Below are 122196 nucleotides of genomic sequence, written 5' to 3' on the forward strand. Positions count from 1 at the left end.
CAACCATTTGTCGGGTTTTCTGCATTTCTAGATAAGGATCCATTTCCTCAGCACAAATATCCCGGCTTCATTTCTCTCTCTCTCTCTCTCTCTCTCTCTCTCTCTCTCTGTGTGTGTGTATAGATTCTATTTTTAAAATGAGAGTATAGAGCACATGTATAAGATTTTTTTTAAAGCCAAATATTCAGAGGGGACGTATAATAGTAAGTCTCCCTCTACAGCACATTCCTAGCCTTTGTTATACTTCTAAGATAGGTTAACTGCTACTCATTTATTGCGTATTCTTCCAAAAATCGTCAGCACATATAACAAACAAATTATCTGTTTATAGAGAGACTTCTTTTTACACGGCAAAAACATTCAGTAACCCTGTCATGCACCTTGCTTTAAGCACTCAGTCTGATCTCTTGGCATTCCTCCCTATGTCCTTTAAGAACACATAATAGAAATTACCTGCATTTTCCAGAACATTCCATTCTTTTTTTAAGGCCCACTTGCCTATGTGTATGCCTTTCCTCTTGCTTAGAAAGTTCTTCAGGCCGGGCGCGGTGGCTCACGCCTGTAATCCTAGCACCCTGGGAGGCCGAGGCGGGCGGATTGCTCGAGGTCAAGAGTTTGAAACCAGCCTGAGCAAGAGCGAGACCCCGTCTCTACTATAAATAGAAAGAAATTAATTGGCCAACGAAAAAATATATATAGAGAAAAAATTACCCGGGCATGGTGGTGCATGCCTGTAGTCCCAGCTACTAGGGAGGCTGAGGCAGGAGGATGGCTTGAGCCCAGAAGTTTGAGGTTGCTGTGAGCTAGGCTGACGCCACAGCACTCTAGCCTGGGCAACACAATGAGACTCTGTCTCAAAAAGAAAAAAAAGAAAAAGATAGTTCTTCAGATTTGTATTCCATACACAATGGCTAACCACTATTCCTCTTTAAGACTTATTTAAGGCATCAACCCTTCATCACGCCCTAGAAACTACTTCTCTGTGCTCCCATACAATCCTATATATACATGTCTTTATCATAGCACCTACCACATAGACAGAGGCTATGGATATTTCAGATTCTTCCAGAAAGAAAAAAATATCCACTCCAAGATTACAGGCTTTACATCATGGTTTTTTTTTTTTTCCCTAAAAAATACTATATACTCCACAAAGACAGTTCCCATATCTATTTTATTTGCTGGAGCAGTTGAATGAACCAATGGTCTTGGAAAATCGCCCTTTTATCTTAAATTCACGGTATGACAACAGGTTTTACTGGAAGCGTGAGAGACAGGGGAAGATACCTTCCTTTATTCAGTGGAGGAATGGCGACAAGGACTTTGTGTATTTTTTAAAAGGGGTAAGTGGGCTCACTAAAGCCAAAAAACACATTGTTCACTTTTGTCCTGTGGCCATTCCTTTCTGTAGGTTTTCACCACTGACGTGAGTCAATTGCAAACCACTCCTTCAGCATAGCAGCCAGGTGCTGAGTAATGGATTGCCAAGTGCTACTATTAGCTCCCTTCCCTTTCAATAGGTAGAAGCCAAGGCACTTTATGCAATGCACGATCTGCCGAAAAGAGAAGTGTTCTGGAAAACACGATTCATGACCTCACAATATATGGGGAAAACTATGCACAAACATTTAGCCAACTATACGTATGTACCAACTCATCATCCTTCTATCATTTTCAAGTATGATGGCATCATTTAATCCCCCTTACTGAAGCCCAAGTTAATTGAAAACGTTTAAACCAATCATATTTCTTTTGAAATTTTTGCCTTCCTTGATAATAATGCAAGATTTCACGTGTGTGTGCGTGTTTTGAGGGTGCTGTCAAGTAACTGGGAATCCGCCAAGACAAAAAGCATCAACAATGTAGATATGAAATGATACTCAGTTAAGACAAACACCCTGGCTTTACCCCTCACTCCTCAGTCACCTTCATGGATGGGGTTTAGGCGAGTTGGGCAGATCCTTTGGGATGCCCAGATCTTGAAAAAAATAAGTTTCCTTCTGTTTCACATGAAGTGCGGAAAAATGTATTGGTTTGGTGGTAGAGGAACAACGTTCCCAGTGGGAATATGATGGACAGCACCAGATAGAAACACTTCCAGTTTGGCCTTGGCTTCAGTGTTCAATATAATGTACAGCAGGCATCAGTCAAGTCTCATTTCGAAGACTGTTGATCCAGTGATCTTAGATGCTGTCTTTGTGAATGTATTTCAGGAAGAAAAAGCTAGATGATAAGGCTATGACTAATTAAAACAATGACTCAAGAGGCCCTGGATTGCACATAATCATCACTTCAATGTTTCCAGGAGATTGCCATGGTTTACACCCAGTGGGAACTCAATAGATGTTTGTCGATTGACTCACCTACCAGAAGAATAGGACAGAAGAAGACACAATCTAAACAGGGAATAAGATGGAGAGAAAGATCTTTTTTTTTTTTTTTATTTTGACAGAGCCTAAAAATCTTTAAAAGTTTAAGTTTTCAGTATAGAGTATTTGAAATGGAAAGGGGTTTAGCAATCATGTAATTTACCTTCATTTTACAGAGGAGAAACCTGAGGCTTAGAGAAGTCAAATTACTCAAGATTCAAAAGCTAAATACTGAGAATATTTTATTTTTTACTACTCCGGCAGGTAAGAGCCAGACCCTGGAAAGAGGTCTGCCTGGTTTTCAAATCTTGGCTCTGCCGTTCACCAACTCTATAGTTTCAGAGTAAGTTATTTAACCTCTCAACCTCAGTTTCTCCCTCTCCCAGCCTCAGTTCTTCCATCTGTAATGGGGGGGAAAGAAGTGCACAGCCTTAAGGATTAAATAAGCTATTAATGTAAAGCACTGGATAACCATACTCCACGCACGGAAAATGTTTAATAAATGTTACTATCTATTTTCATTGTATTACACCACTTGAATACCCAGTCTGGTCCTGTAATCCTAAGATCACAGGCTTTCAAATGTAAACTCAAAGTTTTAAAAATCTAGAGAGGCTTGCTTTAGTGTGGCTTAGGGCATAAAAATATCTTTCTGTTATCTCCAGACAAGCAAAGGGAAGATTTTTTTTTTTTTTTTTCCTTTCTCAGCCTCATTCAGATGGCATAACATTGTAACCCAGCACCTAAAAGAAAGACCTGGGTGATTACTCACGTAAGGGAAAAGCGTATTCATGTCTTTATTTAACTGCTGGTATCTGTTCCTGCCTTTAAATGGCACTGACCTATTTGCTCTGTTTGCAGAGGAAATTCTATCATAACCTCCGAGAATTCACTGACAGCAGCGAGAGTATGTTTAGGCTATTTTGCAAAGCTATTGCCAGCTCCTCGGTTGGGGGGAAACTGCAACATTCTCTTTTCTGAAGAAGAAAAGTCATAGGTGTTCTATAAAGCAACAGGATGGTATTGTTGAGTTGGCTGCGCTCGGTAACATTTTCATAGCCATCATTTAGGACTGGCTGATTCGTGGGCAGTGACACAGTTGGGGAGACTGACTGCTGGTTTAGGTTAAGCCCCATCTTCCAGGCCCTTCTTGCCTTCGTCCTGTTGCTCGTCACCAATTATCGAACCGATCTTCCGTTAGAGCACAGCCACCTCTGCTCAACAAGCTGGAAATGAACTCGAAACTTAATTTGGAATCAAGTTTCCAGACAATACCATTATTTGGAAGAATGCCATTCCTAGAGAAACTTCAGAGGAAAAAAAAAATACTCATTTCTTAAGGAAACTAGATCTTAGAATAATATACTGTAAGCTCGATACTCAAAGGGCTGTCTACACACCAGCCGTCAGCATTGCCGGGGAGGGAAACAGAGTGCCAGGCCCCCAGCCCGCACCTGTGACTTGGAATTTGCATTTTTTAACACGATCCCAGAGTGACTCGGGTACACGTTGAAGGTTGGGGAGCACTGACTTAGAGAAATGGCTGTGGGGAGCAGGATTCTAACACGTCATCACTGTGTTGAGTGACCACAGTGACGGAAATCAGGCAATAACTGGAGTGGGTGCCAGAAACTTCCAGGATCGAATACTAACCCTTTGCACTCGGATGTCGAGATGTCAAGGGTGACTCGACACGGTTAGCAAAAATCACAGAGATTAAAATTACTCTTTGAATGTATCAATAATTTGAAACATAAAAAAACAAAAATCCAAATAAATAAGTTTGTATGGAAAGAAACTACAGTTTTTTTTTTTTTTATTCTACTGCCGCACTTTGTAAAACCTGGGGTATTTAAAAAAAAATTAAATCCCGAGTAGAATAAAGGAATCGAGAAAGAAAGCAAGCGAGCGCAAAGGGTTAAAAATAACAATGGTGGAATTTAAGTGGACATTTGGTAGATTAAATTCGTTTTTCTTGGAGCATTTATGTGTAAGATAGGCCCATTTTAGTTTTTGTCATCCTTGCTGTTAACTGTGATGCCCATAAGAGCATCCGCCGTTGGCACCGTGCGTACAATAAGGAAGGAAAGAAACAAACGCATGGCCGTCTTCCTGTACTGGGAATGGCTTGGCATGAGCTCACGCTTAGTGTCAGGACTCAGGGCATGTAAAGACCTCTAGGGTTGGTCACTGGGACCATTGTGTCTTGACATCAGGGACAGGAAGCTGTGTGGTTGGAACTCCCCCTCGATGATCAGGATCCAATGCCTCTTGAATCAGAAGGAAAAGCTAGTCGTTGGAATTGGAAGTGCAAGAGTTCAACTAGTTGTCTTCAGGTAGTTAGTGTCGTGTCTTCCCAAACTGCTGCTCGCACAGAACTGGCCCACGACTGTATGGGTTTTACGGGTTTATAGTAGCAGATGTTAGTGGTCACTTTGACGGCAATTTCTAGGAGCTTTTGTCTCTCTTGTTTCCTCCAACTGCCTCCTGTTCATCTTTAGTCAGTCTTGTGTGTGTGCGTGTGTGTGCGCGTGTGTGTGTGTGTGTGTGTGTGTGTGGCTTGGTAGAAACTGATAAAAGAGAAGGCTTGAAGGGTTTAATATACAAGAAATCGAAATCATGGTTGTTTTCTAAGATGACAGTTTAGAAAACAACTGTATGTTGTTGTTATCACATGCACCCTGTATCCCACAATGCCAAAAGAAAAACTCATTCCTAATGTAATCAATAATATTCCTTCCTGAAAAGAAAGGTCTTGCTCTCAAGTATTTATTTTTTCTGCAACAGAATTATTCTTCAGAGTTTTTTTGCATTTGCTGCTCAGAACCAGTGATTCTTGATTGTAGAGATTCTTGAATATGAATTCTTTTTCTGTCTTAATCTGGGAAAAATGTTTTATATCCTGGAGGTCATGAATTAGAAAATACTCCTGATGTGATGTTAGTCTTTAAAACATACAAATGTTATAAACCGATCTGTATTTTACTTAGAAAAGCAAAGAAAAAAAAATAGAATCTATTTTTCAAATCCATTGTGATAACGCACAATTATTGTGTCATTTTTCCCAGCCATGGAACGGGTAATACTGTCAATGAATATAAATGTAAACATGAGCAATATTTTAGTAATGGATTTAACTTGCATTTCTTAAAAGCTAGTTTTATTATATTAATGTCCATTCTTATTTTTTGTTAGTTTTGATGAAAATTTCCTATTATATAATCTCAAAAGTTACTACCTATCAGGGTACTGAAACATGCTTAACATGAAAAGCGATGAGTCCTATTTACAGTGCACTTTCAATCCTACTTATATTATCTAAAAAATCAAAGCATATTATAGACAATTATCTTATGAACGGGTAACCATCCAGGTAGTGTTTTTATACAGAGCCCTCAATTCTAAAAATATTCCTCTTTATTTCCATTTTTCTTGGCGTTATTTCCAAATCTTTTCATTTTAATGCTTTGTCATAGACGAGAGAAGATAAAACAAGCGTCGAGTCCTGTTGGTACCTCTCATTAAAAAGGAGAAACAAAAGAGAATAAGTGAATCAAGGTTTATTATATTTCAACTTTCAGTGGTTTGTTTATATTTTCCCATCATGTCTCTAACACCAGTGCGGAAATGTAATAGGTATTTTAGTAGAATATATTTTTCAAAGGTTTATCAGTTGAGTGAATATGTTTTAAAAATCAAGTGTATAAACAGGCTGTATTATTCAATGTTCAGGAAGAAATATCTAGCGGTGTTGCAATTAAAGTCAATCCCTTTTGCAAGCTTATGTATAAATTCAATTGAACAACTGACTCTACAGAGCTTTTTGTTGTGGTGGTTGTTTTGATTAAAAGCAGCTTCCTTATTAAATTGGGTTTAAAGAAAAGCTGAAAAAGTGTATGCCAATATAACCAAGAGAATTATATCTTCTTAAAAATTCTGAAATGCATAGTTCTCTATACACCAAGGTAGACAACTGGCAAAGCCACTGTTTACCTTCTGAACTTTCTGAATCTTCTCTTATTTTATAAACTATCTATGTGAATGCTTACAAGGTATAAAAATAAATTATTGAAAAGGAAAATATTAACATCATTTATTTACATGATAACAACTTGTTAAACTAATTGCTTGTCTAATTTGACCTGTGGTATTTGCATGAATTGAGCACAATTCGTATAGGCACACATATACAAATGTGTGTAAATAGTGTGTTTTTGGTTGCTTTGTGGTATTAGCATGTATGTAAACAGATCATCATGTCAGTCAGTTAAAAAAAAAATCTTTGTCAAGTCAGAAAACAAGCATTGTGCATTGTTTTAAAAATTGGGTTTCTTTTTCCAGTACAACAATCCGACAGGTTTTAAAGCAGTGTTTTAAAGAAGCTACTTAAAGCAGGGGGAGTTACAACTAAAAAATACAGAAATTTGACAGTCATATCTTTTTTATCCAATCCTATTCAATATGCTATAGATATATATTTATTTCTTCCCTGATATAACCTAAAAAAAAAAAGAGAGAGAGAGAAAAGAAAAATTCTTAAACCATAGCATATTGAAATAAAAAGGACACACTAAGAATGAGATGAGACAATTCAATAGCCTTTTATAGCTATAGAATGATAAAATCTCAAAAGGTTATATACTCTTTAAATTTTTCAGGATGTCTAAATTTCTGCTGCCGTACTATTTCTTTTCCCAAGGGGGATAAAAATGGCATTTTGCTCGCCTGCATCTAGCTGGGTGGCTGATTCCAGCAAAGCAACAGGCATTTCTCCCAGCCTTGCAAGAAGCAACAGTTAGAAACTCTGACAACTAGGAAACTGCCACGCACGGTGGGTGGGGAACAGCCAACAGGGAAAAGCGGCAGGTAGGATTTCAATCCGTTTTGCAACCGCTTCAAAAGAGATGAGGGAGACACACAAAAAAAAGAAAGAAATAAAACAAGAAATAAAAGAATGTTGACCCCTGTGAAATGAAAAGACTGTGCTATTGCTATCGCCCCCTTTCCCTTCCACCGCCCCTTAAATCATCAGGCTTTTTTTTTTTTAAAGCATGCTAAGGGTTTCTGGAGTAAATCGAGGCAATATACAGCTCGACCCGTTTTGCTTTAAAATTGCAGGTTTTGAAAGGTGCAGCAAGACAGAATCACGAGCAACACCCACCGGCCCTATCAGCAAGGCCTGGACTGTCGTCGTCAGCCTGTCACCCGTGCCACGCACACGGGGTGCCCGGACCCGACGGAAGGCAGGGGCGCCCCGACAGACCCCCCGGACCGACCGAGTGCCCGAGTGCCGGGCGGCAGGGCCCCCGCGCCGTCCACACCCGCGGGGAGCGGCGGGGCGCACCGCCCGGCCACCCGTCCCGGACGCCCGCGCCGCCGGCAGAGGGTGCCCTGCGCGCCTGCACGCGGGGAACCCCGGCCGAAGTGACGCCCAGACTCCGCCCCGGCGCGACAGTCCCCGTCCTTGCCCAAAACCACGCGGGGCGGCGGGTGCGCACGTTCCGGCCCGCGCGCGCGCGGAAAGCGCAGCCCGGGGGGCGCCCGCGAGTGTGCGCCGGGGTGCGGGGCGCGCGCCGGGCGGGGACCCGGGTTCGAGGGGGGACCCCGGAGGGGGGTGGGACGGGGTGACCGCCGCCGCCGAGACGCAGAGGGCGCGGGGTGGGGAGGGAGCCCGCCGTCCCTTTCCCAGCTGCGCAGGCCGGGCCCGGGCGCGGCGGGAGCCACTCACCATGTTCACTTCGGAGACCATGTCTATGCTGGCCACATCGATCCGCATGCCGACGTCCACGGGGGGCCCTGCCGGGGGGAGGTGGGACCACACTGAGGACATGCTCTCCGGGTGGCGGCGGGCCGGGGCGGGCGGGGCTGCCCAGCCCGGCCGCCCGGCGCACTGGGTGGGTAGGGGGCTCCCCGCTCCCCGCGCCCCTGCAGGGGTTCAGCCCGGGCGCACGGGCAGGTGCGGGCACACGCGTGACGCGGTGACTGTGCAGAGGGTGTGTCGGGCCGGGGAAGGTCGGCTCAGCCTGGGGGTGCAGCCCCGCGCCACTGGGGGGTCCCTGCGCGCGCGCGCGCGCGTGTGTGCGCGCATGTGTGTGTGTGTTTCCAGGGCGCAGTGCGCGCTTAGAGCATGACATGCCTTTTTTTTCTTTCTTTTTTTTTTTTTTTTTTTTGGCATTGACCGTTGACAGCAGCCGAGGAGGGCCGGGGACGGGTTACAGGTTGAGCCAAGGGGAAGCGCTGGTCGTTACCTCCGAAGTCCGGCCGCAGGCGGATGTCGTACCCCTTGAGCAGCCGGTCCACCGTCTCTTTCACGTAGGACATGTTGCTGGGCTCGTTGGCGCTGCGGGGAGAGGCGGGAGCCGCGTTCAGAAGCGGCGCGCACTGCGGGCAGACATGCAGGGACACCGGCACACCTACCCCCCCACCCCACCCCCGGGACCAGGCATGCAAAAAAAGGGAAAAAGAGAGAGACACACACACGGAGCAGCAGCGGCGCACCTACCTGTGCGCGCAGCAGGCCATGGCGACCACCACAGGGAAAGACAGGAGCCCCAGACTCTCCCGGTGTTGTCCTGCCCACATCCCTAACTCGGGTGCAAGAATTGTCTTTTTCGGCGAAGATTCAAGGAATGCAACTTAGTCGGCGGCTGGGCAGTGGTTTTCCCCCCCACCCTCCCGAATGGGCCTGCGCATGCGCGGGAGGGTGCTCGCTGCCAAAAGACACCTTGTGCCTTGCAAACAGGATTCCTAGTGGAACAGGCAACAGATTTCAGTCCCTGCAAAGTTCCGATGCGGGCTGCCCCGCAGTCCTGTGCGCGCTCAGAGGCCAACGGGGGACCCCCCCACACACACACACACACTGCAGGGCTTCCTACGTGCATGTGCATATAAAGAGTTTCCTTCGTGCAGGAGGGGGGGGCTGCGAGGTGCATTTTCTTTCTGCACTCAACCTGATTTTTTTTTTTTTTTCCCCCAGCTGGGGTTTCAGCGATCTGGCCGAGGCTGCCTGTGATTGGCATCTTGCGTTGACAGTCACGCAGGTCCAAGCGCAGGGTGTCGGGAGGCGGGGGCTGTGGTCTGGCCACTTGGGGGAGGGGCCCGCTGGGGGGCAGGGAGGAACAGGGAGGGGCAGAGGAAACCCGGGAGGGATCTGGGGCCCCCCAAAGCGAGGTGCCCTTGGGAGAAGTCCTGGGACCCCCGGGTCGGTGTAGGCCTGTGGGAGGAGGGGCAGGCAGGGGAGGGGCGGGGCGGGCCAACTTTTCTTCTCCCTCACTCTCCTCTCCTCCCCCTGTCGCCTCTGTGGCATAGAGCTGGGAGGTGAGCAGGTGGCAGCTGTGGGCGGGCAGTCCCTTTCCTAGGACCATCCGCCGCAAGCCCCACTTTTCCTGTAGTTTCTAGTAAAAAAAAAAAAAAATCTTTTTCTTAGGTTCTAGTAAGCAAAACCTCTCTCTTAAACTGTCAGGATGTTAGCTGGTGTTAGTTACCCCGATCAGGACTCCCTGAATTAACCCAGAGAGTCTTTCTTACCTCTCTGTTAGCCAATGGGGTTTGGGATTATGAAGGAGCAAGCATTGCTTGGATTAAATTAAATCGAGCAAATGCAATCCACAAATCACGTGTTTAGGCAGGAGGGCCTGGGCTAGGCATTATTTGTTCATTTGTTAGACAGCACATATTATTAAGTCTAGGGGGTAGGCAGTCTGGGACGTAGAGCTGACTTAAAAAGAGGGTTCCTGATCTAGAGAGAGTCACAGACTAACGGGAGGGACAGACACGAATATAAGTCAATTGAAAGCACCTGTAGCTAGTCTATATAGAGACAGAAGGGCTGCTGATTCGACCAGAGAGAAGTAGACATGGTTTGCAGAAGAGGAGAAACTTGGAGGAGAAAGCCTCTTGACAGAGCAAGGAGGAAGGGGCCCAACAGAAGGAGGGACAGCAGTTGCCAAATCCTAGGGATTTGAGAAAACATCATCTTGTTTGACAACTGAACACAGAAATGGCTGGTCAGGTTACAAAGAGAGTGAGGGACGGGAGGCGAGGAGGGTGTGAAGGGAAGTTGAGGTCACACTATAAAAACACTTATATACTCTGCACTCAGGCTTCTGGAAATCACTGGAAGTTCTAAGTAGGGATGGACAAGGTCAGATGCAGGTTTCCACACAGAACACTGTGGCAGAATAATCATGATAAGAACAGTGAACATGTATCACCTGCTCATTACACGGCAGTTATTGTGCATGTGATGTAGATCGTCCCATGTAAACCTCATGACAACCCAAAGGTGGTAAATATTATTATTATTTTCATTTTATATATGAGGATACTAAGACTCCAATAGGGTGATGTAATTAGTTGAGTATCAAACAGCTAATAAGTGGTGGAGTCTGCACTTCAACCAAGAGTCTACAGACCTAATTTTGCTCATCCATGGCGTGAGGTAGGGACCCCAAGGGAAATAACCAGATAGGGCAAACAGCAGAAAGGAAAAAGTTTATTAAAACACTCCAGGCAAAAGGAACTCAATTCAGGTAGTGTCTAGCATGGAGAGTGTGTAGCTAGCAATGGGCTAGCTCAAGCTTTTTCAGAAATATAATGGAGAAACCTAATCATTGAAAAGATCAAGATTGGGGGAGTTTTGGACGGTATCTACAAATCATGCAACCATTTACACACGCGTAGAGCTTGACATTCTGCAGAGAAGTTAGTTGTATTTTCTCATTTGAGACTCACAGCCACCTTAAACACTGGGGCCTTTTTTCTGGGGGAAAAAATGCTGTTAATTGACTTCCTTAGTTTTCTTAAAAGGTTGTCAACTCTACCTTTTTTATTTCATATAGGTAAAAGAGAAGATTCACTAATATTTAAGTTTCAGGTCCTTGCTGAAGCATAGAACTCTTTCTATGCTGATCAACTCTATGCAAAAGTCGCTCTGTGGAAAATAAGGTGCATGTAGGTTTGGTTCATTCATTTGCTCATTCATTTATTCCTCAGATATTTATTTGAACGTTTGCTAGGTCCCAGACATGCTGCCAAGAGCTGGCGACACAACAATGAAAAAGACAACATACACAGTCCCTTTCCACATGGAATTTGTCAATCAATACATCTATTGGAGGTTGCAACCTGCCAGCCTTTCCAGTCAAATCCAATTAATAAAAGAAGCATTTGATTTAGTGTTCACCAAGTATTGAGTTTGTTTAATTTACTTAGCTTTTATTGGAATATATGTTTTGTTTCCAAGTTGGTCATAAACCCATATAATTCTTTTTGAATAACAACCAGGATTTTAGTTAGCATGGTCTGCTGAGGAGCCTAGATTTTATTCTTGAATTAAGAAGGACTATCTGTGACTCCATAGACTTAAGTGCTGTTTTGAGCATGAGCTAGCCAGATCAATTCCACTGAATTTTGCTTTAAAATTATGCCTATGCTGTATCACTCAGTATCTTATGTTTGAGGACATGTGTCAGAAAAATTTTCCCTGGATTTAGCACTCTGAAAATTATCTTACTACCTGAATGGCTTATATCTTGTGGGCAATGAGAACCTCAAAATGCATTGATTTCTCCATTTCCGTTGGCCATTGAGGATGTTAGAATCATATATACAACTTAGTTTTTTTAGCCATTACGTGAGATGTTAGTGACCTGCATTTTGGTCTATTACATTTCTTCCTGATACCTTAGAATTCTGAATTTAATTTTACTTTGTCACACTTTACTAATCTAAAAACAGATATATTACACTGAATATATACAGTTTGTAAGCTGTCTTGAATCATTTTGGAACTAAGTAGGAAAGAAAGAAATTCAAAATTATAAAAATAAATAATTTAGAAAATGTAAAATCACCAGATACAGATGCATTATGGGATTTTTAAATTTTTTTTTATTTTTAATTATTATGGGTACATAATAGTTATGTATCTTTATAGGGTATATGTGATGTTTTGATACAGGCATACAATGTGAGCTGATCAAATCAGGGTAATTGGAATATACATCACCTCAGTCATCTAACATTTCTTTGTGTTAGGAACATTCCAATTCCACTCTTTTAATTATTTTAAAGTATACTCTAACTCATTGTTGATTATAGACACGTTGTCGTGCTATCAAATATTATTCATTCTATCTATCTATATTTTTGCACTCATTAACCATCACTACTTTGTTCCCCCCTCCCTGATAGCATTCCCAGCCTCTGGTTACCCCTCACTCTACTTTCTGTCTCCGTGATACCAGTTGTTTTTTAATATTTAGGTCCCACATATGATTGAGAACATGTGAGATTTGTCTATCTGTGCTTGGCTTATTTCACTCAACATAATGTGCTCCAATTCCATCCATGTTGTTCCAAACGGCAGGACTTCATTCTTTTTTGTGTGTGTGGCTATATACTATTCCATTGTGTGTATGTACCACCATTTCTTTATCTATTCTTCTGTTGATGGACACTTAGGTAGTAGGTTCCATACCTTGGTTTATTGTGAATAATGCCGCAATAAATATGGTGGTACAGATATCATTTTTATATACTGAATTCCCCATCCTTTGGGTATATACCCGAGAGTGGGATTGCTGGGTCTTATGGTAGTTTTATTTTCAGCTTTTTGAGTAACCTCCATACTGTTCTCCATAGTGGTTGCACTGATTTTCATTCCCACCAACAGCATACAAGGTTTCCCCTTTCTCTGCATAATTGGATTATTTGATTTTTTTTCTTACCAAGTTATTGGAGCTTCTTATACATTCTAGTTATTAATCCCTTGTCAGACAGGCAGTTTTCAAATATTCTCTCCCATTATGTGGGTTGTTTCTTCATTTTATTATTTCCTTTGCTGTGAAGAAACTTTTTAGCTTGGTGTGATCCTACTTGTCCAGTTTTGCTTTGGTTACTTGTGCTTTGGTGGTATTACTCAAGAAGTCCTTGCCCAGACCAATATCCGGAAGCATTTCCCCAAGGTAGTTTCATAGTTTCAGGTCTTAGATTTAAGTCTTTAATCCATTTTGATTTGATTTTTGTATATGGCAAGAGATAAGGGTCCAGTTTCATTCTTTTGCATATGGATATCCAGTTTTCCCAGCACCATTTATTGAAGAGACTGTCCTTTCCCCACTGTATGTTCTTAGCACCTTTATCGAAGATAAGTTCACTATAGATGTGTGGATTTATTTCTGGGTTCTCTATTCTGTTCCATTGGTTTGTGTGTCTGTTTTTATGCCAATACTATTCTGTTTGAGTTACTATGACTCTGTATTTAAATTTGAAGTCAGGTAATATGATTTCTCCAGTTTTGTTCTTTTTGCTCAGGATGGCTTTGGCTATTCTGGGTCCTTTGTGGTTCCATATAAATTTTATATGGATTTTTTTTTTCTATTTCTGTGAATAATGTTATTGGTATTTTGATGGGGATTGCATTGAATCTGTAGATTGCTTTGGGTAGTATGGACATTTTAACAATACTGATTCTTCCAATTCATGAGGATGGAATATCTTTCCTTTTCTTTGTGTCTTCTTCAACTTCTTTCAACAATATATTATAGTTTTCATGACAGAGATCTTTCCCTTCTTTGGTTAAATTTATTCCTAGGTATTTTATCTTATTTCTAGCTATTGTAAATGGGATAACTTTCTTGGTTTCTTTTTCAGATTGTTTCCTGATGACATATAGAAATGCTACTGAATTTTTTATGTTGATTTTTTTTTATGGTTTTATAAAGACAACACTTTCTTCTTCTCTACAGTTGTTTGTTTCTTCCCTACACTAATTCTCTCAACTAAAACATTTCCTCCTTTAAGGCTCAATTCAATTTCCACTTTTGGCGTTTTTTTTTGTTGTTGTTTTGTTTTGTTTTTTCTTGTAAAGCTACACCTTGAAAGCCAATGGTAATTCCTACTCCTATTATCTTCTGTTAATAAGTCTTAGGGAGGAAAAGTGAGGATCCTAAAAATTAGCATCTAACCAAGGTGGAAGTGTCTCAGAGTCAACTTCACACATATTCTTAGTATTCCCATACATAGCAGTGATCAACAGGAAAATATAATGTGAAAAAATACTCCATTACAATAATAGCAAAACCTCTAATGCAGTTAGATATAAATGAAAAAAAAAGATGCAAAAGCTTTTATAGAGGATTTATGTAACATTATTGAAGGACACAAAAAAGACCTAGATAAATAGAAAATGAACCATGTGGGTGACTAGAAAGACTCAGTATTGTAAAGATGTCAATTTTACCTAAAGTAAGAAATATAATCAATTTGAATCAAAATTCCTATATTTTAAATGGAAAGTAAGAAACCAATTTTAAAATTCAAAAGCAAGCATGAGGATTTAAAAAATCCAAGAAAATTTGAAGAAAGGAAAAAAGAGAAAGGATATGGGGGCATTTGCCTTTGAGATATCAAGTCTTATTATTTAGCTACATAGAAATTAAATCAGTTTGTGTTTGGTTTGAAATTCACGTAATGATAGGAAAAAAAACAGTGCAACCAAATAAAGAACACAGAAATAGTCCTCTATTTTAGGAAAAGTGAAAAAAAAGATAAGCTATTCAATAAATGCTGTGAGACAACTTATTATCCCTAAGGGAAAAGAAAGTAGATCTTTACATCATTACACACACAGAAATGTATTACAAGTAGATGCATCATTTAAATTAGAAAACAAAACTTTAGAAAACTGCATCGCAGTTTATGATTTTGATGTAGGGAAAGATTTAAAGACGAACAAAATTATGAGAAAGGTTAATAGAGATAAGCACATTAACATGTAACCTTTAAATCAAAAGATTCTACTGATATAGTGAAAAGTCATTAGACATAGAAAGAATAGTTTTTTCAACAGATTTAACCACCAAAGGATTCCTATAGAGAAGTTATCCAAAATAAATAAATAAGAAAAGCAAAGGACCGATTTACAAATTAAAGCAATGATACACCATTTCTAACTCACCAAATGTGCAAAATTTAAGAGTTCCAAATATTGGTTACAAAGTCTTGTAGACTTTCAGTAGACATATGAATTAATCTAAACACCTTGCATAGCACTTTAGGCATATCTGGCAAAGTCACAAATACACATGCTCTTTGGACCAGAATTTGTACCACTAAGAATATGCCCTAGTGATACATTCATGTAGTCTTAAGAACGTTCACTGCAGTCTTGTTTTTAATAGTGCAAAGGCAGCAACAACTTAAATCTTTATCCATTGGGAATAAACAGATAAATATGAATGTAACCACACAATGAAATACAGCAGTCAAAATATAGAAACATCTGCATGCTTTTACCCAGATAAATTCCCAAAAATCAAACATTAAGCAAAAACAAAAATGAAACAAAAAGAGCTAGTTGTGGAATGATACAATGAGCATGATAACATTAAGTAAATTTTTAAAACATTTAACTGCAAAACCCAGAATACATATTATACACATATACAGGTATGTAAGTGTATGTGTGTATTTATTTTGTGTGTGTGTGTGTGTATAATAAAAATAGAGAACTAAATTAGGAAGGATACTAAATTTTACACTTTAATTGAATCTATAATATTTTATTTAAAAAAACTCAAGCAAATTAGGCAAAACATGATATATGAGTGTACATTATCCTACTCTACATATATTTCTAGGTATTTGAAGTATTTTTATAAAAACTGATTAAAACAAATGAAAGTGTGACAAACTGGGAAGATATATTTATAATTTATACTTTAAAATACTCATACAAATGAATAAGAAAAATAAATTTACGTATTAAATAAATGGGCAAATTATTGTAATAAGTGTTTAACAAAAGAAGAATTTGGCGAGCAATAAATATATTAAAATTTTCAACCTTGGTACTAAGCATATGAATACAACTTTTAAAAGAGATACCAAGTGTCATTTTTATTTATTAGTTTACTATTTTAAGAAAGTTTAGCATCCAACATCATGGATGCTGAGGAGAAACACAATATCATACTCTTTGGGGGGAATATAGGTTGCCACAATCTATTTCAAGGACTATTTATAATACTTATAGCAATATAACATGTTATATTACCTAAATGTTTCAGTGGAATTTGCATTCTGTTCAGTTGATCAGGTTTTCTGATTTAATCTAATATGATATATTTTCATCACAATCACTTATTGTTAATAAAGTATGAATTTTGGTAAGGTAGTCGCACCATTATTAATTTTTAAGATATTTACATATCCCTTGTGCTTTTGCACTTTATTTTCTAGATTAAATATAGTGTTAATTTATTAAGATTTAAAAATCTTGTGTTACTTTTATATTGCATTAAATATTCTAATTAACTCAAGTATAGTTTTAATCTGTGTTAATGGGAATGATATCACTTCACTTTTGCATATAAATGCATGCTCTCAGGATTTATTATTTTCTTTAAAAAGTCTTGTGTGTCGAGTAATATTAATAGCCACCTACTTAAGATATTTTTAGCTGCTAATATGAAAAATGTATTTTTTTACTTTGTATTTTTCAGCTCTTCTTATTCATATATTATAGTATGAACTTTTGAGGATTTACCTCTTTTTATTTTTACTTCTTAACTGTCATGTTATAATAATTTTATACATTGTTTTTTCTTAAAAATAAATTCATATTTTATTTGTTTCCTATATTTAGATTTTGGAATGTCTTCAAATTATTTCCAGCATTTCTACTATTTGATAAACTGTCATGGTAATAAGGATATTCTTTTCTTGTTTTAAGTAGAATTCTACCCAAATAAACATTATAAACAATTTTTTTGTTTTAAAATATACACTCTATCTTACTACTTAATAATGAAGACATGTACCGAGTCATTGCTTTTATTAAAATATTACTTTTGTATTAATAATAATAAACATTTTAATAGGCTTATTATTTATCAACACTATTTTAAACACTTGGACATATCTCATGCTCGTCATCCTTTATGAGGTAGGGATACTATAATTGGTTCTGTTTTACAGATGAAGACATCAAAACACAGAAAATTCAAATCACTGATCCAAGGTCGAACGACTAAAAAAATGAAAGGGAATTTCAAATTCAGATAGTCTAATGGCCGTTTACATCCTTGACTAGTACACTATTAATTATGGAAAACATTGCCACCACAAAATGGACGTTTTCAACCTCTATTGAGATAATTAAATGCTTTCTGCAACTTCTCCTATATAATTAAACTCCTTTACGGTTTATCCTATGTTATAAATGATTTACATTTTTTTAAAAATGCCCGAATTATATAAATAATGTTTCTTTAAGTACAGCAGACCCTTGTTCTGCAAACTGGAAGTGCTTGTGGTCTTGTGACCTTTCGTTGGTCCCTGCGATGCCATGGGTCAGGGAAAATCACACAGAATAATGACTATTAAGGCTATTATCAGTAACATACTGCCTTAGAACATCATCTAAAAAGTGCTGCTCTTCAAATCTCTGCTAAAGTGTAAAGATTTTACTGTTTGTTGTTGTTTAGTAGAAACTATACTTTTTGGCCGGCGCAGTGGCTCACGCCTGTAATCCTAGCACTCTGGGAGGCCAAGGCTGGAGGATAGCTCAAGGTCAGGAGTTCGAAACCAGCCTGAGCAAGAGCGAGATCCCGTCTCTACTAAAAATGGAAAGAAATTAATTGGCCAACTAAAAATACATAGAAAAAAAATTAGCCGGGCATGGTGGCACATGCCTGTAGTCCCAGCTATTCAGGAGGCTGAGGCAGGAGGATTGCTGGAGCCCATGAGTTTGAGGTTGCTGTGAGCTAGGCTGATGCCATGGCACTCACTCTAGCCTGGGGAACAGGGTTGAGACTGTCAAAAAAATAAAGAAAGGAAGGAAGAAAGGAAGAAAAGAAAGGGAAAAGGGAGAAAGAGAGAGAGAGAAAGAGAGAAAGAAAGAAAGAAAGAAAGAAAGAAAGAAAGAAAGAAAGAAAGAAAGAAAGAAAGAAAGAAAGAAAGAAGGAAGCTATACTTTTTATCTGGATTCATAGACCAAAGTTTTAGAACCTGGTATTAACTGGAGAGCAAAACAAACAGCCAGGTGATTGTCTGTCTGGTGAATATTTTTCTGTCTAAACATACGTCCTTTAGTCTCATTTATTTACTCATGAATTTACTAAAAAAAAAAAAAAAAAAAAAAAAATTTTTAGAACTATGCAACAATAAAAGATATAAACCGCCAGGGTAAAAGCATCCAAATAACCAATATAAAATGAAAAAAAAATGCTATAAATGAGAAAAGAACATTTTTTTTTGAAGCAGTCTTTCTATGTTGCTCAGGCTGGTATCAAACTCCTGGGCTCAAGGGATACTCAGACTCCCAAGAAGCTGGGACTACAAATAGGCTCCAGTGTACCCGGTGAAAAGAGCATTTTGTCTTGCCTTGCAGTGCCAGAGAAAACACCACCAAAGAGTGAAAACTTTCTGCTAGATCTTGGAATTCACCGAGTTGCGAATTTGGCAGGAGTTGGGGCAGGTGGAAAGCACAGGCAAAGGCTTTGAGTTTTAAAATGGATGGCAATAAAGAAATACGGAAGTAATTCAGGGAGGATTGAACAGAAATTGTGTTTGCAGTAGTGAGAGGGGTAGGAGTAACAGGAGGAGGAGGAGGAGAAGAAGGGAGGAAGAGGAAGAGAAGTATATGTTTCCTACTTAAAGCTAAGCAAGACCGGACTAGAAAAAGAAAATGGGGGACTTGGTTGGAAAATAAAACCGGTTCTTTCTGTGCCTCATATCAAATATATATTCCCCCATTACTGAAGGGAGATTAAAAACATTGCTAACCTGTCATTTTTATTGTGTTGTTAGGTTTTCCAGTTATTTTAAGAGAGAGTTGAAGGAATATTTGGGAAACCTAGACATTTGGACTAAGAATATGGTATAGCGAGAGTATTAAAGAATTATCTAATCTTTTTCTGTGGAGAAAAAAAAAATCAAGTTTATAAAACCATCCACTCCCCGAGAGATAAAACTTCAATCATTCAATATTTTAAATAACACATATTTTCTATAGTCACGAGTCACTCCTACCATATACTAAAGCTGAATAAATGTGGGATGGAGGATTTGGGGGTCACAGGTTTCTTTCTTTTCCTGTTCATTAGAAACATATTAAACATAGGTATGGAATCATTTTAATTTGGGCTTAAGAAATGAAATACATTTTAACATGAGCCCTCACATAAAAATGTGGACATATAATAAAAAAAGGTCAGCAAAACTTTAAGGGAAATTAACATCATAAAGGAAAGGAAATAAATTCCACAAGCAGAAAACTAAATCCCCAAGGAAAGTAAGACAACTTTAAAGCAGGTATAATAGCACCCAAGAATACACAATAAGAAGAACAAAATGTTGGAAGAAAACTAAAATCAATAACAGTGAGATTACAACAGCAACTGGGATCCTATGAAATTGAAATGTAATTGCAAATTTTAAAAGAAAATTTCCATACACGGGTCAAGTGACACAGTTGAAGATTTTATTAGTGAGAGAGATAATAGAATCAAATAACTATCAAGATAGCATTGCAAAAGGTAGAATAAAGACGTGTTGAAAAGAGAGCCAGAAGTTCTAATGAAATCTACATAAGAAAAATAAACAGAGAAAAAGAAGAGGAGGAAATAATAATAATAATAAAAGTAATGCCCCAGAAATGATGAAAGTTATTAATTTTATGATTGAACAGACTCACTGAATGTTAAAGTGTGTTAATTAGTTATATTATGGTGAAATTTCAGAACGTACTTGGATAAGAAAAAAATCTAAACTACTTCTGAGAAAAACAAATCATACTATCCTACACAGAAAAAAGAATAATTTGTCATTCTTTCTGTCAGCAAATTTAGCACCAGAAATCAATGAAGCAAAGTTTTCAAAATCCTGAGCAAAAATGACTTTGCGATGCTAATTCTATAACAAACTAGCATACAGTTGTGTTGGCACCATAAAATCATTTCTAGGCATAAAAGGGCTGAGGAAGTTTTGCCCCAATAGTTCCTTTCAGCAAGAATTGCATAAGGATTGCTCTGGCAAAACAAAACATCAATACAAGAAAGAGGAAATTGAGACCAAAAAAAATAAAGTGAGAAGCAAATAAACCATAAAACAAATTCTTTTCTAATTTTTAAGTAAAATGCTGTGAAATTAAAAGCAATTGTTAAGAAATTATTCTGAAGCTGTAGGCAAGGGGTGCAGAAGTTAAATATTATGAGTTAGAGGGAAGACATGAAGTTGATTGGTTTTGAAGAAACAGAAAGAAGAAGATATTTCGAATAAGTCATGTTTATTAAATAGAAATCATGATTTAAAAAATAAAGTTTTATTGAGTGTTTACTGTGAGCTAGGCCCTATTTTAAGTCTTTTTCGTATGTTAAGCCATTTATACCTAACATCTCCAAAGCCTGGTCATATAGTTTTAATATTTGATTTGTAAAAGGAAGAGCAGATGGGAAAAGTAGCTTGCTGTGGTTCACACAGCTTTATAAGTGGCAGAGCCAAAAGGCAAGTCCACAAAATCAAAATCAAAAGCCAGTATCTTTCCAATACTCCAGAGAGACGTAGGGGTCAAACGAAAGGGCTGTGTGTGTGTTTGTGTGTGTGTGTGTGTGTGTGTGTGTGTGTGTGTGTGTAAAATCGGCCATTAGATTTTGTAGTCTTTTTTCGTGTTTACAGTTACTCTTTTCTATTTTATATAGTCTTATATTTTGTTTCCTGCGTCTTTCTTCTTTCTTTCTTTCTTTGGCCCTTTGGTGGTTTCCTGCAGTGGCTGCCACAGCACGATTCTCATAGAAGCCTATTTTATACTTCTCAGCATTTCCCTGAGGTCATACAACATGCGGCGGAGCTCGGCTAGAAGATGTTCATTCTTAATTTTCCCAGGAGTTTGAGTAAATATGTGACTAATGTAACCATCAGCTGAGCATCAACTGAAGTGATGCGGTTTCACATAGGTGCCAGAGTCGTCATAACTTTTCCCTGACAGTGATGTCTTCTCGAAAGCGTGATGCTCAACGGTCCTTTGGGCTGGTTTCATGTGAATACAAGCAGAGAATTTAACGATCTTACTCAACACTCTCATTTGAAGTTGAGAAATAGTGAAATGCATAGAAACTCTATGACATGTAGAAGACCTCACATCTAGGAAATGAAAAGACCTGAGATCTAATTCCAGTTCACTTAACTCTTACAGCACCCCACTTTCCAAACACCTCATCGTCCCTTCTTCCGGTCTAAGGAGAGTATTAATCTTGGTATTCTCAATTTCTACTTTCAAAACAGTCTGTGTTATTTATTAAAGTGAAAATGTCTTATGATAATAGATCGGGCAGTTCAGCACTTTGTTTAAAAACTGATGCTACTCCCATTTAAATAAAGGAACATCACTTTGTTCATTCAATTACCTGCACAAATAGATATTTTGTCACCCAGAGGGGAGTTAAAATACATTTCTGGGTTTGGTTTTCGTTTTCTTCAGAAAACTATTAACCAATCCTATGATTCACTAAAGTGTCACTATGTCACTCTGGTGATCAAGTCAAATGATTATGGTTTTTCAAAAATTTCTACTAATCTAAAAGAATTTTTTAAAAACTTTCTAGCAGATCATTACTAAAAGAGATGGAAAGTTTTAATGATATGAAAGAAAAAATAATAGAAATCAAAGGTTTTGTTTTTCATTTAGTACTTGAAAATATGGCTTTTTATAGGGAAAAGTATAAAAGCAGCATTTTCTAAAGAGTTTTGTACTTTTGCAGCCTGGCTCATGTTTTGTTTAAGGCGATGTGGTATACCTGGGAATGTAGGAAACCAGCCCTGTCTCTCATTTACATTATTTCTATTGGTTCTCCTTCATTGAACCCCTCCCCGGCCACCCCTGTACCTGATGTTCAATTAGCGCTGAGTTACCGTTTTTTCCCTGAAAATAAGACCTACCCATAAAATAAGCCCTAGCAGGATGTCTAAGCATGTGCGCAATAAAAGCCCTACCCCGAAAATCAGCCCTAGTGACGGGCGTGGCTATGAAAATCAGCCCTAGAAATGGGCGTGGCTATGAAAGTCAGCCCTAGTGATGGGTGTGGCTATGAAAATCAGCCCTGGTGATGGGCGTGGCTATGAAAATCAGCCCTAGAAATGGGCGTGGCTATGAAAGTCAGCCCTAGTGATGGGTGTGGCTATGAAAATCAGCCCTGGTGATGGGTGTGGCTATGAAAATCAGCCCTGGTGATGGGCGTGTCTATGAAAATAAGCCCTAGTGATGGGCGTAGCTATGAAAGTCAGCCCTAGTGATGGGTGTGGCTATGAAAATCAGCCCTGGTGATGGGTGTGGCTATGAAAATCAGCCCTGGTGATGGGTGTGGCTATGGAAATCAGCCCTGGTGATGGGCGTGGCTATGAAAATCAGCCCTAGTGATGGGCATGGCTATGAAAATAAGCCCTAGTGATGGGCGTGGCTATGAAAATCAGCCCTGGTGATGGGCGTGGCCATGAAAATCAGCCCTGGTGATGGGCGTGGCTATGAAAATAAGCCCTAGTGATGGGCGTGGCTATGAAAATCAGCCCCTGGTGATGGGCGTGGCTATGAAAATCAGCCCTAGTGATGGGCGTGGCTATGAAAATCAGCCCTAGTGACGGGTGTGGCTGCGCAGCGCATCTGCACAACCCATGCGTGTTGTCGTGGAGCGGGAAAGGACACGAGCAGCCCTTCTCATCCGCCCCGTGAGAGCTCCAGTGCTCCACAGGAGAGATCGGGGCCAGTGGTTCTAAAGGAAATAGAGTCGCAAGACATTCAGGATGGGATTCGGGGTTTGGAGAGTTATGATGATGTTCCAGAAGAAGACGACTTCACTCTATTTGAATCAATGTTATACTGCACTTAAAACAACACATGTCCTGAAAATAAGCCCTAGGGTGTCTTCTTGAGGAAGAATGAATATAAGACCCTGTCTTATTTGGGGGGAAACATGGCGGTCTTGTTTTCTGTATAAGCCAGAAGCAAGCCTTTCACCTGCCGGATCTTCTACCCAGAGAGTTTTTCCACCCATCTCATTCTTGTGAATTTCAAGGTGTCATTCTCTCTAATACTCCAGCTGGCTGCTGTAGCACTCAGTAATAACCTCTATTTGAACACTTTTACCCTAGTTCTATAGTTAGCCAAATATATTTTTTCTGCTGGATAATGGCCTCCAGGCATAATGTCTATGATAGAATATAGCAAAAAAAATCCCAACACATTGTGGGAGCTCAAAACTATGTCTGAATAAATTAAGAATGGAATGAATAAATAAACACTTAAGGGGCTGTATGAATGTATAAAAAAGCTTCAATGTATTCTCTGGCTAATCACGGAGAGCAAACATGTCACAAAACTAGCCCATGCCTGCCCATTGCTTATATAGTATATCGATAAACAGACAAATCTCTACAAATTAAGGCAAACAATGATTGGCAACACTTTTTAACTAACTCCTTGAAACCATTTAGTGACAATTGTGCATTTCAGTGACAGAAGGTTTTATGCTGAGATCTCACTTTGGCATAGGTATAAGCCAGGAGTCTCGTGTAATTTTGCTTTTCAAAGTGGAAGGAGAAGTCACTGTTGAAAAAACAATAATAAAAAAAATACCTGTTTGGACTAATTCATTATTATTCATACTAATCGATTAAAGATATCATGACTTAGGCATAGATAGTGGTCATTCCCTTACATCCAACGGATATCTTCTATTTTTCTTAAACATTCAACAGTGTTAACCTATTCCTCCTTGAAATATACTATTTGCTATTCTGTATTCTTCTAGGTCCTCTTATCCCTCTGGACTTTTCTTTCCTGTCTCATTTATAGACTCATCATCATAAACATGGCTATGAAATACCATAGCTTCTCAAACTTTGTCTTACGTTCTTCTATATCTTCATACTATACTCCTTCCATAGAGTAGCTTATCTGTACGTCAGATTTGATTACCACCTACATGGCAAAGTTTCTCAAATCTAAAACTGCAGTTCTTTTTTTTTTTTTTTTTTTTTTTTGAGACAGAGTCTCGCTTTGTTGTCCAGGCTAGAGTGAGTGCCGTGGTGACAGCCTAGCTCACAGCAACCTCAAACTCCTGGGCTCAAGCGATCCTCTGCCTCAACCTCCCGAGTAGCTGGGACTACAGGCATGCGCCACCATGCCCGGCTAATTTTTTATATATATATATCAGTTGGCCAATTAATTTCTTTCTATTTATAGTAGAGACGGGGTCTCGCTCTTGCTCAGGCTGGTTTCGAACTCCTGACCTTGAGCAATCCGCCCGCCTCGGCCTCCCAGAGAGCTAGGATTACAGGCGTGAGCCACCGCGCCCGGCCTAAAACTGCAGTTCTTAATTCTTCTTTTGCTTCAGAATCTTGTACATAATGTTGGAATTGGTATCTCATATTTATCTTCAGTGAAGACATTAAGAATGCAGCAAAAATCATTACCCTATTAGGAACCAAAACCAAGTTACAAAGACAGCTGGCACGCTGAAGTTTAAAAGGATTCGTGAGATCATTACGATAATTACCAAGAATGGGAGGACTAAGGAAGTAAAAATTAAAAGGATTTTGACTCTTCAGATAAGAAGAAATAGTAATACATAAAAACATGCAGCATAACTAAGTTTAGCTTATTCCCATAATAAAAGAACAATCCAGTATCAGAAAATGATATATCATATAACAAATTAAAGGAGAAAAATGCATATTTATATTTCTATTTCAATCAACACTGAAAAATGACTTTATTAAATTCAACATTTATTATGATAATCATTAAAAATCCCTTAAGAAGGCCGAGCGCTGTGGCTCACGCCTGTAATCCTAGCTCTTGGGAGGCCGAGGCGGGCGGATTGCTCAAGGTCAGGAGTTCAAAACCAGCCTGAGCAAGAGCGAGACCCCGTCTCTACTATAAATAGAAAGAAATCAATTGGCCAACTGATATATATATATAAAAAATTAGCCGGGCATGGTGGTGCATGCCTGTAGTCCCAGCTACTTGGGAGGCTGAGGCAGAAGGATCACTCGAGCCCAGGAGTTTGAGGTTGCTGTGAGCTAGGCTGACGCCACAGCACTCACTCTAGCCTGGACAACAAAGCGAGACTCTGTCTCAAAAAAAAAAAAAAAAAAAAAAAAAAAAAAAAAATCCCTTAAGACATGGGGAAGAGAAGGGCAATTTCTTAACCTGACATTCAACCTGTATTTGCAATTGGCATTTGAAATGAGGATCATCTTGTGGAGTAAAGCCCTTCACTTGTGGGATCTGATGCTATCTGCAAGTAAATAGGGTCAGAATTAGGTTAAATTATAGGACACCCACGCAGTGTCTGCTGAGGAGTGGAGGATTGTTTAGCGTGTATGGTCACCCCACACATTTTGGTGACCAGAAGTGTTGTAAAAAACATAGAAAAGAAAAAAAATAAATAAACACCTTGTTTTTTTCCTACACAGTTGTGTAAGACCTTCATGGAGAGAAAAGAAGAGCTTTAAAAGACACTTGAAATAGTGTGTATACTATGATGTAAACACTATAATAGTGTTCAATACATTTAAATGCCAACAGGTTCTTTATAAAGACGACATTGAAAATTAATATTGACGAGCCCAGAACAAAGAATAGCTGAAAGAGTTTGTAGAAAGGCAAAGTGGTATTTACCCTAGTAGCTCTCAAGATTTATCATGAAACTACGGAAATTTAAAGAGTGCAGAACAGGAAATCCAGAATAAGATCCAATAACACGTGAATACATGATATGTTATGGAGATAACATGGCAAATTAGAGATGATAAGGTCTCTAATGCTTTTAGAATTGAGTATCCATAGGAAAAATAAGAAACCTGGTTACCTACTTCATAGCATATACAAATATATATTCAAGGTAGAGTAAATGAAAGTCCTTTACACTTTTAAAATTAAAATGAATGTGGTGAATTTTTAATGACTTTTTAGAGAAAAATGTCTGAAACACAAAGACTTTTGTGATACAAAAATCACCAACCATAACGAAAACATTCATAAACTTTAGTATTTTCAAACTTAAAACTTCCACATTATACATACTTTCATTTGGTGAAACTCCAAATAAAATTAATCAATTTATTCTCTTCCTCTACCACAATTTCACTCCAAGACACCAATAAAAAGTTTAAAAACATGATACCAAAAAAAAACCCCCACATTTTAGCAAAAGATAATAACCAACAACAAAAAAAATATAACCTCGAGTTAACAAGGTACTCACCAAATAACTAATAAAAAGACAGCCAGATCTTAGAAGAATGAACAATGGATATGAATAGAATTCAAAGAAGAGAAATCCAAATGACAACTAAACAGATGAAAAGATCTGAAGCCCAACTAATGCAAATAAACCAATGAGAGACCATTTTTAGCATTAGTTTCTAAAAGTAATTTTTAAAACTCAGACAAGTGTTCTTAAGAATGTGGAGAAATGGGAACATTTAAATTGTTTGACTAATTTGAGGAATAATTAGGGTTATCTGGTAATGCTAAAGACAGGCATAACCTTCCACACACACACCCCAAAAACGCCACTCCTCAGAGAAACTTAAGCTGTTGCTCTTGTGCTAAAAAATGACATGCCCAAGAATGTTCACTGTGCTCTAATTTGTAGTAGTGAAAAATTAGAAACAAGCCATATGCCCGTCAGCAGGAGAATGCATAAGTTATGGTATATTCAAACAATGGAAAACTTGGTGGTGGTTAAATGAATGGACTAAGACTAGATCTTTTGTGGCAGATTCTATGATTGAACACCAATATCCACAGGTTTGTTGACATTTTCCACCTCCCTTGCAGTTAGAGTGACCATGTGACATGTTCTGACCAATAAAAGGAGAAAAGAAATGGTACAGGTTACTTCTTAGTTAAGATCGTTACATAGCTAGCATGTTTTCCTTTTTCTCCCGCTTCTATGAAGCTAGAAGAAAAGGGATGTAAGAGAGTGAAACTATGATGGAAGAAACTCAAATTCTTAAGTTACCACTTGGAGAAAAGCTGCCCTGGACATTATATGATTATACAACACTGGGCCTTACCTGAGGAAGAAATAAACTTTTATTTCATTATAATGTGCTATTTGTTATAGAAGCTAGGGTTAATTACCATGACCATTTAAGCAAAGTAACCTCAAAAACGTAATGGTAGTATAAAAAAAGCAATTTGCATGATAATACTGCATATAAAATATTAAAAACAAAAAATAATGTCATATGTTATATTATTTTTTTGTATGCATATATCATTATACATAAATATGCATGCAATGAATTACCAAATTCAATATGATGGTCACTCTTAAAGATAGAAGGACGGTGGTGGTGAAGTGATCAGGAAGCTTCAGCTGTAATCTGTAATGTTTTACTTATTATTTTTTAATTCTGAATCAACTTTAACAAAATGTTAAAATTGTATAGAGCTGAGTGTGGATGTTTGTTATGTCATTCTCTCTTGTGGATTTTTTTTCCCCTCTGTATTTTGGAATATTTTAAAAAATTGGCTTTTAATGATGCAGAGTTGTTTATAGAGAAGTCTATATATCATGAATCGTTGGTGGGAAAATTTGTGCTCATTCATCAGACATGTAAAGTTAAGAGTCAGGCATGACTCTTAAAACTTCCAAAAGGGAAGTTAGAGAATACGAACCTATGAGCTGCCCCAACGTTGGGATGATATGAAAAATAAATACCAAGTGAAGCAGGGCCCAGTCCAACTCACACACCCCACCGTAAGTGATGGGAACACTCGATGGAAAACAGGTGTGCGTGCCCACAGATGGTCTCCCTGCCTGGGGCAGCCTGGCCCCGGGCCTGGTACACCTCTGTTTCCTAGTCAACCATGACTACCTTAGCCTCACGCATTCTCGCACCTAGTTTTAGCCCCAGGCAAGCTGTACTCAAGGGAGAAGTCCTTGGGTCAGCCCCACATCCTTTGTGCTGCTACAGTGTTTCCCCGAAAATAAGACAGGGTCTTATATTTATTTTTCCTCAAGAAGACACCCTAGGGCAGGGGTCCTCAAACTTTTTAAACAGGGGGCCAGTTCACTGTCCCCCAGGACGTTGGAGAGTGCAGCGGACATTCCACACATGCGCACTGTGGGCCCAGGACGAGTCAGCTGCTAAGCAGGACAGGCAGCTGAGGCAAAAACACCTGGCGGGCCAGATAAATGTCCTTGGCAGGTCACATGTGGCCCTCAGGCTGTACTTTGAGGATGCCTGCCCTAGGGCTTATTTTCAGGGGATGTGTTATTTTTTTTTAAGGACGGTACAACCATCTACATTGATTCAAATAGAGTGAAGTCGTCTTCTTCTGGAACATCATCCTCACTCTCCAGACCCCGAATCCCATCCTGAATGTCTTGCAACTCTATTTCCTTTAGAACCATTGGCCCCATCTTTCCTGTGGAGCACTAGAGCTCTCACGGGGCGGATGAGAAGGGCTGTTCGTGTTCTTTCCCGCTCCGCAACGACACGCATGAGTTGTGCAGATGCGCTGCGCAGCCACGCCCCTCACTAGGGCTGATTTTCATAGCCACGCCCATCACCAGGGCTGATTTTCATAGCCACGCCCATCACCAAGGCTGATTTTCATAGCCATGCCCATCACCAGGGCTGATTTTCATAGCCACGCCCATCACCAAGGCTGATTTTCATAGCCACTCCTGTCACTAGGGCTGATTTTCATAGCCACGCCCATCACTAGGGCTGATTTTCATAACCACGCCCATCACCAGGGCTGATTTTCATAGCCACGCCCATCACTAGGGCTGATTTTCGGGGTGGGGCTTCTATTGCGCACATGCTCAGACATCCTGCTAGGGCTTATTTTATGGGTAGGTCTTATTTTAGGGGAAACACGGTATTTCCCTTAACCTCTGCCACCCAGACAGTTCACAGCTGGGGTCCGTACCTACTGCAGCCTCCTCAGCCTAAAGCAGCCTCACTGGTCTTGCCCAGCTCATACCTCTGAGCTCATTCCTGCAGCAAGAATGATAAGGTGAGGTGTTGGGCAAAAAAAATAAAAAGAGAGAGAGAGAGAAAATGTTAGACGTTTGTCTCTGGGGGTCTCCAACATCCTCTTTTGTTAACTTTTCCCCAGTTGCATTTCCTCTCATTTTTTTAGGCACCTTGACCTTTGAACTCCGTCTCCCACTGAAACTGCAGACTGTCTAATGTTCTCATTTTCACTTTGACTACAGCTTATTCACACCCCCGTGTTAACTCCCTAATGTGTTTTTTTTTGTTGTTTTTTAACACTTTTAAGCTTTTTACCTCTAGTTGCAGAAGGACTTTCTCTCCATCGGTGGCAATGAATTAACAAAAATTAAAAAAAAAAGAGGAGTCAGGTTCAAACACCCAAATGTGTTAGTTATTAATACAGCTAACACTCTGTGAGTGCTCACCATGTTCCGGGCACTCTTTGAATCATTTTAACGCGCATCAGCACTTTTAATCTCTGTGCACAACCCCAGGAAATAGGCCCTCGTCACTGTCCTTGTTTTGCACTTGGTGAGGCTGGAGCCCTTGCGTGGTGGCCGTTTTGCTCCCTAAGTCAAGCAGCTAACAGGTGGAGGAGTGGGGACCGGCCTGGGCCAGAGCGAGCAACATCCCAGCTTTCGGGAGGGAGACTCAGGAACGTTCCTCCATAGTAAGAATGTACGGTGATGGCATGATAATTTCACAGCCAAAAAAGAAAAAAACAAAAAATGGTATCGGGAAAAGGCGGCAACGTTTCAGAGGATCACATGTATCTGCAACGACAAGGCAAAGTGGCTCTGCATCGCCTGCTGTATTCCCCCCATTAGTAGGCTGCCCAAAAATCACCGTGCGATTACTCAAAGAACTATAGGGTAGGACACATCAGCGGACTGTGGGATGTGATCTTTGTCTTATTCTTTAATCTCTTGGGGCTTTGAGTTCTTCGTCTGAAAAACGAGGGAGGGGAAGGAAGGGAAGTGAGCTAGATAATTTAAAAGTTTCTTTTCTTCTCTCTAATAGTCAGCGAAAGGGGCTGATGGGTTTTATGGCTATATTTTGTTACAGTTTGTTGTTCAGGTAATATGTGTAAAAGGCTGGTGGCAGGGGGGCCCCCCCTCATCCCCTCCCTAGATCAAAAGGAAAAGGCTCACGAGACCAGAACCCACCAAGGACAAACTGCCAGGCCCCGCTGAGAACAACCATACCCAGATGTCCACCTGGATAAGAAAGTTTTCGGCTCCTGGGTTCAGCAAATACCGCCAGCCCCTCCTATTTCTCAGTGACCACCAAAGGTCACCCTGGCTCTTCCCACCAAAAGTCCCTAGCCCGCCCCAAATGGTATAAAAGGCAGCACCCCCTCCAAACAGACGTGACTTCTCAAGTCCCCCAATCCCCTCTTGGGACCCGAGAACCTCGGCCGGGAGCACACAGTAAAGCCATGTTGTTTTGCCCCACTCTCTCTCTCTCTCTCTTTTTCTTTTGCCACCAGAAAACTTTACATTATGATCATCTGCTCACATCTTAAACATCAAAAAGAAAAAGAAAGAAAGAAAAAAGAAAGAAAGAAAGAAAGAAAGAAAGAAAGAAAGAAAGAAAGAAAGAAAGAAAGAAAGATTGATTTCTGTCTTCATGTCTTACTGTTCAGCATCTGACCTTTGAGCCCTTATTCCAGGGAGTGTGAGCTGACTTCTGAGTCCTGAAATCTACTGACCCGTCATTCCGCTTTGCACAGGCTTTGTTGCTGATTCCGTTCTGGAAACAAATAGCGTGCTCGTCAGATGTGAAAGCTTCCGGGGTCCAGGAGAAAGAGCCTAAGCATAGCTCACTTGGTGTCGGTGAGGCGGCAAAGCCTAGAAGACCCTGGGAAGTAAAAGTGGGCTCAGGGCTAGGCAGGGAAAGAAAAATAAGTCAGATACTGGGAGGAGGGTGTAGACACTAGGACAGTAAGCAACAAGCTAGTGTCTGTGAAGACTAATAACAAGTGTCCAAGTTCTAACATCAAGAACAGTGTGTCCAGACAGATGACAGGTGTAAAGTTTTCCGGCGGTGAAATAAACAGACACAGAGAGAGAGAGAGAGAATGGGGCCAAAAACAACGTGGCTTTATTATGTGCTCCCGGACGAGGTTCGTGGGTCCCAAGAGAGGGGAGGCCCGAGAAGTCGTGTCCGTTTGAAGGGGGTGAGGCCTTTTATGCTGTTTGGGGTGGACAGGAGTCTTTTGGCGGGAAAATCTGGGGCAACCTTGGGTGGTCATTGAGAAATAGGAGGGGCTGGCGGTATTTGTGGAATCCAGGAACTGAAAACTTTCTTATCTGGCTGGACATCAGGATGTTGTTTGTTTTCAGCAGGGCCTGACAGCTGTCCTTGGTGGGTTTGGTCTTGTGAGCCTTTTTCTTTTTGATCTAGGGAGGGGAAGGGGGTCCCCCTGCCACCAGCCTTACAATAGGCACATCCCAGTGAGGCTGAAGAGTAAGCAGCAGTCGTGGTCCCAGCTGAGCTGGCTGAGCTGCAGGTCAGACAGTTGGGCCAGGGAAGTTCTGTAGACAGGGGAATGCCAACCCAGGAGTCAAGAGGTCATGCTTAGGGAGATTCCACTGCCTGGGCAAGAAGAACTAGAACAGGATCTAGGTTTAGCTGTCAATTACAAGTGAGGCACTGTCAAGGAAAAAGGGGAGCATGTTCAGAATCACATAAATTTCAAAGGCAAGTTGAAGTCCAATCCCAGAATGTTCTCATGGAGCTACCTCAATGACTCTTACTTCAGATATTCTTAGAAATGAGAGATTTTTTTTTTTTTTTTTTTTTTTGAGGCAGAGTCTCACTCTGTTGCCCAGGCTAGAGTGAGCGCCGTGGCGTCAGCCTAGCTCACAGCAACCTCCAACTCCTGGGCTCAAGCCATCCTCCTGCCTCAGCCTCCCTAGTAGCTGAGACTACAGGCACGTGCCACCATGCCCGGCTAGAAATGAGAGATTTTCGACCTTGTTAACACTTCCAGACCTAAGCTCTCCTTTTTATTCTTATTTGTCATAGGAGAGACCGGCAACAACTGGTTTCTGTCGTAGCCATATGTCAAAGACGGACATGTGAGCCTGTTGCTTGTGAGGTTCATGGGAGAGAAATGCCATCACATTCCCGTTGCATTGCTTGCTACTTACTAAAGGGAGGGCAAGACGGTGTGTGCTATTCACTGAGAAAGCTTGCTTGAGCACGTACCAAAGGTAAGATTGGCTGAGAATCTGTAGCAGAACAGCCAGATTTATGCGGAGATGGGCAAAAGCGTGGTTAAAACATCAGCTATGGCAGATAAAAGAATTATTAGTTTAACTGCAAGGGCTTGAGTGGCCCATCCAAATGTCTAGTTCTGTGAATTCCTTGGCAAAGCCTTTGATAAGATAGCTTTCGAAGTATACACATCCATTTTTTTTTTTTTTTTGCAATCTACTGAATTTGGATGAGACCTCCAGTTGCTTACCAAACGGTGACCGTCACCCCTTTCTTGGATTTACTTTCTTCCCAGCCCAGTCTAGAGACGACCCACTTCGTACTGCATCAACACACAATGTTCTTGGCTCACTTGTCTGTATCTGGTGGTCCAAACTTGAAGTCCCCAACCTGTTAATAGATCACCTCAACCAATTAATTTCTTCACTTCTATAATCAAATTGCAGAGCATCTTTGGGGACGATCCACAATGACAGGGATTGCCACATCTGCTAGCATGTGACTTTGACATCATCTGCTCACCCTCTCTTGCCAGTGGGCTTAACCATGGCTTCTATAATTGGACTAATTAACTCTCAAATTCAGTTTTTTTTTCTTGTTAAAAAAAATTTAAATGGATGGTGTTTTGAACATGGACATGTTAAGCTTAGTAGATGGTATTGATTAATTGTGCTAAATGCATTAATTTTAGGTTGTTGTTATTCATTAAAATGATATCGGTAAACATGTAGGGTAAATATAATGGTGGTTTTTTTTTTTAAAAAAAAGTACAGTCATAAAGAAAAAATATCTTGTTTTTCCTCGAATGATAGTCAATATCAGAAGTTTAAAAGTTGTCATTCCTTAAATTCTAACACAAGCTTTCTATTCTTATTTCTTTGTACAATCTCAAATACACCCCATGGTTTTATTTATCACTTATAAATTCAAATGCATTTCTAGGTACAGAGCAGTGACTTTCGAATGTAAGTGCCTATAGGACACCCTTGGCTTGCTTATAAGCTGTTACCTCCAGTTTTCTGCTCTCAAACCCACTGCGTTCTATATTTAAATGAATGACACCACTCCGGCATTTAACTAAGGCAAAAATCTGGGAGTCATTTCTTGTCAATGAATGCCAACCATGCCCTCTAATCTTCCCTCTTATTTCCAAGCCCACTGCCACTAGTCCAGTTCAAGCAACTGGATCTCATCTATAATATTGTCAGAGCTGATTGGATTCCCTTCCTCTATTCTTTCTCCACTCCAAAACATTATTCACCCAGTCTCACGACCTATCACGTCAGCTGCAAACAGAATGCCCATTTTGAAAATGCGAAATTGATTACATCGGTCCCAAGATAGATATTGTTTAATGGGGTGCTCAATGCCCTTAGAATATAATGTCTAAGGTAAGGCGTGTGCCTCCTTGTGACCTGTACCCCACCTGTCTGTCTGGTCTCTTGCCCAACTTTTCTCCATTCTCTAAAAAGGTTTTCTGGTTATCTATTTGCTATTGACCTCAAGCTTAATTTCACAGTGGTCAAAGAACATGCTGTGCTCGGCGAGGTTTCTATGCCTTGACATTTGTTTTGGTACGCATTATTACCCAGTGTGTGGGCGACTTGAATGTTCTGTATCATTTGAAAAGAATATATATATATATATATATATATATATATATATATATATATATATACACTCTGCAGGTATTAGGTGCATTTCTTTTATGTCAATAAAGTCCAGTTGAAAGTACTGTTAAAATCATCTCCATATTTATTACATTAGTCATATCTTTGTTCTATAAGTTAATGAGAGAGGCATGTTAAAATCTCCCACAATGGTTAGATATCTTAATTTGGTTAATGTTTCCTTCAATTTTCTTTTTTAAGCTATTAATTGAGGTGCAGACAAATTCAGAATTGTTACAGCATTTTGCTAGGTTTTTACCTCTTTATCGACATGAAACACCACTCTTTATCTCTCACCTAAAAGTTCTGCGTGTCCTTACGTTTACATCGAGCCTCTTTTAAGTACCTTTGACCCTTGTTCTGTCATTCGGTCTAGCAATCTTTACCTTTTAATTGCGACATTTACATTTAATGCAGCTACTGAAAATTCAGGCTTCAATCTATCATCTTATTATATGTTCTACGTGCCCCACCTTTTCTGTGTCCCTGTTCAGGTTCACACATGGCGGCAGAATTTTGGTTACGAGCCAAGTCAAGTATGTTGAAAGCAGCATGCTAGTTGTAGAACCTTATGTCAAACCTAGACCTGGAGCCCGTTCTAGTGAGCGAAGTGTCACAAGATTGGAAAAACAAGCTCCACATGTGCTCACCAGCAAGTTGGTGCCAATTGATCAACACTTGTGTGCACATATGGTAGTAACATTCATCAGGTGTTGGAGAGGGGCGAGGGGGAAGGAAGAGATGAGTGTATTCACACCTAATGGGTGTGGTGTGCACCGTATGGGGGATGGACACGCTTGAAGCTCTGACTCAGGTGGGGCAAAGGCAATATATGTCACCTAAACATTTGTACCCCCCGTAATATGCTGAAATAAATTTTAAAAGCCCTAGATACAATGCTTTCTGATACTTAGTCTCTATAATTTCCTATATTAGATATATATATGTCTATAGATAAATACCTTATCATAATTCAAGTTATTGTAATAAAAAAGAAGTGAAGCAATTTTATTTTGGAGTGATTGTGTACTTGTGATGTTAAGACATATTTATAGATACAATCGATATACCCGACTCATGAAAGTAGAGTTCTATCTTTATGATTATTACAGGGTGATTTTTTTTTTTTTTTTTGAGACAGAGTCTCACTTTGTTGCCCAGGCTAGAGTGAGTGCCGTGGTGTCAGCCTAGCTCACAGCAACCTCAATCTCCTGGGCTCAGCGATCCTACTGCCTCAGTCTCCCGAGTAGCTGGGACAACAGGCATGCGCCACCATGCCCGGCTAATTTTTTTGTATATATATTTTTAGTTGGTCAATTAATTTATTTCTATTTTTGGTAGAGATGGGGTCTCGCTCAGGCTGGTTTCGAACTCCTGACCTTGAGCAATCCGCCCACCTCGGCCTCCCAAAGTGCTAGGATTACAAGCGTGAGCCACCATGCCCGGCCTACAGGGTGATTTTTTAAAGCATTTTGCATTGTTTTGCTACTGCAAACTCTGTGGGAATATGCACTCTAGAGTTATGAAATAATATAATCATATGTTGAGTATCTTTCCCGAGATCCTCTTTTAGCATAAAATAATAAGTATTTTATCTGTGAGAGTGAGGCAGCCTCACAAAATTTCTGAAAGCCAACCCCAATCTAAAAATCAAAACCCATGGTCACGATACTATGTCAAGGAAAAGGAAAAACACATTTTCCATCATAATTCTGTTGTAAACAAGTCGATTGAAGGGATTCCATTCTCAAAGGACATAAAAATGAGTCAGAGAAATAGTACCTGATTTCATCAAGCAAGATAGAAAGAAATGATTGCTTCTTTATTAGATGATGTGAAAAACATAATAAGAAAGGCCTTCCAAAATCAGATACTTCCAAGTTTCAAGTAAATTTAAGGGGGGGGGGGGGGGAAGAAAAGGAAAAAAAAAAAAAGGAGGAAAGAAGACAACTTTTATACTCATAGGAAAGGGTTAAAATGCTGAATGTTGGCTGACAGTAAGCCAGAGTAAAGGGCAAATTAAATGAAGACATAATTTAGCTAATTATTAAAACTTGCCTTCTTTAAGGTTTAAGAGATATGGTAGCCATTGCTTAAGCACTGCTTCCTAATTTTAAAGAACTTGCAGAGGGAGATAGAAAGTTTTCTGTGATTGATAAAACAAAAAAAGGACCTTTTTAGTGCATGGATCTTTGGATCTTCAGCAAGCTTTTAAAAAGCTGACGATGACTTCATATCGATTGTTCATAGTCTCTATGCTACAACTGCTTCACTACTTTCCCTTTAATTCTCATTCCTTTTAGCATCAAATGGATCATTTTTTTTATTATTATTTCAGAATATTACTGGGGTACAAACGTTTTGATTACAAGTTTTGCTTTTGTGCAGTCTTGAGTCAAAGTTATAAGTGTGCCGATCACCAAGATAGTGTGCATTGTAAGCATCAGGTGTAAATATACCTGTCTGCTTCCCCCACTATCTACTTGATTCCCATTGAGTTTTACTACCACCTGTGCACATGGGTACTGATTGATTAGTTCCAATTTAAATAGTGAGTATGTGCGGTGTTTGTTTTTTCATTCTTGTGATACTTCACTTACAATAATGGTCTCTAGTTCCATCCAGGTTGTTACAAAAGGTTTTGTTTCACCATTTTTATGGCTGTATAGTACTCCATAGAATACACATACCACATGTTGTTAATCCACTCATGTATTGATGGGTACTTGAGCTGATTCCACATCTTTGCAATTGTGAATTATGCTGTAATAAACATTCGAGTACAAGTGTCTTTTTGATAAAATGACTTTTTTTTCCCCTTTGGGTAAATACCCAGGAGTGGCATTGCTGGATCAAATGGTAGGTCTACTTTTAGTTCTTTGAGGTATCACCATACTATTTTCCATAGAGGTTGTACTAGCTTGCAGTCCCACCAACAGTGTATATGTGTTCCTTACTCTCCACATCCACACCAGCATCTGTTGTTTCGGGGTGTTTTGATAAAAACCATTCTCATTGGAGTTAGGTGATACCTTATTGTGGTTTTGACTTGCATTCCCTGATGGCTAGAGACTCAGAGCATTGTTTTCATATGCTTATTGGCTACTAGTCTATCTTCTTTTGAAAAGGTTCTGTTCATGTCTTTTGCCCACGTTTTTTTATGGGGTTGTTTGATTTTTTTTTTTTCCTTGCTGATTTGTTTGAGTTCTTTATAGAGTCTGGTTATTCACCCTTTATTGGATGTATAGCATGCAAACATTTTCTCCCATTCTGTAGATTGTCTATTCACTCTATTGATTGTTTCCTTGGCTGTACAGAAGCTTTTTTAGTTTAATCAAGTCCCATTTGTTAATTTTTGTTGCTGCTGTGATTGCCTTTGGGGTCTTCTCCATAAATTCTTTTTGCCTAGGCTAATATCTAGAAGAGTTTTTTCCACGACATTTTCTTCTAGAGTTCTTATAGTTTCGTGTCTTGGGTTTAAGTCTGTTATGTATTGTAAATTATTTTTTGTGAGTGGTGAGAGGTGTGGATCCTGTTTCAGTCTTTTCAGGTACTGTGCTCAAATGACAAGTCTGCTACATTGTCAGCACCCACTGACATTTAAAATTTGACTGGATAGTCACTTCTTCATAAAGAACTATTTTTTAAAAAAATCATTTCAGGAAAGTGTCTGCATATGGGACATTGACCCTAGGATCCACAAAGCTAAGTGGCCAACCTCCTCCTAGGCTTGCCCTAGGCTTAGCCTCTCTCTCCAGCTAAGTGATTGGCTCTGCCTACTCCTGGGCTCTCTGTACTCACTATTTCTGTCTTAGCAGAAATTACAAATCACTGCATGCCATTGACCTGTGTAGAAACACCAACCCTATAGACGCTATAATTATTAACCTGCAAATGCAAAAGATATGTTTTTCTTTTCTAGAAGTATAGAAGAACCGGAAGAACTTGATGATATGGCATCATATACATACTCACAGAATAAAACTGGCTCTGAATTATGGTCTACACGTCTTAACAGACTCAAAGAGACTGTGTCTTCTGTTTTATTATCAAGTGTTTGACCTCACCCGTAGGCAGAGTGGGCAGTTAAAAAGCAATGTGCATTTTTGAGCATCTTAAAAACCTCCTTTTCAGCCCTTAGGTATGTCCATTAATAGCCAAGGATGTCTGAAATTATACCAGAGACTCTGTAGATTCCTTTTTTTTTTTTAAAAAAAAAGCATTAATAATGGTGGCCTATTGCTCATTGTGCTCACAGTCTTGGCGTGTGTGCCTTCTTATTCTCTTAGGATCAATTGCTAGAAGTGAAACTGTTGGAACAAAATTCGAGCACTTTAAACAAGTTTTAAATAGATCACTGTATTCCTCTGGGACGTAAACAATAATTTCCTAATTTGCCTGTAAATATCTGTGGGCTGGTCATGGATCAGGAATAGAATTCAAATCCCTAAAAAGGCATTACAGTTTTAGGTCCAAAGCTCAATTTCCTAGAAACTAAGGTTTCTCTTGGGGGGCGGGGGGAAGTCAGAGATTAAATCAGCAGAATAAAAATCTCACTGGACGAAGGGTCAAAAAAGACTGGGATTTAAATCCTGATGCTGGTAGTTATCAGCTATAGAAATTTGGGGAAGTCATGAGTTCTCTCTTTGCCTCAGTCCCGTACTTAAAATGACGTAGCAGAACGAGGTGATTTCTCTGGTTCTGTTTGGTTTTGCAACTCTGTGATGGCAATGCGAACCCTGAAAGGTCAATATGTACATTTACTTCTCAAAATCTAACTCTCTGCATGCCCTCAGTGTCCGTTAAGCCGAAAATGTGAGATATAAATAACAATGAACTTCTTCCTGAATTCATTCCTTACTTAAATATTAAATGCTTAGAACCTGGGTGTCACAAGAATAAATAAGGCACCATCCCCATCCTTGAGAAACTCAGCCAGTCAGGAGAAAAAATACGTTACACAAACAATGCCCAGGCATGAAACAACGGCACGTAGAGACAGACAAAAGAAACTTCACCTGGGAAGGCACAGATAGATTTTTCGAGCAAGGTACCATTTACGCTACATTTTATAGACATGTAAGTGTTTGTCAGGTACCTAAAATAGAAAAGGGTATTTTTGATGCAAATGGCTTGTGAAGATGTATGTATGGATAACTGAAAGATTCAGTAGATTTGGAAAAATCCCTAGACATAATGTATCACTAAAAGACAAAAAAAAAAAAAAATTGTCCTTTTTTTTTTTTTTTTTTTTTTCTATTGTAAAACAAATAGGAGTGGTTTGGAAGTCTTATGCTATTTGCAAATCAGACATTCAACTTTTGTCCGCTGTAAATAGTTTTCATTAAATAACTTATTTCTTTTTGGTATACTTTTCTATGACAAGAATGGTCCCCAAAGTCTTTGATCTTTATCTCCATGCATTTTAAAACTATTGAGGTGCTTTTTCTCTGTTCTTTCTGTATGACTCTCAGTCCCTTTAACTCTCTCTTAAAATTATGGTTAATGCCACTTCTTGCAGGAGCCACCAGATGGTAATGAAGAGCAGTCTGGCTTCTCGGTCTGCTGAGGACCAAGTGCTCTTGGTACCACTGGATGTTGCTCACCCTTCACAGGTTTGTGTGGAAAGAAAGCCTCGTTCCGAACACTGTGTTGGTTTGACGGCAGCCTAGTGCACACCTGTGGGTGTTTTGATTATCTGTTTGTGTGCACCTCATTCGCGTGATCGGTTCTGTACTGGCGATTTTAAAATACTGAAAAAGTTGTGTCAATTTCTGCCACTATGCTTTTCTTTAAAGGTAGTTATTGAAACAGTTGAAAGGCCAAAATATTTGTGTATAGGATGATTAGTGAAAATGTATACATCCTTTAAGTTAATTTAATGTTTTCTTCTGGTTGTGAATATATTTGAAGTACGAATCCCTTCATATCATTGGTAAAAAAAAAATAGATAAAATAAAAATATCCAACGAAAATAATATACAGTAAAATTGCACAAAATACACAATACATTCCACCTCTATGCCTTTGGGCTTATTTAATTGTCAAATATGCTCACCCTTATTATTTTTCTCAAAGCTTATAAAGTCAATGGTGATATTTTTGCAACAGCTTAGGACTTTTATTTTTTATAAAAAAGGAAGAGTTTGAAAAAAGTGTTTTATCTGAATGATTATATTGTACATAATTTGTTTCTTTTCTTTTCTTTTCTTTTCTTTTGTTAGTACTTTGCATTCTCCAAAATTTCCATAATGGAATGCATTGTCTGTTGGGTTAAAAAAAATAAAAAAGATAAAATTCAAATACAGTGATTAATTTAGCATCTAACTAATGGTTCATGGATGTTTAACATTTTTAAGTGCTCATATATCATGAGTTCTTACCTGTGTGACAAAAACTTGCTCATCCAAAGAACAACAACAATAACTTGTGTTAAAATAAGGGTCCGGGTGCTATAAGACTATCACGTCACTTTTGGGAACAACTCAATGTCCTTTGAAAGGCTGGAATATTTTAATGTTGAATTGACACATCAAAATTTTACCAGAATCCAAAAGAGTCTATAAACATTTAGTCTTGTGTCTCCTCACTGCCTGTACTACCTAGGGTTCTCTAGAGAAACAGAACCAATAGAATATAGATCTATCTGTCAATCAAGATTTTAAGGAATTGACTCACATGATTATAGAGGCTGGTAAGACCACAATCTGCAGGGTAGCCTGGAAGGCTGGAGACATAGGGAAGAGCCAACATTGCAGTTCAAGTTTGAAGGACATATCTGTTGGTAGAATTCCCTCCCTCCTGGCGAGGTCAATCTTTGTCTATTAAGGCCTTTCACTGATTGAATAAGGGCAACCCAAATTATGGAGGGTCACTTGTTGTACACAAAGTCTACTGATGAAAATGTTGATCATATTTTTAAAATACCCTTGCAAAAAATATCAACAATAATATTTTACTAAATATCTAGGCATTGAGATCTAGACAATTTAATACAACATTAACCATCCTACCTCTCTTATAAAATGCTATTTAATTTTCTCTATGCAATATTTTAGGCATATGGGAAAAATATGTAGGCCAGGTGTGGTGGCTCACACCTGTCATCCTAGCTCTCTGGGAGGCAGAGGCGGGAGGATGGCTCAAGGTCAGGAGTTTGAAACCAGCCTGAGCAAGAGTGAGACCCCGTCTCTACTATAAATAGAAAGAAAATAATTGGGCAACTAACATATATAGAAAAAATTAGCCGGGCATGGTGGCCCATGCCCTTTGTCCCAGCTATTCGGGAGGCTGAGGCAGGAGGATCGCTTGAGCCCAGGAGTTTGAGGTTGCTGTGAGCTAGGCTGATGCCACGGCACTCACTCTATCCCAGGCAACAAAGTGAGACTCTGTCTCAAAAAAAAAAAAAAAAAAAAAAAAAAAAAAAAAATATATATATATATATATATATATATATATATATATATATATATAGTAGTTAGTTTTCAAAGATGGCCACCCAACGAATCACATCTCCCAGCATTCACAGCTCTGCACACCCCAGTGTGGCTCTGGTTTGGCCATGTGACTGGCTTTGACCAATAGAATAATGTTCTGTGACTTTGAGGGTTTGGTCACAAGAAGTCTTCAGCTTCAGCCTAAGTGTTGAAATGTTTGCTTTGGGAAAGCCAGCTGGCATTTAACTTACTACTGTGATACCGTCCTGCTGTGAGGAAATCCAAGCTGGCTAAGAAAGGAGGACAGAGAGAGAGAGAGAGAGAGAGAGAGACGGAGAGGGAAAAGGCGAGAGAAATATCCAGCTAACCCTCCCCCCCCCCAGTTGTCCTAGATAATCCCAGCAGAGGAGCCAGTCATGTGAAGCATGAAGTTATGTTTGATGTTGAGCTCAGTGAGACTGTCCAACGGCACCAGCCACCACCTACCTGCAACAAGCAAAGGGACCTCCGGGAAGAGCCACCAGGTGAAACCCAGCCAGACAGACTCCCGTCATTGTGAGAGAGCATCATAAATTGTTATTTTAAGGCATCAAGTATGGTAGTGCTTTGTTACACAACAATAGATGATTAGACAAATACAAAAATATAATAAAATGAACACCAAGTCCCTACCAGAAGATTTAGCAAATCTTAACATTTTATCATGTTTGCTTCAGATTTCTTTCCCCCCCCTTGACGCTCTCACTCCGTAGTCCTGGGTAGGGTGCCGTGGCATCAGCCTAGCTCACTGCAACCTCGAACTCCTGGGCTCAAGCGATCCTCCTGCCTCAGCCTCCCAAGTAGCTGGGATGATAGGTGCATGCCTAATTTTTTCTATATTTTGTAGAGATGGGGTCTCAGTCTTGCTCAGTCTGGTCTCCAAGCCCTGAGCTCAAGTGATCCTCCTGTCTTAGCCTCCAAGAATGCTAGGATTACAGGCATGAACCACCACACCCAGCCTGCTTCAGATTTTTAAAAATTGAAATAAACAGTACATAAATAGTTGAAAAATTCAATGTTCCCTTATTTCATTCCTTTCTTTTTCTCCAGAAATACCCACTGTCCTGAATTTGTTATTTTTTCTTGCAGATTTGTTCATGTTGTTACACATATAGCCATGGACAATGCACAATATTATTTTCCATGTTTTGAATTTTGCATGAGTAATATTTTACTTAAGGTGTTTTTCTGCCTCGTGTTTATTCTTGATGTATGTCTATATTGATCCATATATCTATATAGATCAACTATAATAGTTGACTTTCGAAATTTCAGGTGTAGAGAAGATTCAGGTAAGATATAAGTATTACACAAATTTTATTTCTTTTCAAATAATTGCACTAAAATAACTAAATTTGCATTAACTATATGGCAAAAAAACAAATATTTATTTTGACAGTAATATCAAGTGGTATCATGGAATGTTGACTCAAATGCAATATGTTAAATGCTCCCAGATTACAGAGCTCCTGTACAGTGTTGGTGGGAATGTAAGTTGGTACAACCATTATGGAAAAGAGTATGGTAGTTTATCAAAAAATTAAAAATCTCGCTACCATGTGACCTAGCTATACTTCTGCTGGGTATAGGCCAAAGGAAATGAAGTCAGCATCTTGTAGAGATATCTATGCTCCAATGTTCATTGCAGCATTACTCACAATAGTCAAGATGTGAAAACAATTTCTGTGTGTCCATCAATGGAAGAGTGGATAAAGAAATTGTGAGATATATTTATAACGGAAGACAACTGAGCTTTAAAAAAGAAGGAGGTACTGCCATTTGCAACAACATGGATGAACCGGAATGAAGGACATTATGCTAAATGAAATGTCAGGCACAGAAAGACAAATATTAAATGATCTCGCTTATTTGTGGAATCAAAATAAGTCAAATACATAGAAACAGCAGAGCAGCGGTTAACAAGGGTGGGAAGAGGAAGGGTTCGAGGAAATGGAGAGGGTAAATTGTGCAAATTTGCAGTTATGTACAATGAATAAGTTTAGAGATCTAATGAACAGCATGAGGATTATAGTTAATAATATTGGGTCCTATACTGAACATTTATTTGTTAAGAGAGTAGATTTTGGGTGCTTTTACCATACACTAGAAAAGAAGACTACGTTATGTGATGGGTGTGCTAATTCGTTTGACTGTAGTAATAATTTCACTCTATGTATGTATATTAAAACATCATGCTGTACACCTTAAGGGCATACAATAAAAAAAAAGAATGGAGATAAAAATCTATAAGTAGACAATGATGACAGGCTGGTGTACAGGTAACATTTCAGTAGAAAAATTGTTTTATTACAAATTTAAAAAGGCAAAACTAGACAGCATCAAATCGATTCTTCTCACCTATCCTAAATGATGAGACCAAGAAATGCATTAACATAAAATTGTCAATAGCTTCTAAATTCTTGGAACAGAAATGCAACTGAATCTATATCCACAAATCTTCAGAATTTAAAGCAGTAATTCATGTCTTTACCCTCCTCAAATGGTTACAGTTGGTTCAATATTTACCAGAAAAAAAAATAATGGAAAGAAAGAGAAACAGGCTGAATCCTTTCAAGTTATTTACTTTCTTACCATTCAAAAATTCTGCGTACCAAGCTTGTTGGACATTTGATAAATAAATTGGCAACAAACAGGGCAGGGTACCCACAAAAGAGACTTAAGATCTACATAATAATAGTCTATAGAAACTGGCAGTGGATAAGCTTATAAAATGGGATAGGGATGTTTATCACATATTAGTTGTATAAGTAACTGTCCAACTGGTTGATTGAGTATTGTATTATAGGTGTCATCTTTTATATTAAAATGTTAGTTCAAACTGTAGCTGCCCATAGTCATTGAGAATTTGATGAGTTATGAACAGTTTCACAGAAAAATGTGCATGCTTACATGAATACAAGATTTTGAGTTCATTTTCAGGGCATTTTATTAGTCATTGTGGACTTTGAAGCATTCATCCTAAAATGTTAGCAGTAGGACAATCTTTATTATTTGCATCCCACCATATCGGAAGTAAAACCATTTGTTAAATTTATAAAATGTGACTGGCTTAAACATCATAATATTTGAAGGTACTGTTCTTGGGCCCAATTCAAATTCTACTAAACATAGTGATCAAAGACTTTGTTGTAAAGAAGGAAGGTATGGATACAATTTTAACACCTCGTATTTTGCACAATTATATAGGCAAGAAGAGGAATTTACTCACAATCCTGAGCCATCAGGAACAGTGGTTTACATGGAAAACAATAGTATCTTTAATGGCAATTTTAACTTAAGTTAAATTATCATTTTTTTGGCATGTTGGACTTTTAAAAAAACTCATGTTGACAGGCATTTTTTTTTCCATAAGATTTCAGACAGTACAACCTAACATATCACAAATAAATCAAAGGTAGTATATAAATGAAAGGCTGTGAAATAAAATTAAATGAGATATAAATGTCTTTAGTATTATCTTCAGCTAAACTTAAACACTATAAACCATTTAACAAAAATACAATTGGAAGTAGGTACCCTGAAAGAAGTATGTTCTTTGTATTTGAATGGATTAGTTTCACGTATCTAAAATTTGAATTTCAGAGATATCTATCTTTAACAGCGAAGAACTTCTTTTTCCCAAGACAATTATTTTTGGTTATTTAATTTTTAGTATGTACATTTTAAAGTGGAAATTGTAAGGAAAAGTAGTTCAGAAAATACTAATTTAGGTTTTAGAAAGTATAGAAAAGTGGAGAAATAATAATAAAAGTGGAGAATTTTGGAGAAATAATATAATATCATGTGATATAATAATATAACATTTACATAATATTTATTATATTATATAAATATATAATTATATTATGCATATAATTATATATTAATATAAATTAACATTATATAAATATTATAATCTTTATATTACCTATAATATAATATAGGTAAATGCTTTCATGGCGTAACTGTAGGATACACTGGTACTTCAATTATTTTTTCCCAAAACCGAGAGCTTGCATTTCATACAAATTAATACGAAAGGAACTGGGAGAAAGCAATTCATTGATTTGTTTAATTGTTCCTTCAGTAACTATTTGTTGACATACTACGTGCCATGCACCCTGGGGAGAGAGAAAATAAACGCAGATGCATACAAACTACCCACCCCAGGCCCTCCAGGGGATCGCAGTGTATGAGAGAATAATACAGACGGGATTAGGATGAAGTGGAAGCAAATTACATGAAGGAAGCGACACAGAATATGAACTATCGGAAGGGCACGTCGCTCTAGCTACTGCACACTAAGAGCACTATTATTATCTTACCCTTGGAAAGAAAACTTTAATCAGGAGATCGAGACAGACACACACACACAAAAAAACCGCCCCTCTGATATAACATGTTTCTGTATCTCATACCAATCCAGCAGTCATCAAAGTTCTAAATAGAACATGACCGTTGGCATCTGGTTCCAGGAGTCTAACATCATGGGAATTACTTAGGTCATCGATCCATCATTTGGAAATTGATCCATCATATGGAAATTGACCCATCATATGGAATAGATCCATCATATGGAAATTGATCCATCATATGGAAATTGACCCATCATATGGAAATTGACCCATCATATGGAAATTGATCCATCATATGGAAATTGATCCATCGTATGGAAATTGACCCATCGTATGGAAATTGACCCATCGTATGGAAATTGACCCATCGTATGGAAATTGATCCGTCATATGGAATAGATCCGTCATATGGAAATTGATCCATCATATGGAAATTGATCCATCATATGGAATAGATCCATCATATGGAAATTGATCCATCATATGGAAATTGATCCATCATATGGAAATTGATCCATCATATGGAAATCGGTCCATCATATGGAAATTGATCCATCATATGGAATAGATCCATCATATGGAAATAGATCCATCATATGGAATAGATCCATCATATGGAAATAGATCCATCATATGGAAATCGATCCATCATATGGAAATTGATCCATCATATGGAAATTGATCCATCATATGGAATAGATCCATCATATGGAAATCGATCCATCATATGGAAATCAATCCATCATATGGAAATTGATCCATCATATGGAAATCGATCCATCATATGGAAATCGATCCATCATATGGAAATCGATCCATCATATAGAAATTGCCACCACGGGCATCACTATCAATGTGAAAGACACTTTCTCCCTTGAACCCAGCCAGTAAATTAATGAGAAGCCTATTGGAAATGCTTGTCTGTGTCCAATAGAAACAAAGGTAGAGCGCTTAGGGTTTCCTTTTCAAGCCATGAGTGAACTAACACTTGTTCCCCTTCATTTAAATTTGTAATTTATGTAACTCCCCCCCCTCCTTCAACCTACCGCTTTCTCCTTCCCTCCTCCCCTCCTCCCTCTCCCCAGCCACCCTTGCCTCCTCCCCAAAGTGATCAAAACCTCTGCAAGTCCCTCAACTCTACTCTGAAAGAGGAGAGTGTGGCAAGAGCGACAGGGACTGGACCCGAGGTGGCTCGTCTGCACGCACGCCCCCCCTCGCCCCTGCGCCCCAGAAAAAGGATGGGAGCGCGCGCGCGCGTCGGTGGAGGCGGGCAGAGCGCACCAAATTGGGGGGCTTTGCATCCGTAGCTTTCAGCAAACGCTGCGACCACGGAGTGAGGCTCCAGTCCGCTTCCCAACAGTTTGGTGGCAGCCGGTCCCGGGAGTTGTCAGCCCTGTTACCAGGAAGAATCTTCTTTTTTTTTTTTTAACCGCAGCTTTCCCTCTCCGCCTCCCCCGGGGCGCACCTGCGGGGCGAGGGTCCCGGCGGCTGTTTCTGCCCAGGCTGGGGTCGCTGTCCCGGCCACCGCCGCGCCCCGACCCCGCGCGCAGCCACCCGCCCTGCCTCCACCTGCGGCCGGAGACCCGTGCGCACAGACTCGGGTCCCCAGCGCGCGCGCCGCCCCATTGGCTGCTCCGAGTCCCCGCGCAGGGAGGGGGCCCCGGGGAGGGGGAGAGGGGGCGGCCCCGCGCCGCTGTGGGCCGGCGCTCGCTGGCACGCGGGGCGCGGGCGGGGCGCTGGGGCTGCAGACCCCGGTGGCGCTGGTGCCCGGAGTTGCGCCCGAAGCGCGCTGGGCTAGGCTCGCGGCGCGGAGCCCGGGGTGCGGAGCGGGGTGCGGAGCGGGTAGGGGGAGCCGAGCCCCGCGCCCCCCGCGCGGCGCGGAGGGGGCGAGCGCAGGCAGGGCCCGCCTCCCGGCCCGCGCACCCACGCCCACCGCGGCCCGGCTGCGCGGCGCGGGCGAGTGCCAGCCGCCGTGCGCGCCGCGGGAGCCGCTCTGCCCTCCGCCCGCTCCCTGCCCTGCGCACCTCGAGAGAGCCGGGGAACGGGGACAGGCCTGAAGTATGGCATGCTGCGAACATGGTTTCTGCCAAGAAGGTTCCCGCGATCGCGCTGGCCTCCGGGCTCAGTTTCGCCCTCCTGCGATTCCTGTGCCTGGCGGCTTGGTGAGTTCTCCGGGGCGCTGGGGCTGGGGGGAGGGGGGGAACGGGAGGAAAGAAGTGGCTGCCACCCCCCAACTCCCGGGGCCCCCCTTAGACCACCCGCCCCTCTCTCTGGGGGGTGGGGGGAAACCAGACCCTCCTGTCTGCATTGTAAGATCAAGGCTGGTCTGTGCCCGCGTAGACACGGACAGCGCTTTTAGGGGCCACCCGGGTGCAAGAAGCGTGTGGGTAGCTAGCGGGGCGCGTGTGCGCGGGGTGCGCTTCTCCTGACCGTTTTTTTTTTTTTTTTTATTTTCCTGTCTCTCGCACCCCCAACACCCGAGCCCTGGCCCCCTTCAGCTTAGGGGCGAGCGACTCTTTTCCCTAGAAGACCCGTTTTTTCCCACCTGTCCTCTGAGCGGTTCCTAAAATAACCCCCTCCGCCCCCGTTTTGTGCGCTTGCAGTCTAAACGAATCCCCAGGACAGAACCCGAAGGAGGAGAAATTGTGCCCGGAGAATTTCACCCGCATCCTGGACAGTTTGCTCGATGGCTATGACAACAGGCTGCGCCCTGGATTTGGGGGTACGCAACGATTTCAAACGGGCACCGTGTGTGTCGTCCTGTCTGTCCGTCTCCCTCGGTCTGTCTGTCTGTCTGTGGGAATAGCATTAGGTACGCCTCACGTGCAAAAATGAAAATATTCTCTCTCTCTCCCCCTCCCTCTCTCCCTCTTGCCCCCACCCCACCCCCACCCCTCCTCTCTTGCTGAGACCTGTGACAAGAATGCCGCCCCCACTCGTACTTTCCCATCTCCCTGCCCCCTCAGAAGCCTGGCTTCTCCCCCACACTAATTACCTCCCGGGACCTGATTGCCTGCCGGGTGGGGGAGGTTGGAGAGGAAGAGTCAAAATTGGAAACTTGGGGGGCTCAGTTGCCTGGCCTCGCTCGCTGCGTCCCCCCCACCCTGCCCCCCAACGATGGAGTTTCCCCGGAACCTGGCCCCGCTTCCCCCAGAGCAGGTTGCTCTTGAGGCGGCTGAACCAAAGTCCCCTGTCCTCCCACGTGTCGTGTCCCTTTCCCTGCCAAAACCTGCGCCCGGTGTTCCACCTAGGACAGGAATCTGGGGCACGAGAAGCCTCCTGCCGAGTTGGAGAACCCGGGCCTTTCCTTTTCTGCAGTGGGATGGTTTCTCTACTGGGAGTGGGAGGGGGGCAGGTGGCATGTGCTTCCTTCCTAAGACTTTGGAGTCAGAGGTATATTTCAGCTCTTAATTTCTTGAACAGAATAGTTATAAAGGGCTTAATAGAGGCAGATCCGTTTAACGGTGTGGTTGTTCTTTTTCATATTCATGTTTCCTTTGCATGTGTAATGAGGATCTGTGTGTGGCAAGCTTTGGCTACCCACTAGGTAAGGTTCGTCGCAGAAATCCTGAGATAACGATTCTTAACCCCAAACAGCCTGTCTCAGTCCAATTCAGCGAGGACGAGAGTGACTTGCTAGGGTCCCACTCGTGGGATGGGCCCCCCATCTTCTGGCCTCAACGTCCCTGTCAGTTTCCCACACACGTGCTAGTTACCCTTCCACGAATGAGTAGGAACAAGACAGAGACTCTGTTTTCGAGGAGGAACTCATTATATGCTAGTAGCGGTAACCACAATAATCACACATACCAGGCACTTTACCGGCATCCCCTATGGTGAACCCTCACCGCAACCCTAAAAGGAAGCCACTGGCATCTTCCTTTTGCAGCGAAAAAATGGACAATGCATGGTTTGAGTAATGGGTCCAAAGTGGCAAAGGGGACGGGTGTGGACCCAAGTCAGGTTGTGCAGTTTTAAAAGACCCGCGGCAGACGCGGATGGTAGCAGATGCCCATGTGATCGGTATCGAATGTTAGAAGCACGGCGGGACTGGATGCTCCCTACTGAGGGTGTTTAGAGGAAGATGTGACGTTGGGCAATGGAGAAAGGACAGCATGAGACAGGGGGTGGGAGGAGTGTGGGCCCAGATTAGAATCGGTGGAGATGAAACAGAGTTGGGTGGAGTAGAGCCAGATGATTCTTTGGAGGCTGTCTAGCCTTGTTCCTTCTCATTTAACAAATGAAGGAAGACACTGGGGACTCAAAGGGGAAAGTGATTTGTACAGGGGCACATAGCGTATCAATGATAGGCTGGGATCAGTCAGGTCTTCTGAATTCCAAACCGTCTTTTTTTTCCTGGATTTTATCTAGAAGGTTCTGGGAAGCCATTCACTGGGGGTGTTAATTCGGTCTTTGCCTGTCCACAGTGATCCAGAAGGACCAGTTCCTCCTGGCTCTTTTTTCACATTGCCCCTCCAGGGATAGGTTGCCTGCACTTCACTTGCCTTCATGTACATCTGAAGAGAGACTTCACCACAGAAGTGAATCACTTGTCAAGGCACTGCTCCTTCCTAAATGACTGGGAAATTGTGACTTTAGATCAAAAATAGTCTTGTGGAGAATGTTTCGGATGGTGCGGCACCATTTAAGACCATGTCATATCAACAAAAAAGAGGATTTCATCTGCCCGCCAAGGGTTTAAACCTGGCGTTTCAAGGGAGGAAAAAAAAAAAAAAAGAAATAACCCAAGTATCAAATCACATGTAGTTTAAATATGCATTAGGGAACTGATGTGTCTGAACATAGATGACAGTGAAAAGTTATAAAACTGAAACTGCATGGTTGTGTTATTAAATGTGGAAAGTTAAAATAATATATGCCCAGCTGGTCATAATGCAAGTTGTAACTCAAGAGGAAGAAGAGGTCCATTGTAGACGGATCCTTTTTACTATCTGCTCTTTCCCAAACAATATATACACAATAAGATAAGTGAAAGCACTCAATGGAAGCTAGGACTGGGTTTTGGTTAACTGCACTACTACTAAATGTCTCAAGGACATTATTTATCATCTTGGCAGTTGTACTGCCAAGTGATCTGCATCTCCCACCTGGAGATACTTTTATAGCTTTATGGGAAAGGGTTGAATTAAGTTTACTCTGAGTGTTAGGAGTTAACTAATTATTTAAACATTTACCAAGTAGTATAATGTGGGTTTTTTTGTTGTTGTTATTGTTGTTTTTTTTTCTCTACTCGTAAATATTTGTGGTAGACGTGATTCATTTTTTAGAAGTGGGTCATTCTCTATAAATGCGTAGTATTCCAAAATGCGACAAGAGGCATAGTAATTCTCACCTGCAGAAAAATGTGTTATCTGTTTACATGAAGTTGTGAACTTGTAACCACCGAAAATAGCGAGAAAACTCATTATTAGCACAGACTCTTGGGTGCCACAAGTTTGATCCCTTCTATGACATTTTATACTTTGTGGAAAGTTTGGCATTTTAAAAATGAAATGAAAACAATCCGGATTTTGACCAGTACACTATAAATATGTATACATATGGCTCTCCTTCCTGGTTCCTTTAATCCTACTTCTGCTCTTTGTGGAGCGTTTACTTTATATCTGTTTATACAACTTTGCTGTGTTCCATTTAGAATAAAGCTAAAAGCAAAGATCTGAATTGAAATTGGATGGTTTGTGATTGCTCAGTAGGCCAGGCAGGGGTTGAAATAGATTTGGGAACTAAATTACATATTTTTAACTCAGCAGCACAGCTTGTGATAGGGAAATAAAAGGAACTGAAATGGTTCTCTCTCTCTTTTTTTTTTTTTTTCATCCCTCTAGGATCTCCTCTCCTGTCTCCCACATTCTCCCATTGGAGAAGAAAAGGGGGCAAGGTGAGAAGAGAAGGAGGAAAACACGTTGGGAGAAGGTGGATTGGGACTTCTGAAAGGATGTAGTTCTTTTTGTCTCTGGCAAATCAGTTTCTATCATTCTAAAGCAGCTTGCACCTGCTCGTATTTAATAAGTGACACATAAGTGAACCCTTCCAGAAAGAGCTTGAAAATAATTCCCCCTTGTTCTTGCCCACTCGCAAAACCATTATACGCCTTCTTAAAGACGCATAGCTAAGGTATGGACTAAACCACCAGGAGGTAGCTTAGGAAGCCTGTCCTTACCCCTTTTCTATTTATTGAAGGGTTACACAGCCTTTATTGCATGTCAGTCTTCTGAGCCATATGATCTGTAATAATAAATATTCCAGATATAGAGGATTGCTTTGAATCGCCTCCCATAACCTCTCCACAAGGAGAATGAAGCATTAGAGTCAATTTTGTAAAGTGGTTCACCAACGTAGGAGGACTTCACATTAGTGGAGTCCTCTGTCGTGTTGAAGACATTCTCACATTACATTATTTGCTAAGATGATCACAAAAATGCAAAGAGGTAATAAGCAAGGCAGGCATCATTCCTCTGTTAGAGAAAGGGGCTGGGAATAGTTCCAACGAACTATCCAAGAACCCTACAAGCTAGTGATGGATAAGGTTACAACTCACACCCCAATCTTTAAACCCTTAATCAGGCAGCTGGTCTGTTGCTATTTTACTGCTGAGGCTTTCTTGCTGTTGACCGAGAGTCAAATTTTCCTGAATATAATCTCCTCGTGAATAAGCAAAGTAGGTCTTTAAAGTAAGCAAAGCTACATTTCCCTTAAAGGAGTGAAATAACTATTATTCTAAACCCTTTATAACATTTTGAAATGGTGAGGAAAACATGGAAAGTTGTCTACATTTGTGTTAAGTTGGAATATTTCCCCCACACATATCAAATTGTCCTTGCAATGTTTTTGAAAGAGCTGTATCCCAACTTAAGAATTAAATTTATGTATCATTTGCTAGCTTTATTAATTGAATGTCAACAGAGGATATATTTTGAAAACTATATAGATGAACACTGCAAGTCCACAGGGCAATATAGAGGTAGAGCTTCATTCTCTTCTAATCTGTTCCATTCATTCATTCATTTGTTAAACCAACATGTATCAAGAGACTACTATGTGTCCGGAACAATGTTAGTTTGTGATCTGACACAGACCCTCAAAGATTTTATAGTTGGCGTAGAGAGATAAAAGTAACAAAGAAACAAATAACCAAATAATTAAATGAGAATAACTATTAGACAAACTAACAGCATGCTGAGAGAGAGAAAAATGTTTGGTGAGGGATCTATCTCAGATTTGGTGAACAAGGAAGTCTTCTAAGCCGAGACCTAAAGGTGCCAGGCTTTGAAAGGGTAAGAGAAAAGTTATTCTCGGGCAGAACAATAAAAGCAAGTATGAAAATCTGAAGGTAGATAATAGATTAGTATGATTTAGACAGTGAAAGGAGTCCAGTGTGCCTGTAGTAAGGAAGCAAGAGGAAGAATGTGATGGGATTAGGTTGGGATGGTAAGAGGAGGCCAGGCCATGCAAGCTTTTGGGGATCCTATAAAGGAACTTAGATTATTCCCTTAGTGGATCTGGTAGCCACTGGCATTTTCTAGGTAGAGGGAATGGCATGGTATAACTTAGACTGTAGTATGTTCTGTCTGCTTGCTGCATAAAGAAAGGCTTAGGAAAGGAAATGGGGCAATATTGAAAGCAAGGAGACCAGTGCAGAAACTCGTTCTTTCTTTCTTTCTGGCTCTATTTATTAAGTTGATGTCTGCTTGGAATAAAGTGGTGGATGTAGTGAAGACAGATAAAAGTGGGATTTATGGTTTTTTTTGGAGGTTAAATTTGACAAAGAATTGGTGATCGACTTGATATGGATGGTTAAAAAAAAAGGGAAAAATAAAAAAAAATGAGTCCTCAAAGATTTCTATTTTGAGAAACTGGGCAAGGGTGGTACTATTTAAAGTTATGGAGGACTGCACCATTCCCGGCTCTCACGAGCTCACGCTTTAGTGGAAGAGACAGAAAATAAGCAACAGAAATAAGTAAGATGTAGAGTGTGCCAGACTTCGATGCAATGCCGTGGAGTAATATGAAGCCGGGGAGGAGGTTGCAGTTTTCACTAGGGTACACAGGGAAGACTTCAGGAAGAAGATAATATTTGAAAACTTGTCGTAGGCGGGTAAGAGCATGAGCCACGTTTTGGGTAGGGTCTTCAGGGGAGAAGGAACTCCAAGTGCAAACATGTTAAGCAGGAATGTCAGCGTGGTTGCAGTAAAGTTTAGCAGGGCTGAGGAAAGGGTCAATCTGATAAGAGGCGAAAGAAAGAAGGGGTCAGTGTGATAAGAGAACAAGGTTGTATAAAGCTCTGCAGGCTGGTAAGGACTTTGCTTTTTTTTTTTTTTTTGCTTTGATACAGATTTATTTATTTTATTTTTATGTCAGAAAATTTGGTATATGTTTACAATGGGATATTACTCCATTCTAAGAAATGACAGTGAGCTAGCACCGCTTATGTTATTATCCTGGGTTGAGCTTGAGCCCATTATCCAAAGTGAGGCGACACAAGATCAGAAACACAGGCTCCACGTGTACTCCCCGTCACATTGGTACTGACTGATTATCACTATGGTGCTCAAAGGGCGGGGGTGTTCACCAGGACTTTGCTTTTTGCTCAGAGTCAATTCAGAAGTGTTTGGAACGGGTTTTAGCAGGGGCAAGATCTGCACTGACTAATTTTACAAGACCCACCTGGGCGGCTGTGTTGAGAATGGGCAGTGAGAGGCAAGGGCAAACGCAGAGATGTTTTCCGCAACCTACCAGGCCAGAGGTGATGGACGCTTTGACCAACCTGGTGGCAGAGACGTTTGTAAATGTATAAGAAATGGTTGCCTTCTGGCTAATTTTTTTTTTTTTTGGACTTAAAGTCAACAGATGACAGCTAAAATGTGAGATGTGAGAGGAAGGGAGGTGTCAGTGCTGACAACAGAGTTTCTGACTTGAAGACCTGGAAAAAATTAGAGATGTCAAGACTGTGGCAGTTGCAGACTAGAGGCGTGGCTAAAAAAATTTTGTATGTGAGTGTGGTACGTTTGAGATGGCTTTTAGATGCCAGGTAGAGGTGCGCTTGGGGTTCCGGATGATCGGTATGCCAATATACGTGGTATTTAAGGCCATAAGACTAAAAAGACTGCCAGGGGAATTAAAGGTGGTAGAGAACACGTACAAATATTGAGTGCTGATGTCTCCAGTGTTGAGAAGTGGGGTGAGGGGAGGAAGAATTTCTGTTCCACAAAGACTGAAGTAGCAGAAAAAGCAAGGGAGTAAGTGTAAGTAAAGCAAAAGGTGCTAAGAAAGAAAAAGAAAGAAAGAAAGAAAGAAAGAAAGAAAGAAAGAAAGAAAGAAAGAAAGAAAGAAAGAAAGAAAGAAAGAAAGAAAGAAAGAAGGAAGGAAGGAAAGAAGGAAAGAAGGAAAGGAAAAAAGAAAAGAGAAGAAAGGAAAGGAGAAAAGAGAAGAAAAGAAAAGAGCATTTCAAAGAGGAGAAAGGATTGATTAAGTCAAATACTCCTGACAGATTAAAAAAGGTAAGAACTTTAATTTGACCACTAGATTTAGCAATGAGTACATCCTCAATGATTTTGACAAGAGCAGTGTTTTGGTGACATGCTGAGTATATGGAAGTGTAATTAGGTATGTTCAGGAGAGAACGGGAGAAGTTTTTTTTTTTTTTCCCTGAGCATTTGTACAAGCAAGAATAGAAATGGGACGGTAGATGGTAGGAAGTCAAATCAAGAAAGCTTGTTTAAAGATGGGAGAAATAAAATTAGTTTTCCAGTTGGTGAGAACAATGCTAGAGACAGGGAAGAGCTGATAGTATTGACAAAAGGAAGTGTGGGTCCTGATCATGAAACCAAATTATGGTGGGTAAGGGGGTAGATAGGAAGGGAAGAGTTAGAGGCAGTCTGTATAGTTTCTTTTCAGAAGTTTAAATATAGAAGGGGAGAAAGAGGCGAGGCTGCATTTTTTAAAGATTAGACTATATCGTGTTTGTGAACTATTGGGCATAATCTAGAGGGAAATTTAATATTAGAATGGAGGAGAGGCCGGGCGCCGTGGCTCACGCCTGTAATCCTAGCTCTCTGGGAGGCCGAGGCGGGCGGATTGCTCAAGGTCAGGAGTTCAAAACCAGCCTGAGCAAGAGCGAGACCCCGTCTCTACTATAAACAGAAAGAAATTAATTGGCCAACTAATATATATAGAAAAAATTAGCCGGGCATGGTGGTGCATGCCTGTAGTCCCAGCTACTCGGGAGGCTGAGGCAGCAGAATCGCTTGAGCCCAGGAGTTTGAGGTTGCTGTGAGCTAGGCTGACGCCACGGCACTCACTCTAGCCTGAGTAACAAAGTGAGACTCTGTCTCAAAAAAAAAAAAAAACAAAAAAAAACACAACTCTAGAATGGAGGAGAGAGATAACTGAAGGAAGGATGCCCTTGAGAAAACAAGAGAATATGGAATCTAAAACACAGATTTACTTTCTTATGCTATTGGTTTATAAAAAGAAAAAGGCAGAAGAAAAAAAAATGTACTGGCACTATCATATAGTTACATTTTCTTTAGGGTAAGGATGTGCAAAATGCATTTGGTGTTTCATGAAATAGGTACTGTAAAATCCAGATCATGAAATATTAGTAAATTGGTGGATGTTTAATTAATACTTCCCTGGGTTGTTAGAATACTTCTACTATAGATGAGAAAGTCATCAGCTTGCCTTTGTGTATCATTAAACATCACCTGCTGTATACTCTAGGCTTTTTAATGTATTTCTTCCAATAAACCTCAGGTACACAGAATTGAAATCTGGATTATTAATCCTTGGTTTATGACACACTCTCCTTATTGGCCCAAGCATAACCTTCTTTTTATATGTCCATCTGTTCGTTCATTTATTAAAATATAATAAACACACTAGTTAAATCATCAACCGGCAAAAAGTACAGGAGCTTGACAACAACTTTTATTCTGCTATGTGGTCTTCCCCATCCTATGTTCCTATTTTCCTCACCCAAGTGAACCACCATTCTGAGTTCTTTCAAAATTATTTTTTTTTTAGCTTTCCTTTAATGTTATTTTAGGTCGTCTCTGTTTTTTAAAGTACATTTAAAATGTTTAATTATTTTGAACTTGCTATCTATAATCCTCTGATGCTTTTTTCCTTAATTACGTATTGCTGAGATTCCTATTCCTATTGTTGCCTATTGCGATCGATCATTCATTTTGACTGTTATGTGATATTCCCATTGCATAGGAATCAGCTTATTCATCTGCTCTGTTGGCAGTAGACTTTTTGCTTGTTTCCAAGATTGTGGTGCTGTGAATATCCTGGCCCAAATTTCCTGCTGTAAATGTGCAAGAGGGTTTTTTTTTTTTTTTTTTTTTGCATATATATCAAGGAATAAATTTTTCTGGATCTTAGTGTAAGTAGGAGTTCAGCTTGACAAGATAATGCCAAAGTATTTTTCATGGTGAGTTTACAAAATCAAACTCCCGTGTGAAATTTATAATGAACATGAGATTCAGAATGCACATACCCTCTTTAGCAATGAGTATATACACATACATGTATGAATATATATATATATATATAGAGAGAGAGAATATATATAAAATTGGTATTTCTCAAAATGGTGTTCTATTGTGAAATGATTTGACATTTTGTGATGTCTATTATGCTCCAATATGATTGAGCATCTTTTCAAATCATTATTGACTACAAGAATTTCCTTTCCCTGAATCGATTGTTTTCATCTTTTGCCCATAATTTATTATCGCTGTTGTTGTTTGTGCTTTTCTTACCGATTTGATAGCTTAATTATTTACAAAGTAGACTAGGATTGATGGGAAGATTATGTAATACAGGAGGCACTAATCTTTAATGTCTTCTAAATTAAACAACCGTCTAGAATTCTGTAGTGTTTTCTGCTTTCTTAGTGATACCAATAGATATCTGTTGTCTTTGTTTTATATTCAGGAAGTCTAGTATTTCCGCATTTGTAAACGACAAGCAAACTTATAGATTTCTTTGTATATTTCACTTAAGATTCCTTGTTGTTATTGTTGTACCTCTTGAGTACTTTAAGTCTCCTCATTTTTGGGGATACACCACTAGTGTTTTGTAAGATGTAGGTGGATGCATTTTGTATGTGGATGGAGAATTAGAGATATTTCCTTAAGTGGGGAGAAAATGTGGAAAACAAGGATTGACTAGTTTCAAGATCAGCAAGACACCTTAGGTCTCTCTTATGTAACAGCAAATTGTACAACATTATTGGAGATGAAATTGAAAAGTGATACCACACTTTAACTAGCTCTATACTGCTAAAGGAAACAGTGGGAAATTATCTGATACATTGTTAATTATCTTTGCACTTTCCCAGCAAGTTAGATTCATTAACTAAATGGGAGCACTTCTCCAAATCTGATCTTGCTGGTCTTGGCTCTTGCTTTCAAAGACTGTCGAAAATCATCTTGTTTGCCTTATAGAATGTCATCATATTTGGGTGATTAAAAACCATTTCTCTATTACCAGAGTAATGGATGTCTTCGATTGTCATGCAAAGCATATAAAACATGTCTTTTTGGTGTTACACCAATGCATATAAAATTATGGGTAAAACTTCCAAGTTCAAAATTAGGTGGTTTCTATGTAATTATGCTTTTATTAAGGTCGATTTGAGCATTTAAAACAGTAGTATTAGAGGAAGCGTCTCTAAGAATTGTTCTTAATTGAATAGTGGCCATTATTCATTGGCAACTGATTTATCAGAAACCTTCTACATTTAAGGCCCGGGATTGCTTCTGGGAGAAGACACAAATATAAATTAGACATAGTTTCCGATTTAATTGAGAAATATTTTTAGCTTAACTGTTGTAGCAAATGAATCACATTGATTTTTTTTCCTTTTGACGGGTTTTAAAATCACTATTGGGATGATATTAAGATCTCAATGAAACACGTAGTTTATTCAGCACCTAATATGTACAAAGCACTATGCTAGTTTGGGACTTCAAAAAGGATTAAGGTTTTGTGTTTGCTATTAAAGGTAAAAGGACAGACTCAGGCAGGTTGTAATAAGAAAAGAAGCAAAGCCATAAAAAAAAAAAAAGCTACAGGCACATACTTCATGAACTACTCATGAACAAAATAGGAGATGTAGGTATATATAGCATGTTATATACTATATATAAGATTCCATATTGTTTAAGTGATTGATTATTTTATGATACAATACAGTGTAGCAAAGCTAGAACACACTTTGGAGATCAATGCAAGTGGATTAGAATTCTGGCTCTGGTATACAGTATTGAAGCTCTGTGAGCCCAGGGGTTAAATCCATAAAAAATTTTCATGATCATAGCACTTTTGAGGGTGATTGCGAAGGTTAAACGAAATACCATGTGGGAAGGGCCTAGTAGCTTGCTTGGCTCGTAGTAGACCTTCGATAAATAGTGACTATTATATCTCTGTTTATCGTTCTTTGGAAAACACCCATCCCCCGTTAGCAGTTGTACATATACCTCCTTGATCTGACCTTCATCCTCACTGCCATGCACCTAGTCGGGGCCACTGTCCTGGTCTCCCACCTGGGCTACTATGGCAGCCTCTTGCAAGAGCCCTTCTTCTACTCCTGCCTCCCCGTAATATACCGTCCATGTAACTGCCATTTTGGTTTCACAAAATAATAATAATGATAATAATCCAATCATATGATCCCCTTACTTCAAACCCTCAGTGGCCCCCCCGATGATCTGGGGATGTGACTCAAACTTCTTGCCACAGTCTACAAGCAAAGACAGAACCAATCTAAACATCAGGGGATGCAAACTCGGGGAGAGAACACAGGAAAAAATAGCTAACCTCCCTGTTCGCTTGCAAGGGCTGCCGTAATAAAGCACCGCGGACTGGGTGGTCTAATCGCAAAAGATTTATTTTTTTCACAATTCCAGAGGCCAATCAAAGCGCTGGCAAGTTTAGTGTCTTCTGAGCCCTCTCTCCTTGGTTTGTGGATGGCTGTTGTCTCTCTGCCTTCACATGGTCTTCCCTATGTGTGTGTCTGAGTCCTAATTTCTTCTTTTTTTATTTATTTTTTTTATTTTAGCGTATTATGGAGGTACAAGTGTTAAGGTTACGTATATTGCCCACGTCCTCCCTCTCCCCTTGAGTAAGAGCTTCAAGCGTGTCCATTCCCCAAACGTTGCACATCTCACTCATTGTGTTTGTATACACCCATCCCCTCCTCCCCCCTCCCACCTGCCCGACACCCAATAAATGTTATTCCTATGTGTCCACTTAGGTGTTGATCTGTTAATACCAATTTGCTGGTGAGTACATGGGGTGCTTGTTTTTCCATTCTTGAGATACTTCACTCAGTAGAATGGGTTCCAGCTCTACCCAGGAAAATACACGAGGTGCTAGATCACTGTTGTTTCTTCTTATAAGGAGACCAGTTGTATTGGATTAGGGCCCATGCTAATGACCTCTTTTTTAACTTAATTATCCCTTAAAGATCCTGTTTTCAAATACAGTCACATCCCAAAGTATTGAGAGTTAGGACTTCACCATATTGATTTTGGGGAAATGTAAATTAGTCTGTAATACTTCTTTATGCATGTTCCCATCTTTTTTCTATAAATCCATTTCCACATAATTTTAACAACAGTCACCATAATAACATATATTATAAATATGTCTCTTAAAAGATGCTACTTTTTATAACATGGACTCAGGGGTAGATGTTTTGTCCCCCGTACCCTGGTTTTCATTCTGGTTTTGTGGCTTTCATTTCTTATTATTATCCTCTCTCTCTCTCCTTTGCTTTGCGTCAGCCCCACTGGCCTCTTTTCTAGTCTTTGAACGCACTAAGCCTTGTTCCTGCCTCTGACTGTTTCCCCATTCAGTTCTTTCTGCCTGGAATCCAGTTCTTCGGCTCTTCCAAGGGCTGGTGCTCACCCTTTAAGTTTTGGTTTAAGAGTCGCTGCTTTGAGGAAGCAGCTCAGACCACAGTGGAGAGTAGACTTGCCAGTTTTTTTCCTGTTAGAAATGATAGCATTCTGGGCCGGGTGTGGTGGCTCACGCCTGTCATCCTGGCACTCTGGGAGGCCAAGGCAGGAGGATCGCTGGAGGTCAGGAGTTCAAAACCGGCCTGAGCAAGAGTGAGACCCCTGTCTCTACTATAAATAGAAATAAATTAATTTGCCAACTAATATATACTGAAAAAATTAGCCGGGCATGGTGGCGCATGACTCTAGTCCCAGCTACTCGGGAGGCTGAGGCAGGAGGATAGCTTGAACCCAGGAGTTGGAGGTTACTGTGAGCTAGGCTGACGCCACGGCACTCACTCTAGCCTGGGCAACAAAGCAAGACTCTGTCTCGAAAAGAAAGGAAAAGAAAAGAAAAGAAAAGAAAAGAAAAGAAAAGAAAAGAAAAGAAAAGAAAAGAAAAGATAGCATTCTGTCACTTGATTTATTTTTTACTACCATGTTTCCCCAAAAATAAGACAGGGTCTTAAATTTATTTTTCCTAAAGAAGACACCTTAGGGCATGTGTCCTCAAACTACGGCCCATGGGCCACATGCCGGTGTTTTTGCCCATTTTTTTTTTTACTTCAAAAAGATATGTGCAAAATGCATAGGAATTTGTTCATAGTTTTTTTTAAACTATAGTCCAGCCCTCCAGCAGTCTGAGGGACAGTGAACTGGCCCCCTGTTTAAAAAGTTGGAGGACCCCTGCCCTAGGGATTTTTTCAGGGGATGTGTTATTTTTTTAAACTACGGTACAACCATCTCCATTGATTCAAATAGAGTGAAGTCGTCTTCTTCTGGAACATCATCCTCACTCTCCAAACCCTGAATCCCATCCTGAATGTCTTGCGACTCTGTTTCCTTTAGAACCACCGGCCCCGATCTCTCCTGTGGAGCACTAGAGCTCTCACGGGGCGGATGAGAAGGGCTGCTCGTGTTCTTTCCCGCTCCGCGAGGACACGCATGGGTTGTGCAGATGTGCTGCGCAGCCACACCTGTCACTAGGGGTTATTTTCATAGCCACGCCCACCACTAGGGCTTATTTTCATAGCCACGCCCATCACTAGGGCTGATTTTTCATAGCCACGCCCATCACTAGGGCTGATTTTCATAGCCACGCCCATCACTAGGGCTGATTTTCGGGGTAGGGCTTCTATTGCGCACATGCTTAGAAATCCTGCTAGGGTTTATTTTATGGGTAGGTCTTATTTTCGGGGAAACACGGTACTGCATTTATACTCTGACTGTCCCGAAAGCATGTTAACTCCTGAGTCAGGGAACTGTTTACCACTGTGGTATCAGAATCTAGCATGGAACCTGGCACACAGCTGTGCTCATTCATTGCATGTTTACTGAATGTCCGTCCCAATGAAATCTCTTTACCAAACACCTGTTTTTAGAATCTTACTCAATCTTAAAGATTCATGCAGTTATATAAGGCAAATACTGAATATCATCACCAACAAAGACTGAGGTTATAATTCTGAGCACAAAACATTTTTCAAGAATCATTGTCTGTTTGTTCTCGTGATAGTTTCCTTGATTCAGATAGAATCATATTATGTAAAAATTTGAAAATTGTTGTTATTATCATGGAATCGTTATACCCATCACGATTAGCATGTAACCCACACCTTAAAATAAAGTTTTAAAGAAAAATATCGTTGGCCTAATTCCCCCTCTCCTAAACTCCTCCCACTCTCTTGGAATACCAATGGTATTAATATTTTGTAGGACACAGTGTGGTAAATCCTGTTCTAGGAAACAGATGAACACTGTCAACTAAAGTTGTCAACAGAGTCACCTAGGACCTTGTTAGAAACTGTGCAAACTGTCTGGCCCCACTTTATGACTAATAAAAAATCAGCATATTTGGGTTTGAGGTCCAGCAATTTGTGCTTTAACAAACCCTCCAAGTGATTCTGATGTAAAGTTTGGGAACCACTGCCCAGAACTGACCTTCAAAGTAACTTTTGATTTCTTAAATATCTCATGAAATAGTCTAGTTGTCCACATGTAACCAATCTTAATTGTTCTCAATAATTTATCTCCCCTTGCCCTGACTTGCAATGACATAATGTTTCTGCTTTTTATTTTTTATTTTATTTTATTTTTTTGAGACAGAGTCTCACTCTGTTGCCCAGGCTAGAGTGAGTGCCGTGGCGTCAGCCTAGCTCACAGCAACCTCAAACTCCTGGGCTCAAGCGATCCTCCTGCCTCAGCCTCCCCCTAGTAGCTGGGACTACAGGCACGCGCCACCATGCCCAGCTAATTTTTTCTATATATTTTTAGCTGGTTGATTAATTTGTGTCTACTTTTTTAGTAGAGATGGGGCCTCGCTCTTGCTCAGGCTGGTCTCAAACTCCTGACCTTGAGCCATCCTCCCGCCTCGGCCTCCCAGAGTGCTAGGATGACAGGCGTGAGCCACCGCCCCCGGGACCTTGTTACTGCTTATTAATACTTTTACAATTGCTTTCACGAAGCTAACATAGTGATTTCTCCCACTCTTGGACCTATTTGAGTGAAATCGCCATCTTCTAGGGTTCAACACAAATTTCCTGCTTCCTGGATTACCTAACTATTCCTGGAATAATTTGGCTTTAATGAGCTTATTACCACCGTTTTGGTGTTGTTTCCAATTTCTCATTCAAATAAAAATTTAATTCACTTTTCTGCTCTCCAAAGATGTAGTTTTTTTTTCAAAAATTAATACTCATGCTACATCGGCCTTATTATAGACTTTTTCTCTCACTGTACTGCCAAAGGCTATGTTTTTCTTAGGATGCTTATTCAATAAAGAACTTTCTCGTTTTCCCTCAAGCTATCTTTCTTCATGTGGCTCTACATTCTTTAGAGTAAGAAACATTTGGATTCATTTTTTATGAGGATTCCTTTAGCTCTAGGGCAGGAAGTGCCACCAACGGCTCTTTATCTTTTTTGGCATAAATCCAATTTCCCAATGAGCGTCCAAGAGAGATTATTTTATCTTCATAGGAGATGTTGCTCTTTCCGGTTATGGAGTGTCTAGCCCCTGGCCATACAGTGCTATAAACTATTGTTTAAGGAAATGATGTACAAGGGAGCAACAATTTTTGTAGTTTTGTGAGTAGTAAAATCCTATATTATCTATAATAACAACTACTATCATTATCGAACACCTTATGTTCTGGAAACCGGGACAGGTGATTTATTGACATGCATTGTTTCAGTGAATATTCCTTAAAAATCTTTACCTCTGAGGACTTGTGACTCGGGCCAGGTCATACAACTAGACGTTAGAACCAAGTTTGAACTCCTGAATTCCTGATTTTAAGCATTATGCGCCCAACTCGGATTGTGTTAAGCCCCGATTGTAATCCTTTGTCAAGAATCTGTGTCAGTCCTGTTGACATTATTGCTTCCACCTTTCTTCTCATCTGCCAAAAATGCCTGAAGTACTTCCCTGGGAACCAGTCTTCCTCAGACGTTGCAAAGAGTGTGAATAAAGGCCATTATGAGAAGCAAAAGGGAAACTCCCATGGAATGAGTGTCTTCATGAGAGAGAGTCACTGTGCTCAGCATCTCATTTCAGCAATTCCATTTGATCCCTATCAAAATCTTACCTGATATGAGCAGCCAGTGCTCTTAAGGGACGAAATGACATGCCCAAATCGCACAGCTGTGGGTGGCAGAGCATGACAGGTGTGACTTGTAGGGTGTTTGTCTCCCATCCTAATCACCAGTGGATGTTGTGGCTATTGTTAAAGATGACAAGAATCATTTTTTTTTTTTTTAAAGTTGTTTGCCAGTATCCTCAACTCTCCCAAGACAAATTCCTTACAAACATTATGGTTTTTCTCCTGTTTGCTCCTGGCCACAACATTTCCTCTTTTTTAATAGCTCCCTTCTTTATAGAGAGACCCATTAGATGATGGACTATAAAAAAAAAAAAATCACAAAGGTTAAAAGATTTCGTGCCTCTGCATTGCTTGTTGTAACAGTTCCCAGGGGAGATGGATCCTTGACGAAACAAGGTTTCTGGTAAGTAATCGGGGTTTCTTTTCTGCCCGTAAGTAGACGTCGTTTTCTGGTTTTGTTGTGCGTTGGTCTATATATATATATAATATATATATATATATTTTTTTTGGTAGAGATTCATTATCTCCTTGGAAACTTAAGATGCTTGTAAAAACATGATATGTCATACCTGTATTTACTCTTTAATTATCAAACCCTCCCAGCCTGTAAAACTGGTAATTATTTTTTCACACTTATTTACTTCACACTTACTAGGTCCTGTTACGGAAGTGAAAACAGATATATACGTCACCAGTTTTGGACCTGTTTCTGATGTTGAAATGGTAGGTGTTTGGGAAATTTAATCCACTCTTTGAGGCTTGAAGAGAACAGGCAGAAAAGACAGCAATGAATATTTATTTATTTATTTATTTATTTTTTGTCAGCCACACAACGCTGGAAAGCCAAAGAATGGCCTAATTAAACTTAAGGGTGTTCAAAGAGTAAGACATTGAATTTGGATTTCATCTTCAACACTTGAGTATCTGTTGACTTGGCGTCATTCTCAACAAAGAGAAGAACGTTCTTGTTGCTGGTCCCATAGCACAGCCTTGTGTATAGGTTTTTGTTTTTGCTTTTTTCCTTTCTGGAAACTATCGTGGAGGAAAAAAAAATAGCAATTATAATTAGTCTTGGTACACACTAATTGTATATACTGTATCTTAGTCTTAATTGCATTTAGTATTTCATGTTGATCCAATCTCTTGTTGCCCATCCACCTTTCCCTGCCTCTCATGCTTGCTTGCTTTTTTTCTTTCTTTCTCTTTCTTTCTTTCTTTCTTTCTTTCTTTCTTTCTTTCTTTCTTTCTTTCTTTCTTTCTTTCTTTCTTTCTTTCTTTCTCTCTTTCTTTCTTTCTTTCTTTTTTTGTTAGTCTTGGTACTCACTAATTGTATATACTGTATCATAGTCTTAATTGCATTTAGTATTTCATGTTGATCCAATCTCCTGTTGCCCATCCACCTTTCCCTCCCTCCCTCCCTCCCTCCCTCCCTCCCTCCGTCCCTCTCTCCCTCTCTCCCTCTCTCTTTCTCTCTTTCTCTCTTTCTCTCTTTCTCTCTTTCTTTCTTTCTTTCTTTCTTTCACAAAGTCTCACTCTCTTGCCCAGGCTAGAGTGCCGTGGCGTCAAGCCTAGCTCACAGCAACCTCAAACTCCTGGGCTCAAGCGATCCTCCTGCCTCAGCCTCCCTAGTAGCTGGGACTACAGGCATGCGCCACCATGCCCAGCTAATTTTTTCTGTATATTTTTAGTTGTCCAATTAATTTTTTCTATTTATAGTAGAGATGGGGGTCTCGCTCTTGCTCAGGCTGGTTTCGAACTCCTGACCTTGAGCCATCCGCCTGCCCCGGCCTCTCTCATGCTTTCTTAAAGAGCTTAGGAAACCATTCACCGGGTCAAGAAGCATCTATGCACTCAGTTGTGCTATCTTACATTCAATATATTTAGTTTGTACGACAAAGAACCTACTTTACTTTTTCCCTTGACTCAGAGCTCCTAGTGATTGAAACTCTTGGGTTATTTGACTAATTTTTAAAAACTTTGTGAAAATGAAATTTATCTTTTACAAATTTTACTTTGTCTTTTTTAAAAAAAAAAAAAAGCCTACAATTTTATGGTTAGTTGGACCATGATGTTTGTTACACCTTAACTGATTTTTGCTATCTGGTCTCAAGTAAAACACAACTGCAGTTACCTGGTGCTGGCAGTTTTATTAAATTACAGTAATTTATTCTTAAATGATTAATACATGTGGTAATTTATTTATCTTATGAATGTAGAATATGAAGGTTTTTTTTTTTTTTTTTTTAGGATGGACATAACATACTCTGATTGCTGAGAATCTCTTTGCCCCGTTAATTTAAGATCATTTCTGGTCCTATTAATTTTTTTAGGGTTGTCTTTTTTTGTGAGTGGAAAAGAGACTGGAACTTAATGCTTTATTGCTGCACGCTTGTGTCTAGTCATTTGTGACTCGAACGTATCTCAAACTAATCTCCCTAGGAATACACAATGGATGTGTTCTTCAGACAGACATGGATTGACAAGAGACTGAAGTACGATGGCCCCATTGAAATTTTGAGACTGAACAATATGATGGTAACGAAAGTGTGGACGCCTGACACTTTCTTCAGGAACGGGAAGAAATCCGTCTCACACAACATGACGGCCCCAAATAAGCTTTTCAGAATCATGAGAAATGGCACTATTTTATACACAATGAGGTAGCCATTTCGTTTTTCTTTTTGTCCTTCTCCCATTGTAATCCTTTCTTCTCTTTCTCCTTCCATCCCTCCCTCCCTCGCTCCTGTCCTTTCCTCCCTGCCTTCCCATTTTAGAATCTATAAAGTTATTTTTTGAGAAAAGATTGATTTAATCGCATTTTTTTTTTTTGTCATCCTAGACTCACCATAAGTGCGGAGTGTCCCATGAGATTGGTGGATTTTCCCATGGACGGGCACGCGTGTCCTTTGAAATTTGGGAGTTGTAAGTTGTGACACAAATGTTGTTAGAATTTATGCTGGCCTCAGTAAGCTCATATATATATATATATATATGCATAATATTTTTCATAGTCCGACATTTAAATCATTGTTCGTGACAAAAACGGTTGAGGTTTGAACCTTAGGGGAATGTTTATTAATTTATATTTTAAAACAAATAAAAAACTACCCTCTCCCCCTCCCCACCCACAAAAAAAAAAATACCCAAAAGCCTGTTTATACAGAGAGTCTAGATCAGGCGTCCTCAAACTACGGCCCGTGGGCCACATGCGGGTGTTTTTGCCCGTTTTTTTTTTTTTTCTTCAAAATAAGATATGTGCGGTGTGCATAGGAATTTGCTCATAGTTTTTTCTTAAACTATACTCCGGCCCTCCAACGGTCTGAGGGACAGTGAACTTGGCCCCCTGTTTAGAAAGTTTGAGGACCCCTGGACTCTAGGTGGTTTGGGACATAATTAATTGGTGGACAATCACTGGTGAAATTTAGGGGACCCCTGAACTCTGCATGTTGATAGTGTGACATGGAAAGTACAAATGATATATATGTGTCATTGAACAGTTTCTGTTGCAAGTAGAGTCCTTTTATAGCAGGCTTGGAAAAAGTCCAAAGAAAGTTCAGGGCTTCCCGACCACTGTGGAATGGGTTAAAATAACAGAAGCTGAAAGTGGGTGAAACACGGCCCGAGCATAGTAAGAGATGTGGTCTCAGATAATTGTAGCTCCCTATAGAGACCACGTTAAGGAGTTTGGGTTCTGTCTAAAAGCGGCGGGAAGCCTTCAGGAGGGTTTTTGCAAAAAAAAAAAAAGGGCATGGCTTGCTTTGATTGACGTTTCGTCACTTCACTTTTCTATGGAGAACGGGTGGAAGAGAGGCTGGAGCGGAAGAGTTGGAGCAATAATAGCACAAGCACAAGCAAGGAGGGAGGGGGAGGGGGTTAGCCGAGGATAATACTAGAAGAGAAAGTGTGTGTGCAAACGTGTGTGTTTGGGAAATTTTGCTGAGATGAAGGCCAGAGGATGGGATGAATGGCTAGGAAAGAAGATAAGAAGATTCCTTTTTTCCTCCAAGCTCCCTTCTCTGAGATGGAAGCAAAATGTGATTGCCTTTCTAAGGTCTGCCTTTCAAATTTTCAATTCAATCAGAATCTACCAAAAATAGACGCTGGCTTTTACTATTGCTTCAGATTCTCAGCGGCACTGATTGTGAAGCTGCTGCACGCTGTGATCCTCGCTGGCTGCTTAACTTAATGAGACGCGGCAGTCGCCGTTCTTTTTATAACCCCCAGTAATCACGACATTCAGTGGGCTCACTCGAGGCCGGAGAGAGCCATTTGTTCACTGACCAATGATTCAGTGAGGGAGGAAAGACGCAGAAAAATACATAGAAGAGGGTGATCTCATTGGGGCCAGAGATAAAGATCCATTTTGTGTTGCAATCCCTTAAATTTCACCCAAGATAGTTCTTCTCTAGAGAGAAAGTCCTTTCCACCCCCTACTTCCCTCTACGTCTCGTAGAAGACATTCTTCCGTGAGAGTGAACATAGCTGGGGCTCGGTCAGGGCTTGCTCTCATGGAGTAAAGATACCACGTCTTGGAAGCTGGCGCTTTCCGATTGAGAATTCAAAAGAGACACTTCATACCCAGCAAGTGAGGATTCTTAAGTACTTTGGAAAAGGGAGAAAATAGCACTATTTAGCTCTTGTTTACGATTCAGAGGAATGAGAAACCCAGGGAAGAACTTCGAAGGCTATTCTAGCAAGGTAAGGTGGCCAAGAAAAGGCTACCTGGTCTACAATATCATAGACAAGAACGTAGTATACAGGGGGCTTTAAAGGGTTAATGAAGTAGGAATATATTTCTGGAGCTAAACCCCGACAGACACGTAACTGTGTAATGCTAAAAGACAACGCAAGTCTTACAGTTTGTTTTGCGAGGCCATTTACAGAGATAGTCTTCTTAGATATCAACTCTTTTTGCAGAATGAAACAGTTCCATCAAAGACCTGCTGTGCTCTAGCCATTTTAGGAAGGTTTTTGGGGGGTGGGAGAGTGGGGGGACGGTTAGGGGACCCACAATTTATTTTGGTTCTTTTGAAGTTACTTGTGTATAAGCCAAGCTGTCTGCTCCGGGGCCTGGTGGGCAAGCAGCTGGTCTACATTTGCACGGAATGCCCAATAATAGCAAACAGGCTTAAATTGGTACTGGAAGGAATTTGTCAAAGACGGAAGGAAAAATGTCCTGATGGTAAGAGTTTAAAGGTAGGGGAACTGGTTGCTTAATTATATTCCCTGGAGAGCTTCACAAAGGGCAAAGCAGTTGTCTCTGTAGGATGGTTTTCTGGAATGGGGTGGGTGTTGCCTAGAGGCAGAGTCTGCAATGGAGAGCTCTCCCAACAGTAGGGTTTGTTTGCTTTTGTGGTTGTATTATCACTGGCAGCCTCTGGTACGTTTCTAAACAGCAGAGCTGCATTAGGGTAGAAGTCAGTATTGGTCAAGCCCTGGGAGTGAATTAGAAGTGGAAGAATTAGGGGTTTAACGGCACTGCTATGGGGTGTAGTGCGTCTGCCTCCCAGCTACTTATGCTATTAACGTGGAAACATCCAAGTGCACTGGTGCACATGTAGCATTTCAGATGCCTCGGTTTCCGTCTCTCCTCCTCCGATTTTTTTTTGGCATAAAAGCAGTAAATCCTGTTGAGTTGCAAGACTGTTTATTTAATCTCTACAGTTTTCCGAATCTTGAACGTGTTTGAATAAGTCATAATGAACATTGTTGGTATCTATCCTGTATTTCTTGAACATGTACTGTTTTTCTTAAGTGCGCACCACCAACGTGGGTGAAAAAGGAAAACCGACTCTAACCAAGTTCTGTGCTCTCATGCAGATGCATATCCAAAGAGTGAGATGATCTATACCTGGACAAAAGGCCCTGAGAAATCAGTTGAAGTTCCAAAGGAATCTTCCAGCTTAGTTCAATATGACTTGATTGGGCAAACAGTATCAAGTGAAACTATCAAGTCGATTACTGGTGAGACGTTTAATGATTAAAGTCAATATGCTACCTGGCATTAGCAATAGTGTTTACTCCTCACTTTTTCTCTGGAATATCTAGTGTTTTCAGGGAAACAGCAAAAAATTTCCAGAAATAGAATTGATGCATAAAATCACAGCTCAGGATTTCTTTGTTTATAGTTATAATCTTATTTTAGTTTACAATAAATTCTGACTTGGTAAGATGTGAAAAGTGAGTTGGGTTTTGTATTTCAGAAATGAAAATTCAGTAATAAAATATGTTAACACTGTTTCCAACCGAATTATGAGGCAGGAAGTCTTATTTCTGTGGTGCTTTTCCAAAAATCTTTTGTAATTTTGTCTAATTTCGTGGCGCTGCCTTCCTTCTTCTTTCCAGAGTAAACCAAAATCTGAAAATTAATTTTAAAAGTATATTAAGAGTATACATTAAAGTCGTCACACTGGAAGGTGGATGGTTTTTATTGATGATTCTTGGTTTGTATTTGCTTTTTGAATGTGAATAGAAAGAATCATAGGATTTAGTTTTTATCGTACTTAACGGGAAAAATTGGCTGATTATTGCTTGTTTTAAAACCATTCCTGTATCCTCTAGCCATCTCTAATAAAAAATAAATAAATAAATAAAACCATTCCTTATATACCCATATCACTAGAAAAAAAATATTATTTTGATTATAGTTGTCTTAGTCCATTTGGGCTGCTATAACAAAATCCCATAAACTGGGTGGCTTGTAAACAATAGACATTTATTTCTTATGGTTCTAGAGGCTGGGAAGTCCAAGATCAAGGCGCCGTCAGATTCGGTGTCTGGTGAGGGCTCATTTCCTGCTTCATAGAATTGTGCTTTTTCACTGTGTCCTCAAGGGCATGAGAGGTACCCACACTGGGACCTCTTTTAATATGGTCTCTAATCCCATTTATGAGGGCTCCACACTCATGATCTAATCACTTCCCAAATCCTACTGCCTAATATCATTACAAATTGGTTATTAGGTTTCAACCTATGAATTTTGGGGGACCACGAACATTCGGACCATAGCAATAAGAGTTAAAGTTAATTCGGAAATTACCATTTGACAGGCAGCATTCCAAAGTCTTTTCACTTATTTGTTTGTTGAATTCTCTTCATGGCCCCATGAAACGGACACCATTACTATATGTTCATTTTACAGACAAGGAAGATTTAAATACCATATATTTAAGTAACTTGCCTGAGCCATACAGTTAACACATAGCAAAACCAAGATTCGAAACATCAACGTTCTGATATCTGAGTTCATGTTCTTAAAGGGCCTTGAAAGCCAGCTCAGAATGCTGAGATTGCATTAGTAGAAAATGAGTAGTTGTAAGATCTGCAAAAAAAAAAAAAAAAAAAAAAAAAAAAAAGCGTGAGATGATGAAGATTTTTTGTTTTGTTTCTGTTTTAAGGAAAACTTGACAAAGCAGCGATGTGAAGGGATGATGGATCTAAAATAGTCAAACTTAAAGAAGTGGAGAGTGAAATGCTGGTAGCCAGGGGCTGGGGCAGAGGAGGTGGAAACAGGGAGGTATTAGTCACAGGGTGCAAAATTTCAGTTATACAAGATGAATTTAGTCCTCGAGATCTACCGTACAGTGTGGGGCCTACAATACTGTGTTGTGTACTTAGGAAATTGCTAAGAGAATAGATCTTAAGTGTTCTCATCACAAAAAATAATAACCAATAAGAAAGTGGGAGGGAACTTTTGAAGGTGATGGAGAGGTTGATGGCCTAGATGGTGGTGATGGTGATGGGGATGTATACTGTGTTTCCCCGAAAATAAGACAGGGTCTTATATTTATTTTTCCTCAAGAAGACACCCTAGGGCTTATTTCCAGGGGATGTGTTATTTTTTTTTTTTAAGTACAGTACAACAATCTACATTTATTCAAATACAGTTAAGTCGTTTTCTTCTGGAACATCATCCTAACTCTCCAAACCCCGAATTCCATCCTGAATGTCTTTGCAACTCTGTTTCCTTCAGAACCACCGGCCCCGATCTCTCCTGTCGAGCCATAGAGCTCTCATGGGGCAGATGAGAAGGGCTGCTCGTCTTCTTTACTGACGACACGCATGGGTTGTGCAGATGCGCTGCGTAGCCACGCCCGTCACTAGGGCTTAATTTAGGGGTAGGGCTTCTATTGCACAAATGCTTAGAAATCCTGCTAAGGCTTATTGTATGGGGAGGGCTTATTTTCAGGGAAACATGGTACTTATCTATAAAACTAATCAAGTTGTATACATTAAATATGTACAACCTTTTGTATGTCAATCATACCTCAATGAAGTGTTTAAAAAATTAAAAATAAATGAAATGAGGGAAATTTATCATGGAGAAATAAAATTAGTATATGAGCTTTTGTAAAAAAAAAAAAAAAAAAAAGGAATGTAGCCTACTGTCTCCTCTATTAAAACTGCTTCGTATATATCCACTCATTCTGCTTTGTCATGAAATCAATGGCACTGCTCCTCTTTGCCAAAGTCCCATGACTTTTATCTTCACAACACCTGTCATGGCAGTTGTCATTTTGAGAAAACCCTCTTCATATCAGTTAGGAGACTGTACATGTAGTAGCTTTCTAACAGGGCAGTTTGCCTCTCATCTGTGTAGGAAAAAAAAATATTTTTTAAAGACATCCATCTTCCAGTCTGCAAGTAGGATTGAAACCATATCTGGGAGGACATGAGTTTTCTGAACCTTGGGCTTCGCGGGTTTGTGAATAAGGTCACTGTTTCCTAAATAAGTTGTTTAATATGTCCTTTTCAGATGGAACAGTAAAAATAGTTATCAGCAGCTACCAGAAATCTTATGGTTTGTTACCTTTATTAGCTTTTTAGGTTTTTGACTAAATACCGATAAAATGTGCTTGAACCTCAGGGATGTTATATATATGCCTCTATGTTATACATATCTATTTGCATTTTTCTTCATATATAGAACATTCAGAAATACAGCTCTTTCCTAAAGCTAAGAGAGACTCTCTCTAAGCTTTTCTCTGTGTGTGTGCATGTATGAAATGTATATGAATACATTTTATAGTAAAGTATATTTATCTCTTTCCAACATTAAACTTCATATTTTCATATATATATGTGTATGTCAAAAACTTTTAGTCGTTTACCATAAAAGTTAGTTCCATATTCTGCTTTTAAAATATGCTGAAAATGAAAGCTAATTGCTTTAGCCATAGTAGGCCATCAAATAGAAAGCACTGCAAGAATTTTTAAGAAGTCACGGCCCAGTTTGTTAAATCGCTATATGGGAAAAGAAGTGGTTTTCTCTGTAATAATGGCCAATATCATTTTCTCCCTCTTGATGTTTGCATTGCTACGCACAAAAGGACGATTTCTTTGCTTAGAGTACTGTTAGTCTGAAGTATGATTACGAAGCCACTGAATAATTGCCTGCCATGCCAATAACGTATTTTCCTCTTATTTTTCTTGGCAGGTGAATATATTGTCATGACGGTTTACTTCCACCTTAGACGGAAGATGGGTTATTTTATGATTCAGACCTATATTCCATGCATTATGACTGTGATTCTTTCTCAAGTTTCATTCTGGATAAACAAAGAGTCAGTTCCAGCGAGGACTGTATTTGGTAATTCCAAGTCATTTCTTGAGTGTTTTCGTTCACGTTACATTTTCATCGTGATTCGTGGGAACAGCCCTTAGATATGTCTAAGAAAGCATTAAACACTAATATATCAGACTGTAGTGAAGAAAGAATCATATAGCGTTTTGTTTTTATTAATAGGGCTTGGGGAGATATGGGCAGTCCATCCCTTTCTCTGGGGCCATGCATCAGATTTTGCTTGTTAAGAACCAGGCAGGCGAAAACCAAAGATAACTGGATAGAATTCCACTTTCGGTGATATTCTCGGGCTCCTAGTGTAATGCTGTGTAATTGAATTAAAATTATATCTAGGTGTTAAAATGAAATGCACTTGCAGCTTAAAATAAATAAAAAATCATGGCTGAATGAGTATGAAAGCCTTAGAATAATGAAGAGGCACAAAATGCAAATGGTTTAAGTGCGTTGAATTTGAGGGTATTATGCGCTTAGTTTAGAAGCTCATCAATCTACATGCTTTTATTTTGAGCCGACATTTGTTTTGTTGTTTTTCTAGTGGCTTCCTATATATATATATATATATATATATATATATATATATAGGAGTGTTTTGAATCGTACGAAGTCCCGAACATTTGAGTTTACAATTTGCATAACTGTTTGTAAGCCTTTTACGGGTTGGTCATGCTTTTAAATAGAAACATTTGTTATCATTACATTTATTTAATTGAATCTCTTTCTCTATACTTTCTCTGTTCGTTGTGAGCAACGAAAGCATTCAGTGGTGTGGTAAAAAGGAAAATGATCAGAGTTGCTCAGGGAATGGCAGTATAGTCTTCACAAGAGATGTTGGTTTCCCTTTGCCTTTCTCTCGGGTAGGATTACAGCCACGGTGCTATGTGTCTTATCACACCATAGCTGGAGGAATGCCAAGAGGGGAAGGAACTGGGGAGAGTGGGAGCTCTTCACCCTACCTCCCCATCGTTTTCAAGAACCGATGATGAGGGTGTCCTCAGTGGAACTGAAATGCCCATATGGAGGTATTTCCTCCATAGACAACCAGCCTCCCTTTAATCTTAGATTAACCCAAGAAGATGTTGGAATCACACTGGAGAAACCCATACAGAGCATCAGAGTGGAGACAGGGTGTGACCTCAGGAAGGCAGTGAAGCGGATATGATGATAGTGCTACTTCCTAGAGTTAGGAGGGTTCCATTAAAGAACCCTCAACTGCACGTTGAACCTGAATAAATTTTAGCTGTTTTAACTGTAAGTGTGAAAACGAAAGATGCCCGTAAGTGGAGGTTTAAACCTAAACCCGCCATTTATTTTCTTTATCAATGAAATTGTCCCCATCTCTACTATAAATAGAAATAAATCAGCCAGACAACTAAAAAATAGAAAAAAAATTAGCCGGGCACGGTGGCGCATGCCTGTAGTCCCAGCTACTCGGGAGGCTGAGGCAGGAGGATCGCTTGAGTTCAGGAGTCTGAGGTTGCTGTGAGCTAGGCTGATGCCATGGCACTCTAGCCCGGGCAACAGAGCGAGTCTCTGTCTCAAAAAAAAAAAAAAAAAAAAAAAACAACCCAAAAAACAAATAAATAAATAAAATTGTGATAATACAGCTCTTCCTCCTAGACTAGAGAGGATTTAAGGAGTTACATGCCGTGCTCAATAAGGGATATCTGGACCACTTACTTCATATTAGTTTACTTTCTTCCATACTTCTTTTCCATAGAGATTTATTTTGTTCCGAGTTGGTTTCCTTGATTTTTAAGTGCTGTAAAGAAAACAAAATACTTTTAGTGTGTACTACCATGCAGTCTGTTAAGTTCTTGTTGTTCATTATCTCATTGAACACTCACGCTAATCTTGGGTCTTCACATTTCATGTTTCGAAGCAGGTTGACCGGGCAGGAAGTATATGATGAGACTAAACACCTGATCAAAGTCCCTTAACTTTTCCTAACATGAAAAGTATTCATATTTTAGGAGCTATTACCATGAAAATTTTTTTTAAAAAAAAACCTGTCAAGTTTCTATTAGGCCTTACAAATAAAAAAAAAAAACATTTAATATTATACATTTTTTTTTCCTAAATATGATCCTAAAGATCTTCTAGAACAGACAACACTGACCCATCATAGGTGCCTCTAATGCAGAAATGTTAGCGTCATCCATGCAAACTCTGGAGACAAGCGGTCTATGTTCTAACCCCAGAATCCGCAGGTTATTAGCTATGAACCCTCAGTGAGTTACCTTGGCCTATTTCCTCGTGTTAAAACAGGATGAATGATTGTACCTACCTCATAGGGTTGCTGTGAGGAGTAAATGAATTAATTCAGACAAAGCACTTGAAATAATGCCTAGAACATAATATATACTATTCAAGTGTTATTTATTCATATGGCATTCTGTGCTACCATCTACCTCATTTGAGAATGGCTGCTCGACAGTTTAGTGTGAATGTCCTCCATATTTTGTGGTTGGCTGATGAACTTTGAACGCTTTCTTGTTTGGTTACAAACTGGCGGCTGCTGCTCTGTCTCACATGTCCCCAAATAATAGATAGAAATGTCCAGTGGTGTGGGGAGGGGTAGCATGGATTACAGCTATGTTCACACAACGTCTCCTATGCAAATAAGTAGCGTGTAGTAAGGGTACTAGTATCACTACCACCAATGATGGACAGATTTGCCATGTACCGATGGAGTCATCTTATTTAACCTTACCGATTAACTCGGCAAGGTAGGCATTGGTAATTTTTCATGGATAAGGAAAAAGGCTCAAAGATGTTAAGAAAGTTGTATAAAGCCACATAATCGTGAGTGGTGGACCCAAGACCACTTCTGAGTAACTTTGAGAGCTCGGCCATTCTATCTTCACAGGAGGGGTGGGGATGTGGGGGCTTGTGGAGAATTCCAGAGCTGCTGGGTGAGGCTGTATGGATGTGTGCTGACCATACTTTGTGGGTAGGCTTTCTCATTTGAAATTTACCCATGTTTTGTGCCCATGTGCTGAGGGATGGGTTCAGTGGATCAGGGAAATTATGCCAACAATGAAGCCTTCAAAGACCTAAGATTTATCAGAATGGCAATTATGAGGCTATCATTTAGGGCATGGGTCCACAAACTTTTTAAACAGGGGGCCAGGTCACTGTCCCTCAGACCGCAGGAGAGAGTGCGCACTGTGGGCCCGGGACCAGTCGGCTGCTAAGCAGGACAGGCAGCGGCGGCAAAAACACCCGGCGGGCGGGCCGGATAAAATGTCCTAGGCAGGTGGCATGTGGCCCTCGGGCCGTAGTTTGGGGACACCTGATTTAGGGTCTAGGATGGTGCTTTCCTAGCAAATATAAGTTGTAAGTATTTTAAGGGAATTAGCAACCTAATGTTTCATGTGAGATTTAGGTGAAAATTGATTCTGGGCTAGTTTTTTTCTCGTCTAAACTCTCCGTTTCCTCTTCACTCGTTAAGGAGAGAGTTTGCTGAGTCAGAGATGTCGCTAGAGACCATGTAAAAACAAAACCAAACAACACCCGTGTAAATATGAAGAGCGGAGTGTGCTAGATTCTCTCCAAAGGCCTTCTATCTCCAAAGCTGTGTGCGTCTAAGTTTTCTAATTATTCCAGCACAGTAAAACATTAAACACAAGTAAATGCCAGTTGGCATTCTAAATCATTGCTGCTATTTCATTTTCTGAGAGTGGCCAGCCAAAAATTCACTCTTGTGTACAGTCTTAGCCTACTCTTACACATCCTCTCCCGGCTTCTGGGCCAGCCAGCACGGTGCATATTCAGCATTCTAAATGCAGGGACTGGCATCGCTGCTTGGCTGTGTCAAAAAAAAAAAAAATTATGGCTTTGAAATGTTTTCAGGGTAGATGCCACCCAAGCCATACATGACAGATGTATTGTCATCCTAGATGCAGAGGAAGCGTAGATTCTTGTGCTGAAGGGTGGGTTTCTGTCTGCTGTTCCATTGGTCTTCATTTAACCAAATCCTCTACCTGGAACCAGGTATAGAGTAAGTAATAAGCACACCTCTGTCACACCAGTGCTTTCTTCAGATTTGACCAGCAGGCAGAGAGAACTTTGTTTAATGTCTGGAGAGGTGGTAACTTTTTAACACTTAGCCAGTTGTTTATGTCAGCTACTTTCCTAATTTCGCCAACACTTACAAAGGAGCAGTAGTGTGGAGGGGTATTCCACAAACTCTAAAATCAAGCTGATTCAAAACAATGAATGAGAAAGGGAAGGTAGCCATATGGCCAATGTTTTTGCGTGTTGGTGTTCATTTAACTCATGAACCTGGTGATCTGTCTTCCTAAACGATTGGAAAATAATTTTTGGACTCGTGGTTCAATAATTGCATTAGGATTCTGCTTATTCGACATTAATGGGAGAAGACAAAGACACTACCGATTTTCGGGAAAAATCGTTCTATCACACACACAAAAAAATGTTCAGAGAAACATGGGGATTCTAACTTGCTTATATTTAAATTTGAGTATCCGTTTGGTTTCTTCAGAATTTTCTGAGTGTTGAGTAGTAGTAGTATTTAGACTGCACTGTTCATCTTTTAATTCTAAGTGCTTTCAGCGTAATTTCTATGACATTAGAGGAAAAATACTGCTTACATATCTAAGGACGTTATAGAACACTTTTAAATTCTTAATAGCCTACTAAACTTAAATTGTTATGAACAAAAGGAAAAAACATTTGATTTATCTTCAAACGTTGTAGTCAAAACTTTTTCTAAGTTATTTTATGCTTTATTCATGTATCTGGCAGCCAGCATGGGAATGGTGGCGCTTTCCTGAGATTCAAAATGAAGACTTATATATATGCTAAGGTCTCTTTCTGAGAAATGAAGTCCAATAAATCCACAATATTGTGTTTTCATAGATATACAAATGCTTATAAATTTGACTGAATGAACTCATTTTATAGTCTATTTTAAGCTAATAAAAATGTCAACAGTATCACAACAATGTTTAAAAAGGGAATACAACCAAATCTTCAAATTTCTTCCTCTGCATAGTTTGAGCAATGGTTTAAAATGGTCTCTAGCTCATGTGCTGCACAATTGCTCCTAATTTTTCATGTTCTAAGCGTTGAAGATTTAGAAGGGGAAGTGGAATTCAGAGAAAATGAATTGGCGAGGACCTAGAAAACTGAGCTTTTATTTCCTGTGCTTTTATGGTGTGCCTGGCACTACATGAAATATGATAGTAATCCGGAAGCAATATTAGACTTGTCTGCCCTCAAGGAGACTGTGCATAACCAAGCTCTGGGAGCAAAACTTGTATACATGAAGCAGAGAACAGTACTAGGCAGAATACACTCAAGTGTTGAATTCAGGAGACCATGTTATTTTTCCTAAATCAAAATATTGTTATTCCTTTATTCTTGCATGGGGCTTGCTATCTGTTTGCTTGAACATGTATTATTTGCCTTTCAGCTGGGGGATTAGCATGGATTGGAATATACCGTTTAGATGCCTTCATCATCATCATTGTCATCATCATCGTCATTCCCAAACACGTGGTGTGTCATCTTCAGGAGCTATCCTGGGCAGTGTATAAAATCAATTAAGATGGATATTAATAATAATTCCACACAGGAATTTTCAGGCTTAACTAGATAATACGGGTTAGATGGACAGACAGACATGCAGAAAGGGACAAGTATCCAAATATTAGCTCCCTTAAATAATGCATTGCTCTGTAGCTCCGGTGGCAAGTGGAATTTTCTGAGAGCGTGCATTGACTTTTTCTCCAGGCTCAAGAGAAAGCTTTCCTGGGGGCTGGTGCTTCAGAAGCCTGTTTGGTGGAAGAGAAGTATCTTTGTTTCTTTTTTGCAAATATTTTCTTTCCAGCTGCAAACTGATTGGGTGGTGCCTGTCCAAAATTCGTAACACCAAATTGGTCTGGAAATCTGTTCGTTCAGGAATATACTTCTATCCTTTTATTGTATAAATCAGGTTCCTACACAACTGGTAAATGTATGATTTTAATTTCATCGATAATATGGAGTTAAAGATAAGAAACAATTAATATAGTTCATGCTTTTTCCGGCAGGGATTCTCAGTAGCAGTGGGTGATGCTTACCCTAGAAATTTTGATGGTCCAATTTAGCAGCCCACTCCTAGCTGAGAATCACTGCTCCAATGAGTTGGTTCTTCCTGCCTGGGTATGTGTGTTGAGCGCCTCAGGTGTGTTGGCTCAGATTCCAATAAATTGACCCATTCTCTGCTACGTTTCCTATATCCTTTTAATCTGTAGAGAAAACCCAATAGGTAGGTATCAAATAAAGCCCAAATAAATTTTCCAAACTGAATCGGAGTCATGTTGGACCAATGATTAGAGAAACCAGGATCTGAACCATATCTGTCTTTCACTCCAAAGCCCGTGCTACCGTGTTTCCCCGAAAATAGCACCTACCCATAAAATAAGTCCCAGCAGGATTTCTAGGCATGTGCACAATAGAAGCCCTACCCCGAAAATAAGCCCTAGTGATGGGCGTGGCTATGGAAACCAGCCCTAGTGATGGGCGTGGCTATGAAAATCAGCCCTGGTGGTGGGCGTGGCTATGAAAATAAGCCCTAGTGATGGGCGTGGCTATGAAAATCAGCCCTGGTGATGGGCGTGGCTATGGAAATAAGCCCTAGTGACGGGCGTGGCTGTGCAGCACATCTGCACAACCCATGCATGTTGTCGCGGAGCGGGAAAGAACACGAGCAGCCCTTCTCATCTGCCCCATGAGAGCTCTAGTGCTCCACAGGAGAGATCGGGGCCGATGGTTCTAAAGGAAACAGAGTCTCAAGACATTCAGGATGGGATTCAGGGTTTGGAGAGTGATGATGATGTTCCAGAAGAAGATGACTTCACTCTATTGGAATAAATGTAGATGGTAGTACCGTACTTAAAAAAAAAAAAAAACACACACACACCCTGAAAATAAGCCCTAGGGTGTCTTCTTGAGGGAAAATAAATATAAGACCCTGTCTTATTTTCGAGGAAACACGGTAATTTCACTGAATTGAAATTCTTCATCAAAGATGGTTTTTGTGAGTTGTTGTAAGTTTTGTTAACCCGATCCCTCCTGATTTTCTGGGTTTTTTTTTTTTTTTTGTTGTTGTTGTTGTTGTTCATTGGTTTTGCCTAGAAATGATGATTGAGTACTTTGTCTCTTTGCTCTTTTGCCCTGAAGGAATAACCACGGTCCTCACCATGACCACACTGAGCATCAGCGCACGGCACTCTTTGCCCAAAGTGTCCTATGCCACTGCCATGGACTGGTTCATAGCTGTCTGCTTTGCTTTTGTATTTTCGGCCCTCATCGAGTTTGCTGCTGTCAACTACTTCACTAATGTTCAAATGCAGAAAGCCAAAAAGAAGACATCAAAACCCCTTCAGGAAACTCCAGCTGCTCCGGTCCTGGGAGAAAAGCATCCTGAGGCACCTGTACAGGTAATAGACTCACTCTCCTTCAGTTTAAGACGTCAGCTTCTCGGTCAAATGTGCGTTGTCGGGAAGACCCGAGACCTTTGAAAATCCCAGTGACAATTTGTAAGTTGTTTGAAAATCCAAAAAAAAAAAAAAAATGTAAAAGAATCTTTATAAGCTTAAACGTTGTAATGGTGAGTAGTAGCTTAAAAATTAAGCAGCTCTGAATGAGCACCAAGTAGGTGAAGCTACCGTGTTTCCCCAAAAATAAGACAGGGTCTTATATTGATTTTTCCTCAAGAAGACACCCTAGGGCTTATTTTCAGGGCATGTGTGATTTTTTTATAAGTATAGTACAACAATCTACATTGATTCAAATAGTAAAGTCGTCTTCTTCTGGAACATCATCATCACTCTCCAACCCCTGAATTCCATCCTGAATGTCTTGCAACTCTATTTCCTTTAGAACCACTGGCCCCGATCTCTCCTGTGGGGCACTAGAGCTCTCACGAGGCGGATGAGAAGGGCTGCTCGTGTTCTTTCCCGCTCCGTGATGACATGCATGGGTTGTGCAGATGCGCTGCGCAGCCACGCCCATCACTAGGGCTGATTTTCATAGCCACGCCCACCACTAGGGCTGATTTTCATAGCCACGCCCGTCACTAGGGCTGATTTTCATAGCCACGCCCATCACTAGGAGCTGATTTTCACAGCCACGCCCGTCACTAGGGCTGATTTGAATAGCCACGCCCATCACTAGGGCTGATTTTCATAGCCACGCCCATCACTAGGAGCTGATTTTCATAGCCACGCCCATCACTAGGGCTGATTTTCACAGCCACGCCCGTCACTAGGGCTGATTTTCACAGCCACGCCCATCACTAGGGCTGATTTTTCATAGCCACGCCCATCACCAGGTCTTATTTTCGGGGTAGGGCTTCTATTGCACACATGCTTAGAAATCCTGCTAGGGCTTATTTCACGGGTAGGTCTTATTTTCTGGGAAACACGGTAGTTCTTTGAAAGTTTCTGTCAGAATTAGGAGGAGGCTGTAGACATCTTTGACTGGGTTGGAAAGGCATTTGGGGAGAGGTCGTTGAGCAAAGCATGGCTACCGTTCTGAACGTGGCTACGTGTTAGGAGTGCTCGAAAGGGTTTCCCGTGGCCAGTGCCCTTGCGTTGAAGAAGAAAACAAAACCAGTAGACAAGAAGATCCATAGTTGTAGTTCCATGTATGTTCCAGATTGAAAATTCTTGCCCTAAAGGGCCAGATCTAAGAGGATGCGGAAAGCCCTGATAAGAGCTACTATACGGTTGTCACATCCATCGGTGAGTCTGTGATTTCAAAAATGATGATAAGTGTCTTTTTTTTTCTCATGGAATCCAATTGTACCAAATCAGGAGGATCTTCCTGAAATCAGAAAGGCAAACTGGCCCCTCTCTTTCCTTTTCCCCCTTTTCCTCTGCTACAGCACTCTCCCTTTCTCTCTCGCTTTCACTCTCACTCTCCTCAGCTTCTGTTCCTGCATCAGCAGGCAAATGTCTGTGTGTTGTCACTTACACACTGTCTGTTGTCGTTGCCACAAATGGTAGCCGAAAGCTCCTTTTGTCCACAGGTACCCAAGTCAGTGGTGCGTAGAAATCATCGACTTTGTTCTCTGACAATGGCAGATCAATCCTTGACTTCTTCAACCATTCACTCATTTAGCAAATATATATTTAATGCCAGCTATGTGCCGGGCCTTGTTTAGGGTCTGGGAATCGATAGTGTCCCGAAAAACCCAACAAATATCCTGCAATGTGAAGCTTACGTTTATTTGTGTGAGACCAGGGAGGGAAGGCAAAATAATGATATATCCCATTGGTCTATGATAGAGGTCACTAAAGAATCATAAAATTAACTTTTCTAGTAAAAAAAAAAACCACATATATAACACACTCTGGGAGGCTGAGGCAGGCAGATCGCTGGAGGTCAGGAGTTTGAAACCAGCCTCAGTGAGACCTTGTCTCTACTAAAAATAGAAAGAAATTAATTGACCAGCTAAAAATTTATATACAAAAAATTAGCCAGGCATGGTGGTTGCACGCCTGTAGTCCCAGCTGCTCGGGAGGCTGAGGCAGGAGGATCGCTTGAGCCCAGGAGTTGGAGGTTGCTGTGAGCTAGGCTGACGCCACAGCACTCACTCTAGCCTGGGCAACAAAATGAGACTCTGTTGCAAAAAAAAAAAAAAAAAAGAAAAAAAAACATAATAAAACAGGTGATGTGTTAGATGGTAATGTTACTATGGTAGTGCTAAAGCACTAAAGAGGGCAGGAAGTGCTAAAGTAGGGGGTAAAGGCTGAGATTCTGTTCTCAGGGAGAGGATGGCAGTTGAATGAATTAGGCTAGGTGTCATCCTGGCCGGACTGACTGGTCAGTGTCCTGTAATTTACACTTCTGCTCCCATGGGGCTCTAGGCACAGCTCTCTGAGAATGGCATGCCAGCAGGTAGGAAAATAAATGTCTTTACACTAATAAGTTTAGATAGCTTATATTTTCGTCTAAATGAATCCATTTCACCAAGATTTACAAAATTATCAGAATGTATTTTGCACACTATTTTCTTTTTTTTTTTTTGTGGAGACAGAGTCTCACCCTTGTTGCCCCAGCTAGAGTGAGTGCCATGGCGTCAGCCTAGCTCACAGCAACCTCCAACTCCTGGGCTCAAGCAATCCTCCTGCCTCAGCCTCCCAAGTAGCTGGGACTACAGGCATGCACCACCATGCCCGGCTAATTTTTTTTCTATATATATTTAGTTGGCCAATTAATTTCTTTCTATTTATAGTAGAGACGGGGGTCTCACTCTTGTGCAGGCTGGTCTCGAACTCCTGACCTTGAGTGATCCTCCCGCCTCGGCCTCCCAGAGTGCTAGGATGACAGGCGTGAGCCACTGCGCCTGGCCTGCATACTAATTTCGGTTAAAAATGTATAGATCGAATATTCGGTTTTATTATCTTTTACATTCTCTTTAGGTAAACTTATGCTCTCTCTGCCTTTTATTGGTGTTTTATTTTTGCTTTGCTTTGTTATGTTAAAGCCTTGGAAGAATGCTGTTTATGGATCCTTTAAAAAAATTGTCTTGGATTCATTTATTTTTATTTATTTATTTGTTTGTTTGTATGCTTCCGTTTTCTAATTCCTGATTCATTTTATTTGAATTCCATCTCTGTGCAAGTTAATTTTGCTACTCTTTTTCTAGCTTCTTGAGTTTTTTATTATTAATTTATTTTCACTGTTTTTTATTTAATAATAAAGTTTTCCTATTGCAGTGAGGGTTCCTTTGCAAACAGCTTTGACCATATTCATAAATTTTAATATATAATATTATCATATTTATTTGCTAAATATTGTATAATTATGTTACTGCTTTTCTCTGTGAGCCAAGAATTATTTCAAGATATAATTAAAATTTCCAAGTGGGATTTTTTAATTTAACTCCGTTGTTAATTTTTAGTTATACTGCATATTTTCTGATATATTATCTATCCAGATTTGAGTGTTATAGATATATTCACTGTGCCCCGAATTACGCTAAAAGCTTATAAATGTTTAATGACAACTTGAAAGGAGTTAATTTTTAGTTATTAAAACAATTTTACTTAAAATAATATTTCACTCTTTTAATAAATCACCTCTTATCTTCTTGATTTTTCAAAATCTGAAGAAAGATATAAAAATTCCCCCACTGATGAGATTATGTTGATTTTTTTGCATTTTAATTATTTTTATTTTATACATTTTGATGCTGTGATATTCAATGTGTAAAGATTCATAACTGCTCTATTGCCATATCAGTCTCTGCATCTTATCATAAAATAAATTTTTTGTTTTTTCTCCCATAAAATAATGCCTTTCTCCTGAATTCTATTTGGTCTGATTTTAATATTTTTTTATCTTATTATTTCCTGATATTAACTTTGCTATTATATTTTTATCATTAAAGTTTTCCTTATTCTTTCATTCCTCTTGTACTTTGGAAGTTATGTATTGTATTTTTATATCATTAGTGGTTAATTTTTAAAACAACATATTTCAACTTGTGATTTTTAAATAATGTCAAATTATAAAATATACCGACTCTCCCATATAGCTATTAACTTTCCCCAACCCCAGGATTTCTCTAGGTCCAAAGATTCCATATTTAAAGTCATATGAATAAATAAATAAATAAATATATATATATATATACACACACACACACACAACTATATGTATAATTTTTTTGTATTTATAATGAATTGATGTAGTTCTTTTTCATTTTTATGAAGTGATGACACTCATTGCACTAGTACTGTAATGGAATATTATAAATACTTGAAAGTACCACTTAATCAGAATAAAACTATTCTACTGAATTTCCAAAGATGGGAAGAGAATTGATCGTCTTCCCTTTGCTCCATGGTCCACCTCTTGACTAAAGCAATTGCCATTGCCGATGAATGCTTGGTTGAACTCATTCGGTTGGCTAAGTTCATTCTGATTCAGTAACTCCTCTTCGTAGCATGGTCCACATGCTGTGTGTGCAAATGGCCCATCCAAGGTCAAGAAGATGAAATTTATTTGTGGAGGGCATAGAGTCATTCCATGTGAGCATTGGGAAGGAACTTGAAAATAAATCTGTTCTAAATATGCATCATCTGCTTCATGTCCTCTACAATGTGTGGCTATGTATTAAGATACATGTGGAGTCCTAGATCTCCATAGCAGGTTACTATCTGTGTTCTAAAGACAGTGATCAATGGGTTGGCCACCCATCCTCCTGATTTAGGGTCACTGCCAGAGGGCAGCTGGCTTTGGAGTGTCACCTGTTATCAGATGGCTTCAGTATCGAGTTTAACTTGGAAGAATGAGAACAAATTAAAATGAAAGAAGAGAGGGATACATAGGGACAAGGAAATCAAGAAGAGGAAAAGAGTATGCTAAGAGCAAAATTTTACAACTTGTAAAAGAAATTTTACAATTTCTTTCCAGTCCTGGAAAGAAATATTCTAAGAATCTTAGACATTCTGGAACTTCTGCAGAGATTCTAATCAGACAGCTGAAATTTGCAGATTCAAGTGTGCATTCCGACTTGTGCAGCTATCTGCTTATTCAAATGATGCTGCCTTTGCTTCAAATGTTTTTGAACCCTCCGTTTGGAATTGCCTTCAGAGTCTACACAACACTTGGTAGTTTCCTAGTCCTCTGGGTAAGCTCACGGGTGGATTGGCTCATTGCCACCATAGGTGACTTATGGACTGGTGATGGACCTGGCAGAGGCTTATGGTGATCGTTCCTGTTCTTCGGGAATTGGCAAGCTTACGGTTTGTGGACTGTTCGTGAAGCAAGGAGAAAAGGCCGATTGGCAGAATCTAAGAGCAGCCATAAGTAGCTTGAGTGTGTTTTGGGGGCATCTCAGGAGGCAAAGCAGCTGTTCTGTTCCTGCTCATCATTTCGGTGATCCTGCCTTTGCCTCTCTCCTTCCAGAGTGTGCTGTGAGCCCCGTTCTTGTGGCTCTATCCTTTTATATCCTTGCTGCTTCTTAGAGAATCTGCTCTCTTACTGATGCAGGTGATTTTGATTAATAGAATGGTTTGAAAAATAAATCACCGTAGAGCAAAGAAGGGTAGCTTTCTTTAAAAGTTTTTTTTTTTTAATCACTTGAAAATATATTCTTTAGTTCTTTATTATCCACAAAGTATGCAGGCTATGTCTCATAAAAAGTTTGATGATGATATGAGATTAACATTAATTGAGGTATTGTTTTGTGTCAGGTACTTTGTGATGTGCTTTTATATGCGTTAATTTCAAGCTTACAATGGCTCTTACAGATGAAGAAACTGAGGCTTGCAGTTGTTAAGTGGTGTAGTCAAGATAATACAGACAGAAAATGGTAACTACGAGTGGAAAATATTAGAAAAATTAGAAAATAGTAAAGCTGATATTGGAATTAATTTAGTTGTGTCTGAGTGCAGAGCTCATTCTGTTATTATGGCATTTAATTAACAATGTCTCCGTAAAGAATAGACGTTAGAATGTGCACGTGTATATGGATGTATATGTACATATACATATGGTACATTTGAGTATATAGATACAGATATACATATAGATAGATAATTATTAGCCTGGTGGAGTCTTTTTGTTCATTTCTGTGACTAATTAACAATAGCATGGCATTCTGAATGCTTTTTGTGTGCCGGTAATAAGAGATTTTTGTAGATATTTTATCTATCATTTAATTCTGACAACTTATAAAATATGTCCTATCTTTATCCATGTTTTACTGATGAGGAGGTTATTACTTAGGGATCAAATCGTCTGCCCAAGGTCACCTATCTAGTAAGTTGCGGGGCTGGGATGGCAAACCCCATGCTCATAAGCCTTAATGACGGATGAGACATGTTGGATAAAGGAAAATGGAGGATGTGGTGAATGGTGACAGCATCCATCACTGGGGCAGGGAAGAGAGATGAGGCACATTTAATGAAGATGTCAATTAGTGCGAGTTTAGTTGGGTGGAGATTTCCATAGCAGGACGATTTCTCCTGCCCGCAATAACGACGGGTTTCTTTTCTCAAACGCCAGGTGCGCAATTCTCCACTGCGTGCCTCTCTTTCCCATCTATCTGAGTTCTTTTTCTCTTTGTTTGCGTTCCACCGTAGCTATCCTTCCTGGACTTTTCAATTTTAGAGTGTTCACAGATTCTTATAAGCCGATTTGCCAAACTAAAGAGCTATTTTCTCTGCTTAGAGTCTTTAAGGAAAAAAAACTGATATAAAAAAAAGAATATATACATAATGCAAGGTACACCTTGGATTCAGTAATTCAAATGCCTTTATGAAAACCTTCTTTTCTATTATCCATCCTTGGAAGTCAAACTCTAGTCTTGTTTCCTATATGGGGCTCGTTCAGACTGAGCCCCAGAATCTCAAAGACATGGTCTCAAGGATACACATCTATTAGGGGGAAGGAAGTAATAAAAGAACCTACTGGAAAGGCTTATAATGAGCATTAAATTATATCTTACATGTAAAGTACCCAGTACAGTGCTTAGTACCCAGTAAATAGTACCTGTGATTGTTACTATCCTGTATTTCTTTAAGCATCTTCAATATTTAAAGTATGCATGACCTCATTTATCACCTTATATAGCCTGTGGTATTTTATCAAACTGTTTCATACGTGATTGCTGTATTTACCTGGCTAGATGGTGAGCTCATTAATAAAATAGATTATGGCTTCATTTTATTTTCCCATACAGTAGTACACAGTGCTTATCAATTGCAGTTGTCTATTGATTGATTGTGAGCCAACGATAGGAATCTGACAACGGGAAATGTGATGTCTCTAGAAACCAATGCATTTATCACCAATTTTCAAAAGAAAAATATGTCTTTTAAGGAAAATTCCTTCTTACCAGCAATAAGTGGGAGCATAAAACATATGTTAAGTAGTCGCTACAGCAGGGTCACTGTGAGCACTTGGGATTGCAGATATTCTCCTTAGCATTCTGAGATACACTTGTCAGCAGTTGGATTTAGCTGGTGGGCAGCAATAGAGAACTGAGAACCACTTTGAAAAGAACAAAACAAAACAAAAAGCCTCGGCAAACCTACACATGAAGCTTTGCATTATGAGGAAAGAGCAGTTTGTTGCCTTTTGATCATTCTCATAGTATCACTTGCACGGATATCAGTAGCTGTGAGTGATGTTAAATGCAATGATTTTCCAGTGGTTAGTAATATGCAAAATTTCATTCCATTCCTAAAAACTTCATACAAACTAGGTCAGTTTTAGATTTTTCACTTCAATCATTCTTAAAACTCCTCTTAGAGATGCTATTCTTTAAATAGTTCAACATGTGAAAAAAAAAAAAAACAACCTTATTTTTTTTCCATTTGCCCTTATTTCTCTTATTTGTTTTTTTTTTAACGTGGTTTAAAAATCTCTTTCCTTGGCAGTTTGAAGAGGGACGTGAAGCAATACTGTCAGTTCATTTGACATTTAGCTGTGTTTGTGACAGAAGTTTAATGACATTCTTGAAACCTTATATAAATAAGTGCCTCCCCAAACTCATACCTTTTTAAAGTACAGAATGTTCTGTAGTTAGTAATGCTCTTTAGGCAATGAGTAATTGTTTAATTGCACGATTGCTAAACTGTATGATATAAGTGTCAAAAAATACCAGAACTATGTTTCGTGTCCAGCCATGAATTTTATCTGTTAGCGTTGTGACTTGAGCATGTGCAGAGAGACGACATGCTAGCACGCAAGAGGAAGTCTCAGCTAGTCATTTAACAAGCGTTTGCTAGGTACCTATTTTGCACCAGTCGCCAGGCAAGGCACTGCGGATTCACAGATGACAAAACCTAGGAACTGAGTCTGGTGAGACAGGCAGGCTGTTAATCTTGTGAGCGACTCTATTTAGTGTATAGAAGTAGGCTTTGAGTATTGGTTTTTGGAATAATTCAAGTATGCATATGGTATTGCGAACTGACTCTCCAATTTATACCGCTACCTTAGAGCTGCCCGCCGAAATGCTTACCTCTATGTTTAATTACACACTGAGAACCTATTATATTTATGGAACGCCTGTTGAGTTGAGAATATTGTGCTCATTTCCCTTCACAGATATGAGGATGGTGGGGAGGCCAGACATTCAACAATTAATTTCAAATAAATAATGACAAATAGAGCAAAATGCTGGGAAGGAGGAGTAGAGGATATGTAAATTGTATCAGAGAGTTAAGGCGAGACTTCAAATTAGTCTTCGAAGTGCAGAAAGCGCTGAGTTAAGGGTTACCATTAGAAATGACAAAGGGAAGTAAGCAATCCGTTTTAGTGGCTTTATTGAAACAATATTGTGCATATTTTGGAAATTATTGGTAGCAAGTGTCAGGCGGAAAGAAAAATACCAACATTAGCATCGTAAATGAAGATTTGGACTATTTACTTTTCCAGAAGGGGAAATGCCACAAATTTAATGCTGCATTAGGAAGGCCAAATATATTTGCTAGTGTTCAAGGAAGGAATAAGACATCTTGTCAACCTGGTGTAATAAAATGGGGTGTGTGTGTGTGTTGTATAAATACAGATAATATATTAATAGATATAAATGAATTGTAAATGTTGTCATTTATTTTCACGTATTCCATGTTTACCAATATGGAGAAGCTGTGCAGTGTACTTAGTATAGAATTTGGGCAGGTAGCATGTCAGCATTTTTATCATCATCATCATCGTTTATTGAGTACCTACTATGTGCTACATACTGTGTTAGTTGCTTTACGTGTGTTCTCTCTAATCTTCGCAACAAACCCCTGGATGTGTTGTTGTGTTGTTACAGGAGTAATTTTATGGTTAAGTGAGCGTTGGTGAGGAATTTTGGTAAGTTGCCTGGATCCTACGTGTAGTAAATGGTAGACTTGGATTTGAGCGCTATGTGTTTGGCATCAGAAAAAAAGCTGGATGCTTTGAGGTGCATGGCGTTGCCTCTTACTTAGAAATGATTGCAGGCAAGCATTAAGGGATTTTGTCCCTACTCTCAGTTCCCCAGTATAGCTTTGATCATACAACCCAATACTTGGGTTTCCATTTCTCCCTCTGTTAAATTAAAGAAGTTAGGCACGACTCTATCTAAATTTCCTTCTAATGAAAAAACCTGTGTCACTACAAACTCATCCGCTCTCTGTAACTACTTGCAAGCTTGCTTTACCCTCTTTTAACAGATTCTTACTTTAGAACACTTGAGATATCAAAAGCTGATGAGAGGCCCCGGTGGCGGTGGCTCACGCCTGTCATCCTAGCACTCTGGGAGGCCGAGGCGGGAGGATCGCTCAAGGTCAGGGGTTTGAGACCAGCCTGAGCAAGAGCGAGACCCCGTCTCTACTAAAAATAGAAAGAAATCAATTGGACAAGTAAAAATATATAGAAAAAATGAGCCGGGCATGGTGGTGCATGCCTGTAGTCCCAGCTACTCGGGAGACTGAGGCAGGAGGATTGCTTGAGCACAGGAGTTTGAAGTTGCTGTGAGCTAGGCTGACGCCACGGCACTCTAGCCCGGGCAACAGAGCAAGACTCTTGTCAAAAAAAAAAAAAAAAATCTGATGAGAGCTGATGTTTTTTTCTCAGGTCACTGAGTCAGATCAAATTAAATATGCAAGTTCTTCTGTGCTCATCTATATAGCAAAAATCCATATGCCCCAACAGCGATAAAAGCATCAACTGATATTGTGCTTACCACATGCCATAGAATATTTTAAGCATTATATATATATTATAGCAATTCTAGAATGATCCTTTAGCTAGTCCAGAAATATTAAAAACAAACTCACAGTATTTGCAGTCATGGAGTTGGCTTATTTCCTTAGTACTGTCCTTCACCTGCTCATCATCATGATATATATATATATATATATAAACTCATATAATATATATACTATAATATAGTATAGTATATATATGTATATATAGTATCATATATATACTATATATAGTATTATATATGTATATACATAATATATATATATAAACTCATATAATCTTCATGGTGATCCTTTTTACAGATGAGGGAGTTGAGACACACAAAGGTCTAAGTGATTTGAGCAAACTCACGCAGGTGCTACATGACAGAGCCCACATCTAAACCCCGCTTGTCTGGATCCAAAGTGTATATTCTCAACCACTGCGTTTATAACCACCCCCACCACTGCTGGCCTCTGCCACACCCCTGCCACCTGCTCCCTGCCCTGCCCAGCCCCAATGTTTTTGAAGCTTTATCTTGCTGTTTACATTGTTAAAAGGGTGAGTCCTAACTTTGAAACTCTATCCCACTTCTAAGCAAGCCATATCCTTTAGTCCAGGGGCCCTCAAACGGTTTAAACAGGGGGCCAAGTTCACTGTCCCTCAGACCATCAGAGGGCCGGACTATAGTTTATTTTTTTTAAAAAAAAATACTATGAATAAATTCCTATGCACACGGCACACATCTTATTTTGAAGTAATAAAAACAAATGGGCAAAAAGCACCTGCATGTGGCCAGAGGGCCGTAGTTTGAGGACGCCTGCTTCGTCAGTAGTTCCGTTTCCGTAGAAAGCAAAGTCACAGGAAATTCATCCTACGTTTCCAGTCTCCCGCTTTGCATAAAACACGTGTGGATGTTGTCAAGGCTAAAAAAAAAAAAAAATCACCAATGAATCTAGCGTAGATCCATGTCAACAGACTGTAGACGAACCAATCGGTTGTTTCCCCAAAAATTTCGTGACTTTCCGAACATACATTTGGAAAACTTTTCAGAGTGTTGCTATTGTGTTTTGGTTTGAAATAAACTACCTTAACATGCACCGGCGTAGCCAATGAACGGTATGTGTTCACAACATAGGTTCAAAACAATTCTGTTTTAAAGGTCGTGGGGGGGAAAAAATCGAAAACGTTCCAGAGGGAGTTTTTTGGCCCAGGTTCATTTACACTGGGTCAGGTGGCAGAGTACAGTGATGTAAGTGACCGAGAGGAGCAAATATTCTACAAGGACCAAGGGAGATTGTAAAGAAGTGAGCTGAGCTTTTGGGGTGGCTGGTGGGGAGGGGCTTGTTATTGATGATGAGCAGGTGAAGGACAGTACCAAGGAAATAAGCCAGCTCCATGACTGTAAATACTGTGAGTTTGCTTTTAATATTTCTGGACTAGCTAACGGATCATTCTAGAACTGCTATATGATTCATAAATGATTACCCATATTATTGGAGTTTTTTTTTTTATTATTACTTCTCCATTCACTCCATTACTTCTCCAGTACCTCTAGCATCTATTTCCTAAGCACATAGCAGGTACTCAAGAAATGCCTGTTTTTGATTGATTTCATTCCTCATGTAACTGGGATAGAGCCTTGGTTGCCAGGGACAGCAGTATACAAAAGAACCACACATTTCCATCGGTGAAACTGTTATCATCATTAAAAGTTTTCCTAATGGCGTTTCAAACTTTAATTCATTTAATAATCTTTTCCCATCTATGTCAGCCGTGCACTTCTTTTTAGAATGGAACAAAAAAAAAAAAAGAAATCCACTTCAAAAATACACAACTGCTTTAAACAACCTTCCTCAACGTCTAGTTATATTTTCCAGCAAGTTGTCATCGCTAAGCTACTGAGTAAGATTATTCCTTCCTTCTGGTTTTGAATAAACTGCCAATTTTCTCTTTTGCTATTTTGAGGAGCTAATTCCCCCCCCCCCCGACATAATATACATTGCTAAGTCTCCAGCTTTTTGCTCAGCCTCAGATGATTTAGAAGCTTCGAGAAACACCAGCGTGGGTATGACTTGTTTCCATTTCCCTTAAATGAATTAGAGAATAATATGTATGCAAAAAAAAAAAATGTCTTTGGTAAAAAAAAAAAAAGAAAATTAGGTATTTTGGTCAATTTTTCCAACAGTTTTAAGAAGAGGACACTTTCCATTCAGATTGTACAGCATGAGATGCTTTTCTTAATATTTTCAGATATCTCTGATTCCACCAGACTTTTACCCTTCCCTGAGTCTCTGCTTGAACGATACATCATATACTTTTCAAAACTTCTTTTTGTTGCCTTCATTGGTGATCCTGAATTTCCACCTTCCTCTTACTTAGTTATTTTGCAAGACTCTATTCTTTCTCCCTCAGTTTGTGGCTCTTGAACTTTGACTTCAATTTTCATAACTCTGATATCTTCCTACCAGCGTGGAGATTTCTTTATTCTCTTTAGTCTCATGAATCCCAAACAATGTAGTCTTTCTTTCTTTCTTTCTTTCTTTCTTTCTTTCTTTCTTTCTTTCTTTCTTTCTTTCTTTCTTTCTTTCTTTCTTTCTTTCTTTCTTTCTTTCTTTCTCTTTCTTTCTTTCTTTCTTTCTTTCTTTCTTTCTTTCTCTCTCTCTCCCTCTCTCTCTCTCTCTTTCTTTCTCTCTCTCATTCTCTCTCTCTCTTTCCCTCTCTTTCTCTCGGGGGTTGGCTAGAAACAAAATTTTTTCTACTTTTACTTATTTTTTGCTTGGCTGATCTAAAACAGTTTTAGGCTCCATAGTCCAAGGTCGTTCTTAGGGAATTCATGGAAAGGGGTAGCACTGTGGGTACTTTCTGTTCTTCCGCCCCTAAAAAGTTTTTCTAAGTCCAATCAGTTCAATGTGGATATCAAGATCTCCCTTTAAATTAAAAAAAAAAAATTATGCCATAAAATATTAAGTAAAGGGAAGAGACATACAGGAAGAAGGATCCTCACCCTTTAGCTCATCTTCATTTTGTCTTTGCCCAGGTCTTTGGCACTTGAGGATTTGGCAAAGGGTGGCAAGGACTCTCTTTGTGTTATCGGAAGAGCAGAAAGTCAGCTCTTTATATCCAAAATGGTTATACGACTGTCTCTTGATTAATAAACTATGAGCATGTGTGAACAACTGGGATTAGTCTATTGGACAGATTTTTTTAAAAAAGCATTTTGAAGAGTATGAACTGTAGGACCCATGTTTAGAACAGGGCCTGGCACTCATGATAGTTATTGACTGAGTCAAGAAATGAAAGGGTGAATGAACGCAATGTGGTCTCTGCAGAACATGAAAAACAATAGCAGACGAGTCCTAGGTAGCAGAGAAAACTCCCATAAACCCATTCCAGGACTGTTATTTTGCTTTCTGAGTCCCACACGGAGCTTTTGGGAAAGCGAAGGAAATCTGTATAACTCTTCTCTTAACCCCAAGCCACCTGGTTTCTTTGGGGCTCTCCCGTAGGAAGCAGGTACTATCACTGGTCTCCTTCTGGCTTTGCCTTTGACCCTTGGTTTTATTGTGTGTGTGAGTTACCTCCATCTCCCAGTGCAGATGGGTATGAGACAGAAGGGGAGAGTCAGGTATCACTCTGCTGGTCGGGTGATACCTTGAACACCAGTGCATGTTCTCTGGCTGCATGTGAAGTAAGGCTCTAGCACTCTTCTGACCTACCGTGTTTCCCCGAAAATAAGACAGGGTCTTATATTTATTTTTCCTCAAGAAGACACCCTAGGGCTTATTTTCAGGGCATGCGTTATTTTTTTTTAAGTATGCCACAACAATCTACATTTATTAAAATAGAGTGAAGTTGTCTTCTTCTGGAACATCATCCTCACTCTCCAAACCCCGAATTCCATCCTGAATGTCTTGTGACTCTGTTTCCTTTAGAACCACTGGCCCCAATCTCTCCTGTGGAGCACACTCATGGGGCAGATGAGAAGCGCTGCTCGTGTTCTTTCCTGCTACGCGAGGACATGCATGGGTTGTGCAGATGCGCTGCGTAGCCACGCCCATCACTAGGGCTTATTTTCATAGCCACACCCACCACTAGGACTGATTTTCATAGCCACGCCCACCACTAGGGCTTATTTTCATGGCCACGCCCATCACTAGGGCTGATTTTCATAGCCACGCCCATCACTAGGGCTGATTTTCGGGGTAGGGCTTCTATTGCGCACATGCTTAGACATCCTGCTGGGGCTTATTTTATGGGTAGGGCTTATTTTCAGGGAAACATGGTAATACTCAGATACTCTCCTGAGAGCTTGTTTGGATGGAGGGGCTCTGATAAGGGCATCTTGCTTGGAAGGTAAGAAAAGGATGCCTCCTTGGAGTTTGAAAGGTGCTTTCCTGGAGAGCAAGCAAGAGCTGGGGACCATATAGTACCTTGATAGTTATTTTCTTAGAGCAGATTGTTAGCTTAAAAATGTGAGAGGGCAGTGTTACGTGCCTGGGTTGGGCACTTGACATTCACAGGCTACCCCCTCTGTGAATAAATGAGCCTGAGATTTGTTTTGAGAAAAGCCAGGTTTTATTAGGTTGAACTATTAGAAGCACCATTTTTTTTTCTTGCCAGTCCAAAAATGGTGTTTAAAAAAGGTAGGACATGGCCTTTTGAAATAAAGATGAGGCCTAAATCTGACATAAAATTGCCCTTATCATCTGTCTCTTTATGACAGCAAACGAGGTAATTAGTAAGAAATTGTCCTGGTGATGATAGTGATTAGCACTTTTTTAATTTGTTAGTTTGTTTGTTTTGAAGACAAAGATCTAGATTTGAGCTGTAGGTATCAAAACCTTGGAGCTGTACTCAGTGTGCCTGGGCCTCATGGGGGCACATCCTCTATGGACATCATCTTAATGCTACCAGAACGGTTCTGTTAGTTTATTTATTTATTTTTGTTGTTGTTGTTGTTGTTGTTGGTTTGTTTTGACTTGAAGCAGTTTAGGCTTGTGTAGATTCTGAGCTTCAACAGGTACTCTCTCTGTCTTGTGCTTAGCTGGATATTTCTGCTTCTTCGAGCAAGAAACCCACTTTGCTAAAGCCTTAGCTGATCCTGAAAAATGTCAGCATGCTTTCTGCCTAATGTTTGCCAATGGGCTGATCTAAAAATGGCACCAAGGAGGTTCCCTATTATGCACAGAACAAGAACACATTTCAGATTGTGGTCAGTGGGGACCTGCTCTGCTGACAGAATGTTAGCTTAGTATCCCCAAGCAATTCATAAAAATAGGATGAGATTTTTAGGTGGTGAATCCTGTTTGTTTTCTGTTAATTAAAAAAAAAAAAAAAGAATCCCTCTTTTAGTAGCTTTCAATATTTAATTTCTTTTTCTTTTATATTTATTTTCCCATTGTGTTTATGAATTGCATTCGTCCTGCAAAATTCAATAAATCATTTCTCTTTGCACTTTTGCAACGGGCGCTATCCCATGTATCATAGTCACATTTATTTTGTAAAATTCAATCACTACAGATATTTTTTAAAAGTATATCAATGTATCATTGAGATAAAATGTGGAAGGATTTTTAAAAAATCATTTTTTTCCAATGAAACATACAGATTTTTAATGCAATTTTCAAATTTCTTGCAAATGCATTTTTTTTTTTTGTCAATTAATGGATAATGGATAGGCTGACCTTGTCGTTACTTGCCTGCAACTGCTTGAGATTATGACTGTTGTCCTTGTGTCCTACCCAGTTTAGTATTCATTCTAGAAAAACGTGCCCTGGCCTGACCAATAGATTAAATCAGGTGTCCTCAAACTACTGCCCTCGGGCCATGAGCGAGCCACCTAGCACATTTATCTGACCCTCCAGGTGTTTTTGCCACTGCTGCCTGTCCTGCTTAGCAGCCGACTGGTCCCAGGCCCACAGTGCACACTCTCCAACGGTCTGAGGGACAGTGAACTGGCCCCCTGTTTAAGAAGTTTGAGGACCCCCTGGATTAAATAGTCACTTTAACAAAGGAACAAATATGAAAGAAAGCCTTCTTCTAGCATGATCATTTGCTAAAGCGTTTAAGTTAAATGTTTCCAGATAGTAATCTAGGTATATATGGCTGTAATAGGCGTACTATAATGGGGACAAAGCTTAAAATTATAATCAATTGAGAATTTCAGAATCGTGTGAGATCATTTTTGGCTACAGTTAATCTCCTGGTTACTTTTTAGTCATTTGGTAGCCATCAAGTGCACCTAGCCATTCACAGTTGTAGAAATCATAGTGCTATGAAGTTTCTAAGTTCCCATGCATGTAAAACTGAACAAAAACGAAAACAAAGAATAAGGAGGATCTCAAGTCTGTTGCTGTGCAAGGTACAAGCCGATTGTTCTATAACATAAGAGATCCATATTGCCTTACTCTCAGGGATTTTGTTATCAGACTGTATTCCTCATTTAGGAAAAAAAAAAAAGATATCGAAAGAAGGGCATTTGGGGCTGGAGCAAGTAGGGCAAAATCAGACGGATGAAAGTGAGACAAGAAATCCTGAATAAGATGCCCTTTCTTCCACTTGCTGGGATCTGCCTTGTGCATTACCTAAGTGCTTCCATTTTTCAGGTCCGTTGTGTGAAGCAGCAATCAAAGACACTTAAGGTCTCATCAGATTTGCGGGCCCGAATGAGAACATATGCTGTACTTTTATTGGGAAGAGAGCAATGCAAATCCAAAGTGTGACAGTCTGGATGGAGCACTGCTGTCATTCGGGATTTCGGGACTCTGCTCGATAGGCCTGATTTAGTACTGTGTGCTGGTCCCCGATTCATCACGGGGCTGTTCATCTCAGAAATAGCTACATGGGATAAAACATTATGTATGTTTATTCCAGGCCGACGTGCCAGGGCAGTAGAGCGAGCACAGACACCCACTCTCAGCAAAGCCAGAGATAAGACATCATCTGTTGCTCCTTTGTCACCAGCTCATCACGACAGTTCTTCCCTAGCTTGAATGCTCCCCGCAATCTGATCACCGTGTCTACCCCACAGTGTTCTCTCTCCCTGCGATTAATATCGTATCTTCTTACGGTGGGCCACTTTATTTGTGATGAAACTTTGGCGAGTTTTTCCAAAGGGTGAACCCATGTGATTGCTTTAATGGTTAAAGTGCAGGATGGATGTCCAGTGGTGGTCTCACGGCTGCCTCAGGTGAGCGGGACGGGGTTCGGGTGATCTGGGTCCCCCAGGTTCGCTATTAGAATCATTTGAAGAGTGCTGAAAAGGCAAAGACATTGTCCAGAAGCCTCTTGATGATACTGGCAGTAGTGGATAGAGCAAGGATGACGGGAACGCAGCTCCAAGTGGGCTGTGCAGAAAAAGACCCCTTGCAATAGCAATTCATCTGGTGCAGTATTGCCAATACGCTGTAGAGTGTTCAGTCCTGCAGCCCCGGCATCAGCTTCCAAGCATGTGAGAGAGTATGTCTTCAGAGTGCCTTCTTCAGCCCCCTCTGGCTGAAACCACGTGATAGACCCCTGAGTGAGAGCTGCCTGGCTGGGTCCAGTCAAACTCCAAACCCATGAAAAATAAAAATGGTTGCTGTTGCCTTGAGCCATTATGTGTTGGGGTGGTTTGTTAGGCAGCGCTAGAAAACTGGGAAGCACACACTTTTAAGTCGGACATAGCCAAGTTCAAACACTGGCCCTGCCTCTTGCTAGTTGGGTCATGTCAGCCCAGATCTTAAATTGTCCGATGTGTTTATCCTGAAGGTATTTAATCTGTGATATAAATATATATGCTCAATATAAATGTTTCCCTTCATTCCTCCCTGTCTTCCTTTTTTTTTTTTTTTCTTCCTGCCTTGCTTCCATCCTTGTTTTCCTCCTTTGCTTCCTTCCTCCTTTCCTCCCCGCCCTTCCCATATAAGTCCAACCGAGTGCAGCTGCTTTTGCGGTAGGCCGGTTTAAACTGGAATACGTTAGTGCCAGGTGTGGATTTAATTGGACCTTTACTTAGAACGCAGGCAGACAGAATTCAGGATGCATTTTTATTTTTTATTTTTTTCAGTGAAAACTGCTGAATCACTGGTTCCAAAATCGGCATAAAATATGCTCAAACCTTCCACAGACGGCGTGTGCGATGTGATCAAGTGCCTTGGGGGGGGGAATGGGGTAAACAAATTTTTTTTTTTTTAAAGAAATGTTTCCATCGGTTCACACAGTGAACGTTATCTGAATTCAGTTCAGGCGGAGAATATCTTAAAAAGCTCAGATAAAGGAAATGAAGGCATGAGCAACATGTTATTTGTAGGGATGAGATACATTATCTCCTTGGCAACTGCAGGGTGGCATGCAATTTGGCAATCTGTGTTGTGTCATCTTGGATGCCTCGAAGTCACTGTTTCCTATGGAAACAAAGGAAAGAACAACATGAGAAAAAAAGGGAGTTCTGATTTTAGTATGCCAGAAAAGTATTTTAAAATCGAGAGACCAGCAGGCTCCCACAGCATAACCAGAACTCAGAATGGCATTGCATTTTCATTTATTAATTCCACAGTGCTTTAAGAGCATGAATTAGGTCCAATTTTTTTTTTTTATTTTTTTTTTATTTTTTTAGCTCTGCTGAGCTCTTGATGCGTGGTCAAATGATGACTTAAGACATTGCTGTGGAACTTTGAATGCACTGGCATTTAGTCTTTTGTAAACCTCAGGATCTCAGTTTATGCATATTCATTTATCCATTCAGTCAACACATAGGAGTGGGGAGGTCTGTTTTGTGCCAGGTAGACTGTGCTAGGTATGGACGCTGTGTAGAGCCCTCACTTGATGTATTACAATCATTCCGTCATATCCATGGGATATGGGGCCTCTCTTTATTTGAAGTGAATCAATAATTTAACAAGGATTCACGTAGCCCCAGCCTGGAGACTGTATTCTACTGGGAGCTAAGAGCCAGCAGAAATGAACCACAGGGCTGTTCTCATTGCCCCACAATACTTGCTGGAGCACAAAGCAATTCTCAGCATGCCTTTTCTTTGGTCAGTGATTTTTGGAAACCTTTCTAAGGTGTAGTCAGCTTGTTTTTGTCGATAGCCTCCAACTAAATGACTCTAAACTTTTTGTGATGGTGCCTCGTGCTCCATATAACTTCATTTGATAGGTTGTTCGACTGAAATGGAATGTCTTCGATGAAGGGGAAAATTTTCAAGCTGCAATGCAGCTGGCTAGGATCTAGAAGTCTCCACTTTGATGAGACTCAAAGTATTAACGTTATTAAGATGCCTCAAAGGCAGCGTAAGGGTTGGAGCGGGACTGGCTTGATCACAGCAGGAGGGGGATACGGCTGGTTTCGTGAGATTAAAGCATCACATCAGTGTTGCCAGGATCACCCATGGGCAACTGGGATTTTTTTTTTCTTTTCTTTTTCCAAAATAGCACCGGAGATAAGAACTTGGCATTTTCCGTGGAGCAGAAACTTGAGTTTGAACAGTCGGCTCCTTCCCAAGGAGCCTCCCGTTGTTGACCTGTTTGGTGTCTCCAAAGCATTGCTTTTACTGCTGTTTCTTTATCTGCTTCCAACCTCATCCTAGCAGAAGGAGAGGCATTTATTTCCCTTTATGGGGCCTATGAAGGAATGTCTTTGAAGCAGACTGCTGATGCCCACCGAAGAATCTCCAAAGGAGCCTTTAAGACTGACCTCCCAAATAATAATTGCAGGTGTTCTTCTAGCTCGGAGGAGACGTATGCCTGATCTTATCATTTCAGTATTAAAATTAACAAGCAGATTTCATTTCCTGAATTCTTCTCCCGTAGGGTATGATATTACTATGTCCGCTCTAAAAGCAGTACTTCAGCTTAGAGTTTTCTTGGGTTTGTAGAAATATTCATGGGCGATTTAAATAGCATTGCAGCTGTACAGAAAAGCTGTTCTAGTGTGTGCTTTGAAAATCAGTTTTTCAATAAACGATAGCTTTAGAACTGTGATTGAGAGGGGAAAAAAAAAAAAAAAAACAGTCCTTGTTAAAACAGGCTGTTGCAGCCGCTGGCTACATGTTCCAGGAGGTTTGAAAAAAATAGGCTCACATTTCTCATCGCTTTGCTCCTGGAGAGGAAGGTTGGTGCTCCTGGGTCACTCGGGGCCTTTCCCCGAGTGGTCCCAGAGGACAAGAGGAAGGCGTGGGTTGATCCAGGAGGTGACGCTCTCATGCTTAGGAGCAGTCATTCAGCGCTACTTTTCAACAGGCAAATGCATGAAACAGAGAAGGAGAAGCATTTCATTTTGGTTATCAGTTAATATTCCGGGATCGACTCATTAAACAGTCCATTAACTACTGTAGTAGCCCAGGAAGGGTGATGTGGGTAGAATAAATGGCTGTCATCTGGTTTCCAAGTGGATTTAAATGTGCTGCTCTTGGCTGTGCAGCGTTGCCAACTACTTATTTCCGAAGACACGATGTGCGGAGCTCATTTTTTGCTGTTTTGAGGGTACAGGAAGGGATGCTTTTATTGTCGATTTATTTTTAATGGCATTTAATCGTCATTTATTTATTATCTGCGCATTCGAGTTATTTTCACTGAGTCCTTCTTAGCATTTGGTGCTGTGCTAGTTACTGGGGGAAGGAACACAGGAAGGCATGGCAGGAGCCCTAAAGAAGCTCACAGTTGGGAGAGGTACTCCTACAAATGTGCTAAATGCTAGGCTGGAAGAAAAGCATTAAGATGCCCCGTGAAGACACAATGGTCTGAGTTTGAGTTTCTATGGTGGGACGTAGGATGCGGGTGGTGGGTGTCACATTAAACATCTCCAAGGAAGCAACATTGAGGTGCTATCTTGGAAATCATGCAAGGAAGGCAGAGAAGATGGAGGAAAGAAGACAGTGAGAAGACAATATGCAAGGCCGGGCAGGGTGGCTCACTGCCTGTCATCCCAGCACTCTGGGAGGCCGAGGCGGGAGGATCGCTCAAGGTCAGGAGTTCGAGACCAGCCTGAGCAAGAGTGAGACCACGTCTCTACGAAAAATAGAAAAAAATTAATTGGAAAACTAAAAATATATAGAAAAAAATTATCCGGGCATGGTGGCACATGCCTGTAGTCCCAGGTACTCGGGAGGCTGAGGCAGGAGGATTGCTGGAGCCCAGGAGTTTGAGGTTGCTGTGAGCGAGGCTGACGCCACAGCACTCTAGCCCAAGCAACGGAGTGAGACTCTGTCTCAAAAAAAAAAAAAAAAAAAAAAAAGAGAATATGCAAAGACCCTGAAGCAAGGGGGTACAGCTTACACTTGTGGAACTAAACTAAGGCAGCTTGGTTAGAGTCCACGTGTTTTAATTTAGGTTTTCCCCCAAGCAGCCTCCGTTGCAAGGATTTGTGTGCAGGCAATTTATCTCTGAGATGATCCCCAGGAGCGAGGAAAGTGAGAGGGAAAGGAAGAAAAGAAATAGAGCATCCTTAATGAGCAGGTTTACCTTACCCCTGTGTGCTCCTCGTGCTAGAAACCCTCCCAGAGCAGGTGGGGAACAAGCCTCTGAACTGTCCCACTGGTGGCGGAGAAGTTAAGAGTACTCACCAACTCTTACCTCTTATTGATGAGCTGCACTCAACAGTGTTATTTTTTCATTGACATTGTACACATTTAAGGTGCACAGAATAATGTATTGCTATGCATATACATAGTGAACTGGTTACTGTAGTCGAGCTAATTAACATATCCATCTTTTAACATGGTTACCTTTTTATCGCGGCGAAAACACTTAAAGTCACTCTCTTAGCAAATTTGGAGTATACAATACAGTGTGATTAACTATAGTCCCTATGCTGTACATTGGATCTCTGGAACTTACTCATACTCCATAAGTGTAACTTTACTCACTGAGCAACATCTTCTCAGCCCTCCCTCCCCAACCCACCACTGGGAGCCATCACTCTGCTTTCTGTGTCTATGAACTCGAGTGTTTAGGATCCACATCTAAGTGAGATCACGTGTTAACCCTTCTAACTTGCGGTTCTGGTTAAACCTCTTCCCAACCCTAGTCAGGATCCTGTAGGCAGAGCAACCCTCAGGCAGGGAAAGGCAGTAAGCTATCAGCCGACCTCAAGAACACTCCTGGGTAAACCAAGTGAACATGGGCCAGAGCTAACAGCAGATGTTATACTGGGACAGGCGAGGCGGTTCAGAGGAAGTTTGGGGGAAGAAATGAAGATGAGGCTGGACTGGGAGGCATGGCCCAGATCTTGTAGAAAGTTATGCCGTATACCGTGTTTCCCCGAAAATAAGACAGGGTCTTATATTTATTTTTCCTCAAGAAGACACCCTAGGGCTGATTTTCAGGGGATGTGTTATTTTTTTTTTAAGTACGGTACAACCATCTACACTGATTCCATTAGAGTGAAGTCGTCTTCTTCTGGAACATCATCCTCACTCTCCAAACCCCGAATCCCATCCTGAATGTCTTGCGACTCTATTTCCTTTAGAACCACTGGCCCCGATCTCTCCTGTGGAGCACTAGAGCTCTCACGGGGCAGATGAGAAGGGCTGCTCGTGTTCTTTCCCGCTCTGCGACGACACGCATGGGTTGTGCAGATGTGCTGCGCAGCCACGCTCGTCACTAGGGCTGATTTTCATAGCCACGCCCATCACTAGGGCTGATTTTCATAGCCACGCCCATCACTAGGGCTGATTTTCATAGCCACGCCCATCACTAGGGCTGATTTTTTTCATAGCCACGCCCATCACTAGGGCTGATTTTTCATAGCCACGCCCATCACTAGGGCTGACTTTCTGGGTGGGGCTTCTATTGCGCACATGCTTAGAAATCCTGCTAGGGCTTATTTTATGGGTAGGTCTTATTTTTGGGGAAGCACGGTAGTGGTAGCTGCAAGAGGTCAAAGATTTGAGGAGTTTCAGGAGTTATGTTCCATGAGGACAGGAATTTGGGGCTGTTCTTCCACTGTATCACCAGATCCAAGAAGAGTGCATTGAACATAAATAAAAGTACTCAATAAATATTTGTGGAATAACTGAATGAACAAATTGGAAGTTTGACATCTGAATGATATCCTATTGGATATATTGGTTTGCTTATGTATATTCTGAATGAAATTTTAGCATATTATATTTTGAGACATTACAAATATTTTTAAGTTGCTAATGTAATTAAGTAAAATAATATATGCAGGATTCTTGATATTATGTTTCTGTTGGAGCAATCGTCAGTCCAAAGGAAACCTTTTAAGCCTTTTAAACCTTGGAGCCCTTGATTACCTCTCCCTACAATTGAAACGTCTGAGCAACTGGGGTTTTAGCTAGTTATTAGCATTGCTTCAAGGAACGGAGCTGCGTATGTCCACTTAGGAATAGTAAATAAAATTAATTTTGAACAGGGCACGAATGTAGGTTCCCATATATCTCCAATATTTCCTGAGGTAGAAAGTTACAATATTCATTTATCATTTACTTCTGTTGAAAAAAAATACAATGAGTATAGAAATAATGAAAAATTCTGTAGTAATATGATATCTTACAGGGTCTATCTGCATACCTGTCTTAGAATATGAAATGACAACAGTAGAATATTAATATTGAACAAGTATTGATGACTTGCTATGTGTTAAGCAGTGTCTTAAGTACTTTGTGGATATTATCCCAGCAATAACTCTAAGAAGTAGTCGTTGTAACTCTAAGAAGTAGTATCCCAGCAATAACTCTAAGAGGTAGTTATTGTCATCATCCTTACTATAATCAGGAGAAATCTTAACCACAGAGAGGCTAAATAACTTGCCAAAGGTTCTATACGTAGTATTTAGCAGACTTCTAAATATATCTGATTATATCTGATTTCGGAACCTATGGTTCTGACTTTGGTTTTTAACTACTGTGTACTGCCATACAAGTATGATAATGAATGATAATGACCTTTGATAGGTTTCGATTTTAGGATTGGTCTTATAGATGTTGATAGAGGGCACATTTTCCCCTTGCTGCCTGCCAGACATTTGGGTCTTCTAGTTTCCGGCCTGCCTGGCTGAAGTGGTTATCTTGGCGTATACATTAATGTGCTGATGAGCCATTTGCCATAAATTGCAACGCAGCTACTGGTTCAATTCATGCTAAATTTGCAATCTGCCTTGACTGGAGTACAAAATTGGCTTTCTTGTCATAAAGTGGTAGGACATGCAAAATAGTCTAATACCTTATTTTCTAGCTCAAGTAAGATTAGCTAGACTCAGAGAAAGTTTAACAATTTTTTTTTTCCGCTTTCAATACCAGCTGTTTCAGCATGAGAGCCTTGTTAAATGTTGAATGGATTTGATAGTACCCCATTGGAACCTATAGCTGATAGCATGAGGCACGCTCCTCAGGAGAAGTTAAATTGTTTCCTGGAAAATATCCAAATGCCTTCAGCTATCTGGGGGGTTGTCGGTTTGACAATGTAAGTGCTACCGACCCATGTCACAGCAGAAGTTGAATTTGTTCTCCTGACTTAATGTGCTGTTTTCCTGTGGATAGAGTGGATCTGTAATGAACCGTGTTAACAAAATAATTTGACATATCCTTTATGACCAATTGACTATGCTTCCATTTGTAAAGACTAAGGGAGGGGGTTGATTTTAAAAATATAAGAGTTTTCACAATAATGGCTTAATGAATCCTCTTCTGCTGCATATATGTGTGTATGTGCATTTTCCTCATATGTACTTTGATGCATGCATGAACTTCATTAACTTTATTAGTAGAAAATTACATGTTTGAAGAATCATGCTCAAGTCAGAAACTAGAGCTAGTGCTCATGTTGAAACTTTCTTGGGGTTGCAAACGGAGCTAAAATTGCAGTGTTCTATGCCAAGGGTGAAAAATGTTTCAATCAGTTTTACCGTATAACTTGAATAGTCCATTTTTTACAATTTATTTGAGCATATAATGGTGGTACAAATTTTAAGGTTACATATATTGCCCTTGCCCCACTTCCCCCCTCAAGTCAGAGCTTCAAGCGTGTCCATCCCCAGTTAGTGCACATCTCACTCATTATGTATGTATATACCCTTCCCCTCCTCCCCCACCTGCCTGACACCCAATAGATGTTATTCCTATATGTCCACTTAGGTGCTGCTCAGTTAATACCAATTTGCTGGTGAGCACATGTGGTGCTTGTTTTTCCATTCTTGGGATACTTCACTTCATAGAATGGGTTCCAGCTCTAGCCAGGAAAATACAAGAGGTGCTGTATCACCGTTGTTTCTTAGAGCTGAATAGTGCTCCATGGTATACGTATACCACATTTTATTAATCCACTCATGTATGGATGGGCACTTGGGTTGTTTCCACAGCTTTGCAATTGTGAATTGTGCTGCTATAAACATTCGAGTGCAGGTGTCTTTTTCATAGAGTGAGTTTTGTTCTTTTGGGTAGATGCCCAGTAATGGGATTGCTGGATCCAATGGTAGATCCACTTGTATCGCTTTGAGGTATCTCCATATTGCTTTCCACAGAGGTTGAACTAGTTTGCAGTCCCACCAGCAATGTAGGAGTGTTCCTCTCTCTCCACATCCACGCCAACATTTATTGTTTTGGGACTTGTTAATAAAGGCCATTCTCACTGGAGATAAGTGATATCTCATTGTGATTTTGATTTGCATTTCCCTGATGATTAGAGATGTTGAGCATTTTTTCATATGTTTGTTGGCCATTATTCTGTCTTCTTTTGGAAAGTTTCTGTTCATGTCCTTTGCCCACTTAATAGTCCATTTTTAAACAGCTTTTTAGAGTGCTACATTCAAACTTAAGGACGAATTTGTGGAAGAAAGCTGGGGAATAGCTTTCCTCTTAAAGAAGAAGATCATAAAAATATTTTTATCACACAGAAGTAGCAGATTTTCAGTGGCATTGTGGATTGATTTTAAAAATAACTAAAAGAGAAAGTTTCTTCAACTAAAAACACAACTTTGCTCAGCTAGATTGAATTTATTATTACGATGCAGTTTTCTGTAGGATAAATCATCTAAATGGGGGCCTATTTATAAATAATTATTTAGGCCTGATTGTAGAGGATATTTGTGATACAAAGTAATATCTATAAGCACTTCAGGACAATCAGGCACCAAGGAAGTAGAAAGAATATTATGAATGGGAGTAAGAACAATCAGTAAGAACTCTAGAAAAATTTTCACTTATACTGGAAAGGAAAAATTATCCAATCACAGAAGGATTTTTTTTTGTAGAATACAAAGAGTTAATACAATGTCTAGCTTATAGTAGAAACTACATAAATGTAAATCAAATCAGAATCTGATAAACCAAGCTGCTTACAAATGTCATTTATGGGTTTTTGTGCATATACTTCAGGCAAACTGTTTCCTGGTTTTCTTTAATTCCATAAGCAAGTATTTGGTTTTGCAGGCAGCCTCCTAAAGTGGTTGAGTGTGGGTTTGCTACTCAAATCATGACTCTAACACATTTTAATTCTGTGACCTTCAGAGAGGTGCCCAACTTTTCTAGGCTTCAGTGCTCTCATTTGAAAAATGAGAGTATTAATACTGTCTCACGAATTGCTGTAGTAGTAGCTAAGTGAGATTATTTGTGCAAACCATTTAGTATAATAGTGCTTAGCTCACAGTAAGTGCTGAATACATTGTAGAAATGTTGATGATTCAAGATTTCTGTCTGGACAGTGATATTATCAGAATTAATTATGTCAAAGTGGAGTGAATGTAAAATATTGCCTTAATTGTTCGTTGCAAAAGAAAATTGGAGTAAGTAGAGAAAGGGAAGATTTTAGAATATTGCCAAGGGAACTAAAATTTCTATTATACCGCTGAGAGAAATCTTTGAAAATTGTTCCGCCACCACCAGACGTTTTCTTCCCCTGTGACATACTTCCTCTTTCACCAGATTAAACCTTACTCATCCCTAACATCTCAGCTTAATTTAAGAATCGCTTTTATGAAAAACCTTTCCTAGCTCCCAGGCTAGTTAATATACTCCCTAGTTTCTCTAATTTTGCTTTATAACATTTATTGATTATTATAATTTTTTATGATTCCTGCCAGAAATTGCAAGGGCTGTATTATTTTTCAGCTCTGTACTCCCAATGCTCCAAAAAAAAAAAATCTGAAAAGTGAGGCACTCGGTATATATTTGTTGAATGAATAAATGAACGAATGGGTTGAATCAATGTCCTTAATGAGAACTTCATTGCTTGTGACCTTAATCGTGTGTCTTCCATTACCCACTTGATTTGGGGAATAAATTTCAACAAGAGATGTAGCATGGGATTTGAGCTTTCCTTTTCCCCTAAAAATAAATCTATCAGTGCTATTGTAAATGTTTAGATTCAGTAGGCGAACATTGTCTGGAACTCTGAGGAAATCCAGCAAGGTTGTTGGCTCATCAAAGATGTTCTTACCCTGCAGAGCTGTGAGCTTGCGAAGGGACTTGGCCGATAATGCTTGAGGTGTGGCATTGTTTTCCCCCCAGCATAACCGGTCTTGATAAATGATTGTTTTTGTTTTTTTTTTCTGTAGACAGTGCCCTTATTGCCTTTGCCGATGCAGATAAAAACTGTGACTCAGACTACTTGCTATGCCAGTCTCCTATAGGGTTGGCGTGGACTTGAATCTTTCTGGAAGGCTATTTATCATGGCACAATTTCATTATGATCAAATCATATCGAGGCTATGTTAAGAATAAAGCATTGTTCAAATATTGTCTGAGATTGAATGTTATTTTCTGAATATTTGGAGGCGGAAGCAAAGAATCTCCATAGGATGATGTGAATGCTTTAAAGGTGAATTCATTTGGCCATCCAAGTTAGCTTTTGGAAAACCTAGTAAGATTTCTTCTGCCATGTTTTAGCGTGCATTAACTCTACTTTTAAGGAGGAAAAATATCCTTAATATACAATGTGAAAAAGTTGTAAATTGTGTTGTTAATGACATTTTGCAATATTTAAACAGATGCATGTTCTAAAATCCAAAACACAAGTACACATACACACATGCACAACACGTACCTATTCACACTCAGAGTCACAAGCTGCAGGGAGGTGGAAATATTTAGGGATAAATACTGGGTCGATGAAGTAGGGCCTGAAGCTAAGTCCAAACTAGAAGGTTAAATAAAAGCTCCAGTTAACGGAATTCCTCTGATTTGGGTGAAGAAGAGTAGAAAATAACTCAGGAGGTAGGTGGAGGGGCCTTACACCTGGGCAATTTTGATCATTTAGGATGAGGGTGTAGATGCCCCCTAGTGGGCATTGAAGTATTTTCTTTCATCAAAGACAAGTAGAAATAATAAATAATAAAAAAGAAATAACACTTAATTCTTGTTAAAAGCATCTCAGTTTGTCTGCATGTCTTGTATCTGGGCTCTCCTTAGGATTTGGGGGTTACCAGAAAAGTGCATCCATTCAGTATAGAAGAGAGAACAGAACAGACCTAGAATAACACACCAAATACTAATACTTAAGAGAGCGCTACAAGGTTGTTTAGGCTTTATTTATTTATTTTACTGTGGAAATGTTACTAATCTTCAAAATCTGTGTGTCTCGAATTCAATTTTATTGACTTTAGATGATTCTTGCAGTCTGCTTAGGCTGTCACAACAAAGCGCTGGCTTACATGCAGCCGGGCCGACTTAAGTAACAGCAATTTGTTTCAATTCTACAGAGTAGAAAGTCCAAGATCAAGGATCCAGTAGGGTTTGGTTTCTGGTTTGTAAATAGCCACCACCTCACCGTGTCTCCACACGGGGGTAAGAGGAGAGGGGAGAGAGAGAGAGAGAGAGAGAGAGAGAGAGAGAGAGAGACAGATCTCTGGTGTTTCTCTTTTATGAAGACACCAGTTCTATAGGAAAGGGACCCATCCTTATGATTTCGTTTAACCTTAACTACCTCATTTAAAGGTCTTGTCTCCAATGACCACAAAGGAGAGTTAGGACATTGACGTATGATTTTGGGAGAACGCCTTTCCGTCCGTAGTAATGATTGAAACTCCTTGATGTTTCCATGTGTGACCTTCTTTGACATTTGTTGTTTTCTGTCATCCCCAGTCTGGTGGCCTTCTTTGTCCCATTTCCCACTTCCGATTTGTACGTGGAAGAGAGTCCTTTTGACTACTGTAATTGAAATTAAAGACAAAGGAGGGAAAAGGGGCCAGACCAATATGTTCCAATATATTCTTTTTAATATTCCATTACATTTAGAAAGCGGGCCAGCCAAACTGAGTTGCCAGTGCTGTGAATGTGAGCCCGTGCTCTGGGTGTGTGTTTTCATAGCATAAGGAAGTGTGAATATCACCTTGTAGACTGGGATTGCCATGGTTTCTCCAGTCTTTCCTGTTTCCCTGATGATCTGTTTCTAGATTTTATAGACAGTTTGTGAAGTCCCAGAAAACAGAGACAGTGATCCGATATAGTGATACAGGAGGTGTCCTTCTTAGATAACCTATATTGTTTTTAGACGTTGAAAATACTTGTAGCCACCGTTTTTTCCTACGTGGAGCATGGCATTTGGTTGTGGTAGCTACCGTGTTTCCCCAAAAATAAGACAGGGTCTTGTATTCATTTTTCCTCAAGAAGACACCCTAGAGCTTATTTTCAGGGGATGTGTGATTTTTTTTTTTTAAGTACGGTACAACAATCTACATTGATTGAAATAGAGTTAAGTCATCTTCTTCTGGAACATCATCATCACTCTCCAAACCCCGAATTCCATCCTGAATGTCTTGCGACTCTATTTCCTTTAGCACCACTGGCCCCGATCTCTCCTGTGGAGCACTAGAGCTCTCACGGGGCAGATGAGAAGGGCTGCTCGTGTTCTTTCCCGCTCCGCGACGACACGCATGGGTTGTGCAGATGCGCTGCGCAGCCACGCCCGTCACTAGGTCTTATTTTCGGGGTAGGGCTTCTATTGCACAAATGCTTAGAAATCCTGCTGGGGCTTATTTTATGGGTAGATCTTACTTTCAGGGAAACACGGTAGTCCACTTAAAAGTGTGTTAGCTGCATGCCAGGTGCAGAAGAACCACTCAGCAAAGGTTAGTTGTTGTGAGGGTTGTTGCTATTGCTACTTTTTCCTAAAGAGCTTTTTTATATCTGTCATATTCATAAAATAGAGGATTTACTCTACTGTTAATTCTCACTTTTACTGTCAATATGTATTTTGATTTTGCTATTGCATTTTGTCTTCCTTTGCCTTTATTTCTCATTCCAGCCATCAACATCCTTTCCATTGCTGACTTCAGCATAGACAGTTCTTTGCTTCAGTGGTCATTTACCTTTCTAATGATTAGAAATGCTGGCTATGTTTTTATAAGGATATAAAATTATCTTCTAAAATTTTGTTCCCTGTAATTATTTGTTTCTGTGATATGCCTTCTATTGGAGGCAAAATCTTATTATCTGACCTCAGCTGGGTTATGTGGGCTGGACAATATGTTATGAACTTTAAATGCATTATCTTATATATTCATTACGAGGAAAATATCATTTTCACTCTTGTAGCAAGAAGGACTTAGAGGTTTCAAGAAGTTAAACAACTTGCTGGATATCTCATAGCTAGTAAATGGCAAGCTCAGTATTTGAATCCATGTTTGTCTGATTTAGGGACCCACGATCCTAATGATTTTTAGCAAGTGTTTTTCAATTTCTGATCTCTGGATCACTGGCAATAGCATAACTAATGAATACAATTTCCTGCAAATAGGGCCTGAGACCGAGTTTTCAACCATCTCCCAGGTTATTCTAATAGATACCTCAAATGGCTATACTACTGCTTTTCCTTAGAGAGCGAGAGAAGATTCATCCAGCTTAGTGTTTGGATCTAGAGAAAATGAGTGGAGTCTCCTTTGCCCTCTTTCCTTTCCAGGGTTATGTTGGCAGCATTTATGAAAACGCTACCTGGCATGATTCCAGGTAGAATTTGGACAAGTCTGCTTAACCAAGCCGAGAACTTCTACTCTGACTAGTGAAGTTTCCAACAAAGTGGTTTCCCCCATCGGAGCCATTTATTTAATATAGAAAACAGTTACAAATAAAAAGAAACACTAAGAATCACTCTGAAACAAAACCATGAAGTCACATGTCTTAAAGGTAGTCTAATGTTTTAAACCCCCAACTCTAAATATGTAAAGGCAAAATAAATGAATTATTGAAGATGCCCTCCTCCCTTTTTTTTTTTCCTGGTAATTCCAAAAAGCAAACAGAAATTTATCGTGCCTGATATTGGAAGTAATATTTCTATGGCTTATGGAAATGCAAAACATTGGATTAAGTGCTAACAGTGGGAGGAAATAAAATACAATAAACAGGGGTCTCAGCATTTTCATTTCCACATTTGGGAGCTCAATATATGATCGAGTCCCTTGGTAACTATAAAATATTTAACATGTTTATTTGGAGGTGATGTTTTTCATCTCTACATGGTAGCATTTTCTAAAAATGCCATTGACAGTCCTCAGTAAATCAATATCTTGGGGTTTCATATCAACAGCTCTCCCATACTTATTTATTTTCTTATTCAGTGACAGGCATGGCTACTCCTAAAGTCTTGTCCAGATGGCCTTGAATAAATGTCTTTACATCATTGGATTCTTTTATTTTATTTTATTGAGTGTGTGACTCATTGATATTCTAGAAGATAAACCTGTTCATTATTAGCTTTGTTAGTTTTTAATTTAGAAGGGTTACATTGCATTTTATTAAACTTCATTAGCTTCTCAAGCAAGCGATATGAAGGTAGTAGCTGCTTGCATTCTGCAAACCTAATCTTCGTCACTTCATCTCATGGCTGCAGAGTAATAAGTTGAGATGACTATTTTTTTTTTTTTTTTTTTTTTTGCAGTTGGTAATACTTCTTTAGAAATTGTGTCAGATCACAGTCATGATTGATGAATTGCTTGGATCTGCTCCTGTTTGCCTGTTGCTGCTTTAATTCCTTGGTAATGTCTGAATGTGTCACCTCACAGCTCTTTCCTTGCTTCGGGCTATTGTGACTAATGACAAAATGATTTCAAACTAAATCATTTTTTTAAAATGCAGATGAAGCTTGGGTGTTTTTCTTCTGGTTTGAACCCGCCGTGTGTCTGCTGAGTGCCGATGGGGGCCCACTGAAGTCTCCGCGCTCTGTGCAAAAACACAGCACCTCTCCGACTGACACATGGGTTGCTCCAAAATTTTGGAGGTTGTGTGAATATCAGTCCTGGTGAGTCCTGCACCAGAGTAGGTCAGCAGACTCCTTAGTCCTTTTGTGGTTTCTCATCATGGAAAATGACAACTACTTTTTACATAGTAGAACTTGAGACAACATAACTACACAATAACTTGAGTATCACTTAATGCCTTGGTGGAGAGCAAAGATTTCAGCCTCAAATTAGTCTAATAGCACTTTCCTTTTATGTAGGGGTATGATGTAAAGAGTATTGAGACCTCCTAGGCATTCTCAGTCAGACTTGGAGATTGAGTCAAGATAATATAGACCTTAGGCACTACCTGCAGTTTTCTGAATATCTGTCCCATAGACAAAGAAATAGTAATACGGATATCAGATAAAATTTTTGACACTTTCTCTTTAATTTTTTTTAATTTAAATTGTTTTTTTTTTTGTTTTTTTTTTTTTAGAGAGATGGTGTCTTACTATGTTGCTCAGGCTGATGTCAAATTCTGGTTCTCAAGAGATCCTCCCTCCTTGGCCTTTAATTGTTAAAAAAAGGTGTTGATTCTATTGAAATGATATCCATTTCAATTCAATTTATCAAATATGAAGTGAATACCTACCGTATGCATTAACCTACAGTAGGTAACAAGACGGGCTTTATAATCTAGCTCATTACTACTTTTAAGCTGGGAATAAAACAATTTAGTCTTATTTTCAGATAGTAATCCTGGTGATATTGTTCATACTTCTCCCTCCATTCTCACGAAGTCTCTTGCTTCATTGACTCTTTTTCTAATCACCTTAGACTGATTCTACCTTTTTTTTTTTTTTTTTTTGCTTAGGCTTTCCTTTTTCTCTAGGCATCCTCTTCAAATATATGCTTTTCTTTATTTGATATTTATAACTACAGTAGATGTTGTCAGAAGATAATTTCAAATCATCAAAAACATGACATACAAAATAATTAATGGACATATGTCAAAGACGTGTTCAATCACTAATTAATGAGGGAATCACTTTGATGGTAAAAGTGGTTCAAAATCTTTTTGAGAAATGGCTGTGTGTGTATAGGCATTTTCATAAAAGGAATACCAGACTGAGTTTTCTGGATTAGTTACAGAAGTGCATACTATGCTACCTGGCAGTAAAACCATAACCTTTGGCGATCTTTTCTGACCTGACAGGAATCTACAAGTTAATATGTTAACTTGACTGCGTTTGGGTTCTAATCAAACACTAAGTAGCAAAAATCAAACTCAAGTAAATTCTCCCAGTGACTTACTAATCCTCGAGGGATCCTTGTTAAACCGTGCTCTGTTATGGGATCGAAAGGACATGCTTGTCTTCCTTTCTGATATCCAAGTCTCGAGTAATTTTTCTTAGCAATATACCTGACTATTGCAAACACTCGACTTACTCAACTAGATAGGCGTGGTCTGTTAAGCTCATGAAGGTCTCCTCCACGTTGGTGAGTGGAGAGGTTGCACGGTGAAGCAGAACAGAGACCCAGCAGGTAACTTGATGCGTCATTTCCAGCCATTCATAACCTTCCTGTTCTTATTTTTCTGGACTGGAACAAATGGATTACTACAATCTCTCACAATTTTAAAATATTGTGACCCTTAAAAGAATGAGATTATGAAGAGCAAAAATAGCCTGGGCCTTTACCCAGCGTGTGGATTAGGCAACAGTGCCCCCTATAGGTCTTCTGTGAGCTCTGGGCAGGCCAGCCTTCAAAATCGTCCCGTAATGTTTGAGGACTGTCCCCTCCCAAGAGGTTTGGGCACCACTTCCTGTCAGGATCCCTGATTTAATTTGTCTGTATATACCGCGTTTCCCCGAAACTAAGACAGGGTCTTATATTTATTTTTCCTCAAGAAGACACCCTAGGGCTTATTTTCAGGGGATGTGTTATTTATTTTTTTTAAGTACGGTACAACCATCTACATTGACTCAAATAGAGTGAAGTCGTCTTCTTCTGGAACATCATCCTCACTCTCCAAACCCCGAATCCCATCCTGAATGTCTTGCGACTCTGTTTCCTTTAGAACCACTGGCCCCGATCTCTCCTGTGGAGCACTAGAGCTCTCACGGGGCGGATGAGAAGGGCTGCTCGTGTTCTTTCCCGCTCCGCGACGACACGCATGGGTTGTGCAGATGCGCTGCGCAGCCACGCCCTTCACTAGGGCTGATTTTCATAGCCACGCCCATCACTAGGGCTGGTTTCCATAGCCACGCCCATCACTAGGGCTGATTTTCATAGCCACGCCCTTCACTAGGGCTGATTTTCATAGCCACGCCCATCACTAGGGCTGATTTCCATAGCCACGCCCATCACTAGGTCTTATTTTCAGGGTAGGGCTTCTATTGTGCAAATGCTCAGAAATCCTGCTAGGGCTTATTTTATGGGTAGGTCTTATTTTCGGGGAAACACGGTATTATATCCATCGCCACAATAATGCTGCATAACAAACAAACATAATACTTCTGGGACGTACAGTAAACGTTTGGTTTTGCTCTCAAGTCTGTGGGTGGGCTGTGAAAGCCTGTTGATCTTCACGAGGCTCACCTGGAGACTTCGTTCGCTCTCAGCGGGACAGACCTGTGTGTCTAGTGTCAGCTAGCTGTTGAGTGAACTATCGGTTAGCATCCCTGGGATAACTGGCTCTGCCCCAGGTGATCTCTCACCTCCAGGAGGCTTTCCCAGGCCTGTTTTCCTAATATGGTGGCAATGCTTCTCAAGAGAGAGTGGACACAAGCAAGAACTCTTGAGGATAAGACTTGGAAATGGGGCAGTGTCCACCACAAACTGTTGGCCCAACATGGTCATAAGGCAGATTGTTGGAAAATAGACTCCATCTCTTGATGGGGGGCCGGGGGGAGTGTGTACACTCACATTGCAAAGGGCTTGGATATGGAGTGAGATGATGGATTTGGTGCCATTTTTGTAACCGGTCTATCACATAGAACATGATTCACAGGACTTCAGTGAGTTCCAGCATGGTCCTGGTGCAGAGGGAAGGATGAACTTGAGTCTTGTTGCACTTTGTTTCTTGGATGCAGATAAATTACCTGGAGTCAGTTTGATCTTTTCTATCTTGCTCTTAAAATTCATCCGGTGGGATCAGAACAGTGTCTAGGGCTACTTATTCTATGCTATTGAGGCAAGACTGTTCTGAAGGTATTCTACCAAATGATGCATAAATTCGACATTTTTTCAGTCCAGTGGGTGAGAACATGAACTATTATTCCCGGCTTTGTGTGAGCATCAGGTACTGTTTCCTCGAATCATTTCAGGCGGTTCTTTCTTTGGCCTTTGTAATCACCTTACACTCAGAAACTGATGTGTGCTTAGCAAAATATTCAGTGAAAACTCTCTTCAGATTTTTGGAGTTCTCTCTGTGTTCCTTGTTCTCCTCTCTGGTACTGTGTGCTATGAACTCCAGCCACCCTTGTCTCTCCAGACTCTCGGTTCCAGCTCCTCAATTCAGGGAGTCTGGTCATTTTTTTCTTGGGTTCTCCTTTTCTGCACTCCCACAGCATGAAAACTCTCTCAAGGTGGTTTCTTTTCTCAGTGATTATAGTCCTATCTTAGAGCCCAGTGCTCTAAAAAAAATAATGAAAGTTGTTCTGTTGCATATTTTGTCCAATTTTTTTTTTTTTTTTTTGTCATTTTAGGAAATGTTTGTTGCTTCATTTTGGCTAGAATTACAAATCTGTTTTTTCATTTTGGCCAGAATTGGAAGTCTCTAATCCTTAGAACTTAGGTTGTCTATGATGTGTAGAAATCTGCATTTTTCCTGACACTAACTTTCAGTGAAAGAAGACAGTAGGCCAGTACAAGATTATAGTCAAAAAATATATATTTCATGGCCAGCCGCGGTGGCTCACGCCTGTAATCCTACTAGCCCTCTGGGAGGCCGAGGCGGGCGGATTGCCCGAGTTAAGGAGTTCGAAACCAGCCTGAGCAAGACCCCGTCTCTACTATAAATAGAAAGAAATTAATTGGCCAACTAATATATATATATAGAGAGAAAAAATTAGCCGGGCATGTTGGCACATACCTGTAGTCCCAGCTACTCGGGAGGCTGAGGCAGGAGGATCGCTTGAGCCTAGGAGTTGGAGGTTGCTGTGAGCTAGGCTGATGCCACGGCACTCACTCTAGCCTGGGCAACAAAGTGAGACTCTGTCTCAAAAAAAAAGTATATATATATATATATATATATATATATATATATATATATATATATATCCTGTTTGTCTAATTCATCCCTTTTTACTCTCTCTTCCCTTCTCGGAATATTTAACATGTTGTCACAGTTTGATTCTTACTTGTCTTTTACTTTTCGTTATAATCCTGTGTGAGTATGTATCTTATCTTTCCAATGATAGTATATGCTCTTTTAACATTAGGGTATACCTTATCCCTCTTTATATTCTTTACCGTGTGTATAACATTTTAAAAATTAATGTGAATCAACTAATTATCATCCTCATCTGTAAAAAGAGATCCAAAAATCTAATGATTAAATTAAGTGGTTTTTATGATGTGCTTTGTAGAAGAAACGTGCAGGATTAAGTAATGGCTCTTCAGCTTTTGGGGGTTGGTGTCAATTTTGGTTTCAGTTGTCTCCACCAAAGTTTCTTGCCTTGTGTTAGGCTGCAAGCTCTCGTCGGCTCAGTTGCAACCTGCCTGGAAGCACCCTGTTAAGCTGAGGTGAAGAATGTTTTCTACGCCTCTCAGACTCTGCACTGGCTGTGTTTTGTGGGGCTGTTTTTCTTTCTCCACTCAGTGACCTTTGAGTCATACTTTACAAGCATATGAGATGTGGACTGAGTGCTTCAAACATGCTTGATGAGCGTGCTGCTAGAACAGATGGTAGTTGCGGAATGAACCTTTATCTCTAAAGGGAGATCTCCATGAATTGTACATGGTTTATCCACCTTGTGTAGGACTATAGGTGAATTGCCCTCTGAGGTTGGCTCTTTCTAATCTCCCATATATGAGCCACTCTTCTTTGCCCTGCCCTCTCTTTCTCCATCTCTCCATGCACCATTTGTTTCATAAAATCATAGAGGTGGAAGGTATGGAAAGTAACTACAGTATAACCTCAATATAACTTAGAAGAAACATAATTAGGGAGGATACATTACTGCAAAAATTTATAGTATATTCTAAAGTCAAGCATGGCTATTTAAGGGATTATCTGAGCAATTTCCTTCATTAGCATGGACAATCTATAGTTGAGTTTATATAGTTATTTATTGTGCCTGTCAAAATTATCAGGGGAATTAACTTTAATGGTTTACCACACAGCTTATAACCTTGTTCTACAAATAAAAGAAATGTGATGGAAAAAAGTGAATTACACTTTGATTTGATCACTCTCATTGATTCATTGTTTGGACTCAGATATTGATGCAACTATTTGGTGATGCTGTTTTTATGTCTGTTATAACATTTCATTTAAAATTATTTTTCCTTCGTAGTTTCATCATTAATTCTGGTGAAAAACTAAGATGTGTCAGGCTTTTTATATTTTATAATAATGTGTATGATTGTCTAACTAAGATTCTTTACGGAAATAAATTCCAGGGATTTGGAAATCAAAGTTTTTAAAGGAATATCATGTACATATGAATAGTCGTTATAGTTATTGGGTGCACACGACTAGGTATAGTTCTTGTTTATAAAACAAACATATATAAAACTATTTGAAACATAGATGAAATATTTCATAATATTATTTGCAATGAAGTTGAACAAAGAACTTATACAGCTATAGTCATAAATTTTTAAAATAAAGTCAAGAATTACCTCGGTTTATAGACCTAACAACCTTATCTTCCTTCTATAGATTTAAACTCTAATTACTTATAGGAATGGGCCATATTTTGAAATGGAAGATTTTTGATTGAGAGTTTCAGATAGATGCACATTATCTTTTAGTTACGCATTTTGTGCTTTTTTTTTTTTATCAAGCCGAGTGGCTGTAACCTACTTAATAAAGCTTTATTTTTATGGAAATTACTAACTTTAAGTATTTTTAATCCCTTTAAATCTATACCAGCCTGCGTAAAATCACATAACCAATATACAATTTTCAATATGCCCTCTGCAGAACACAAATGCCAACTTGAACATGAGGAAAAGAACAAATGCTTTGGTTCACTCTGAATCTGATGCTGGCCACAGACTTGAGACGGGAAACCACGTGAGCAAATCTTCCACCACCGCTGTTCAAGAATCTTCTGAAGCCACGCCTCGGTCTTACTTAGCTTCCAGCCCAAACCCATTCAGCCGGGCAAACGCAGCTGAAACTATCTCTGCTGCCAGAGCCCTGGCACCTGCTTCTCCTTCTGCTTCTAGTCAAACTGGGTTTGTGTCCAGACAAGCCTCACTCGGGTCTGCTTCTACCCAGCGTGTGTTTGGATCGAGACTGCAGAGGATCAAGACCACAGTGAACACCACTGGGGCCTCTGGAAAACCATCAGCCCCCACTCCTCCCTCCACTCCACCCCCTTCTGGATCTGGTACAAGTAAAATAGACAAGTACGCCCGGATTCTCTTTCCAGTCACATTTGGGGCATTTAACATGGTCTACTGGGTGGTTTATTTGTCTAAGGACACCATGGAGAAGTCAGAAAGCCTCATGTAGTTTTGTTTCTATAGTAGTTTGCTAAAAGATGACGATGGAAAATGCAGACTGTCTTTTTAAATGTTTTTTAAATATAATTATTCTTTGCTAAAATAAAAACTCTATGTAATTTTTTTTTTCCATTTAAAAAATACAAGCCAGTTATTGGGAGCGTTAATTGATTCCTCAGTAAAGAAACAGTGAACCGTCTTTCTTCCTAGATGATTTTAAAAGAATTCAGCGTTCCAATTAGACAGAACACAGACCCTCTTGGAAAGTTGGAGCAAGGGAAATAGGGCTATCAGAGATACATGGTGCATATTTCTGCATTTGAAAATTTGAAAACAGACTATGACATTTTTTTAAAATACCCTGTGAATATCAACTAGGCATCCTAAATTTCCCAGTGGCCCTGCCCTTAACCAGAATTGTTTATCAGATATCATATGCAGGCACCTTTGGAGAGCCTCTTAGTACCCAAAAAAAAAAAAAAAAAAAAAAAAAAAAAAGAATTTCTGCGTCAAACAAAACATCAGTAAAAGGAAAATGGAATGAGACGTCTGCGCGCCCTAAAACAAAGACACAGACCAGAGAAAATGTGTTCCCTTCCGTGTGTTGGCCAAACAGTACTAAACAGTTGACTTGAAATTTTATGCTTTGAGCCAAAGGTTAACTCACTGTACGGATTTCTTTTTCATAATAGTTCCTTCGGTTACATATTCATCCACTACATAGTAACTCAGAGCCTATTGTATCCCAGCCGCCCTGCTAGACACTACCTTTCTAGGAGAAAGCTCTTTCACCTTCACCTGCAATATGACTTTGAAAAGTAGGACAGTTAATGCATGCCAAAGAACCACGAACTAGCAGGGGACGTTGCACTCCTTAGTGAAGGACGTTTATTGTGACAACACATTCGAAATAGCTCTTCTTCCTATATTGACAGAGGATAACGAGTATATGTGTCCACATATCCACTTTGAGATGAGTACACGTCAGTACAACTTCGGCAGTTGGTTTTCAAAACATAGAGACAGTGTGGGGTGCAGATGGTGCTGTAGTGAGTGGAAAACGCCATGTGTCTGGCAGTAAAAATCTGGGCACGGTGAGACTTAGTAGGTGACCTGTCTCAAGTGTGATCAGAATCGAACGTGGTAGACTTTGATCAGGAAAGAAAAACTTTCAGAAATAGGGACTCCATAGAAGCCTTCTAGGTGCTTTTCCTAACGTAGATCTGCATATTAGGGCTGGTGAAATGCTTATTACCTTCTTGACAGTTTCGTGTCCATGTTCTAGTTTTCTGGGAAGTTCTTGTGTTTGTTTTCCGAAAGTTTTGTTAAAGTTTCATAATCAAGGTGAGTATTTTAAAATTAAAGGAGCAGCAAAGGCAAGGCATGAAGGAAGAAAAGCATAGACGTGGGG

At 39.9% G+C, this 122196-nt stretch overlaps 2 protein-coding genes across 2 annotated transcripts in view; one reads left to right on the forward strand and one right to left on the reverse strand.

Moving 5' to 3' along the window:
- GABRB1 (gamma-aminobutyric acid type A receptor subunit beta1) overlaps positions 1–9028 on the reverse strand; it is a 301917-nt gene extending 292889 nt beyond the window's left edge. The window contains exons 1-3 of the mRNA XM_075997878.1: positions 8872–9028; positions 8618–8709; positions 8098–8165 (exon numbers count right to left, since the gene is read on the reverse strand). Of these exons, the coding sequence (XP_075853993.1) occupies positions 8098–8165; positions 8618–8709; positions 8872–8951 (240 nt within the window). The 5' untranslated portion in view covers positions 8952–9028. The remainder of the gene's footprint in view (positions 1–8097; positions 8166–8617; positions 8710–8871) is intronic.
- Positions 9029–48062: 39034 nt separating this feature from the next.
- Positions 48063–121290, forward strand: GABRA4 (gamma-aminobutyric acid type A receptor subunit alpha4). The gene is made up of 9 exons (XM_012743053.3): positions 48063–48274; positions 48716–48834; positions 65396–65463; positions 67180–67400; positions 67580–67662; positions 70561–70704; positions 74177–74329; positions 81512–81771; positions 120259–121290. The coding sequence occupies exons 1-9, from the start codon at positions 48189–48191 to the stop codon at positions 120793–120795; spliced, it is 1671 nt and encodes a 556-aa protein (XP_012598507.1). The 5' UTR covers positions 48063–48188; the 3' UTR covers positions 120796–121290.
- Positions 121291–122196: the final 906 nt, after the last annotated feature.

Source organism: Microcebus murinus, chromosome 26 (assembly GCF_040939455.1).
Source record: "Microcebus murinus isolate Inina chromosome 26, M.murinus_Inina_mat1.0, whole genome shotgun sequence".
In the NCBI taxonomy this organism is placed as follows: Eukaryota; Metazoa; Chordata; class Mammalia; order Primates; family Cheirogaleidae; genus Microcebus; species Microcebus murinus.

What these genes read in the sequence shown, in the direction of transcription:
- GABRA4 (XM_012743053.3), top strand. Translation starts at nt 48,189, where the DNA reads ATGGTTTCTGCCAAGAAGGTTCCCGCGATCGCGCTGGCCTCCGGGCTC. An exon ending in TTCCTGTGCCTGGCGGCTTG is followed by an intron (nt 48,275 to 48,715) that starts GTGAGTTCTCCG and finishes GTGCGCTTGCAG; the next exon opens with TCTAAACGAATCCCCAGGAC. An exon ending in CTGTTTCTGATGTTGAAATG is followed by an intron (nt 65,464 to 67,179) that starts GTAGGTGTTTGG and finishes TAATCTCCCTAG; the next exon opens with GAATACACAATGGATGTGTT.